This window comes from Anopheles arabiensis, chromosome 3 (genome assembly GCF_016920715.1).
Source record: "Anopheles arabiensis isolate DONGOLA chromosome 3, AaraD3, whole genome shotgun sequence".
NCBI classification, from domain to species: Eukaryota; Metazoa; Arthropoda; class Insecta; order Diptera; family Culicidae; genus Anopheles; species Anopheles arabiensis.
The window spans coordinates 71,811,971-71,932,029 of NC_053518.1; the positions used below are offsets into that span (position 1 = coordinate 71,811,971).

Consider the following 120,059-nt stretch of genomic DNA (forward strand, 5'->3'; position numbering starts at 1 on the left):
AGGCGCAGTTTTTGACGCTCGGCTCGACGGTTGCGGAAGATCGGCGGAGGCTGTGGTGTGTTGCGTACTACTACTACGCGACGTTCGCCATTGTTTTCGTCTATTGTGTCTATCTAATTGGTATGGGGACAGCTCGAACGAGCTGACCTACTTATTTCTAACGAATTCTGTTTATAAACATAATTTATTCTATTGCACACATTTCGTTCGCACGTGAAATGTTCAATAACTGCTTACGCAAAATTACATTTAAAATGTTAATTTCTTTCCTTTTCTTTGCATTTCTTTCACCTTTTTTAAAACAATTAAAACGCATCGATCGAGCCATGTTTTCATGTTTATGTATCACTGTCATATTCATCATCAGACGGAATTGTTTTTATTTACACACTGTGTACTTTTTGTTTCGCTACCGATCACGCACTCACGAACGCACGCACCAACTCCCTCCCTCCGCTATGGGGTGAGGGAGTACAGTGTCTGTCGTGGCTTGTTCCGCAGCCCCGCGCGTTCGTGGTGTGCATGGCCTCCCCATCTCTCCTTCTAGGCAACGGGTAAACTACCCTTACTATCCTCTCTTCACTCTTCACTCAACTCTTACGCACGATCTTCCCTCTCTTTCTCTTTCTCTCTCTGCTGCTGCTGCTTTCTGTGTTGTCGCCTTCCTCTCCCTTTTGTATATTATTTCAATCAGTCACATTTTCTCTTGTCTTTCTGCCAAGTATTTCTTCTTTTTCTTCTTCTTTTTTGTTACTTCGTTTTTTGTTTTGTGTTTCTGTTTGAATTTTATTAGCTTATCACTGTTTTGTTACTTCTTACTTCTTGTTTGTTTTGTTTTGCTTTGTTTTCGCATTAACTTTTTTTATCCCCCTCTCTCTCTCTCTCTCGTACCTAATTCTGACTAATAATTCGTCTTTCCGTTTCTTACTTGCGTGTGTGAGACTGCACCTGACCCCGACTCATTCGTCAGAGATTCGTGGCATGAGTATATATAATATATATAATGTGTTTTTTTTTTGTTGTCGTCGCTCGCGCGCTTTCCGCGCAAATACTCTCTTCTCTCTCTCTCTCTTTCTATATATGTGTGTATGTTTGCTGCCTACTTTCTTCCTCTCCTTCCGCTCCCCCCATTCGCCAAGCTATTGCGCTTGTTCTGTTTAAAAAATAACTCCAATCAGAGAATAATTACGAGTGTGTATGTGTCTATCGGTGTGTTTGTGTTTGTGGTTGGAGAAAAACTTAGATTCTATCCGTGTTAAAATGCAATTGGGGCGCAATTTATCCTCGCAACCCATTTCCTGCCTAAATCCTAACCACCTCCCCGCCTCCCCCTTCCTAATACGGCACACCTCTCTCTCTCTCTCTTTCTCTCCCCTTCGCCCAGCAGTCAGCTTCTCCTGAACCCTCTTCGGAGGATACGAGATCGTGGGAAAAGTGGCATCGAGTTGGGGTACATGGGAGGGGAGGAGAGGATCGAGAGGGTGTGGAGAGAGCTGCTAGATCGTGGGGAGGGGGTGGGGAGGATGGAGCGTTTGAGTATAATCGTCATTATCATCTTATCTCCGCCCTTTTCCTTTCCGTGAACACTATAAATAAATGGACATAACACGTCCCATCATCATCGTCATCATCATCATCATCAATCGCACCACTTAATGCGTTAAATGCACTAATCCGTATTTTGTTTTTTACGTCCTCCTCTGCTTCTACTACTTCCCCGTTTCCCCAATATTTCCCCTATTTTCACTAGGCTCGCGAGCACACACACACACGCATCGCATCGCATCGGGACGCACACGATGCGAAGATTAAGTAGAGAGTGAGTGAAATAGTTACGTGACTATTTAAACTATTAAATGCTTCTTGTTCTTCTTCCCCTAAAAAAAAACACGCCACCGATCGCGAGGAGTGGCGCGAGATGGGAGGGGGATGTGGCGTTACGCGGCCTCTACTATTAGTCCTCCCGCTATCCCGCTGGCGGACCGTCCTTAAACTACCTGTAATACCATTTTCCTCGTCGGTACATGGCTTCCCAATCCGAACAAAAAAAGAAAAACAAAAACTGGATACAACCCTCACCCTCCGCTTCCCCCGTTTTAAAACTCTCGCGCGCCTTTTCCATGGGGGTCGTGGTGATGGTGGTGGGTTGAGAGCACGCTGGGAAAAGTAGTACGCAATGCGAAGACGGAAGAGCACATTTGTTTTTTAACCGCATTATCTTCTCTCTCTGTGTGTATGTTCTATGTTTGTGTTTGTGTGTTAAATGCTTTCACTAAGAGTTCACGCAGGCGTGCTTGCTGCGTGCGTTAAAATATGGCCATTCTTTAAAAACTGTCGCTTCTGCTGCTGCTTCTTTCTTCCCGTCGTCGTTGTCGTCGTCCCGGCTGGCATTTGTTGTTATTCATAATAATCAATCGTTTTGCACTCATCATCTGGAAGAAAGGGACAATTAGATAGTGCGCAAGAAGCATCGCGCAAACACACGCGGCACAAACCTTCTAATGTTGCAGCAACGAGGTCAAGCTTATGCGCTAAATGTAACTTGCTTGCGGTCAAGTCCATTTCTAATACTTCCTTAATCTGTGTGTTTGTGGGAGGGAAAAAGAAGAATATTAGCAAACCGCAATGTGATCTCCCTCCGACCGACCAACGAAGTTGCTCCGTACCTGTAAACGATACTTGCTAACGTAAACGTAGAGCTCCTTCAATGCGGCCAGCGTATCGAACTGCTGCTGGTGGATGGATAACCTTTGCATGGCGCTGCGCATCTCCTGATCACTGATCTGAGGCATCATGGCAATGTCGGCATAGAAATTGGAAACCATTTCCCGGTACTGGGGCAAGTCCTGCGAAGATGAAGGGAAACGTATATGTGTTGGAGAGAGAAAAAAACCGACCTTAAACCCGGTCATCAATCATCACTTCCTCACTTACCTTCGCGAACAGTAGCTTGTTCGAGGGCGAATCCTTCCCGAGCCGGTACTCGGTCGTGGAGCACGCGTCCATGAACGTTTGCGCGATCACGCTCAGGCACACGTCGACCGAGGGCGTTTTGTAGATATCGAAGATAAAGTCCGGATTCTTGATGAAGTTCACCCAGAACCGGAGCGGCAGCCCGTTCGACTTCCACGCGTGTATCACCTCCGGGTCGTGGATGCCGTGGTGGCGGGCGGCCGCGTCGAGCAGATCGTACAGCCACTTGACCGCCGGCGGCAGCGCCTCGTTCACCGTCAGGATCGTCGCGAACAGGTCGTCCACGAACTTCTGGATCGTGCCCTTGGTCGCGAGCAGGCGCGTCAGAAAGATCTCCGGTATTGCTTTGTGGTGGCTGCCGCTGCCCGGGCCCCCACCGTACAGGGCGCCGTGGGCGGACGAGGACGACGAGCCGTGCTGATCGTACGACGACAGCGTGGAGAACCGGTCGTCCAGCGGCTTCACCAGATGGAACACGCCGACCTGCGACTGTTGCTGCTGCTGGGCGGCTGCGGCGGCTGCCGCGGCGGCCGCCTGTGCCGCCTGTGCCGCGTGCTGCTGATGCACGTGGTGCGGATGCAGGTGCGGATGGTGGTGATGGTGGTGGCTGGCACTGCCGGCCAGCAGCGTGTCGGTCGTGTGGGCCGGCCCCATCGTGCCGCTACTGCCGCACGAGCCGCACTGCCACTACCCCCGTGGGGTAACGTGGCCGACGACGACAGATGGTGGTTGGAGGACGGCGGATTGTTGATGTAGTAACAGTACGGGAAGATGTGTCGCCCCGGCGTATTGTAGCCGTCGTGCGGTCGCGCAACGAGCGACATCACCGCCGACTCCTTCACACCGTAGTGCGCGAGCGTGTTGAGCCGCTTCCACCCGTGCACCGACTTGGTGGTGACGTCCTCGTCCCGCAGCACCAAATGGCCGCCCCGGCCGTGCCGCCACTCGAGGTCGAGATCGTGCACGCTCGGGCGCAGCGAGAACGGCGTGTTCTTGAACAGCGCGTCCAGCACCTTGCTCTTCACCTGGCTGATCGTGTCGCAGTCCAGCACCTTGCACTGCACCTTCTCGTCCAGATCGTCCTGGATGATGTGCAGCGTCACCACGCTGTGCACGATCTGCTCGCGCAGCAGCCGGTCCTCGCTCAGCGAGTACCGGGCGTCGTGCGTGACCGCATCGACCAGCCCCTTCTCGATCTGGTGCTTGATCGCTTTGTACAGCAGGAAGAGCGAGTTGCCGGCGTAGTTGCGCAGGTAGTCGTACATGCAGAGCGCCATGTAGTTGGTCAGCATCTTCTCCACCACGCTCTCCGTCCGGCGGAGCATCAGCTGCGGGTGCTTCGTCATCACCGACTTGTCGATCAGCCGCAGCAGCAAGCTTTTCAGTATGTCCGTCACGTAGTCCATCTGATTCATCAGCACTATCATCAGCAGTGACGCCACGTTAACTCTGGGAAAGGGAGAAACACAAAAAAAAACAAATGTTAGTATTACGTGCATGACAAAGGAACTCGCCCCAATCGCCACTCCACTCACTTGTCCCGTATGGTGAATGTTTTCTGCGCCTCGAGCGTGTCGATAAACAGCAGCAAAAAGACGCGATTGTTGATCAGCTGCTCGAACATCACCATCGCCTGATCGTAATTGTTGCGCTGATGCGGATGGCCGTGGTGCGTCCCGTGGCCATGGTGATGGTGGCCGCCGCCGCCGTGCAGCTTCGCACCGTTCGCCAGCAGCACCGGATGGTCGGCGACGCCCGGGAAGAACACCTTCATCACGTAATTGACCAGGTCGAGCGTCGGCGTGCCGGAGCTCTCGAGATCGGCCGTCAGGTCGGTCATGTCCGTCTGCAGCTCCGCGAACGCCTGCTTGCACTCCATGCGCACGTTGCTCTCGAGCGTGTCCATCTGTATCTGGATGCGCTTGTACTCGCGCTCCGCCAGCGTGCTCTTGCGCCGGTAGATGAACAGGATGGCGAGCAGCGAGAGCACAAAGAAGATGCCGCTCACAATCACCCCGAACAGGACGTGCGAGAAGGCGTACGGTTTAATTAGATCGTACTTGATAAAACCTGGCAAAAGAAAAGAAAAACACAAAAACCTGTTTTAGACACCCTAAAGACAATTCTCAACCCCTCTGTCTCCTTGCTTTGCACTAGTGATGGCAAACAAGAAGTTTTCGCGGGAATCGATTCCGGCTAACTCGGACATTTTCTGGAAAATCGATTCCGGAATCGGCTCTGGAATCGGAATCGGCTCTGGAGTCAGAATCGGCTCTGGAGTCGGAATAGGCTCTGGAGTCGGAATCGGCTCTGGAGTCGGAATCGGCTCTGGAGTCGGAATCGGCTCCGGAATTGGAGTCGGCTCCGGAATCGATTGCAGAATCGGCTCTGGAATCGGAATTGGCTCCGGAATCGGAGTCGGCTCCGGAATCGGTTTCATAATCGGAATCGGTCCCAGAATCGGAATCGGTTCCAGAATCGGAATTGGATCCAGAATCGGAATTGGATCCAGAATTTTAAACGGGTTCGGAATCGAAATCGGAGTCCGTGTCGGCATCGCCATAAGAATAGGCGTTTGGGTCCAATGATGCTACGTATTGATAGCAATGCATCTAAATTTAATTGTAAACGATCTATTCTTATGAAGATGCCCGGACTGATTTCGCTTCTGAAACTTTATATTTCAACTCAATTCAATTCAATTTCAAAATGATTGTAAATCCGGAGCTAATTTCAATTTTTGAGTCAATTCTCATTCCTTTTCCGAAGCAAAAAACGATTCCTAGGTCGATTCCAATTCCGGAGCCGATTCTCATTTTGGAGTCGACTCCGGAACCAATTTCGAATTCGGCATCGACTCCGAAATCGGCTCCGGATTCAACTCTGGAATCGGTTCCGGATTCGGAATCGGCTCCAGAATCGGTTCCGGAATCGGTATCGGTCCCAGCATCGGAATCAGCTCCAGAATTGATACCGAACACGGAATCGTAATCGGGTAGTTCCAATTACAAGCTCTCACCACTACTTTGCACACGTACCTATGGGGAAGCGCAAGTTGCGACCGACGCGCACCACGACGAGCGGCAGATCGTTCGCCGTCGGCACCCCGTTCTCGTCCGTCGCTTCCGGCTGCTCGAGCGGCGGCGTGCAGACGAGCTGGGTCGGCGCCAAGCTGGTCACGTTGCACTGGGCCGTCCCGATCGTCACGTTCACGTCCGTTTCGTCGCTCGCCGCGTTCAGATGTTCGCCCTCGATCACGAGCGTGTCGCCCTTGTACAGCTTGACCGCGTTCGGGAACGGCTGGTAGACCGGGTCCTCCACGTACACGATCGCGGAGCGCAGGTTTTGAAAGTGTTTCGGCAGGTTGCGCACGGACAGCACGCTGTCCATCAGGAAGTTGATCTGGAGCAGCAGCTGCAGCTGCTGCTCGGACGGATGAAACGGCGACAGTGGGGCGGACGCCGCCGTCACCAACGGGCCGGACGTTGGCGACAGTGAATACTGGGACGGTAGCAGCATGGGCACGGCCGCCGTTGGCGGTTGCTGCTGCTGGATAGGAACGGTGCGACCATCGGCCGACACAAACCCGGACAGCATCCGGGGCGGCGAGTAGTCCCCGGCCCCGGGGCCGGCGACACTCAGATTGCGCAGCTGGGTCTGCTGCTGCTGGAGCAGCGTCCACGCTTCGCGCACGGACGGCGACGGGCACTCCATCTGGTTCGAGTTGAGCACGGCACAGATCGACCGGTTCAGCCGCTCGTCGTTCAGGTACACCTCGATCTCGGGCAGCTGAATCGCGTCCAGATTGGTACCGTGCACCGTCATCATGCGGCCGCCGCTCAGGAAGCTTTTGAGCGGCTTGATCTGCATGATCTTCGGATCGACCGTGTAGTTGTACACGCTGCACGTTTCGTACCGGCTGTGGTACGTGCCGGCGGACCCGTACGCGGACGAGCCGCGCACCCGCTCGCCCGACGCTCCGGCGCTGGTGCTGCACGCAAGCGTACGATTGGCGCCATCGATGCGCAGCGTCAGCACGCGGATGTGTTCGGGCGAGCGGGCGGCCGACGTGACGCACGTCAACCGGCTCGACGATGCTTGCGTACGGTTGATGCGGCACTCGTAGTCGTCCAGGTAGGCGATTGCCGCCGTACCCACGTTCAGATGCTTGCCAATGATGGACAGCTTCGTACCGCCGGACTGGGGGCCCATCGTTGGACTGAGCCCCTCCAGCCGGACGTCCCGATAGCGGAACTCCACGCTCGACATCGTGTAGCCGGCCTCATTGCCCACCTTCACCGGCGCCGACATTTCCGACCGTACCGGGCCAGTTCTGCACTCAATCCGGACGGAGATTTCGTACCGTTCCAGCTCGCACGGCACCTCACCGATGTGGATGCGACCCCGTACGTCCTCCTCCCGTATGCCCAGATTGCTGCCCTCGATCGTTACCAGCGTGCCGCCCTCGATCGGTCCGCTCAGAGGTTTAATTAAATCGATGCGAGGACGCGGACAGCCTCCTTCTTCACCGCGACCGCGCAACATCATCGAGCCGGCACCGCCATCGATGCACGACTCGTTGTAGCTGCACTGCTGGCCACACCACGTGCACTGGTACTTGGGATCGCGCGTCACACACAGGCTGCAATCGGCATGGTCCCGGTGCGAGCCGAGAATCTCACACTTGTACAGTATGACCGTCACCGTATCGATGTAGTGATTTCGATTCCAGTTCACATCGACCGTCGCTTCGTACTCGTTCGTTGCCGCTTCATATGAATACTGCAAAAAGAGGGGGAAGAGCAAGATTAATTTAATAAATTGTGTGAAAAAAGAAAAAAAAACTAGACTCAGGCCAACTTACCAGCGTCTTCTCGCACACGATGTACTTGTTCGCCTCGACCCGGGCCGGCAGCACCATGTGCGCACCCTCGATGTTAATTGTGCACAGGAAGCCGGTGTGGGCGCTCTGCGGCCGGGGCAAATTTTCAATCTCCAGCCGTATCTCCTTGGGCACCTTGTTCGGCAGCAGAATCGGCCCGGCCCGGTGCTTCAGCCGCGGACAGGACGCCTCGTTCTGCACAATGTTGGCCGAATTGCGACACGCGGTCGTGTTGAACGCGCACCGATTATCGTAAATGCACCAGTGGCACCCCCAGTTGCTCACCAAACACTTCCGGCAGGTGTCGTGGCGCGTACAGTCGTAAAAGGCGAAGCTGCGCGACACAAAGTCTTTGTTCGTTTCCGAGCTGCGCACGCTGAGCGGCACCAGCACGTGATCCTGCCCGTCGGGCAGGGCGGGCCGCTCGTTTACCGGTGGCGTCGAGCAGATTAAACCCTCCTTCGTGACGTTCGCGTCGATCGGGGTCGCATTGCCGAACACGCACCGGTACTGGGCGTTGTGGGGCAGCTCGGGCAGCGTTTTAATGACAAGCCGCACGACGGACATCTGGCCGACGGGGACGCGGTCGGGCGCTACCATCTCGAAGTCAATGCACTGCTGGCCCGTGCCGATCGACAGCCAGCGGGCGGCGCTCGTATCTTTCTGGCAGGCCGTCCGCACCGTGCAGCGCTTCTCCAGCGAGCACCAGCCACAGTACGGGTCGCGCGACTCCAGACAGGCGGAGCAGTTGCCAAACGTGCCGCAGTGTTCCACCTTCATCTTGATGATCTGTAAAAGGGGTGGGTGAAGAAAAAGGTCAAAGGGAAGTTAGTACAGTTTTAAGGTAACATTTGGTAAGGTTCAGTTAGTGGTCGAGCGAAAGTGGACGAGCATTTTTTAATTTTTGAATTGCATTTTTTAAACAAATGACGCTTTTCATACAATAAAACTAATAATATTGTACAACTAAACTACACAACTATTTACACAAAGTCATAGACAAAAATATTCGATAATTAACCAATAGTTCCATGCGAATGAGTTTTCAAGATGATTTCACAGTAAAATGTAGATGTAAAGGTCGGTTTAGACCTTGCGTTAAAAGGGAACGTGAAATTTTGGTATTTGTTGTCGCTATATTTCATTAAACGTAAGTCAGAATATGGTTTATCGTACACCAACAGAGAGGAAATTAAATTTTCTCCAACTATTTAGAGTCATTAATTGCATATTTTTGATTTGCACCGTGAACAAAGCGGAGAATCACAAGGAAATTCATTTAATATATTATTTCATTATGTTTTATATTCTTGGACAGTTGGATTTTATTTCCTTGCTTTTGGTGTAGGATAAACCATATTCTGAATCAGAGTTACAGGATTTGCCAGTCCAATATAGGTTTTTTCCAAGTCAGTTTCCAATGTAAACATTGTTACTCACCGCATGCAAAATGTTGTTCCAAATCAATCTGACATTTCATGTCCATCATAATAATTTTTAATTTCTACAGCATGATTTTCAACACGTCGCAAGCTGGATTGAGTTTGACAGATCTTTGTGATGTGTTGAAAATCATGTGTTGAAATTGAATTTTCATTTTGAAACAAATGAACCATTTGACTGTTGAAAAACATTTTTAATGCAATGAATAACAATGTTTACATTTGAAACTGACTTGGAAAAATCCGTAAATTGAACCGAGTAGCTTACACCATCAGACGTGTGCAAGTGCAAATGGTAGACAGCAATGGTTGATCGAAACGACTATTGTTATAAAAAAGTGGACAGTTGTTGATTGGATTGGTAAACCCTTGAATGAAATGTAGCAGAAAACCTCAAAATTTCACAACCAATTTCACTCGAGCTGTAGTCCGGACTTAAGCGGAAAGTAATGAAAAAATATGTTAAATGTAACATTAACTCTTGAAAACGTAGCCATTAATGGGAGTTTTTCATATTTCGATAAATAATTGCGATTTAGCATTTTAAAAAACAATAGTTCACGTTCATTTTCACTTTTCACTTTACACAACAAAACCCTCCACCCCGAAAAGCTTACCTTTCGCTCCGTCAGCACGTACAGATGATCGTTCGTGGGCGCAAACATGCTGTCCGGCAGGATGGCCGACCCATCCTCATCCACCAGCATCCGCTCGTACTCACCGGCCTCCCGCCCGGACAGCAGCACCTTCCGTATCCACCCATCGTTACTGCCAACGAACGCGAGCGTATGCGGCCCAATGCTCGTGACCGCGATCGAGGTAAGCGAAACGCCTTCCCCGAACGCGAACCGGGCCGATGCAATCACCGGCGTCACGCCACTAATCTTCAGCCCCACGTGGCAGAAGCTGAAGATGTTGCCGAGCGAACCGGCCACCGGACACTTGCCGTCGTTGATCGTGCCCGAAATGTAGCCCAGATTGCGATCCTTGATCGTGCCGTTAAAGCAGGCTGTGTAGCAGGGAAAGAGATTGAAGTGAATTATGAATTTGGCAACAAAAATAACACACACACAAAGAAAGCAAACGTACAGTGAATGTTCTCGTTAAACACCTCCTCGATGTCCTTCAGGCTGTACATGCAGATGGCGGAGCGGTTCTGCGGCTCGTCGGTGATTTCCTTCGACGGGGAAAACACCGCCACCAGCAGATAGTCCTCCCGCTTGATGCCCATATCGTTGCTGAGCTTCTGGCCGGCCTGGGCCAGCTTGGCATCGCGCAGTATGTTGTAGTCCGTCCCGTTCACCATGCAAGTGATGGTTACCTACAAAACAGACGAAAGGTAAGGTTATAGAGATGCGCCCATTTGCACGATCCCGATCCTCTCGAAAGCCCTTACCTCCGTGTAGCTATCATAGTTCGGATCGTTCACGCAGATCCGTGCCAGCCGCGTCACGTAGCCCGCCTCGTCCGCCAGGTGGGACTTTTTCTGCACCAGCACAAAGTACGCATACTCCGTGCTGTTGAACCCGTACACATAGTTCACCAGAAAGTGGTCGCGGTACTTCACGTCGATGTTGATGTTCGACTGCTGGATGGAAAACTCGGCGTACGTCAGATCGTCCAGCCGGCGGGACGAAATCGCCGGCACGTCGTGCCGATAGTCGCCCACGTTCGTGAAGGTCGTGCCGACGTACATGATGTCCTCCCGCTTCCACGACTGGTACCGGCTCGGCCCAATGAACGCGTACGTCGAGGACCGCTCATCGTTCGCGGCCAGCGCCACCTCGATCGGCTTCGACGATTCCGGGAACCGGCCGCTCAGGTAGTAGATGTCGCACGCGCCCTGATGCACGCTGCCGCACGCGATCAGCGTATCGCCGTCCCGGTTGTACAGCAGCACCTTGTTCACGTTGTCCGTCTCCACGCTGTCCAGCACGTCGGGCGGGCAGCCGGCCGCATGGCACTGGGCCGAATCGAGCTTCGGCCCCGTAATCGCTTCCCGCAGCAGCGTCAGGTTTTCGTTCAGCTGCAGCACACGGTTCGTGGCGCCGGCATAGAACAGCCGCCGGGTCGGATCGTACGTCAGGTGGGTGAAGCGGCTCGTCCCGTTTGGCAGGCTGTACCGCGCGATAATATCGTCGAGCGGGCCGCCGTGTCCGGCGTGCTGCTGCTGCTGCGCTCCTCCCCTGCCGTGGCCATGCCCGCCATGGTCCGGGCCGGTGCCGGCCGACTGTTGTTTCCCCTTCAGCACAGCATCCAGCGGCAGCATGCCACCGACCAACCGGAGCAATAGCAAGCGCACTAGCAGTTGCATACTCATACTGTTGCCGCTGTTCGCACACTACTGCAATCGACCGAATGCAGCAGCAGGCGGCGGCGACGGCACAAACACCGCTCTCGTTTTTGTGTGTACGCTGCGCGTGCTGCTGTGCCTGCTTTGTCTGCCTGTCTGTCTCTGTCTCTTTCGCGCTCACACAAACACGCTCACACGGGCACTCCAGACGAGAAGCCCGTTTGCAGAATCTTTTCCTTTCTGTTTTCTGCCCTCGTCGTCGTCGTCGTTGCTATGTTTTCGCTCTGCGTGTGTAATATCTCAACGGGGACTCTGTGGTAAAAAGGTAATAAAGAGAGCACAGAACACAGAAAAGAAAGAAAAAAAATATGAAGCAAGGGTGAGAAAATCCAAAACAGAAGAAGAGCATGGGAAGGGTAGGGGGGGGGGTGGAAAAGGAAGTTAGAAGCGAACGAAATTTACACACAAAAATTCCATTCGCAAAAGGATATCGTGGAGTGTGTGTGAGTGTGTGTGTGGATGGATGGATGAAGGGACGCAAGCGCACATACGCGAAATTATGCACACGCGCGCGCGTGCGGAAAATCGAAACACACACAGAACATTAGCCAAACCTGATGGGGGAGAGGGTGGGGGGAGAGAGGGGCTGAGTTTTTGTCAAGCATGTGTAAGAACACTGATCCAATGATCGGGAGGGGGGAAGAAACGGGGAACGGGAAGCGACGGTGTGGGAGATGGAAAGCGTAAGCATAAGCATAAAGCGAAAAAACTAGGGGGAGAACGAATGTGTATGTGATGGGAAACGGGAGCGAAAGAGAGAGAGAGAGGAGAGAATGAAACGTGCAACGGGTGAGATAAAGCGAGAGAGGGGGAGAGGAAGAGAGCACACTGGGGGGGGTAAGAGTGCTTTGTGCAACCCCTTGACAAAAACAAGAAGAAAGAAACTGAACTGAAAGGAAAGGAAGAAAGAACTCCAGCAAAAAGGGGGTTCGGGTGGGAGCAAAAGGGTGGGGGAGGGAGTGGGGGAGCCCACGAATGATTGGGTGCTTATGAGAAGCGCACTCGCGCCCCCTTTCTTTTGCGCGAAGAGGGCTGCTTTTTCGTTTTTTGTTCGATATTTGGAATGCACACACACACACGCATGCCTCCTTTCTTCCTTCCTTCCTTCCCAGTGTGTATGTGTGTATGCACCCGCGCGTGCAGTATGTCTCGTGTGCAGTCGCGCGGGTTGTTTGGGGGAGTACAGCGAAGGGGAGGGACGGGGACGGGGGGTTTCTTTCTTGCCTACCGTTCTCCTGTTTCTGTTCCTGGCTCCCTGCGTGTGGCCCCCTTCCCACACTCTATCCGCTGAATGCACCAGCAGCAGAAGCGCTGCAATTGTCGTCGCCCCCTCGTCGTCGTTGTCGGCGGCGGCTTCGTGCTCGTGCTCGTGCTCGTCCTGGCACGTCGTTCGGCGGGGAGTCCCTGCTGCCCGTCCTAGTCCTGCACCGCCGTCGTCTCCCCCGTCGTTGTTGCGTTGTCGCTGCGGCTGCGGCGGCGGCGGCGGCTGCTGCTGCCCTCCCTCCCGTTGGCGGCGTTGAGTGGTTGCGTCGACGACGTCGTTGTTGTTGTTGTTGCTGCTGCTGCTGTTGTGTTGTTGCGTTAATTACCCAATACGCTCCGCCGCTCGTTGCATCCATTACGATTCGCACAGTCCCATCTTCACAGACACACGCGCACGCACACTCTCCCTCCCCCACACAAAAACACACGGGCGCGCGGGGGTCGTCCTCGCCGCGGGGACTAAGGAGAACCCCTTTTTATGATTTGCTTTAAATTGGCCACCCTCCGGGGTTTTTTTTCCACCACCGCACCGTTTTCAGAATGAAGCACCACACCAGCACCACTCACAATCACTAATTGCCACTTTCCTGTGGGGCCACCGATGGCACGTTGTGAAAAACAATGGCCTCCCCCCTTGGTACACCGTTTGGCGAGAAGAAAACAACACACACACACACGCACGCACGAAAGCGAAAAATAATAAAATACACTTTTCACATAGCACAATTTTTTTTATTCCAAAATAACCCCTTTCTTCTCCTTTTTCCCTTTTTCCAACAAAAACACTTCTTATAGAAGAAAGAACACACGGGGCACACGGAGATTATTCGTTCACAACTTTCGGGGTCGGAATTTTCGGTGCTTCTGTGTGTGTCTTCTTTCTTAGTAGGCGGCCGCCATCTTGCCTGCCCCGCTGCTTGTACGGAATGGCTTGTGTGCTGTAGCCTCCCACACTACCACCACCTTCTTCTTCTTCTTCTTCTTCTTCCGCTTCACTGGGCAGCACTGGTCGACAGAGACACGGGTCGTATTTCGGACTGGTTCGGAGGCGTTTTTCACTGACAATTTCCACACCGTTCCGCACCCGTGCGCGATGCCGTGAGCGTTCCTGCACGCTTTCCACCGTACCGAAGGCACCGAATTAACCGAATTTCATGCATGTACGGCCGAGCGCAAAAAAAGCTGTGTGGCACCAGCTCCGGAGTTGAGAACACACACAAACGCAAACGCCACCACCGCTGCGCACCTTTTGCCTTGTGGTGCCGTTTTTTTCTCCTATTTGTTTATGGCCAAACTTGTTTATGACAAGATTAATAGATTCTTTCCCTTTATTCTTGCTGCTCTCTCTCTCTCTCGCAAAGTGCAAAGATGGCGGACGGGCTTCGGGTTGACGTTTGCTTCGTTCAGTTCGTTCGTCGCAGCGCTTGTCGCTTTCGTTCAGCTGCGAGATTTGAATTGGCCGTTGATGGGGCGCAAGAGGAAAATTATAAAAAATATCCTTTTTTATGCAGTTTTACACAAAATAGAGATCACTACTTACTAAGATAGTGAACAGCTTAATAAAAGTTCAGTAATAAGCACATTTGAAGCAATCAAAATAACAATTGTGTGACAAAAGAATACATAATTGTGTTTTGAACGACACCCAAACCAAAGCCCAAATGCGATTTTAATTCGACCCTCCTTTGTTACACTTTATTCACACCGTTGTTCGGAGATTTTGTTCACAATTCGAACACGTGGCAGTGGCCGCCATTATTTAGCTTAATGTAATATTCTATAATAATTTCCGTCGCTTCTTATTTAGCTTTCCGCTTTCCTCACAGCTCCTCTTTGGCATCCTGCTGCTTCTTTTCCTCCAGCTGCTCGTACAGGCACTGGTGGTTGCCGTTCTTGAGCACATTGTCCTCGCACAGGTACTCGATCAGCGGTTTCTGCTCCTGCTTCTCGAAGTACCACTTCTCGATCACGTCCTCGTACCGCTCGATCAGCGTTTCGCACTGCGTCTTCATCTGCGTTATTTCGGCGGACGGTTTGTCCCACAGCTCGTACGGGATGCCCAGATCCACCTTGACGCCCTTGTCGACCAGCCCGTGCAGCGTTTGGAACGTTTGCGACATGCCCTTGGCAAACCGGGTGCTGTCCTTACGCTCCTTGTGGATGTTGTACTCAAGGATGCGCTCGCACACGTTTTCGAGCGTTTCGAGCAGTCGCAGCTCGCTTCGCCGGTACTCGGTGCGCTTCTTGGGCTTCACATCGTCCACCGAGTAGCTGTGAGGCAGGCAAAAGCAAACAAGCAAAAAGCATACAAAGGGTAACATTAACATCGAAAAGCGTGTGGGGGGTAGAAGAAACCCGAAAACTGATCGACCTACCCGAGCTCGATGACGTCGTGCGAACGGCCCGTTTCGCTGAGCCGGGCCTGTAGTTCGGTGGCGAGTATTTTGCACGCCTCGCAGCGATCCGCATACTTGACGCCTTCGTTCTCCTCCGGTCCACCGTACGTCGTGGGGATGAGTAACGCAGCAAGGGCGAAAAGTGCCAGCATTGTATGCTGCATGGTGGCGTTGCGATCGGCAACAGCTGATAGCGAAGAATTAAGAAACGAGGCCTAAGATGCCTCCGAGAATGCTACGTCGCCTTTCCGCCTCCCTCCTTATCAGACGATCCACCACAACAGCACCGCAATAAGGAGCCGGTTTGTTCAGGAGGAAAGCGTTTTTCCGATTTGCTTTCTATTGGGGAACTCGATTTGGCCTTTTGGCAATCTTTTCATGCACACACGCACACGATCGGGTTGGGATTTAAACTGCAACTAACTTCTCTCGCGGCAGCAAAACACACACTGCTTGTTGGCTGCATCAGACGGGGGTAATAATAATAACAACATAACCACAAATACAACACGGTCAAGCGGCGCAGTTTTGAACCGGGCGCTGTAAACCCGTTAAACTGAGTCAGAATTTCTGTTGTTTTGATTCAAGGTGTGTAGACCCGAAAAGGTGTTTTCCTTCTCTATAAACACCTTTACCTTTACCTAGACAAATGTAAACAAAGCAAGACGAGCGCACACGGACAGTTTTCCTTCTGGGCCGTTTGGCGATCCGGATTTGTGCGTTTGAGAGAAAAGAAAGAAAAAAAAACGCACGCAAAGAAATGCGTAAAAAATAGCCCTTCCCGTCTCGTGCTCCGGAAAGTAGGTCACAAGGTCTAGTGCAGTGGTGCAGGGTTTGTATTTTTAAAAATAGTGCAAAGGGTTTTGCTATTTTTAACAAAAAGGGTAATAGTTCGCACACATACAAATTATGTCACTGTCGATTCGTGCTGGTCAGCAGGGAGGAAGGGAACTATTGCGCATCGGCATTCGGAGTTCACAAGAAAAAGCGCGTTCCTTGGCATCTCACAAAACCATTTGCATCCTCCATTCTAGTACGTTGTGGGTTTTTTTATGTACAAAAAAAGCAAACCATCGCCACCGAACGGCACTGTCCTAAGGGTTGTTGTGGGGGTTGTGTTTTTTCCATCCCCTCCCGCGATTCGTACTTGTCAGTCTAGAGTGAGAGAGAAAGAGAACCAGCTGCTGCCAGACTCGAGTCGCCCCCCAGACAGTGTGCAGCGCGGCGCTCGCAGAGCATTTCGCGTTAAAGTCTCGCGCGTGTCGTGTCGTGCTTGCGCGTAGAGTTAACAACAACAAACAACAATCACACCAACCTTCCTCTTGTACGGTAGCTTGGTGTGGGAAGGGTTCGGGGTAGGCAGGAACACAAAACAATAAAGAGTAGTGTCAATTAAATTACCTTTCTTCCGGAAGTGGTCCGTACCAGAAGCGCAAACCACCACACACCGTCTGTAATGTGCCAAAAGAGAAAGTCCAGAATCGAGTCGAGTGTCCCCTCGCGCTTGAGTGTGAGGCAACAGCAAGAAGAGAAGGTGGAGGAGGAGGTGGTTTCTGTTGCTGGGAAGGAAAACGCAAAATTAACATGTTGACATTGAACACGGCGGCGGGGCTGGGTTGCTTAGATGCTGCTACTGCGACTCTCCTTTCGTTGTTTATTTTTGAGCACACACACAATCACACACACACGGGCAATGGGTTTAGAAGGGCAGAAATCGAATGTATGTGAAAAGGGAGCAACATTTCGGTCTTAGTTTCGTGTTTCGGCAGTCAGCAAAAAAAAAAAAGCAAAAACCAAACAAACGGAAACTGTAAAATTTTGGTGTTTCGATTAAATTTGAGTGTGAGTGTACGTGCGTGCGTGTGTAATTAGTGTGTCCTCGATCTGGCCAGGCACGCGATCGTTATTTGCCCAGCGCGGAGGGAGACACACACATACACACATAAGGTTGCCATTCAAAATTAACCGTCAAATCCACAACGGATTGTGCGTGAAACGGGCCTTTTTGGTGGAAAATTCATACACCCCGCAAGTGACGAAATCCCCGTGACACACACAAACGCAGGCATACCCGTGTTGCGAGTGTAATAAACAGAAAGCAAAAACAAATCGAACAGCACGAGCCCCAGAAGGAAACCTGTTTTTGCGTTGAAGCAAAAGAAAAAAAAGAAGGTATTACTAACCACCCCCCACACCACACAGAGGGGAAAGAAAAGCGCTCCCTGTGTATCGCCATTTGCAAACGAGATTGTCCCATAAAAGACACACACACACAAAGACACGCAGGTCGCATTCTAAGCATGCTGCGATCGATTTTCCAGAAGGTTAAAACACGGCGAAAAGCGTGCCCCAAACAGCACAGAAATACAGAAGGAAGGTTACCTTCCCTCTCGCTTTCATGGATTGCAATGTTACTTTTTTTTTGGAACGTCTGAGACGGACGGGGTCGATCGGTCGGTCGGTCGGTCGGTCGGTTGCAACAATATGATTGCGCCGTACGCCGTTTCTTTGTTACGTGATTCACCTTCGCGCGCGCAAGAAGTTGAAAACAGCGAAACATTTCATCACACGAGCGACTGAGAGGAATGATGATGGAGGGGGGAGGGGCGGGGGGAGAGGTGGCACGATCAGCTCAAAAGGCCACGAGCTCCCTTTCAACCCGTTCGGCAGTGTGGGGTGGGGAGGGATAGTTGGCGTTTTGTTGGCCTACGAACCGTCTGGGCCGTTACTATACAAACACCAAGAACAACAGCTGATTCGTGGGGCTTTGGAACCACCGCGAAAACGCGCGTGTGAGACTCACTGTGTGTGCGTGTGTGTCGTGAAACGACTGCTCGTGAGTGTATGTGTGTGTCTCCATTCCGTGCTGCTTACAGTAGCAGATCCAAAAAAGCATCCCTTCCAATCGACACACTACACACCCGGTTACACGATACCCGTCGAAAGTGATGATTATTGTTTCCCATTAGTCTGTGTGTGTGTGTTTTTCCTTTCTGCTGCTGTTTTTCCAACCTCCCTCCGCACTGCTCCCCCTGCACCATGCAACGGTGTATTGTATAATAATGGTTTTAAATAGTAAATAAGTGCAGCGAGAGCGATACACACCGCACACACCGCACGTTTTGCGGACAAATTGGCGCAAACACGGGCACGCGGGTGCAATTGGCGCGCGGTTCGATACGCGCAAGTGAAATAAAACGAGAGCAATTGAGAGATCAGCGTGTGCACGCGGCGTGTGTGTGTGTGTATTTTGCTCGGTGTGCCCGTGCGCAGTTCGTGAAGAATGTCGGGTTCGGTGTGTGTAGGTGCCAGTCGGTGGTCGTCGGTGCTGTGACGTAGAAGAAGAAGAACGTAAACAAAGCGCCCCTACGTCGGCTGTGCTGCAACGGGGTTTTTTGGTCGTGATTCGCTTCGATATTGCTACTTCTCAAAAGGAGGTTTAGCACAGTTGGATTTAAAATTAAATCATCTCTAGCATGTGGGTTTCCACTAGATAGTCACGTTTTATCGTGCTTCTCTGTTTTTCTCACCCCCTTACATCCAGACCAGATAAAAAGGGTAGCTGAAAAGTACGCAATTGAATTTGTGGAACTTTAAAATAGTGAAAAAAGATAGTGTTCTTTGTGCGTGTGTGTGTAGGAGTCAATTCCTGTTAGTGCCCTCAACAAAAAAAAGAAACAACCCCCAAAATGCCAACCTTGCTGGAGGCGCTCGAGGAGAAGTACGGCATGGAGCCGGACGAGAAGGAAGAACACGTGGAGGAGGAAGTGCTTGTGTCGATCTTTGTTCCGAAGCTGCCCCCGAGACAAAGGTAAGAGATGGTGTGATAGGGAGGGGGGGGGGCTGAGGTGGAGGAAGGCAGCTATGCAACAACAGCATAACGAGCGAGAGAGGGGAATGGTCAATGTCATTGTGTTGTGGCTAACAAGCATGTGGATTGATGGTGCGAGAATTTAGATCGATTAAATAGGGAAGAGGTTGATTAATTAAGCCCAATCGGGTTACGGGAAGTTCAATGGTCGACGAAGCGGAGGCGGAAATGCAAACGGAAACGTTAAGTTCCGCCAACGGTTAGTGCCTGGTCAGGCGTCACTTCTTGTAGAAATAGTTAAAAAAAAAGTCAAGTTTGTGGGCAATTATTATTACAATATTGATTGAAGATGTTCAAACTAAATTGATAGAGATATTGTTCTGAGTCAGATTTAACCCTCCAAGACGATGTCTTTACTTGTTGATCGAGAATGCACCATTATTTGTACTGATTCTACTAAGAACTCACTTGGAGATATCTCTCCTGACAAAGATAACACCAGAAAGCAGATATCTTCGATCTTTCAGATGATCCTTCTTGTGGTTTTAAGTCATTTCAAGAAGAATTCATTCCGGTTTTGAGAAATTTGTGGTATTATGGCATCAAACGATTGATCATACGCAGATCTTCAATTGATCTACATGAATTTCAATCAAATTTAAACACCTTTACTATACTGTATCATTGTCTCTCCAGCTTCCCACGGCCATGTACGTCAAATTGCCGGATAATAGTAAAAAGGGTCAAAGTGAAGGGAGATTCTTTTGATAAGATACAATATGCTTTCCCTTGGGGAATTCAATTGCCTTTAGTATAATTAATTTTGCATGATTGGAGGATTCATTTAACGATAGTTTGAACCATAAAGCTCATAATTCCACAATTTTTCGTCGGTCTTATTCACTTCCACTCAACCTCTCTTAGTGCTGTTTTAAGATGATCTTGCCTTAAGCACACACAAAACTTCATATAAATAATTAAGAATTATATAGGATCATATCTCCCGCAATCTGAACTCAAAATAGGAGTCCATCAAAGTGAAATAAACCAATGTAGCATCACACCACTTCACAATTCTTCCCATGATGACTTCAGTTCGAACACAAACAAGAAATTATATCTTCAAAAAACGCAATAATAAGTATTTCTGCACCACTACTTACACTCATTGCAAAACTCTTTAGTCATTCTGGCGTCTCCAATTGCGTCTTGACCTTCTCGCTCGCTCATCGTGATGATAATCATCTCGCAAACTCTCATTAACCACACACACACTCCTTTTAGAGCTCCAAACGGGTGGTCAAACGAGTCATAATCCTTACTTTGCCCCCTGCTTCACTGTTGGTTCTACAAATTTATCTTCGGGTGGGTGTGTAAACTCTCCTCCCCCAAACCTTTTTTTGCACACTGTGAAGCTCTGGGATTGTACAATGTTTTCTTTGTTTACTCCCCCTGCCAATGATGTTGCTGATGATGATGATGATGATGGTGAGAATATTTACCCTTGTCTTCTCGTTCCTTTCCTACCACAGCACACCACAGCTACTTATACTGAACGATTGCAATATCGATCGGGCCGGCGAGCCGGAAGATTTGAAGAAAAAGTGTCGCATCGTGAAGGAACTCGACCTGGCACAGAACAAGCTCAACAACTGGAATGAGGTAGGTTGGCGGCTGTGAGATTGTAGCGAATTTATTGCACCATATTGCTATTATTTATTGTTTGTCTGCCGGTAGGTATTTGTCATTCTGTCACACATGCCGCGGGTCGAGTTTGTGAACCTCAGCCTCAACCATCTGACCGGGCCGATCCAGAAGCCCCCCGTCACGAAGATGGATCATCTGCGCAATCTGGTGCTGAACAACACCAAGCTGGAATGGTGCAGCGTGGAGAAGCTGTTGCGCTTGCTGCCCGCCCTCGAGGAGCTGCATCTTAGCCTGAACGAGTATACGCATGTGCTGATCGACACGGTCAACCCAACCGAACGATCTAACAGCGCCAACAGTGAGCGGGGCAGCACTGATGAAGGCAGCAGCCAGGGCACAGCAACAGATGCATCTAGAAATAACAACACCCACGATGGGTCTGCCACTAGTCAAACGAAAGAGCAGAAGGAGGTGGAGGAGGAAACCCCTTACGCCAGCTGCTCCTGTTCTACGTCTTCCACGGAGTCGCAGCAGCAGCAAACCGACGCGGAAGAACCGCCGCCATTACAGACCGATCCGCACGGTGGCGTCCGGAAGCTGCACCTGACCGGCAACTACATCTCCGAGTGGGGCGAAATTTGTCGCATTGGGCGAGTCTTCCCACAGCTCGAGGCGCTGGTGCTAGCCGACTGTCCGCTGAGGTACGTAGAGCAATGAGTTGCGGAATCGTTTTAGTTTGTTTTTTCGCGTGTGTCTATGATGGAAAAGATTACGTTTGTAGATAACAGCCGTGGTAGGGTAACAGCAAATGCTCAACAGCTGGCCGACTGATAAGGGGCCATGGAAAAGTGCACGAAGGTGTCGGCCTTTCTTTGTGTGTTTTGCAATACGGAAGAAGTGTCTGTTTTGTATGAAGACCATTCGCCAACTCAAAAGAAGCGTAATTGTACGTAACCCGCTTGGCAAAATGTCGCGCGACATGCATGCTTGAAATCGATGCTTGTTAACATTTTATTTCAAGCATCGTGAGTGTCCCAGCGTGAGCGCTGAGCGCACCTCCCCTCATTCTCAATGCCGCGTTTTTGGTTAATCCTCGCTCCCACCCTTTCTTTCCTTCTCCTCAACGGACCCATCATTCCTGTGAGCGTAGACCGATCAAAAAATTCCATGAAATTCCGACAGTAAGTGTGCAGTTTTTATTCACAGTACTGTTTGGCAAAATATCAATTCTTGATGGCGCGTACTGGCGATCAAATCGTTGGCTGCTTGCTCCACCGATGGCGCGTGCTGTTGGAAGAGAAACACTTGGTGTTTGATGCGTTTGCCTGAGGAATGAAAGATTAATCGAGCATTAGAATGGTGAACAAAACTAGGACTATTTAAAACTTACCGATCACGAATATATTTAAGTTAAATGGCGACTCTGTAAGTCTAATTCACCTTCTTTGATCGGTTATCAGGTGCTTGGGCAATGAAATAGCTAGGTGTGATGGAAAATAATACAAGAATAAACAAACATTAAAAGCAGTACGATTATTAGAACACAAACATCATTTGGAAGATTCTTCTTTTATGCATACACTTACCCGTAGATCAAGTAACAAAACATACTGCATTTACGCCTGCGTTGACATCTTTCACGATTTACTTAACCACTTTTCTATAAACATTTTATAATTTTCACTGCATCTTCCGGCACCGATCCTTCCCAAATGAAATTTGCATTCGTTCTGGCAATGAGTTTCGAACGATCAAAACACAACGCGAGAGTGAAGAACACAAAGTAAATGGCACTATGTACAAGTGTTGATCATATGGTCAAAATAAAGTATAATGGAATTTATTTTACTTCAATTGAATTGATTTTATTCTGATTTACATTTCAGCTATTGTTATCAGCCTAGTTGTTAATGTTTAAAATTTTGATGAAGTGAAAACATCATTACCAGATAAATGAAACGATAATCGACGCATTTTGACCATATCGAATTATGATCGTCTTTACACATAGTGTCATCTCTTGCGCTTCAGGGTCTCACGCTCAGAGCAAAAATTCTCGCAACTTCGCAACGGTGGGTGCGTTCAGCTGTGGAGGGCGGGAGGAGTGCGAGTGTGTGTCTCATGCACACAGCGAAATTTTGGTCAACACCTCGATGGTGGGAGCGTTTTTCCATGGGATGAGGTAGTGGAGTGCGAGTGTGTCGCATGATTCCTTCGAAACTAGGGCCAGGGGTAGCGAGAGGAATCAAAATGAGTTACTCTTTGCCAAGCGGGAATATTGTCTAAATAGTTTAACTACTTATTGGGAATACCAATAATTTCGTAGCGTTTTGACGTCAAGCTTTCTTTTTCCACTATCTGTTTTTTCCCTATGGTGGATACAACGATGTTCTTGTAGGAAAAATTGGCAGTTTTTATTTAAAAAAATGTTGGATTTTGTGCGGAGTTCTGCTTTATTCAGCCATACCGGCGAACTCGTTCGTTCCTGGGACAACCCTGTCCACTCACGAGCGACGAATGTTTCTCGTCCAACGAGTTCGCCGGTACGGCTGAATATAGTGCAAACGTCTACTAAAAACCATCGTACTTTGGCGGAGAAGACGAAGAATGCTCTAGGACGCCACGCTACGCTCAAAAGAGGCGATGCTCGTTAAAGTTCCTGCTCAATCATATCCAGAAAAGCATGGGAATGATCCGAAAGATGAGAAATTATCTGCCGTACCGGCGAACTCGTTCGACGAGAAACATTCGTCGCTAATGAGTGGACAGAGTTTTACCACTAGGTTGGCCAGTACAAAATCTATACGGTTTTCTAATTTTTTATCTAGAGGGCTATGAAATGAGTGAAAATGAGCGTCGCGGCGAACGTTCCCGGGAACGAACGAGCTCCCCGATACGGCCGATTGTATTCTTCAACCCAGGAACTGATTCCGCTAACATTTGTGTCAATGAAGGTTTTGGTTAGATTCGCGTAGAATCAGCGTAGAAATGTGACCATTGGAAAAGAGTACTGGAAAATGATGAGAAATATTTCTTTTCCTTTTTTTTGGAACAGTTTTTAATATTCAGCCATACCGGCGAACTCGTTCGTTCCTGGGAACGTTCGCCGCGACGCTCATTTTCACTCATTTCATAGCCCTCTAGATCAAAAATTAGAAAACCGTATAGACTTTGTACTGCCCAATCTAGTGTTACAACCCTGTCCACTCATGAGCGACGAATGTTTCTCGTCGAACGAGTTCGCCGGTACGGCTGATTGAAAGCCTTATTGAACATTCGTGAGATACTTTAGCAACAGTTGTCATATAATTGTGACAGCTTGTGCTATTGCAGAAACATCTCGTAATTAGTCAATAAGGCACTCACTATTGAAATCTGACACCAAAGAAAACAGTGCAAGTAACTCTTATACGACAAAGAGCATGGAAAGTCCTATTGGATCCAATGCGAAATGCTCTATTCCACGTGTTTGCCATACGCTAACACCGCCCAGCCCAGCCCAGCACATTAGAACAACGTGACAAAACACACACACACACAAAGCGCGCTCGGCTTATCCGCTTTTGTGTTTATAGGGTCTAAGTATAATAAGGCCGGAAGCACAAAGCATATGTTTGCTGATGGATGTCGTGAGAACAAAATTTCTTTTTTATTACTTCCATCCATTGCCTTTTGCTGGAGAATGGGTTGATGAAAGTAAACTTCATAAATTAGCCTTTTTATTTTTCGAGAACAATATCAAACCTGATGTAAGCTTGCGATAAATTTAAACTTTACAATTCATTCCGTGAGCAACACATTCGCGTTTGCTCCATTTTACCCCCGCCTGACACCCCTCTCGGTCACGGTCAGTTTAGCTTGTCATTTGCCGGTCATAACGTGAGTGATAAAAATTGGCCAGATTGGCTCCGATCGTCCCACCCCCCTTGAAGCTGCCCTTTTTTTAAGCGAAAATGAATCATCTGAAGCGGAATAAATAAATGCTGCTACCATTTGGATTTGATGAAACACAGCAAAACACAAAAAGGGGGTCATTGAAGGGGAGAGTGAGTGTGGTGTGCATGTGTGTTGCGTGATAAAGCGCCAAGCGCGCCGCGGGGTGTGCAATTCATTGTAACACTCCCTCCACCCTTTCGATACGCTTGTCTGGCGTGGTACGGTTGTTTAGCTGTTTGACATTGAGAACGGTGGCCTAACGGACGCACTAAATTGGTTTCGAGAGACGGACGATTAGGCGGGGTCCATCCTCCCAGTTTACGATCACTTTCCTTGATCGCTTGTTAATGGGCGATGAAGGTGCATTTTTGATAATAAACATTGTTGTAATATTTTAACGAGAATTTGTCTAATAATTCGGACACCACAAACGCTCATTTTAAAGAAGTCTTTTTTGTCTTTCATTACTAAAATGCCCTAAAAACTAATTAATGATTTCTGTCTTTTTTCTTCTACTCCCTCTAAAGATCGCTCAAACCCACCGACCCTCAAGGCAACGAAAGTGAGGAAGAAAGTCATAAATACTTTCAGTAAGTTAGAAGCGTTGTGTGCTTGTTTGTGCCCTTTGGCGTCAGCTAAAAATAAACCGTATCTTTTACTTGCAGGAATCTGAAACTGCTAAACCTGAGCAATGCTAAAATCGACTCCTGGGAAGACATCGACCGGTTGGCAGAGTTTCCGTCCCTGTGCAACGTTCGGCTACAGGTGAGCGCAAACAAATCGATATGCTTCGTGCTTGACTCACGCTTCCCGTTCCGTTCCTTTTCCAGTACTGGCCGCTGTGGGCCCGGACCGACTCGACGACCGAGCACGAGCGGCGCCAGCTGCTGATAGCGCGCCTGCCCAACATCAGTATTCTGAACGGAGGCGACACGATCGGTGCGGTCGAGCGGGAGGACGCGGAGCGGTCCTTCATCCGCCACTATCTGGACAAGCCGGACGCGGAGCGGCCCCGCCGGTACTACGAGCTGATCGGGGTGCACGGACAGCTCGATCCGCTCGTCAACATCGACCTCCGCCCCGAGCGGAAGGTAAAGGTGCGCTTCACCTTCGAGGATAAGGCGATCGAGCGTACGGTGGATGTGAACCGGTAAGGGTTTGAAAAATGCCCTTTTAGACATTGTCTTTTAACTCAATGGCCTTTTCCCCTTTCTTTTTTTAAAGCACGGTAAGCGATTTGAAGTCCCGGCTGGAGCGGCTGTTCGATGTGCCGGCCGCCCGGATGCGGCTGTACTACGTCGATCAGGACTTTCGCGATCTGCAGGGGCTGGAGGAGATGAAGTACCCGCACAAGGTGCTGTACAGCTACAACATACGCTCCGGCGATGAGATCATCATCGAGCGGAAGGTGAAAAGTTGATAGATGTGCGTCCCCGTTAAAGAAAGAGAGAGAGAGAGAGAGAGCGTTACATCTTCCTTCCTTCCATCGGCTACTCTACACCAAGCATTATACTTATCTTTCCCCCCTCTGTCCCAAGTGATTTGAAGCGAAAACAATTGTAATTGTGATAACACAAGCGCCGCCGCCGTGTCGTCTCTGGAACATCCAGTACACAGTGTGAGAGAGTCCTTGCCACCGTGGCAGATCAGACTCAAAAAGATTGGCTTCTTGGTTTCCTTCTTCCGTTATTTTCTGTATTATAGTTTCTGTTGTTGTGTTGTGGGTTGCAAATTGTCCCATTTTTTCATTTTGTTTTTGCTTTACGTGCGTAGCATTACGTTCCTTTTGGCGCGACTGTGTTACGGTATAGCCGTCGTTTACGAATTGTTTAGTTTTCCCTCGTTTTGTGCCCTTGTGCTATATAAACACACAGGTAACTACTACTAGCCCCCCCCCCCTCTGAGCGTAGAGGCAGCTACACTTTACTATAATACTAATAATAAAAAAGCAGCATTTTTGCAATTAACTTAAACCAAACTTCCTGGAATGTGTTGTATGATTTTCTCCTTTTTTGTGTTTTAAAATGTAAATGGTAAGTTTTTGTTTTAATTTTAGTTTCTAGCTCAAACAAAGTACAGGATAACGAAATTTAGAGACGAGATTTGAATGAAAACGTAGTGTGATATGTTGTTTAGATAGTTGTAGCCCCCAAAACTGGAGCAAAAATAAACCACAACACATTGACTTGGATGCAATCTATTTATTTGCTTTTCATTCAATTAAAACGAACAATTACACGGATAGACATTTTACACATTCACACACACGCAGCGGGGTGATAATACAATTTAAATCCGTGATCGCGTAATCCCTGATCTGCGGAAGAGCTGGTCCAGCAAACAACAAACGAGCATTGCGATTAGTTAACAATTAAGAGAGCGATGGAAGTGCAATAGAAAGTGAAGGTAGTTTGCAACAAGAAGGGCTTCTTGTGTGTGTGTGTGTGTGTGTGTGTGTGTGTGTGTGTGTGTGTGTGTGTGCATTTGGCTAACATATATATATCTTGGTGACGAGCTTGAGCTATTTTGCTTGCAGTTAATAGTTATTGTATTGATGCATTAATATGATCATCTTCGATCGTCTTCTACCGTGTGATGCGGCATGCGCCACCGAACGAAACGCGCTGTATTTAGACTGTATATATTGTACAGTATTATTATTATTATTATTAGTATTTTAAGCTAGACATTGTGCCTATTTCCCACCCCCTCTCCCCGTACTGTGGATTTGCCTACGATGAACAATTTTACGAATAACGAGATCCTAATTTCAATTTAACCCGCGTGATGAAATCTTGGGGCCTGGGATTGGGAGGCAGCGGGATGGGTAGATGAAAGAGGTAGCTTGGGACCTTTCCCTTGTAGAAACAAGGATTTAGCTGAAGTGTGAAGAAGGATTTAATCTTTAATCCTGAAACGGTGTCGGTATGACGCCACAACCGACCCCACCGCCATGGTGCTTCATCGGTGCGACAAACGTCCACGTGTTCGTCTTCGGATCGTACACCTCCACCGTGGACAGGTTCGATTCCCCATCGTACCCACCGATCGCCCACAGTTTGCCCATGTTCGCGGCCAGTGCCACCCGACTTCGCTTCACGTTCATCGGTGCGATCAGTGACCAGCTGTTCTTGACCGGATCGTACACTTCCACCGACCGCAGGAACGAGTTACCATCGTACCCGCCGCAAGCGTACAGCTTATTGCCGAGTGTGGCCACCCCGAGCCGGCAGCGACGGTTCAGCATCGAAACCACCTTCGTCCAGGTGTCACTGAACGGGTCGTACCGCTCGACCGTGTCGAAGATCGACAACCCATCGTGCCCACCGAGCGCATACACGTACCCCCCCAGGGCGGCCACACCACCCGCCGACCGGTACTTCATCATCGGTGCCACCGTACTCCACCCATCCGTCTTCGGGCAGTACCGCTCAACCGTGCTGAGGCTCGTCACACCGTCGTACCCGCCGCACACGTACACGTAATCCTCCAGCGCGGCCACCCCAACCGCGCTGCGCTTGCAGCGCATTGCCGTCCCCTGGGACCAGCGGTGCTTGCGCGGATCGTAAATCTCCACCGTCGACAGCCGCTCCGTACCGTTGAACCCACCGAACGCGTACAGCTTCCCGTTCGTAACGGCAACGCCAACGCGCGACCGCAGCATCGTCATCGCCTCGCCCATGCTCCACTCCTTCGTGGCCGGATTGTAAATCTCCACCGTGCTGACCGACTCCCCGTTCTTCGTCAGCCCGCCAACGGCAAAGATGAGGCCCACGACAAAGTCGAAACAGCGCGGCCGGGTGCGCGTGGTCGATACGAGCGCACGGCGCTCCGGCATCAGATGAAAGTCGCGCGCTTCGTCCAGCAGATCGCGACACTTGTGGGACGTCTTGATCAGCTCCTCCGTCGCCACACTGTCCGCGAGGAACTGGGGCGACAGCAGCGGCAGCCGTATGTTGGCCAGTATGAGCGGCAAATACTCGGAGCGGGTTTCCTGCTCGTGCTTTACCCAGCGCATGCACGCCTCGAAAATGCACTCTTCGCTCTTGACGTTCAGCTCGTCGCGGCCGATCACATCGATCAGCTCGCTGTAGCTGAGCGCCACAAACTCATCCCCAGCGGCCACTTTTGAGAAGTGCTGGTGGATGTACCGGTCGGCGGACACGATCAGCTTCGAGCAGCCGAGCGTGTCGGCAAACTGCCGAATGCCGAGCACGTTCTGCGGATGGAATCTAGGGGAAGAAGATGGAATTGTGTGACTTTATCCCAATAAAATGAACGCATAGGGACTTACTTGCGCTTGAGAAACTTGGCGCAGGCATCGCGCACCTCGTTCAGCTGCAGGAAGGACGCCCCGACCATCAGGCTCTGCACGTTTTGGGTATCGATTTTGACTAGACCACTGTACGCAAAGTTTATCAAACTTTCCAGTGCCCTGCACAAAAAGGAACATAATTAACATCAAACGGTCGTTGCCTTGGTGCCGCTTCCCTTACATTGGTTCGATCTCCTTCATGGTGATTTCCTTGATTCTGCTCTCCGCCATGTTGTGGGTGAACATGGCGTAAAAGTACGGGATGGTTGCGGCCAGCACGATCCGGTGTGCCGAAAAGGAGTGTGAATCAACCTGCCAAATGAGGGGGGAAAACAATGTTATTTAGCAAATGGAATGCCCCGCTCCAGTAGGGGAAAACGAACGAACCTTCAGCGTCACATCGCACAGCTTCCCCATGCGGCGGATTTCCTTCATCTTTGGGAAGCTGTTGGCAAACAGACCCTCCTGCCGGAAGTACATGTACGAGTTGTCCTCCGTCTCCGACAGCTCCGCCGGCTGCATCTCGATCATCTTGCTCGAACCGGCCGTCCCCGTGCCCCCCGACCCTGTGCCGACCGCAACCACCTTCCGGGAGCAGTCACATCGTTCCACCGTGCCGAGCAATCGGACGCCGTCCTCCAGGCTGGATGGGGACGAGGACATGCTTTCACATTGAACGTTTTTAGTGCAAAGTGTACGGTCGAACGGTCTTTTTTTCTCTCGTCTTGTTCAGGAATGGAAGATAAACAGCTGGATGAGATAAAAGATGGAGCTGGAGCTGGAATGTTGTGCTGAAACTGATTCACACACGATAAACTCGATAAAAAGAAGGTAAGCTTACACACACGCATGAACTCACCACCACTGGCCCTATCACTTTTGCAGAATTTTAATTAAAATTTGATAATTTATCACGGAAAAACACGATAAGCAGCAGTGGCCCAACTCCTGCTGGGTGGAAAAAAGTTGTGTTGTGAAGCAGAAAATAAACAAACACACACACACACATCAATCGTACGCGAGTGTGTGTGTCAAGTTTGACAGCTGCTTGGTGAGCAAGGGGCGTCAAATTTGGTGAGAAGGTGAGGTTGCACTACTCACCGCTAGATGGCAGCACATGCGCGGGATTTGAACTCTCTGAAACGGTTTAAACATCAATACACCGTTCATAAAACGTGTTTAAAAGAAATGTAAATTAAATGTAACTGTTTCATACATCAAAATAGAACCATATTTCTCAATAATAATTTCTTTCTGTCATCAAACAAAGGCATTAAACGATGCACCGTGCTTTTAAATGTTCACATGATACACTTGTTTATTTGCAATGCATTTAATTCGTGTTTGTTCGTTTCGGTTTTCAACTCCAGCTCCAACTTTCAGCACACACACAGACGTTTTCTAGCGATTGTAGGCTTCTAGCTGTGTGTGTGTGTGTGTGCATGTTTAATTATACATAGTTTTCTGTTTGTTGAATAAATCGGTTTTGTGTTGTTGTGTAGTTTGCTACAATCGACAGTAGAGCGGAGCGCACAAGTAAATGAATTGCTTGTAACAATTGAACTGAACTCATAAAACCATCATTAGAACTTAGAGCCCATCATACTGCTTGCACAGAGTGTTCCTATCTATGTATTACAAGTTGTTTGTGGGGTATAGTTTGTTTGTATGTTGCCTTTTGTGGATTGTTTGAAATGGTTGGCTGATTGTGCTTATCTAATGTTTTGTCATTTTTTACTGCCTTTTCGTGTCCTTTAAATTGTTTTTCTTCCTTCAGTTCTCGTTCACCTGACAACAGTTTTAGGTTTTTGAAATAAATTAATTCATGTTTTCACATTTTTTCTTATTCTTTATATACAATGCGATCTCAATCGATCGGATAGGACACGATCGGATGAATGATGAATTTGTGTGTGTGTGTGTTTTTTTTCTTATTTTCCTTCCAACTTTTGTCACTGTCCTTTCCTATACTGCTACTGTTTTCATTCCGCTTATAAGTTATTATTTAGCCCAGAACGTTGTTCTTCTGCTTCTTTCTATCTTCGTTCCCGGACCACGCACTTAGTTACGTATTTACTGTATCACCTAAATCGATATACTTATACTGTTATATTATGATACTTTACTTTTTCCTTCCCCCTTTTCGCAATTTCATTTAAGAGTTTAGGCTCATTTCAGATTTTCAGAGATTGCACATAAAAAAAACAGGAAGAAAAATGAATGCTTGAGTGTATGTGTGTTTGTTTGACATAACGATATTATGCTGCAGTATGTACAAAAAACAGTCCCTTTCCTTGTATGCTTTATTCACCAATAATCTCGCATAGTTTAAACAAAAGCCCTGTGAGGGAAAGAAAAAAAACCACACCACAACGGTGCATATAGCCGGAGGAAAGCGATCCTTTTTTTATTTCAAATTCAAATCTACAGAGCCAGAGACACTGTCCTCACTGGTTACGATTTCGCCCTCTTTGGTTTTTTTGTTTTGTTTTACATCCCCTAAATAATGATCGATTCGTTTCGATTCGTTGTACTTGTTTGTTTTATTGATGTTTCCTCTTTGCTACACAAAAATCGGACGAGCCGTTGAATGGTGTGCGTTTGTGTTAGTGTCTGTTGTGATGGTTGTGTGTTTCGAAGTAGTAGCAGTAGTGGTAGATAGTAGGCTTTCGGGTTACGAGAAGGTGAGGCGCGCTTATAAATGCTGTCAAAAAGTGCTGACGTTGGGGCTGCTGCTCGCACCCTTCACCGAGATCGCGGACCCATTGCTGCTGTTCGCCTCGGCCCGCTGTCGATCGATTTCGAGCAGCGCGGCGGACGTGAGCGTCCCGTCGAGCGGGGCTTGCGCTGGATGGGAAGGGGGCGGTGTGCGCTGCTGCTGGGCGTGCAGGGCGGCATGGCCCGCGATCGAGCAGGACCCATCGTACGGGGAGCCGAGCGACGGCACGGAGCCCCCATCGAAGGCGGGATGCGTTTGCAGACCGGCCAGCGAGCGCACCTGGAGCAGGAGTCCACTGTTGAGCAGCCGGGCCTGATGCTCTTGGGCCTTCGCTCGGAGGCAAGCGATTGAGTTGTTCCTGTTTGGAGAAGGAGAGAAGGAAGAAAGCGCGTTAGAGAGAGTGCAGAAAATGAACAAATGAATAAAGAAGAAAAGTAGTTAAATTCTGCTTGATTCAAGCAATTTTAGTAACTAATTAAAATTTAACAGAAAATGTTGAAAAAGGATGTTAGTTACTCGAATCAAACACAAAAAAACCGAAGAAAAGAAACATACTAAAATATAAACAAAGATAGTAATAAAGATAAAAAAGAACTATAGTAGATGAAATTTACTCAAAACAAGCACAATCCCATTCGAAAGAGGAAAAATATAAGAAAAAATAAGCAAACATAAGAATAAAGATACATTAAAAGATAAATAAATAAATAAATGCAAGTGGCTCAAATTGATAGCAAAATTAACCAAAATTGGGGAAAATGTTAGGAAAAATTAATAGAATAAGAGATAAACAGAGAAATAGACCCAATTCAACTAAAAAAAAGACAAAAAGAAACAATAACAAAGACAGACATAAAAAATTAAAGAGAAAGAGAGAGATTGATTAAATTTACACACACCAAGAAGAATATTAACCAACTGAACTCGATAGGAGAATAACAATAAGAAAATTAGGTAAAAGTATACACAAAAAGTAAGATAAAGAGAAGAAAGAGAAAAGAAAAATAATCATACTGATATAATCAATAAAAAAAACCGAAAAAATAATACAAACATTTTAACAGCGACAGAAAGATTGGTAAAGAGAGAGAGAAATGGATGCAAGTAGCTCGAGTCAAGCAAAGTCTTAACCGAGAGAAGAAAGAGCTTAAGAAATACAAACAAAGACAGAAGTAGATAGAAAAAGTGAGTGAGATAGTAACAATTATTAGTAGCAAAGAAAATGTCAAATCACCGTATGAACGCGACCGGATCCTTGTAGTCAACCCACCTAAACGCTTCGTGGTCGTTTTCGGGGTGATAGTTGTTGTTGGTGGCAGTGTGCAGAAAGTCGCCGCCGCCGCCGCCGCCATCGCCCGGCAGCCCGGGCGGAATGCCGGCCGTATGGTGTGGTCCGTGCGGTCCATGCCCAACCGGCGAATGGTGGTCCCCGCTGCCGGCCCCGCCCGCCGCAAGCGATGTCCCGAGCGGTGGCGATCGTGGCTGCAGCTTGATCCCGCTGCCCGTGCTGGCCGTCATGGTCGTTGTCGTGGGCGAAGGGTGCATCGAGCTGTGGCTGCTGGAGACCGGGTGGCCCCCCAGCGGATGGGCTGCTAGCGAGGACGGGTGAGCGGATGGTGGCGGATGGTGCGGATGTACCGGGGCCGGTGGTGTGACGGAGGGTGAGTGTGGCCGCCCACCGGTCGGTGACCCGTACCGCGAAACTTTCGCCATTGCGGCCGATCGCGCCGCCCCGGCGCTGCTGCCGTGCTTGCCGTTCAGCGGTGCCCCATTCCCTCCCATTCCTCCCCCACCAACTCCTCCACCTGCTCCTCCGGTGCCGTCTCGTCCGCCAGCACCATCCGCGCCGCAGTCGCCCCGACCGCACCCGGACCCGTCCGACGCGAGCGGGGGCGACTTGAGGGGCGAAGAGCCGAGGGTGCAGTGGAGGGCGGCCGCCGAGCCGCCGCTCGTTTCGCTCGACTCCGTCCGTGTCTCTTCACGGTCACTGTTATCTTCGGAGTTTTTGAGCGTTTCGGCCGCCTCGAGCGACTTCTTGTGCATGCCTGCAGACGAAACGGATACGGACAAGTTAATGTCAGTGGTTGGGTCACGGGTGTAGTTGCGATAGTAGTCGAGCAGGCGCTGTCCGCCGACGCCGCCGCCACCGCCGCCGCCGCCACCGTTCGGTTCCGGCTCGTCCGTGGCGGCCGCCGCTGCCGCCGAGTCGCCCGACGGTCGATGCATACCTAGCAGCCAGGGCGCGACGGTTTCGTTCTCTTTCGCCGACTTGAGGATCGTTTCCGGCAGCGGTAGCGAGTGCCGCACCATCGCCCCGTACAGCCCGTACTCGGCCATGATCGTGCTGCGGCCCCAGCACTTTTCAGTCTTGCGCCATTTCGCCCGCCGGTTCTGAAACCACACCTGTGATAAAAGGGGTGAAAGAGATACGAGAAAAAGAAGAAAGAGAGAGAGAAAAAGGAAAAGAGAGAGAAGAGAGAAAGAAAGAATAAAGGAAAGAAAATAAAGTGGCAAAAAGGGAGAGACAGAAAGAGAGAAAAAAGAAAAGATTGAAAAGGATGGTTAGTGAATGTTTGACTATTTGGCTTGATAGTACATTTAGTCTATTTTACTATAAAAGTAATATAAAATATACCAAAAATGATTGCAGTGTCTTAAATCACAATTCTTCTCATGAATTTAGTGTTGTAAACAGAAATAGTTTTATATGACAAAAAAGTATTTAAATGACAAAACTTTGCTAGTATCGGTTACTGATCGGTCAAAATCCCAGATCGGTTACTGACCGGTCAAAATTGCCAGATTCCATATACAGTTCTCAAATAAGTTATGTTTTGTGTGTGTCCCCGCGTATTCTTCTTCTGTTTTGGTTAACAACTTCCGGGCGCCAAGTGGGAATCGAACCCGTTCGGCTTTGTAGCAGCTGGTACGTGTATACAATAGACCACCGTGTCGCTTGCAAGCCAGGAGATTATAAGTGGTACAGATGACTTCCAACCAACGAAACTCATGATGTGCAAGAGCAATTGTCATTAAACTTCATTGATATTGTAGCATATCTGCTCTACAGAACATATTATAATACACACTATCAGCTATAGACACATTTTAACACAAACTTTGGAAGCCAAATCACACTATTGTAACACATTCATTACACATTCAGTAAATCAGATCATACCATGTACACCCGGAAGAGCTCAGGCCACACCGTTCATATGAAAACAATTGTGACACACTTATTAGAACCAAACGAAACGTACAACATAAGCAGGAACAGTTTTGCATTATAACCCAAAGCAGAAACAGTATATGAGTTAAACCCAAAACAGGAAGAACCATCGTTCTTGTCAACAAAAGACCAACGTAACTAGCTGAGTGAAAACAATAACTTTCCAACATACAACCCGGAACCAAATGTGCGAAACCCTTAACCCCTTCATTTAAGTAGAAATAAAACCAACTCCGATCATGGCAGGTCAGATTCGTTTGGACTGTCAGGATAGGACTATGCCCATTATACATCTATCTACTTCTCATTTAAAGAGTTTAGTTATGTCCCCCTGCCCAATGTAAGGCTTCTAAACTCCAACGTTTCCAGTAAGGGAAAACTCCTAAAGGTTTCTATGATCGCCTGGACGATCAAGTGTCGAAAGTCCGCATCGGAACAGTATCCACCTCAGTTCTGCTTAATTCAGCAAACGATGATCTTCCTTAACAATGTTTGAAGGCCACCCTGGCCAACGCGAGTTCAAAGTTACTACATGGCAACCGTCCCAAAATCGAACATACCGTGACTATCTCAAAAACATACCACAATACATCGTACATTCGGTTCGTTTTGGCATCATTTTCTCACATTTGTTCGTGTGTTTGTATTATAATTTTTTGTACTTTTGTTTATTGTTATATATTTTAAAACAAACAACATTATTCGGTAAAGATGCCCGAAGTTCCTCGACCCTTCGCAAACAAGTGCAACTCATTATGAGCTAACATGCATGGTTTAGGACCTAGCAAGTAATGTCCTATTTCCTTGCCAGATATAACAGCTAAACGTTTGAGTTCGCTTTCAGTTTCATATTATATTAATCGTACAATACGAGATCTAGTTAAACGAAAATTGATACGACCTCTAACATAAGTTGGTAAAGAACCCCAAATAGCTGAAAGATGACCTCATTTAATGGCATAAACAATCGTTAAGTGATTCAAACCCCGCACTGATCTAGGACTTCTTCCCTAAACCACATCACACACACACGTCCCAGCAATGAATCGTTTTACTTCTATTAGAGACGCTATTTCAATATGTCTTCCAGTAACTCAATTAAATCACTACCAAAAATTGAACTCAAACGACCGCACAAATACACACGGAGGACAAGCAAGGAGGAGCCAAGGCGATCTAATTAATAGAAATGAGCTGTCTCTCACTGTCCGAAACAGTTTCGCCACACCAGCCATACTGTCGGTATGGTAGATGAGAGATTTCCAGGAAAAGGGAATAGCAGAATAGAAGCATTTGGTCGTTCATGTCCTTCTCTTCGTTTCGCTTTCGCTTCGAGTTCCGATAGATTATCATTATGTTATTAATATCGACATGTTGTTACTGTTGCCGACCACGGGAAGTATTTACGGCCCCCGGTTGCCCGTTGCCCGTCAACTCGAACCCGGGGGAAGAAGAATTGAATCAATTGGGCGTAGGATTTAGCGATGAATGTGCTTTCTCAAGCACACAAACGTCCAGAGGTTGGATAAAGATTTGGCCGCATTTGGGTGGGATAGCTGAAATTCAATTAACTAAGCCTCTCTCTGTGTGTGTGTCTACCTTTCCTTTCGCGGTACACGTTGTTTGCTGTGGTTGAGTGAGTAGTTTGAGTCACTGTTTGGGAGGTTGAGGTGAGTTTAGTTATCCTGTTATTGAAATCAAGGTTCTATATCCTTCTGATGGAATAAAATTGTATGTTTTTGGGATACTTTTTGTGAAATTATTTAATCAACATTTCCATTTTAATGACACCATCAAACCCATAATTGATTTCTAACCATGACGATTGAAAATGCTCTCCAAGCAATCTGACGACACCTATCAGCAGAGTTGCAGCGTCCGTTTCCCCTGACAGTTGCTATTCCTTTCCTTACATCCTTACATCCATCTGTGCGACCTTTGCACGCGAATTAATTCCCTCTATATACCTTGGAGAGTTCTTCCGAAAACGCCCCTACGCGCCCTGAACTCGCATCCCTGCGAGCCGTTAAGTCGTTGTTTGTCACGGTAAATGTTACACAACAACCTGCCAACTATTACAATTTCCGTCGGCTTTTCCCCCTCCGTTTTTCCTTGGCCGATGTTCGGGTTTATAGGTCATCCCGAGTCTCCGAGCGAAGATAGTGCCCGTTGCGCAGGGTTTGATATAAGGGGTGATTATTATTATTATTCATTGGCAAAAACCCACCGCCCGAAAACGCCGTTTTTGTCTGTGGCGCAATGTGTGCGCGCAATGAACCGGCAATTCCCAGCATCCCTAAGCGAACATTGCGAACAAAACGGTGAGCAACTTGATCATATGGTGTCTATTTGTACGGAGGCGCGTGTCTAATCGGTCGTACATGGCGCGTCCAAAGGGGTTGGCAAAGGTAGCGGGATCGGGTGAAAAACACTTTCACTACAAGCAAAGGAAGATTATAAAAAGGTTGTTGTTCGCGGTAGCGTTGATAATGCGTTTTGCACTTCATCGGGTTCTCCCTTTTTTGTGTGCGGGACGGAGTGAGTGAGACGCCCCGTGGGAATTTTGGGTGGTAAATAGGTGCTTCCCTCCCACAAGGCGCATCCATCGATTTTATGCGTTCCGGGGTTTTTGGGAAGAAAGGGAAGAGGACGACCAACCCCTCACGCTAACGATTTTGTGTGACTTACTTTAATTTAATTGAACAAACGACAGATTTCAATCCTGTTTATCAATTTTATAATTATCGTGTCAAGTGGTGGATTTACAAAGCCGGGAGCTTGCGCCCGTTTGGCGTGAGTTGGTAATCCTCGTGGAGGAAGGAATCGATTGTACAAGCGATAAGAAGCGTATCAATTTAAAGTTGCGCTCAATTGTGAAGGATTATGGTTGGTGTGTGTGTGCGTGTGTGGTTTGTTGGAATAAAAGAGGAAGTAAATAATTCGAATGGAACGGGAACGAGAAGGTATAATGTTCGAAAATGATCTCACTTCATTGAGATATGTACTAAGCAACTGTGAAAAAAACGTTTTACTGAAGAGTTATTAATAAGAATTTCTAGAAGAATAATCCTATTATTTTTAACACATTTTCTTAGCCTGTTTCTTTTCTACTTTCAAACATAATCATCTTTAAATTCATATTTCAGGTTGGTGTCAGTGCTTCATTGCAATTATTTGGATAAGTTTGGCAATTTGTAATAGTTTAAAGATAATAAAACATAAACATTTTAGCGTTGTTCTACCAAAGCTACATGGTAAGATTGATACATAAAATCAATATGTGACGATCCGACGGCATTAAAACTATTTTGATTCGGTCGTACGACGAAATCGCACGGAGTATCGGTCAAATTCCGATCCGATGGAGCTCTGACACCAGCCTTCTAGCTGAATGATTCAATCAAGGTCCATGAAAGAGAACAGGTCGATGCGTTTAGAACAAATTGACAAACAACTATTGGAACATTTTGACAGTTAAATTAAACATTGTTTATGGTCGTTGCTATGGAGCGAATGGGAGTCTTTTGCTATTTCGGACTCATTATTTGCTAATAGTTGTAAAAATTCTTTGATTTATGGCTGATTTTGATTTTTTTTATCTCTTTTATCATTCGTCGCAGGGTTATAAGCAAAGGGCAGTGTGCATATTGTACCAGTGTGTGCCAATTGGATGTTTCATTTTACTCTCAATGTTTAATTGAAAGTAAATAGAACATCTTTTACCCTGTTGGAACATGTACTGTGCTGATTTATGCCTGTTAAACTTTTCGTTCCTCCAGCAGGACCGTTGCATCGACCTGTTCTCCTTAACACTGCTTCTAGACGACCCAAAAAATCTTGCGCGACAATTTTTTGCGACTCTTTCTATCTGTCAAACCATCCTTGTTTTAGCACGAATGTATGGCTTACTTTGATCGTAATGTCGCGAAACGCGAGCGTTGCCTTTCTGTGAAAATTTCACAAACCCGCGACAATCACGGTTGACTCTGATTTTGTTCTAAAACTGAGATGTTGTTTTAGAACAAAGAGCTCGCAGAAAATTTGTCGCGGTACATAAGTTGGTCGTCTAGAAGCAGTGTAATAGATCTTGGATTCAATCGACTAAGGCGGCGCTCTAGCAGCAATCGAACACGACATCCGACACGAACAAACCCATATAATCATATGGAGGTGCACTGTCAGACACAAAGCAACAAACAAGACAAACTTGTCAAATCCCATATATTTTTCATGTTCGATGTCGTGTTCAATTGGTGCTAGAGCGCCGGGTAAATCGCCTATAGAGGGTAGAGGGAAAATCAAAGTAGGCGATAAAGGTAGGACATTCAAATCGAGCGTTGAATCTGTACATGGAATTAACAGATAGATACTGTTCAGAAATAAAAAACCAAAACCCAAATACTAAAAACCAAATAAGGATAAAAGGCAAGAAACCAACTTTCGATTACTAGTTTTCCTATCCAAAGTGATATAGAACAGATAAAATAGACTAATGACTACATACAATATAGAAGAGCGCTAAGAACATTTTAATATTTGTAGATAGTACAAAAAAAGGTTGTTGATAGTTAGTTAATATTTAACTAATCAAAAGTCGGCGTTTTTCCTCTATTCAATATGTAATTAATGTACTAATTTCGGTCTTCTTTTCAGTTCATTGATTAAAAAAGCAATGCTGGAACATGAAAACCTATTTCTTTATGTTTTGCATAATAACAAATATAAAAAATCCATACAATGTAAATTGAATAAAGTTTGCACAAACTTAAAGCACTTAAAAGACACTCAAAAATCACACTATCTCACTCAGTTATCTAATAAACGAGTTACCTAAAACAAATTAACCCCGACAAAGCATCTTCCTCTTCTTCGGCTAATGTGCCCCGGCATTAACTTTAAAATAAGTTAATCAAATTATGCACTTCACTTCACTTTTTTGTCCCGCTGGTATGGCACCAAGCAGCAGCATAATAAATAGTGCGGCATGTCTCTCTAAAATCTCCCGTCACCAAACCAAACCCGTCGACAAGAGAGAGAGAGAGCGAGCTAGTTTAATTTGTTATAAGCTGATGATACCCGGAACACCGAACAAAGGTTCCAGCAGCAAGCGTGTGCGGAGCGTTATAAATAACTAATGAATGTTTATAGCAACCATAAATGGCTAAAAGCACCACCGACCATTATTGATGACATCACTTCACCGTGGCCGTGGGTGCTTAAGACCGTGCTACCCCCGTGTGGAAAATCGAGAGCGACGCTCCGTAAGGACGAACGCGGGGGTGAAATAGTTGACTGAAATTATAATCGAATTATATATTCCTTTGAATGCAACGCGTTCCACCCTCCTCCCTTGCCCTGGAGTTTGCCAGTTTGCCGCATTACAAGCAAGCAAAAGCACATAATAAGATAATTTAATTTAGTGGCACGCAAACAGTTTAATCTTTGCACCCCAACCCCTTGGGTGGGTTGGAAAGAAAATCTGTGGCACAGTCTGTCCACATCTCCCCTCAGAGAGTCAATTTCAATGTAGGAACGCAGTGGAAGATCCTTGCATTGTGGCGTACCAAGACGAGGAGCATAAACGAGTTAAACGATTCAAAAGACAATGGTGTGTAAAAAGTCATCCGACTGACCCTCCGGCATGCGAAGTGGCGGGCACGAGTTGTCCTCGCCGTCGCACTCGTCCCCTCCGTGGATTAGCACCATGGTCGGAGAAGTTTGGAATTCAATAAGCTACAAATTCCTGTCATGATTACGCATAAATTATGCGTCCAAAGGGGTCAAGGGTCGTGGAGGGTTTGCTGCTGCTGCGCCCAGGGTGAAAGCATCGTGGGGATGACTCCGATTTCGATGTTGACTGCTATTTCGACCACCCAACGCAACACGCAACGGGCGCGCGGTTAATAAAGGATCGTAAATAAAATGCGGAATGTTTGGCAGAAGTGGTCTTCGCACGTTCGGTGGTGGAGAAATGGGCAATTAATTCAGCAGTGCAGTGCAAAATTACCCATCCGCCCCGGCGGTTGGATGACCTTGGGACAATGGAGGACAATACATTCCTAGAAAAGTTGGAATTTAGAATCGAGTTTGAAATGCGCAATGCCTGCCGTTTTTCGCAGTTCGGTATTGTTTTTTGAGGTATGATGATGAGGAAAGGTATTAAATGCTTTATGCGATGCAAAACGACTGTTGGCGGGGAATTTCATTTCTTTTTTTACAGCATTAGGTGTAAAAGTGTGCAGGATTTTACCGGTTGGTATTGCTGAAAACAGGCGGGTATGAATATCCGCCAAAGAGAACATCCGCTGTAGAAATTCTCTTTAAAAGGATATCTTCTTAAGAAGAACATTCCCAAAATGAAAGAAATGATGAATTATAGATTGAAAATTACCAAAATACTTAACATTGAAGATCTTTATTGGATTTTGTTACAATTTTGTGCACGTTATTTGTTTATATTGCACATATGCGGTTGCTGTGATGCGTTATCTGATACATATTTCTCCTGTATAGTTCGAAATAGGGTAACTGTACCAGTTTTCGGCAGTGTACCTATTTTCGGCAGGGTAGCTAAAAACGTTAAATTCTGCACAAATGCGGTAAAAAATTTCACAAAATACAATTTTGCAGTGAAAGTGTACTTATTTGATATTCACATACGAAGTTTCACACCATTTCATTACGTATTTTTCAAAATATCAAATAAATTGTGCTTTTTTTCGGCAGCTTTGCTGTCAGCCAATCGTTCGGCAGGTTTTGTGATTAAGAGAATCAGAACAGTAAAACAATGAAAAAGTGGTGTATATAAAAGATTTTATGCTTATTTAATTTATTCTAACTTGTTCAAAATTTTAAAATCACGATAAACAAGTTATTTTTCACTTTAAATGCTGCCGAAAATAGGTACACAGTAAATGATCATTTTTGACAGCTCAATGTTGTGGGCTCCTGCCGAAACTCGGAACAATAACACACTTTAAATTTGGCTGAATATTCCTTTTAAAATTGATCAGAACACTAAAATGCGTATGTCGACAAATAATATGACCTTTCTTGTACCAAATATCACCAATTTTACGACAAACAATGCACTAACTTAAGAGAAAAATAAATATTTGTAAGCCAGTTCGCACCGTACGCTATAACCATCAAACTGTCAATGGCTGCTCTGTTTAAACGTCGCATCAAAATGGCTGTCAAAACGGGCCAAAATAAGCAACATAAAATTAATAATTAAAGTGGTTTTAAACACCTATCTTAGGAAAGTAAGAGTGTTAAATTGCTTTAAACATTTTTTGTACATATTCACATTGATACAAACATTTTCTGACCCGTATTCGCGCTGCCGAAAATAGGAACACAGCCTGCCGAAAATAGGAACAAACTGCCGAAAATAGGAGCAAAATCAATGTTTGCATTTTCACGAATATTTATGAAAAAGGGCTTTGAACCGGCAAATAAAAAATATTGTAACATACTATGATAGTTTATCAACCATAATAACAACACTTTCAAGAAAAATAATGAAAAATATTGATGTGTGAGCAATTTTTGTGAAACTGCTGCACTAGCCTGCCGAAAACTGGTACAGTTACCCTAGTTCATTTCGCTGTATATTTCACCTCATGTGGCCGCGCGGTGAGGTCCTTAGTATGAAGACTTAAATCATAGCCCTCTATGATTCTACTACTCATTGTATTCCAATCATCAAATGTAGCTCTTGTGGTTAAAATGTTAATAAGGCATCATTACTTAACCCAGGAAAGACCTTCCATTTGACGCGTTTATAACAGCATAACTGGACTTATTGGATTACTTTTCAATCCGATAAGAACTCACAGTGTAGACAACATTACATATAATATTCGTATTTAATATTACAAAATCATCAGTTTGGAAGATGCATTCAGCCTGGCCCAGTAATCAAGTGCGATGGTAGACAAAGTACGGTAACAGGACCAAACATGACTCTATTCTGCCTAAGGACTGTACCTAGAATAATTTTGTATTGTGAATCACGGTTTATCAACTTCGCTTTTTACGAAGAATTCTATCAAACTAGTGTGGATAATAGGCCCTTTGTGACGCAAAACATGTTGATGAAAATATAACTCAAAGGCGTCAATACTCACTGGTGCATCTGTTTGGGATGCAGGTCGATGTTATACTCAAACATGTTATATAGGCATTTTTATTTCAAATTGCCAAAATACACCAGTTAATATCTCTTAAAGGAAATAAAAATTTTGAAAGCTATTTGTTTTCAATCATTTACAGAAACTTCGATTCAATTTCAACTAGCTAATACAACGGTTTAAATTGATATTTTTTGTTGAGAAATGTTCTCAAAATTGAGAACGATCACATTGGCACACTCACTAACAGGGAGAAAATAAATGTAGGAACCTTGGAAACTCACTTATTGCAGATGACTTCTATGTTGCTCATTCATTGCTGGACAGAGAGAACCCGTTAATGCATTTCAACAAACTTTAGATGGACTTTACAACTGAGATATTCATATCGTTCTTGACCATTGAGAACATTTAAAGTCCCATAAACTATTGCAAACGAAACGACTACTATGGGCCCAAAATCACCGGTTGTTGCACTAAACGTGATAATAAGTATGCAAATAACGCCTGCAAACGCTGCGCACAGCATTTACTGCATCATAATTATAACAGTCTAGTTAACGTGCCCATCAAAAAAACCTCCATTGTGCCATTGATCATGATCTTAAGATATTCCCCTCTTGTTTCCTTTGTGTTACATTCTCATTCAACCAGCGCCGCGGCCTATCTTGACACACACACGAATGTTTGCAATCATCGCCGCCCCACACCTCCACCCACCACCACTCCTCCCCTTAGCAGATCTCGCATGCAAAACAGTTTCTTGGATTCTCTTCACCTCAAACCTGCTGCTCACTCGGGCGCGTAAAGGTTTGCACCTTGTAATCAAAAAAAGGTTTCCACCATTCGTTGCTCTATTCTTCCTCCATACGCCCCTGGTGGTGAGGGAAAACAGAAACCGGCACAATCATTGCATACCGCCCCCGCATACCCCCCCTCTCTTGGTATCCCTTTTGCCGATAGTGGCCGTCCGTCCTCATCCGCCTACCGACCACCGACTCCGGCAGGAGAAACTGAAAGTCAGACAATTAGTCAACTCGCGGCAGACGAGTTTCACACCAGCCCATAATTAAGCGCCTTATGTGCTATCCCAACTCCGCCGGACCCGTCCACCCGTGGCCATACGCTGAAAATTACGCTTCTTCAGTATCGGTGGTAGAGTTTCATCGTGACTCGTGTGTACGTGTGTACGTGTCTGAGAGTGAGGGTGCGATCCTTTCACTGATCCCGCGCAAAACGTTGTTATTATCCACTTATTGATTTGTCCATCAGCTTTGGGCATCAGCAGCTCGTGCTCGTCCCACACGCCTTCACACAACGTACCACGCGGCGGGCGTTAATTTCAATCCAGTCCCGAAACCTTTCCCCATTGTCCTGGTACTTTCGTCCCCCGTATGGTTCACCCCCTTTTCTCCCCGTACCGGCAGGATTTCGTGCAGGATTATTAGTGTGTAAAAGGCTCGTAATCTACCGTTACCGCTGGCTGTAAGCGGGAGTAGCAAATTAAATTTATAACAGATTATTTTTTCATTACTGCACATAATGAGTGAGTTATGGCTAAAATTTTGCTGACAGGATAAGAGCACCACGTTCGGAGTTGGTTAAGACGGTGCAGTAGGAAGATATATTGAGCAGGAGACTGACTAGATGTGTCCTTAGCAGCTTTTGAGCCATCCAACCCCCTATTGTCTGCAGTCAATTTTCCACCTCCCCAGTGCTTTCATTAGTGTAGTGCTGCAGTAGCAGCAGCACCTTCGTTTTGCTTTCCCGCTGACCCCGACCATGATAAACATGCTTAATAACACCGCAAAAACTGGTGAAATAATTGGCCAACGCTAGCGCACGTGTCGCACCCGGGTGGGGCCTTTCCGAAGCCGAACATTTTTCCCAATCCCAGGCCGCTTCTTGCCCAAACCCGCTCACGTTTCACCTGCTGTGCCGACGGAGAGCAACGTTGAAGCAGACATTTGTATACGCCCGGGTGGGAAGAGCAGCCGTCAGATGCATTTTTGCGACAGTGTGCCACAATAGCATGGAGAAAGAGAAAGAGAGAGAGTGTGTGTGAAAGGGAGAGGAAAAAAGACGAAGTACCTTTTATCGAACTTCAATCATATTCGAGTTTTTGCGTTTCTGTTGCAAATGAACGCGTGGGCCCGATGGCGATGATAGGAAGATTGCTGGTTTGGCAACTTTTTTTGTGTGTTTGTGTGTCCCGTTTTGTAAAGGTACCAAACACACGGAGCGGCGCGGAATCGTTTAACTTGTCAATTTTTGTCCATTGTCGGCAATTTCATGCCCCTGTCACCCGTGTCAGCAATGGTTGGGGAGGCGTGTGACAAGGTGTGATGGTTTTTTTTTTTTTCTCTCTCCTTTTTCTTTTCTTAACTGCTGTGAGGGGGTGGACAGTCATTCAAATGAAGTGTTGCTGCGTTGTAGTGTGTTGTGCTGCCACCTCTTGGGGTGGGGTGGACGCTTTTAATTAATCAACATTGAGTTCTTATTTAGAGGGGTTCGATCGAAAAATGTTACAACATTTTAGAGAGTTTTTTCCCCCTAAGCGGTGCGTTCGGTTGCGTTAGCTACAAAATGGTTACTTTATCCTAATGAAGGACACACACAGTGTAGTGAAGGTACGCGCAACCCCTCCCCACCTGCTGTGCGGCAGTGTGCCACCGCTAAGGGTGTGTGTAATTTTTTAGTGTTAAGTGGCGTACGTTCTCCCTCTGGCAAAAAAAGCTTATAGACAGCAAATTGGAAAAACTAACTACAACAGTAGCAATTGGTAATCATGAGTGTCCTATTTTTTATTCCTTCTTCTCTCTTTATTCGACAACTATTACTCTAACGAAACAAAAACACGTGTACAGAGACGACACAGCTGGTGTTCATTGTTCGTGTGCGTGGCTGGCTGCCGCCGCACACGCTCCTCTCTCTCTCGGAAAGGGATTGTGGGTTACGGAATGTTACATTTAAGCAGTGTTAACTAACTAACTAACTGCCACCGAAGCCGCATAGGATGCGGCGGTTGCTACGAAACCGGGTTGTAAACGCGCGCGACCATGCTACGCGCTACGCGGCTAAGTGATACAGGATACTGCTCGCTCTGTGGGAAACGGAACCACAAACATCCTTTTTGTGGGAGAAAAGATCAAAGCCATGGGAGAAAAGAAACTGCTGATTTACTGTAATATTCGCTTGTGAATTATGTGTGATTTAGGACTAACTTTGGACCAAAGCTTAACGTTTCTCTTGCATATTGACAATATTGTTAGTAAGGCTTAAACGTTATTAGGGTTTATTTATCGTCAAATTCGCGAATGCTATGATATATTTTGCCTAAAATCACTCTATCTTTGTTTGGTTCGTTCATGTACTGAGTATTGTTCTATTATTTGGTCTCCACATAGTGCAAATTGGGTAAAGAAATTAGAAGCTGTTCAACGCAGATTTACTAGAATAGCTATGAATTTTCCACCTTTGAAAGGTGTCAGTGTTATGTCAAGATATAGGGACCGTTATTTGTTATTAGGTCTTCAAACGCTTGAACATCGTCAAAAAGTAAATCAAAGTGTGTTTGTTAGCAAATTGATAAATAATGAAGTGCATGTACTTTCTCTGTAAAAAAACCTTACATAGACGCACACTTTATGGATCTAACGATCCTTTATTATCAATGGCAAGGCAATTTAACGACTGGATTGGCCATTTTGATTTTAATCTCTCGACTGATTTGTTTAAGAGCCTTCTATTACTATTCAATTTTGGTGATAATAGTCGTTAATATAGGGATTAGTCTGAAGCATAACGATAAGTTAGTTAGATAAGTTGCCGTAGCACAAAAATGCAGGACAATTATATATGAATAAATAAATAAATAAAATACATAAATGATGGTAGTTCTCAACTGCTGCCGTGAAAAGTTCTACAACGAGAAGCAACTCCAATTTCAACAAGAGTGGAACTAAGAATAAGCATGTTGTTATCACTCAAACGCTACCAATTTAACCACGAAGTCACCGTCAGGGTTAATGCGTGTAATTGCGCTTTTATTTTCACATCAAGTCACTCGGGATGATGTATTTGCTATCGGAAACAAGCATTTTACTGCCAAACATACAATTTAGCATTTTTAAAATGAAATTAAGTAAAAAATAAAAGAAATAAGTAACTTTCAATTGAAAAAAACATTATCGTTAAGCATCGTTCTCTGTTCATTTTATAGCTTCCGTTTTATTTTCCACCAAACAACTATTCGCCAACAATGGCACACCTTTTTGCTTCCCGGCGAACTGCAAACATTTCGCATCCACGTTTGGATGCATTTCATTGGCATGAGCAACACAATTGCCAGCGAATCAATCAGCACCTCTTTCCGGTACACCTCAACCGGCAAGAAAGTGAGCAGTGAAAAGCTTTTTGCTGCTGCTTCTTTCTCAGTCTCTCCCTCTCTCACCTTTGCTTCCTTTCGTTTACTAAAGTGTCTCCCACTTTGTGCTTCTTTGTGACGATGATTGAAAACCAATTTATTGCTTCGCCAATTGTCGCCACCCTTTGCGTCTTTTGCTTCCCCTTGGAATAGACGTAGGAAAATACGCTGATCGCGTTGGCTGCGAACGTTGGCGCTGTGGATGAGATGCAAACCTTTCGGTGTCAGGTGTAACGCGTCAGCTGCCCTTTTAAAAGGCACGCCGGAAAAGCGGAAAATTTAAACCCCCTCCTCCCTCTCCCCCAGACAAGTGGGTGTAGTTTGAATGGCGCGACATCGGGCAAAAGGAGAAAGCAGCACAAAAAAGCGAACCAAAGTGTTACAAACGAATGTAAATGTTTTCCGTTTTCCGAACGCGAAGTGGTAGTCTGTAGTCTCAAATTTCATCCACTTTCGTAAGAGAAGAAAAACGGCAACGCAACGCAACACACACCGACATTACCCTTCCGTAAGCGATCTTTCACGATCGCGCTTGGTTGCTGCTTTGGCTTTTTTAGTGCCCAAAGTGATGTCGATATTTTACATCATCGCGCAACACTAACGCTTCTTCCCACTAACAGACAGGGCTACCGTAGAGCGCTTTGGAATGTTGCCTTTAAAACCGGCAAAACGTTTGAAAACATCACACAGCCTCGAATCTCGATCGAACTGTGTGTGTGTGCGCGCGCTCGGGAGCAGAATAATTATTAGGCACGCAGCACCCGATCGATCGTGCCCAATCGGTGAACGATCGAAACGATCTATGTCGGGTGTCTATTTATTATTTGCCCAATCTGTGCGTGGGACAGTAGGGGTTAATTATCGTCAAACACTCCTTCGAGGGGGAAGAAACGTGCAACATCCCGCAACAGTAAAATGGCCCAAAAGATCGTGCCGAAGGGAGTTTAAAAGATGAGTTTTATTATTTCAATACCTGACTCACCGTGTTCGACCGTTGCTGCTGCTGTCTCATCCTTCACCGAGCCGGCGAGGAACAGTTCAATATCACCAATTTGAGAACTGACAATTGATTATTGTATCAACGCCGTTCCCCCACGGCACGAGCAGTTAACGCTTCCCACTACATTCTTCCTCCCTCAAGCCCGCAAGAATGGTTGTTGAGTTGTCTGTTTACCTAACTTGAGAAGCTTGCCCTTTTTTCTGCTTCTTCTTCTTCTTTGTGCCCTGCTTCTACTCCCTCCTCCCTCTTGGGAATACGGTGCGCGGCCAACGTTTGCTTAACCCGGGTCCGGTACCGATATCTTTTGCCACGGCCGGGGTACGGTAATCGCTTGATCGCGCCCGAGCAGAGCTCGAAAGCTCACACGGTACTCAAGGAGTTGTGCAACAATGAAACAAGCCTTGACAGGAGATAGAGCAGCGGGGCAGCACACACAGAGAGAGGGTTGCCGCCTGAAGTGGCCAACATCACCGCCATCCCTCGCGCATTCGTTTCAGCTCTACATTTCACCGCACTTAAGCTCCAAAGCCGGTATCAATTTTGTTTCCAACCCCGCCGCGCCGCGTCGAGTTTTAAAACCCGCCGGTCCCGACCCAGCTCGAGAAAAAAACAGCACCTCATTGTTATTGTAATAAATTGAAAAATAGAATTAACCGCCGCAAGAAAGCGTACGCGGCAAAGCACGAGGAAGGAGTGAGGGCTCGCACAGTGACCACAGTGATGAAGCAGATGCCGCGCGGCCTGTTTCGCGTCCAAAACGGACCGAGGAAGGAGTGCTCGTCCAGGGGCAAAACTTGTGGATTAAAAATAATAATAACAATAATGGGGTGATGTTAGGTACAAGAAGGAGCGAGCGGGCAGCAGCAAAACTAAAAGAAGCCGAGCAACACGGCCGCCCCATCAAACATGATCATCACGATCATCAGCAGTAATAACAAGAAGCACTTGTGATCTTACCTGCAACCCCTGCATGCCCCAGAGGGAATGTGTTGGCAAATGTGTTGATTGAGCCCCGGGGTGGGGTGGGCAGAAAACAAAACACCGAGAAGAAAAAAAAAACAAGCGTGAAAATGAAGGGATGAATTCATCCCCGCGGCCCCTTTAGATATAAGAAGTGTGGGAGGGGGGCTGGGGGTGCTTTTCTTATGCACACTGCTACACATATAAACACGCTCGAATTAAGAGAGAGAAAAAAAGAAGCTGCTGCTGCTGCTGCTGCATGGGCACAAAATGACGACAGGCGGAAGGAGCTTCATCATCGTCCTTAGCGCGCCCGACAATTGGCCTCGACCGTTGAACACGGGGAGGGGTGAGAACACGGCCACGCTGCACCGAAGAAGGTCATAAAGCCATCGTCAGCGGCCCGACGCTGCTTAAGTGGTCAAGTTGCGTGAAAAGCTTGCGGCGCTCTGCGAAGGGTGGTTCGGGCCCGGTTGTGCCTGGCCAGAGCTGCTACTCGAGCGGATTGTGTGTGCCGCCGGTGCGATGAGAAATGTGTAAACAAACGCAACCGAGTGAAAGAACAAGCTTTTGTGTGTGTGTTGCTGCTGTTCGGATGGCGAACGCGTGAGGGACGGAGGGAATAGACCGGGCTCGGGCACAATTCATCGCCGAGCGGGCGGCCACATAAACACGTGTTAACTAACTTGTTTGCATTCTAACATGTTTCATTATCATTATTATACGGCTGGGACGGGATTGGGATCAGTCGACGTCATTTGGCCGCGGCGCACAACTACACACGAACGCCACTTCATTAGAGGGCGAGAAGTGAAACGAAACGCAAGTGAGCAAGTGAGTCAGAGATCTAATTGCACAGCAGAAGGCCCTCTCACCCACTGCAGCTCACTATCGAACGATTAGGCGATATTTTTCACCATTTTTTGTGTGTTTTGTTTTGTTCGGAGCGCCTCCATCATCGCTACGCTCCACGCGGCGATGGCGGCTTCCGATTAGAGTTGGCGGCAGTGGCGGCCCCGGTTACGGATCGGCGCTTTGCGGGATGATTGCCGCTTTTGCAAGCAGGTTTTTATAAGTTAGATTTGCATTTGTGCAAGGTTTGTGCAGCTATCAAGATACAATTGAAGCTCGTTTGAGTGACGTACTGTAGCTTAATTATAATGTATCATCATGGGCTGTGCAAGAAAGCAGTTTGTAGTTAGATATTTTAAAAAATGCACCATTGTCTTAAAGAATAATTCGGAGTCATGATGAGGATTATACGCAACGTTTTTGATGAGCGATCTGATTCCCGAACGGAGATTTGCAATTGAAAGACATTGCTGTTTCATGATGAGGAAGTTGTATAAAAATTGCTCAAATTGTCAAACTATGCATGGGATTAACAAAGAGGAAGTAGTCAGAGAGTCTCTGAGTGATCTGCAGGAATGAATAAGTAAGTGTAATCCGCATTACAATGCACTAAGATGAGTATGGGCTGCTTGGATGACTTTCTGCTGAAGTTACCGGTGCATATGTAACCCTTCATTTTGTGTTATGAAGTCTACTCTACCCTGTATAAATCTTATAGGGTAAATGTACCAATGTGTTTTAATGGATTTAAAGTGTCAGGAAGGATAATTATTGAATATTTCAACACATAGCAATTGAAATATGTTTTATCTTCGCAATCATAACCATTTTTACCATGAAACATATCAAACATGTTTTCGTATGAATATTAAGGATTACTGCCATAATTTCGATTTCTTACATAATTTGATCGTAAAAAAGTATGAATTTGGTTGATGAAAATATTGACTAAAGTACTGTATAACACCTGTCGTCAACCCACACCCGGAAGAGTGTGCTTGATTTTAAGTCAATTTTTCATTCAGCCAAATGAGCGAATTTTGGCCCTTTTTTGGAAATTACCTACAGAAAACTCATTTCTGTTGCTTATTTTAGTGAAAACAGTACGACATTTCAAAAATATCCTCAAAAAATATATAAAATGACTTGTTTTTATTGATTTTATAACTTTAACCACTATAGGAACATGCCTGTTTTGTGTACCTATAATGGCACTGTGGTAAAAACACTTAAAAATTCATAAATAAGGTCAAAAGGCAAATAATTTTAGCAAACCAATAACATTTTATAACATTTATGTTGAAAACCTAGTAATTGCGTGGTTATGTGGTCATTTAGAACGTTTACAGAAATATTTCATAACGAAAACCTAAGGATTTTGGAAAAATGTTGACACATTTCACAAAATAATGGAGGTCACTAAGTAACGGAATGGTCCCATTTATCCTTAAAACCCTTTGTAAAAAGCTAAATAACTTAATTACTTTTAATTTGCCGTGCGGTCCGCATTTTAGTGCAATACCACCACTATTGGTACTACCAGCACTATACGTACGTTTACCCTAAGAGATCTTGAAAGCGAATTATGCCAGATATTATCTCACATTAAAATATTAAAAGCAATACAACTTAGAAACTTTGCATGTTGCCAGCCTGAAAATCTGAAATATTGCGACTTTCGCGAGCAGGAACTAGTTGTAAATTCGAAGAAATATCTAAACGTCCCAAACATATGTAAAACAACAACGAAATCCCCAATTACGTCAACTGAATCAGCTTTTTATAGTTACTGGTTTGATGCAACGAAGATGCAATGTAGCGCAAATGTCGATATATTAAACCAAAATGACAAAATTGAACGAGACCTTGACGGCAGTTCTTAAAGCAACGTCGAACAGTTGTAAGTGATCTTTAATAAATTGTAATACCAATAAACATTGTAAGATATCTTTACAAACTTTTTTAATGCTATCTTTTTTAAGTTCTTGAAAGAATGCTATAAATCTGTGTATTATATTCTTTCGCAAAAATTGTTCGAACAAATAAATAACTAAAACTAGGCATTTGAATACATTCAAAGCCAAAACAAATAAAAATAAAAGCAATCATACCATCTCCTGCTCAAAATGCAGTATCAAATCAACCAAGCGAAAATTTTGCTTTGAATGAAGCCAAAGACACATAAAATGTATAAAGATTCCTCATTGTAATGTATAAGTTAACGTGAGTTTAATCCCCACAATCTCCCCAACATCCAAACGGCAAACCTAATAAACTTCTTTAACAACATTAAACCCAAAAGAGCAATAACTTTAACAGTCAGTCCACTATCCAAAATTAGATGCCCATTTTCCATCAACCAGCAGCCATTATTTAACTGCACACAGCTACTAACTCGAGCCACAAATTTAAACCAATCCGGCGCACATCGAACGGGAGCATCCCCCCCCCCTTGGGATGATAAATTCAATTTATTTATCCACTGTCAGCTTTAATTTGGCCTTCCCACAATTTGCACAAACGGGGCTGGCTCATTGCCGATAAATAGGTTTGCCAAAAACAAACAACAAGCACGGAGAGAAAACCCCTGGGCACAAGCTACTTTAAACTTATTCTGTTATCCAATTCCCGCATCTCTCCTGTCCGGGGCCACTCCTCGTCCTCGTCCGGGATTGTAACTGTTGGATCCCTATGGAGCCAACAAACTCCATTTCGCCTGTTTAGCGCATCCTAAATTTTATCTACTCCATTAACCAATAAGCTTCAACGTAAACAATCGGAACGAGCGTGTGCTTTGCTCTGTATGTGTGTGTGTGTTTGAGGGTTTGGTGGATGATAGATTCCCTCCACGCTGGTGTGCTATTTTATCGGATCATATTTTACGAGTCATCGACCACGCGTCTGACGCGTTGGTGTCGCCAGCCAGCCAGCAAGCCAGCCAGCCAGCCAGCCAGCCAACCGTCCCAGCCTGATTATAATACTGCGCAAGACGGCAAATAATGGTCGTTTAATTCAATTTTTGCACCCACTTTTCGGCTACAATGTTGTATCGCGGGGAGCGCAAGCCACGCTGTTTTACAGTGTGGTTTAAAATTGATCGATTTTTGTTTAGCTTTTACCAAGAGAACACCATCACTTTCTGTTTTATTTAAAAAAATATTTCAAAATACAAAAACCAGTTATTCTAATTCTACCCTAAACTGACACGATAAAACGTTTAATTAAAGCCCAGCTTTTGTGTAGCGGCGAAACTCCAAAACAAAGTAAGCATCGACCGAAAGCGAACAAGCATGCGCCTGCTGGCCCGAGGGTTACACATTCTCGCCAAAGCGTCCGCACACCCACTCGGCAAACTTGCGTTTTCCATCCCTGTTTGTCGGTCGCGTGCACATAGGACACGATGTTGTGGCAAACCTCCCCCGGTCGCACCGTAGCTCCCCCTCCCGTTAGCAACTCAACGCGACCACTCCCGCGGTTGTCAATTTTGTTGGGTTCATAATTTGATAATGTTTATAATAGAATAATTTATACATTGTTTGCAGACTGTCATCGTGCCCGGTGGTGCGCTCTTGCGCCTTTTGCTATTTTGCCGAGGGGTTGCATGATGCACATACACACCGACACACAGACACACACACCGGGACCTTAAATCTGCTGCTAAATGAATTATAAAACGTTTCACCGTGATTTAGTGATACGAGCGGCCGTTGTTTCCCCTTTTCTGGGAGTGGATTGGGGGTCCCTTTCGCTTCGGTGTCATTTTTTGTTGCCTGCCTCTTTTGTCCGCCACTGTACGCAACACAGTGGTGGTGGGTTTGTAGTGATTCGTACATTTGTGGCTCGGTAGAAAACGAGCAGTCAGTTTGTTGTCTTTTTTTTTTTTGAATTGTTCTGTTGCAAGCGTACGATTTTTTATTGCATTCGATGGAGAGTTTTGCTACATTTCATTCCCATTGCCAACGCGCCATTTGGGCACACGCGCGCGCTGCGGCACGTTCTTTGCTGCGGCAAATTTAATTATCGTTTGCTATGAACTGTAAACCTGAAGCCTGATCTATAGAGGAGCGGGGGTGACCGACTGTGCGATTTACAACGGCACATAATATGCCATTATTTTTGATTTGGTGACGAGGTTTTGGCGAACCATTGGCGCACAAAAAAAATCGAACTAAGGAAAGCATCTAATGTAATTTGAGGCGATATTTGTGTGTATTTCCGTTACTACTACAGCTACTTTCCGAGTGAAATAATCAAATTCAGCAAAGGAAAATTAAACTTACTTGTATCCTGTCCTCTGGGAGATCCGTTTTGAGGGAAAGCATTTCCCGGGCGTACACATCCGGATAGTGCGCTTCCTTGAAGGCCTTCTCGAGCTCGTCCAGTTGGTAGCTGGTAAATATCGTTCGACTGAGAAACAAAAATCCAGAGATGAATGCAAAGGAGCGATCGGGCAAAGCCTACTACTGTACCTTACCTGTGTCTTCGTTTCTTCTTCTTCTTCTTTCCATAACTATTTAGCCCGTCGATGGTAAAGTCTTTGCTGGAGTCTACACCACCACCTAGAGAGAGAGTGGGAGAGAACGAGAGAAGAGAAAGGATTAATAAAACATTAAGCCAACATTCAAAATGGCACTCATCCAATTAATTGTCCGAGCGGTCTCGGAGAGTCGGATTAGTAAACTTTGCCCCAACACACACACATTCCAGTTTGAACCGTTTGAAGCCATTTTGTGCCGACAAAGGGAAGCCGCTTTAATTCACACTTTATATATCAATCACTTACAACCGATCAAACACCAGCCGATAAGCGGGAAAATGCTTCTCTCGTCCGGTTTGTGTGTGTGTGTGTGTGTGCAAATGGGTGGCACTCTAATTACGGCGAGCAGTCTACCCAGAGGGCTCACCAGAGATCTCCAGCGACGACCACGACGACGGGCACACCCTGCCACCGCCAAAGGCTCGAGTGCCTTCTTGAGAACCGTTTGCCCTCTCTCACTCTCTATCCCTCTCGCTCGACTAGCTAATTTCAGGCACCGAAAACCATCCTCACTTCCACTACTACTACTACCACGATGGTCTCGGTCAGTTTTGGTTTGTGTGTTTGGTCAGTTTAAGTCTAAGCGCGCGGCAACCCCTTCACGACGGCGCTCTGTACAGCGCAAAGTGGGAAGCATCGGGGCCCGATAGTGATCTGCGGACGACGACTTTGATTTTCCTTCCCCTCATTATATCTCAAGCAGCTGCTCCAGAGTCGATGATGGGTCGGTCGGCCGGCCTTTGGCGGCTTTCGAGCTGCCGCCGCCGCTGCTGCGCGAAACCACGTGGTGAGAAAATCGCTCCACACGTATGTGTGTGTGTGTGCCGTTGTGGCTTTGAACCGATGCCGAAAGTGGCGCGGCCGAACGATACTCGACCAAGTGGCACTTCGGTGCTCCCCAATAGGAAAATTCCAAACGATTTTTGTTTTGCTTTCGGTTTGGTTCGGTTTTCGTACCTAATTGGAGGCATCTTCAGGAAACCAAACACGTACACGTACGGGGAACTGCCGGTAGGTTCCCTGGGCCTGGGTGGGCTTCGAGTGGGGCGCTGGAGCTTTAATAGGGCAGCGTTAAACTCCGAAAATTCGACACGGGGAAAAGCATAAACAAACTTTTGCCGCCGTTTTTTCAACATTTTGTTTTGCCGTATGTTGGGTGAGTGTGTGAGAAGACCCCAAAATAGTCCGCCCAAAAATAAAACAGGGATTCGAGTGAAACGAATCAAAACGCTCCCGTTGGCATGTGGTCGGGGAGGAAAGGTTGCAAAAAAAGGGTTTCGCTCGAGGATTCCTGGTGGTAAATCATAGTTAATATTGGATGAAGCGATGAAATTGTTTCGATCACAACAGGATCATCAAGGTCTTCTTTTTTATGTTTTTTGGAACCATTTACAAGCCTGCCACCCCTTCCCTTCCCACCCTGCGTTCTATACGAACGAATCATTAATATTGGAAACGAGAATTCCCCGAACTCGGAGTCACTTCATTTCACATCCACTTTACTGTCGGGGATGGGGATCTGTCACCCCGGACCACTCTATCGCGTACGGGTGGTCAACACTTCCACACCGATGGAACGCTCACTCACTGTCTGTCTGTATCCCTGTATCCTGTGTCCCTAGCTGTCGCCTGTTTACACACGCTCAGCAACCCATCACCCGACCATCATCATCACCCCAGCTCGTGTTTACTGCCCTACACCTTTTCCCGGGGCTGCCCGCACGCGACGCACGGCGTCGGTAGCAGCCCTCTCTCCATCTCTCTCCAGGGTGCTATAATTGCTCCCTAATTGATTATTTTGCTCTTCATCATCGTATTGTAACAAAATAAAATATCATGTTACCGAAACGGTGGCCCCTGCTTTTGGGTTCGCCTCTACCCCGGCTTTTCCCGTTTGCTCGCGCATCGGACGCGCGCGCGGGCCCTGCTCGGTGTTTGCGCGCGTACGTAAAGCGCAACACGCACAGACACATTCTCTTTTTCGGTCGTAGCTGTCACCTTTGGGACGACACTGATGATGATGGTGTTGATGATGATAGTGAATGTTGCTGTCGGTGGTGGTGGTGAATGGTGTGATTATTTTTATTGTTGTTTTAATCAATCCGGTAAATGATTTTTCCTCTCTCTCTCGCTCTCTCTACCCTCATGCCTCGTTGGTGATGTCACACTTGCGGGGTGTATATTGTGTGTGTGTTTTTTTTTCTTCCTCGGGTGACTGTTATTGCTGTGACCATTAAACACCTTGTTTAACGTTTGCTGCGCTTTGGTTAATGGATTAGCTGCAGAGTGCAAATACCCTTGCTGGGGGGAACATTGTGGAAATTGGAAAAGCGGTAAACAAATTTCGAACTCAAAGTGAAGTGCACGGTAAGAGTGAACATTCCCCATAGGATAGTATTACAATCATTACAACGGGAATTTAATACGCAATTGAACAAACAAAAGGGTTAATATTGTTTGGTGATTTAATTAGAGCATGAAGTATTGATTTAAATGTACTAGCACCTGTATTGTAGGGACACTTTTTTAGGCAAATGTGTGGCAAATGCTTCTTGTGGTGGACAAAGATGCAAACAATGGTTTGCTTCCAATTAAAATGTTTATTGGTCCTGTAGCGATGTCGCTGCCAGCAGTGCCGTCCAATAAAATTAATCAATATTTGCGTTAAATAGTTGTTAAAACATGCCTTTACACTAAGGGATTACTTCTGGCTTCCCCAAATCAGCCTGCAATTTTGGAGCAGAGAAATAACCGTAAATTTGGAGACATTTGAATGTGAATGTGGAATATTCCACAATAAATTGGTATAATTACTCAATACATGCAAGCCCTTCGTTCATATCCTCATTTGGCGTTACACGTCCTACGCGGACTTGCCGGCCTATACAGGCTTTCGAGACTTAATTCATTACCACGTACCCGGATAGTCAATCCTTGCTACGGGGGGACAGTCCATTCTGAGCTTGAACCTATGACGGTCATGTTATTGAGTCGTTCGAGTGGACGATTGTACCACGGGACCGCCCCAATTTATAAAACATAAAGGAAACTATATGCACAAATTAAGGTAACACGTTAGCAAATAGGCAATTGATTTGCAACAGGATCAAAATAACAGTTTGAATCTGTATTTCTCTTAGAATATAAGATTATCGAAAGAGAGAGAGTTCGAATTGGAAAAACAAATAGCAAATATATGGATAAATTAAAGTGTTTTATTGCTAATTGTACATTTGAACATCTATTTTTAAATATAGAAGATAGCTTCGTACCAACTTCTCGTCCACTTTCGTCTCTTACACTATCTTTTTCCACTTAATTTCCCTACCTAAGCTACAAAATCAACTGTTCGACTCGTTCCCTACCAGCTGGTCAAGTGTGTGTTGCTCAACAGTGTGTGTGTGTGTGTTTAACAACACCACCCAATGCAAACACACCGCAGACACCCTTGAATTGTAGCAAATTCGCGCCGCTTGATCCTGAAGCACGGAAACCCCTTTCGCGCAACGAAAATTGACTATTTTCCGCATCATCCCTATTACGTGTGCGTGCGTGTCTAGCTGTGTCTGAACCCAAAGGACCTGTTTTGCTTGCGACTTTAGCGAGAATGTGTGTCCCTGTGGTATGTCTGCAGTGAAGCGAAACGTAAAGGGAGTGAGGGGTGAAAGTGAATGATATTTCACTATTTAGACACACGTATGCGTTCCTGGGCGGGAGGATGTGTATTCCGCATTCCAAAGCCGACACTAAATCGCCCTGGTTCCTGGTACCACATCCCAATATGTGCATCCCAAGCAAACGCACATCCGTACGTGCGAAGGAAATTTATTTAATTTGTCTTTGACTCCCGCTGCCGCCGCTCTCCCACCACGAGAGTCATGTAAAATGGCTAAGAATTTTACCAATTTCGTTTTATTAGTTCGTTTTAAGGTAAATTAATTAATTTTCCTGTATGTGTGCGTACACACACATGGTGTGGTACCACCAGGACGGAGTTTCGGTCCTTCGGTCGGTGTGTGAATGTCTGCGTACATAAATTGGTACGATTGTTTCGCTACGCAACATGTCCCCGCGGCAGTTAATGGGGGGGAGCCCGTGCTTTGCGTCTTTACATGCGTATGAGAGCATGCGTGTGTATGTGTATGTGGACACGTTATTTACGGTTCGATTAGTTACGAGTCTTAATAACGCGCATCCATCGGGTTGGAAGTTGACGACGGCGTGAAAAGGGAAGAAAAATTGACCGTAAAATAGTGACTTCCCGGCGCAAACAACATTCCACACTGAAACGGCAATAAACAGTCGACGTAGTTTCATGCTATCCGACTGTGAGACTGTTGTAATTGTTTTCTGTTTTGCAAAAATGCACAAAATAAAAACCCACCGAAATAATTGATTTAATAAACCAACTCATCCAATTTGCCTTTGGGCGAAAGAACATCCATAATACTCGCTTCCCGTAACGAGCTATTTACCTTCAATACCGCAAACAGCAGCACTGTATTTATTGTCCATTTCCATGCTCTCTCGCCCACTCTGCTGGTTGGTTGCACACCATTCACCACAATCCTTACATCTTCTCTTCGCTACAACACATGTTTGGACAATACTTATACACTACAAAAAAAGGAAACACATCATCCCTACATACCAAAGGGCCACGTGGGAAGAATAGAAGACGATGACGACAGTAAAAAAACGGCAGGATCTTAGCTGCGATTTGCACACCGCCAGCGCCATGCAGCCAGCCAGCCAGCCAGAACGGATCCTCGGTGGAATGTTGGAGGATGATGGATCCGTTTACCTTTTGCTATGAAGTGCGCTTGACAAGGAGTCTCCAAATAAATGCAAAATACCCCCTGGCATTGTCCGGACAATGCGAACATGAGGCAGAAGAGTGCTGTTTACCCAGGCGCACATTACCGCCCCCCCGAACATCACCATCCAGTGCCACATCCGGTTCAGCGCGCGTGAGTTACGGCGAACAGGTGAGAAAGAATGGCGGCGTGTTTCCTCCGCGGAATGGCCGGTGTATGCCCAATTTTGGACAAATATTTCTTCGAAACCCTTCGTCCTTTTGGGATAACAAAGAGGGGGGCCACAAAAAGAAGAAAAAAAACAGGGAACGAAGAATAGGGTTGCGTGCTGTAGTGTTGTTGTTCCATTTTGTGCTTGAGGTTTTTGCACGATTGTTGCACGCGTGGAATGTGGAACACGCTGAAGGTGGTCGGGTAATCCTGCTTAAGAGCATCGATCCGAAATTGGGTGTCACTTTGGTCTGCTGTACCGTTGCAAGGAGCGGCTAGTGGTAGTCTTTTGCTGGTACGATTACACTTGTAAACCCTACTACTGTTGGGTGGAGAGAGAGTTGAACATGATAGGCGATTGGGATGACACCCCAGTGCGTGGTCGAGTATGTGGTCGCAAATGGCAATACTTGTTCAAGAGAGAGAGAGAGAGAGGGTGTGTGTGTGTGCTTGGTAGTCTTTTTTCACAGTCTTATTTTGCTTCTTAGAGTTGGGTCCGATTTGACGAACCGATTGTGGTGAATGGGATTTGGTGAAAGGGGATTTGAGACGTGTAAAAAAAAGGGAAACACATCTTATCCTTCCCACAATGGGTATAATGCGATAGGTCTATTAGTGTAATTGTTAGGTTCTATTCAGTGGATTGCGGCGATCTGGGAGTTATCCTTTTCCAATTGCCCGATTATTATCAAAAGTTACGACATGATAAGGTTTTTTTTTAATATCATCTTCAAATAGCATTATGCATCTTTTGTGTATAATATAGGGGAATTTCTGATTCTAAGTAGTTTTTATGTATGTAGTTTATATTTGGTAGCGGAAATTATATTGGAACTCTATACAAAACCACGCGTCAAACTTGTTTCAGATTTTCAGCTCGAATGAAGGTAAACAATTGCAGGTATTTTGTCAAAAGAAACTCCCAATTGTTTAAATCGAGGCTTTGAAAATTAATAAAATCAATAAAATTTATACAAAACGGAACAAACAACCTTAAAACAAGTTGAAGATATATGAACAAAACTGTCAAAAATCAATGTAAAGCGAAATTACTGTCAGTCTCGGCAAGGAAAATACAAATCGGTTGATGGTTGCTGACGAACGCTTTCTTTACTAAATCTTTCTAACTTAACATGTAAAATTCCCCAATTTTGTACTTTTGAGTTACTTCGACGTGCTCTGTAGGTTGAATTGAGATTTTAAAGTAATAAGTAATTCAAATTGAACCTTCCATTGCCTCAATTTTATACTACATATGACCAATTTTTAAAGTCTTGAAATTTGCCGCAATACTTAAAAAATGCACAAATCTTAACCACTGATTGCTTTAGCTTAATTTCTTCGCCCTAAACCATCGTCTTATTTCATTGCAATCCTACAACAACAATCCCCAAATCTCTTCACAGATGAAAGTCGCTTTCCGAAGCAGTGCGTCTGGTGGAAGGTTTCACGCCTCCACACGCGCTCAGCAAACAAAAATGCTTTTTCACGCGTTTTCTCTCCTCGGGATGCCAGCCCAGGCCCGAACCGGTACCGTTTGGTAAACACAATACGCACATCAACGCCCCCCCAAAAACCCTGCAGTGAGGGTTGGTAGATAATTTAATTTAGCTGTCACCGCTTTAAACAACTGAACCGTCTCCAAACCGAATCACAACACACAAACACACACACAACGAATACAGTCGTGCGTATTCAAAAGCATGGAATCCCATTTTAAGTCGAACGCCCCTGTGGAGCAAGTAGGCTTTGAGGTGAGTTGGGAGCATTCGCTCGGTACAGAGCTCGTCATAAAAACTTAGCAGGCAGGTTGGGATTTATTCCCCTGGTGTGAGTGGAGGAAAAAAAGGGGTTTTTCTTGAGGCAAAAAACCGGGCAGCCATGTTTGGCAGCCCAAGGCAGTGGTTCCGAACGAGTGGCAAAACGAGCCAACGAAGAAGAAAGCTCTGTGGCACAAGGTGTTTTTCCATTTTCCATTTTCTAGCACGCGAAAATTTGCTCTCTTGAAACCAAACCAATTATCGCATTGTTGGTGGTACGTGCACCTTGCCAGTGGATTTCGTTTCGTGCTCCGGGGGAAGATTTTCGAGATGGAGAGGGCGCACAGCCAAAAGCAAACCAGTGTCCGCCACCTTGCCTTCCCCGCCCTCTACCACACGTCTACTTCATTGTGCGCGAAATGAGATTAAAATATCAGAACGTACTTTACGATACGCTTTATGTACCGAAATCTTCCGCACACAGCCCAACGAACGACGCTGCCCGAAGCAAGCGCCGCACATTAAATAAGCAGAAGAGATGAACGCACCGAGTGAGGTGGTGAAGAGAAAGGAGGGCTGCAAAAGCAAAAAAGGGGCGAGCAGAAAAGTCACAAAGTGACTGACTGAAACGGTACTGGTACGGTACATAATGCAGCCCACCAAACATAGGACAGAAAGCACAAAAATCCCCAAAAGTCTTTCGTGGAAACTAACTTCTGCAGCTTCTGGAGGGTAGATGGGGGGAAGTAGATGAGAGAAAAAATACATAAATGGCTGTTAACACACACCACCCTATGCTGTGTGGGTGTATGCGTGGGGGGAGAGAGAGTGTATACGACGATTCTTGCGCATGATCAGGACTGCCCCGTGCCGGAGCCGCAAAAGCAACGAACAGCCCTGGGTGTTGGTGATTGGTGCTCCTCAATTCTGTCCCCCGCACCACCCCAGGAGACCGAACCGAATGGATCCCGACTGGTTGCAAAATTAGTCAATTTCGGCAACAGATTTAGGAAAGTCATCTGTACTGTACTCCACTGCCACAGTGAAGTCGTCGCCTCGGCGATCGCCCCTACCAACAACAACAAAAAACTCTCTCTATTACTGCATGGCGAACGGAACGACACTCCCGGGCGAAGAACACGAATGAAAATGCAAATTGAAATCGAACGATGCTTGTGCTGACGATAGTGATGATGATGATGATGATGCGAGGCAGGAGTATTCTTTTTTGCTTCTACCCGTGGGGAACATTTTCGATCTAGTACACTGTGAACGGCAAACTTACCCGGTAAGCACGCACCGCCACCACCGCCAAAGGTTGACTTTAAGTGTGTAAAATCTGCGAAAAAGAGGGAGAAAAAAGGGAAAGTGAGAGTGATGAAAAAGCTAAAAAAAAAAGTGCCATGACAGTGGTCCCCCGCACGAATCTCATTATTATTGAATTTAGTAATTTGCCATTAGACCGGAGAATGCTGGAATCGGGCGCGCATGTGAGAAGAGATGACAAGGGGGATATTATCGGCAATAGGAAGATTACCCGTTTCGGATGGAAAATTCTCGTGCCGTAGCAAAAGGAATTCGTCCTCTTGGTCCCCTTGGGGGGTAGACTGTTTAAGTGCAGACGAGTTTCATTTATTGATTGGATCGGAATGTTTGTGGAATCGAAGCGAGGTAAGTGTTTGGGCGTTTTGATCGCCTGCTTTGATGACGCTTTTCGAAGGATGCTTTCTTGCAGAACAAAATCATTGGAGGAATAATTTAAGGTGAGCTGCAGAATAGTGCAGGATTTACTGTATTGTCTGTACCGAGCGAAACTGGCGATACGGTGACGTACAAACCCCTCAAACTGCGTTCTGGAAATCAAACAAACAAGAGTTGGGTTTTGAAACTCAAGAAAGCAAACCATTGTTTCGGGGCTGCTGGAAATGCCATCGATACCGGGTTTGGTGGAACTTCAAAATCAATAAACACACAAGCTTGCAGAATTGTTCCTTCACATTTCCCAACCGAGTGTGCCTCCTACGGCGACACTTCTCACACACACACACACACTTTCACAATCAACCTATTGTGTTGTTGGATTGCGAAGATCTCGTAACTAAATACTAATCAATAGCCCCGAAATCGTCCCGGAAAGGGAAATTCATCAAGAACACAGATCTCTCTCACTCTAAGCGCTCGCGCCACATTCCGTTTGTGGTGAAGAAATTCTCGAAAAGAAAGCTGCGTTTGTATTGTGAGGATAATTTATCGCACCGTTGGAACGGCAGGAAAACGCGTTGAAAAGCGAAAGCGAAAAGGTAACCAGGCATCAAATATCAATTTCCCCGTGCCCTTCTGTGTGGTTGAGCAGCTGATATCATCTTCCAATCAAGCAATTAGGCAGAACCATTGAAATCGTATCGAATTACGGGCAGAATTTTTGGCACAAACACAGAGAGGAAGAGAGAGAGAGAGGATTTGCTTCGCAACGATTGTCTGCCACTGCAGTACAGGATCGATCGATGGCAAACGATGGTAGTAGGAAATTCTATCGCACTGCCTCAACGCCAAGGTTCTAGGGACAGTTTTTTTCGGTACGCCTTTTCTCCTCGCATGACGATGCGGGATTTTGACGCTTTTTAACTCTTTGCCGGGTTCAAGAAGTTTGGCATTGTTCGGCTGCACATCGCATGCTGTACAGGCTCGTGTTCTCGCAGGGGGAAAAGGAAGAAGGTATCAAAATACTGCTGCATTTCAATTAAAAACTATCCTTTCTAGCCAACCCCCTTGGCTGGCACACTGTCAAAGCAAACACACCCATACGCAAGCCTGTGGGAGAATTTGGGAACAGGAAGAGTGCAGGAAATAAGCAATTTCTTGTTAAGAGGCGAGCTGGTCCTCGCCGTTAAGCTGCAAGAAATGCAACGCAGTGTAAAACAGCAGCAGCAGCAAACAGCAGAAAAGCTTACATTTAACACAGCTCGGTGAAAGCGGTGAGTAGAGTGAGCACTACAAATTGGGTTGCATAATTAAACATTGCAAGCATTTTAAATAAATGCATTGCCACACAAAGTTAGGACACGTTTCGGTCCAAAGCCCAACAGTAGCTTCACTCTAATTAGATATGTTAGCAGGCCTTTTCACCTACTTCCTAATTGAATTTGATCCAGTCCAATTCGCTCGGATGATTCGAGTCAGTTTACGAGGTCACGTAAATCACTACCGCGCCACGTCCTTCGTGCTGTACCAACACCCCAAAACGGTCAAGTGAGGTTCGTAGAAAAGCGGCACAACGAAACCCGCACGTCGCTTTTGCCCGAGGACGATTCATGTGAATAAAACTTGCCTTTTCCCACCGTCCAGTAATGTGGCGTATCGGATTGCGCAGGTCAGCCGATGGGCCTGCCACTACTACTACTACCAGCTACCCAGGAACCTGGTGGCCTTCCCGAATATCACACGCTCCTCCCTTCGTGCTGGTTATTTATCAGGTTCCACTTTTCGGTTGCCCATTCTCTCCAGGACGCCAGCTACCGGGCACTTGCCTTTTGGAATCGATTCGGCTTGGCAACTTTGGGAACCAGAAAGCCAGAAACTGTATAAATTACTTGCCAATTCAATTCCGGAAACGAAACGGCGGTTATCTTGCCTACTTTACCTTCCTCCCCCTTACTGCAAGGGGCCGTTTCAGTCTCGAACTGTAGTGGATGATCGTCGTCAGGTTTCGTGAGCAGGTTGGAATCGTTGAAGCAAAACCACCGGAACGTAGATATCGCACAACTGTAGTTGGAGCGAGTTTTTCCAATTGAAAAGTGCCCAATTTGCAGTTGTTAGCTACAGACGAACTTCTTAAGGTGTAAAATAACCTAGAAGTTACTCTAAATGTATCATAATCACATTCACTGAACTTTAAGAGATTATTTTCACAATAAACCATTCTAGATCCACAGGCTCTCCAGTCTTCTGTCACTCGAACGGCGCTCTTCCCAACACTTTTCAACGTGCTGATTGCGAAGTGTGCACACCGTTGGCCACGAACCGCCCACGGGCACGGATCGGAAAATCCAATTACGCGTTTGTCGATTTCCATTTCCTTGGCTCCATCATCATCTGCATCGCTCCGTCCGTCCGTTGTTTGGGGGCCGCCGCCGTTTGGGCGTGTGCGCCCAACTGTTGTTTCGTGCCTTTCCCATTGCAACTCAACGTGCGACGATTGACGAAATGGACGCACGAGCACGACAAATTGGTATGGCCACGTGCCGCGGCAGTGCCATTCCGCACCGCACCGACGCACTTCGACGAATGACATTAGTCTGTGTTGCTTCGGAGAGAAGAATTTGATCGATTTTATCGCATTGTCAGCGACCGAACCTGGCCAATGTCAGCCGATGTCGATGGAGGATGGGATGAAGTTTTTCCCGTAATTGAGGTACGTTCCCCGAGGGCCTCGTGAGAGCGAAAACAGTCCACACCAAGATTGACTTCTTGTGCGTCCACAAGTATACACACCACAGCATACCGCTCCAACTTTGAGCGATTCCAACTGGTCCAACTGGGTGTCTTTTTTCCAAGGAATCTATGAAGATGTTTTGGAAGTTTGGTTCACATTTCGAAGAAAATCCACTCCAACCTGAGACCTGGGCAAATCTGCAGTATAAGACATCCCGATCAAGAACAGCACAAGGAAGAAGGATGAACGCCACCTCACAAAACGACAGCGGCTGGAACCAATCGGGGCCCGTGGGCAAACCGACACCGGCGGAGAGTTTCGTCACACCCTTGTCGACACCCTCCTCCCTTGAAGAACCCCCCCTCCTTGTTTCGGCTAGTTTTCGGAGAGTGGAATCGAGTAGGTAATTCGATGCCCTTCAACAAGGCGCCAGCTTTGTTTCGGAACTTGCTTTCAAGCCGTCCACACACACGCACACTGTTGTCTATTTTGTGTGTGGTGAGGATGAGTGCGAGTGTGATGATTGTCTCTTCGAGACCACCGTTCCACCGGGATCCGGATCTCACGGTATTCGTTTAAACGCCACTCTCAAAACGAAACGGTCTGTCAACACAGTGCAAGAGCCTCGGGGTCAGAGAAGTCAGAAAGAAACTCTACTCTCGCCGACAACCTATCGCCTATCAACTACTTCACCGATCACTGAAGTGATCCACTCGGGCTTGTCGTGTGGGGAAGAGCACAACATGCTCCATGGGTATGTCCGGACCAAGACGTTTCGTTGGGTGTTCTAGGTTCGTGTTCTCGGAAGGGAAGGGGTAATGAAACGATCAAACTACGATTAGAAGAGTATGGTCTCAATCACAATCGAGTTAATAGTTTTCGAACTGCACTCGAACAAACGGTGCAGGGGAATGCCTGATCGGCGCTGTACGTGTATGAGAAGGAAGGAGTTTAATAATGTGAAATGGTGAGTTCTTTCGCTACGGTACGGTATTAACGTTTTGCAGAACTTAACAACATACTCCTCATAGGTACAACCTTTGTATGGATTGTGTCCTCAATGCGAAGGAATAGACTACGATTGTTTAATCAAAGAGGGTGAATAATAAGGAGTTCTAGAGCATCTTACAAAGTATTGTGGCTGCACTATGCGAAAGTATCTCAATATTCCTCATCGAGATCGAGAGACGTTCAACAGGATATTAGCGCACTAGCCTCAGAAGCCCCAGAGTAGTCGCAAATTAAAACTGGCTCACTCGATGCCTGAATTATTTTTACATCTTCCAGAGTTCCAGAATTAAGCTTACATCTTCATATTCCTTAGTAAAAAACGCTTCAAAGAAGAATGTCGTCCAATTTCTTCACACTACAGAACAGCAGAAAACTACCTCACAAAAAAAAACGAGAAACATTTCCAATGTATCCCCACGCTAGCAGAAATATGCGCATGTCTGAGGACTTTCTTTTGATGATTCCGCTGCCAAAGCAAGCATACAGAGGGAGAGAAAGAGAACGCTTCTGGGCGTACTGCTGCCCCGGTTCAGCACGGGGCATAATCAAATCTATTCGATCCCATTCAGGGCAATTCTCGTAATCCTCAAGTGTGCCGGTAGATTTTCTTGATGGTGAAATTGCCAATTCATGTTTTATTCACCTTTTCTCTTCCTCGTGGGCTGATTATGCGCCAGCCGTCGTCGTCGCCGTCGTCGTCGATGGACGCGGTCGGAACACTGGATGGGAAGAACGGCACAGCGAACGAAAAACGTAAACGATACTTGAGTTCCTCATTAAAATTAGCATATAAGCCAGTAGGGGTGGTGGTGGTGGTGGTTGAGTTTTGGGGCATGGTCTGGCTGAGAGAAGCTAGTGTAGTTACTACTACTACGTACACATTCCCGTTTGCTGCTGTACTCGATGTCTTTGTACTCATCGCGATCGAACAAAATCAATCGATCCTCTTCGGGGGTTTTCTTCTGCGATTGATTGTGTCCCGAGATAAGGGAAAAGTTGTTACCAGTTTTTTGTTTGTTTGCATTGCCCTGCTCCATCCCATATTACAATATCCTTTCGCCGCAAGGACCGGATAACGACGGATAGCTGCAGCTTGTTTGCTTGCCTTCGTTTACTTAATGTCACTTGAGCTTAGTGCAGGCGCCGGTTCTCCCGCAGCGTACTTTGATTGTTTGCCCTTTGCGCACTGTAGAAGACGTCGTTAGTTTTTCGGTACGTTTCGTACGCCAAAGTTTAAACGATTTTTGCTCTACTTCGACCCAATACGCTTACACTCTTGTCTACAAGTCGCAGTGACGTGACGTGCAGCGGGGTTAACCTGGGTGATGCAGCGTCCTTTGTGCATGCGAAGTGCAATTCCTTTGATGATGTTTTTTTACTCTTCTATTCCTATTCGTGCCGTAACGGAGGTGTGCAAAACAAACACGCAGCAGTACTTCTAGCGCCAAGCAGCTCGTCATCCAACCATCCGACACACAATCGACAGCATCGAGAGCATCGCGCGGCTTCAGGTGTGTGTGTGTTTGTGCTTTTTTTGCGCTCCATTTGGACCTACTAAGGTAAGGTGTTAAAGAAGAGAATTGTGCACCAAGCAACAAAAGGGATCCGCGGGACAGAAGGAATGTAGCAAAAATAGTGAAAAAAAAAACAGTGCTACGAGAAATAATGGAAACTCTGCAAACTCGGGTTTTGTGCGCAAATCGTTTGCAAAGAAAGGCAGGAATTGCTTTGGTGGAAAAGTACAATCAAATACACAATTCTCCTTACAATTGCAGTCGGTGAAGGTTTGAGTGCTTCCTTTATACTACTTTAGTGGATCAATTGAAGCAATCTTTCCATTTTGATTGCTTACTGATAGTGCTGGAGTTGTTTCCTCGTGGCCCTCTAGATGGAAAGTTGGCAATTATTATGTATTTCGTGTGACTAACGCATGCTTCTTTATGTTTCCAATTTGGCGAAATTTATGTCTAATTTAATCTAATTGTATCAGTCTTAAATACGTCCATCACTACACAGTCGACACAGAACAAATGAGCAAACAAAAGGCTCTAATACAATTTTCGAAGAGCCCACCACCAAAGCACCAATCCCTGCGGCCATAAATTGTCTCCCGGTTTGCACAAAAACCCGGTCACGAGCATCTCACAATTTTCGTTCGGTTTGCTTTTCCAAGGAACAGGCACGAACAGGCCACGATGCCAGTGCGTTCGCAGTGCGCAAGACGGCATCACACGGGCCACCGTCGCAGCCATTGCTCTGGACTCTCGCGTGGCAAATCATCTTGTTGTAGCATAAATGCTGCTTCCCGGTAGCAGCAGCAGCAGCAGATGAACATAAAGTCGACCACCAACCGACAGTCGCGTAATGGCGGCCGTTTATGTTGCCTTTTTTGTGCTGTGCGCTCCCCCTCCGCGTTCATCTTGAGCGCGTGTGAGCGTGTGTTGGTGCGCTTCATTTATGTACGTATGATGCGGGGGGGGGGGGGAGCAGGGCGCGCGCATAAGGACGTACGATTGTGGCGTGTTTTCGCTCGATGCTTTGCAGCGCGTTCGGTGCAGCGGAATGGACACCAGCAGTACACGACAATCATCTTTGTCGGTTTTGCTCCCTTTCTTCCAACCAGTAAAACAACAACGGCGTGATAATGCGGAATGCGGAAAAAGGAGAAGGGGGAGAAGGGAGCTGCTTTTGTACATATACACGTACGCAACAACCGCTTCGCAATAATGGCCAACGGCGGAATGGCTTCGTCACGAAAACAAAGTGCACTTCTACTTCTTTTGCAGCAACCCCTCAGCGTTGGCGCTGGTTGCTGCGATGGCAACCAAATGCGACTTGACTGGTGTGACGGAGCGGAGCAGCAGCCGGAGGAACGAAACAGCAATGGAAGACCGAACGCGCTCTATATACCAACGCTGCTGCACATGTATATGTACAGACGCGCGCAAAACCCCTTTTGCGCGGAAATGAATAGAATAATAGCGTGAAGGTGAGTTGTGTGAGCAGCCACCACACGCGTTACGTTGATCGAACGGCAAGGACTCGCTGTGGTGAATTTAATTGCGACCAGACCAAAATAAACACGCACACATCCACCATTTACTCGCGTACTCTCGGGGCTGTGTAGTTGTGAATGGGCCGGGTGCTTATTACACACATTTACGCTGCTACGTAATGGTGTGTTGGGAGTAAAATGGAACGTCGGGAAAAGGCGCCCATCGACGGAGCACCACGGGAGTAGGTAAGAGGCAGAAACGGAAAAAGGACAGTCGCCCGAAATAAGCACCGAGGGAAACCGGGGAAAATGGGTAATATTTTCCACCACCTTACCGCCCTGACTTGCTGACGGATGGTGCGAAGAGAGCCGGGCGATGGCGGTGTGATCATGAAAATGGCCGATAGCATTACACACACCGGAAGCGGCATTCGGTTGTGCTCTTGGCAGTGCGTGCCGTGGAAATGTTATTCTCGGAGGGCTAATTTTCCTTACCCGGTTTTCCATCATCCGTCTGGTTCGGGTGGAGGGGAACACAGGGTGCCGAAAGAGAAACATAACGAAGTGGAAAAATAACGTAATAAGAACGTAATGATAAGGTGCAAAAGGCTGGCATTTTGATTATGTGTGTATGTGTATGCTGGTTGAAAGCTGTGTGGCTTGGTGACGTCAGATGAGAAAGGGTTTTTTTTTTGTTGTGGAATGATGGTTAGCATAAATAGAATGCTTTACAGTGAGTTTTAATACAGCGTCCCAAGGCCAAGGTTTGATATGTTATGGTTCAATATCAGCAATCCCAGAAGGTTCGCAACATTATCCGTTGGGAATGACTTTTGCTATAGAATTAACTTAAGTTTACGAATTTTCATTATGTTAGACCATTCTAATTGTAGATGTCTTAAATCGTAATAGATATTGATATTTTCTTTATGTAAATTCAAATTTCGAGTTGTTCAATCGTAATTGTGTATTAATTATAGCCCGTGGACAGTATTTGCTTATAGATCGCAATGTTTTATTATTGAATTTTATCCTATGGATCTGTATCATATATAATTCATCATATTTAGCTCCGTGAACAAATGTGCCGTGATTTCCTTTAATCGTTTAAAAACCCCCATCCATTATGATTATAAGCTACTAGGTGCTAACCTGGAAGGATCATGTGTCATCCGTGATCCTATTAGCTTTGTTTAACACTCTTGACCCCAATTAATGTTAGATCGTTAAGTAGCACATAATGTTTAGATTGTTGGTTTAAGTTGCTTAGGCCACTGTGAAGGCCATCCAAATATTTTACTAAATAAATAAATAAATAAAAAATGTCGGTCAAACAACACAACAATCGAGTGCCATTTCAGTAAGTTCCATCTATATTCCATTTTATTACAGAAGCAATGAAATCAAGGAATTGAAGCATTGAAATCAAGGAAAAAAACAGAAAAAAGGAAAGAGATACTTCAACTACACACACAAGTAATTTAATAAGAAAGCTTTGGTTAAGAAAATTATTAAATGTTAAGCATATTTAATAACTAGATTACGTATCGCATGGAAGTTAACAACTATTGAATTCATGAACAAATAAACATTCAATTGATGCCTACAAGATTCATTCTTTATCAACTGATAGTTTTAACTATTTGGATAATTTTGATTAAACAAATCCTTAGTTTAAAACAATACCTTGATTTTACTTTACACTTTTCAATGTAGCTTCTAAATGTATTTTTGATATGAATATTAAAAACAATTAATTGAAAAAGTGTTTATTGCAACAAAAAATCAAATAAAATTCCTAATTTACACAAAATGTGTAAGTACATCATTATTCTTAAGATTATCTTCATTATAGTGCGACAGATGACTAAAGCTATCTTGTCTACATGATACTGTTAATCAACGTAGAGTTAGCTAATTATCCATCGGTATATTGTACCACATGGGCCGTACAATATTCTTGTATAAAATTAGCCTATTGAATATTTACAGCAACTTTAATATTACAATCTATAGCGCATGCTCGCAAACATAGAGGTAATCGATAAACAATGCCACAACACACTCATTTAACTGATTAATATGTATGCAATGTACTTTTTTTTAAATAAAAAATCGGTTGTGATTAGAATACTTATGTTGACATGCTCGGTTCGTCCTTTCACAAATCGTCATTAGACATTCAGAGAGAACAAGTTTTTATACCCCTTTTCTAAGTAATCACTCCTTTGCTCTTCTCAAGATACTTAGAAATCCAAATCCATCATGGCGACCAATAAAAGAGTGGTCCTACTTATAATCTACCAAGCCACTTGTTGTTTTAACTACAACGTTTTAAGCTACAGCTACAAAACCAACAAAAAAAAATCAATCCCTGTTTAGTAACGTGAAATAGAATCACGTGGTTTCACTTAACGGATGTATTATATCGCAATTACAGCTGTTGCTCTGGTAGAATCTGAACCACATTTTAAATTACCTTCCCAAAAAGGTATCATTACGAACGACCAATTGATCTAATTGAGCGCATTCCCTGGGATTCATTCGATCTGTCGCGTTTGTAACATCGATTAATGCTCTTTAAATTAGCCGAATCACCCGACTGTTAGTTTTAACCTTACCCTACCGTAGCAATGGTGCACGTCATATCGAAATCCTAAATTAATTAAACCACAATTCATTGCACAGTCAAATGTACACCAAACCGGGTAAGGGAGAGGAGTTTAGTGTGGCCCATCGAGATCTACTTTCACCACAGAGTCACAGTTTCCAGGCTGCAATTAAATACAATTTTGCTCATTATCCCGTTCGATCGATTGAATTAGGAAAACAAAGCAAATGTCAACTGGATACGTGAATGGATGTGTCGTGAATGGGTGATCGCTAGATTCATTTTTGGATTACCATAGATTCTTCTATTTGACGTAGCTTCCTATGCGTTAGTCACACACAAATGGATAATATAGTCGTTGCTTCGGAGGGATGGTCCTTTCTAGACTTGAACCGATGACGGGCATGTTATTGTGTCGTTCGAGTTGATAACTGGACCCCTTGGATAGATTATTATTACTTTCAATAACATTTCACATAGATTGCAAATGTGATTTTACCGAATCAAAATGAGCGAACATATCAATTAAACCAGACATGTCAAACATACGGCCCGCGGGCCACATGCGACCCGCAAAGGCTTTCAATACGGCCCGCGAAGAACTATGCCAGTTATTTGAATGTAGCAGACATAGGTTGCATATTATAGGATAAGAAAAACGGGTGTTTTAATATTTATACACCGAGGAAGAAGGTTTCAACATTCAGTCTTTATAGTTCGATAAACGAAGTGTAAAGTAAGTTACAGAATGTTGCTTGTTGGTTGTTGTGGTTGTTTCCTGACTTCACCCGAAAGTCGGTCTCCCCACATTTTCACCCATTTTCTGACTTTGAGGCTTTCTGGGAAGTTTGAAAACCATGTATTGGAATACCACTTTTCATTGATGAGGGTACACTTTAGCTATAGTTCTGCAAAATCGCAAGAAACCAAGCAAGTTAAATTGGCGTGAATTGTATCAGGTCGACTGTAAGATAAAATCTAACATTTGCCGATGTAGTGCTAAAATGTTGAGTTATCGTTATTATTCATTAGCGTTGTGAAAATGCAGCATTTGTACTTCGTGTGCCGTCGTGTGTGAAGGCGATATACGAAGCATGTTCCCTTATTTCTTCCCTTATTGAAAGATGTATGGTAGGCAACTTGTCATGAATAGCCTTTTGGAGGCTATGAAACAAATGTAGATAAGATAAGAATCCAGGTCCAAGAATAAGTCTTTAAGTTTTTTCGCAGATCGAATGTATAAGTAATAAAGAGCTTAAAAGCACTAATTTTAATCAAAAATCACTATTAACAAAGAATATTTTGACTGTAAAACGTGTTATTCGACTTATGCGAATGTCTCCGGGACGCAATATTCGCGTAACTCGGAGAAAGACTGTACTCAAAAACAATATAATGAGATGCAAAATTCTTTATTAGAGGTGACATGTTGATCTGGTGGTACAGTCGTCAACTCGTACGACGTAACAACATGCCCGTTAATGAGTTCAAGCCCCGAATAGACCGTGTCCCCATACGTAGGACTGACTATCCTGCTATGGTAACAATAAGTCACTGAAAGCCAAGCTCACTTCACTAGAGTAGGTACAAAGGCAGGTCTTGACCGACAACGGTTGTTGTGCCAAAGAAAGAAGAAGGAGAAGAAAGCCATGTTGATCTAAACAAATTTGTGAGATTTTCCAGTACAACGCAGCCGATTGAGAGTCGATTCCGACCGATCTTGTAGGAGCCGGCACATCCATCACATCAGAGACAGTGACGGAGATTAAATACCAACCCCCAAATTTACACTAATTTATTTTATATTTTTTATCTTATTTTTCGTATAAAACCTGCTTATTAATATCGATTGGATAGTTTTTATTTTATGTATCTAATACAATGAATATTACGTCCAAAATTAAAGTCCTTCGAAAAGTACAGAATCGTGTGGAGAGAAATAAAACTGCAGTCATTTAAAACCCTGTGACTTATCTTTCTTTACGTAGCTCTTGTCTAATTTGCTTTAAATGGAGACGTTATGACGATAAAATACTATATTGAACCAAAAATGGAATACTCTATGAGTCTACAGATATTACTGGGTGTGACCATACTAGCCAATTTTATTTAAAATTAACAACACGCGTGTCGGATTGTAAAAGGCAGAGCGCTGAAGTTCAATTCCCATCTAGGCCGTCCCTTCTTAAGAAGCCACCCGGGATCCGGGCTGTTCAGTTGAGCAGTAACATACATAAGTGTGGCAAACCTCTTTTATGCGAGCATCGTGTAGGTTTTAGCGCCCATAAGAAAAAGCAGACGAAGAATGGAATTTGTAGAATCGTATCTATATTATATACGGCATTTTTCAAAAGTATCAATTGCATTCAATAAAGTTATGTTTTAATTTTATTGGGTGGAAACGGTTGTCGAAAAATTGATTATGTCGTCAGCTTTCGGTTGTATTCGTCACTTCTACGGTTACCCGCAAATGATTGTGGTATTTGCCTAAGTAACAGAATCTCATAGAATATCCTATCCGTCCGATGTCGCTGTAATGCATCGTACTGATTTACACACAGCCTTAATTAATGGTTAATATGCCGGGTATATCTTACTCAATGTTCCAACCAAATAAAATGCAAGTTTCACTGAAGCAATTGTTTAGTGATTCGTGACTAAAATGGATTTATTAAAAACATACTTTATAAAAATAGTAATAGAGCCTTCTAAAACCCGATGGATTGGCCAGGTGATCTATTTGTTTGATGCGTCGGATTCTATAAGACTGTAAGCAATCGATTCCCAGTCGGATCGTTCCCCGGTATTAATTGTTTAATTGTTTATTTCTCGTTCAATGGATAACAGTGATCCGTGTGAATGTTCTTAAGTCTAATATGAGTTTAGAATAAGTAGAAATATCAACTTAATATCTCATTTCGAAGGCAGTTTTTAAAGAATTGCACTGAGGTTCCAAAATCAAACAAATGACGAGCATCATTAAACACCCTAATCATGGAGTTGAAGGGGTCTCTAGAGCCATATCCAGTTCGACTACGGTTCGGGGCAAGTAACGGACAAGAACGACGCTGAACAGCAGGCGCATAAAAGTTAAACTGCTGGAGCAGGGATGGATAGTCGATGTTTCTTTGCAGTAAACCAGCCACAAACAGTTGTTGCGCGGTACGACGTCTGATGTGGAGCGATTGCAGTCCGAGGAGCAGAAGTCGCTTTTCATAAGGTGGTAACTGACTGCCAGGTGGCCAAGGTAACAAGCTTGTTGCGAATCGGGATAAGCGACGCTATATCGATTCCATTCTCTCAGAAAGTCTTTGGGTTGAAGGTTTCCAGCCAACGCAGGCGTATTCGAGTACCGGGCGTGTAATACCGCAGTATAACGCTTTGATGCAGATTGGGTCTATGAAATCTTTTGTTACCCGAAATAACATACAACAAGCAACTGATTACCTCGAGTAATCACCTCCTCCGTTTGCTGGTCAAATGACAGCTTTGAATCAAGTATGACACCGAGATCCTTCATAGCATTAGTGCGTTCTATTGGTAAACCGATAACTGTGTAGCTGGTGTTCCTAATTTCTCGTGCTCGTGTGAATGAAATGACTCGACATTTTTCAATGCAGAGGCTCAGGCAGTTTCGATTGCACCATTGGTGAAAATTGAAAAGGTATTGCTGTAGCTTGGATTGGTCTGTGGCATTCTTTATCGTCATGTAGATTTTAATGACATCTGCGTACATTAAATGATTCGCTACTGGTACTACATAAGATAGGTTGTTGATGAGCAGTACGAACTTTAAAATTGACTGATTGTCTCAACAACTTTTTTATAGTCTGGCACGACCAAAAGAAGATCCCTAAAAAAAGTATTCCCATCCAAACAAATTAAAAGAAATATAGAAAATCAATTAACCTGTTGGAAAAAGAGACATAAAATTTATATGTATTTTTAGAATAAACATTCAATTGTTTTATAATTCTATATAATTATTTGCTGTAGTTTTTATTTGAAATGAACTCAATCAATTATTTAAAACGTGCAATTATAAAATTAAATGCAATTATGTGAGCAAATGTGCAATTATTTTGACTGTAATATGTAGATTGTTTCAAGAAGTTAAATGATAAAACGCCCAAAAGTAGTTCATCGTTGGACAAAAAGAGAAGCGGTAGCTTAAATTCGATTAGGGAAACCCTGCCGGCATAAACATCTAACATCGGACAACCCTCATTTTGTACTTTGTTTTATGAACGAGTGCTACAATTTCTTATAGACATAGCCCACTCATCTCAAATAATAAAACAAAAAGAAATAAAAATGTAAACTAACTTCCAAACAAAAACACATCAGTATATTCTAGTCACCATCGAAAGTTAAATGAATTGGATGATTATTTTATAACTTTTTAACATTCAATGTAAGGCGGCGCACATCCACACCATTTCGCACACCCCAGCCCCCCCCCCCTCTTCCCCCAAAAAAACGAATTGCCAAACACTCTGAATTGTAGCAGTAATTGAATAGGCAAAAGGTTTTGCCCTCCGTCCGGAAATTATTTATCAGTTTCGCCCAATTTCGATTCCCCGCTCGGTAGGGACAACAGATTAGGGATTCGCACTCCCGTTTAGCATCCAAATATCTGCTCCCCCCACTGCTCATCCCACGTGCCACCACCAACCCAGCGCCAAACGCCGCTAGAAATCAAACCTCTACAAACACCGGAGAAAAGCAAGCAAACGCAACCGCACGCAAAAACATACACACAGAGCGTACCGAAAGACAAAGCTGCAAACAGCAAGTTTACCCATTTCCATGAGGTGGGGGATGGTGGTTCGGTCGAACAGGTCGGTCCGTTGGGCTGAGGAGGTTATTAAATATTTAAGGCAACAAACCAGGAAGCTAGGATGACGGCCCACACCAAGCTCTTTGCACAAATTTTCCAACTAGCAAGCCGCTGCCGCTGCTGATCTTTGCGCGAACGGTATACGGCCAATGCCATGGGTGGTGGTGATACGGCACACCGATGTGTCGATGTTGCTCGATGTGCTTGATGCGCATGTCTACCCAAGTCCCAAGCACTAGCAACAGAGCGGAGTCGACCCGTTTGTTGCACACTCGTTTGGACGTGCAAATTACGTTACGTTCGCAGTAGTGCCAGCCCGGTATCGGCCCCGACAGGCATTGACGAACAACAACAACAACAACAAAAACCCCTAGGCCCTGGGAAGGATTTCGGTCGGTCCGCTAAAGCTCCCCGCCCTCTCCCCGGGTACAATTTCCAATTCAACTTTCGGGGACACTTTGCGGGACGGAGAGAAATCGGAATGCGTACCGTCCGTTCCTCTACATGCCGCTATACTGCCCTCGGCCTCGGTGGTGCTCGGGCCGCAAATGGTGTTTTAAGGCTTAATAAAGAAGCACGATAGAAGTAGGCAACTCGTGCATGAATATTCAATTACTCTTTTGCTTTCGAATGACGCGAAATCCTGCCGGTATGTGCCGTGACCAGACCAGACCGGAGTAGCGTGTGTGAGAGCGTGAGAGAGAACGGTGTGTGGTAGTGCGATTTGTAGACCATTTTCCACAGGTGAATACCAATGAAACTATCAACTAGAAGAAGATATAATACACACACACGCACGCACAGTGCCGAAATTGTTAGTGGTTAATAAACATTCAGTGGGAATTTGTTTGAGTGGTTATTTAGTGTGTTTTCTTTTGGGGACACGCTTCCGATGTGGATGTGGGTTTCGTAGAACAGGAACCAGAAATTACATTCTCCGGAATATATTAAATTCACTTCCTTTAGAGACTAGAGTTGCATGGAATGGATGGAAAAACGGTACAAAACAATACGAAACAGTTTACGCAACAGTTTGGTTATAGTCTTATAGCCTCGAAACCAATGTATATCTTAGGCACTGACGCATGTCTACCGTTATATTGGGGCACGATAGTGACTGAAAGACATAGCACCTAATAGAATAATATAAAACTTAAGACATACACAGGTTTTCCTATTCAACCTTTACTGTTATTAACAACGTAACAACTATACAATAATTATTTACTTCGAAGAAACTAATCATATGAAAATCAATTTCCGTTTAACTTTGGAAGAGATTCGAATGCATTTTTTATTCTTTACAAAGTCTTAGCATACTTTACAACTATTAAAAACTTAAAAACAAATCCACTATCATCAATTAAATAAAGTTTAACGTTTAAACACAACTTAAAGATGAGAGAGAGTCATAAAGTTACTTTGAATAAAATAACCCTTTGGAAACAACATTGAAGCGTATGTTCCATTCTTATTTCTCTTCTCCTTTTTGGTGTAATGTCCTGAGTAGTCCTTGCTACGGGAGGACGGTCCATTCTAGGCTTGAACCTATCACGGAGCTATTATTGAGTCGTACGACGCTGACCTACAAAAGAGTTACCTAAGCCTCCGATAGAAATCACAAACTGTGACTAATAGATTTACCCTAAATGAGTAAAACAGAGGCCTAAACATTGCATGTCGTTAAGCAGTGTGAGGTGACTGTGAATATTTACATTTGTCTATGATATGACAAAACCAACCAATTTCTGTAACGATCAGATAGAGTTCGTTTCCTATGCAGACCGTCCCGATTTAGCGAAGGATGGCTACATTATTTTGGTGCAATATGCCTATATCATCAGTGTGTGGAGAAGAACCCAGTAACGTATGGCTATAAACTATACATTTTTAATAAAATGCCAATGAATCATACAATTTCTTATACAGTTTGAGATGAAAATCAGTCAATGAGCAAAAGCATAAGCGAATTAAGAAAAGAAAAACAGTAATTATATACATATTACCCTGCGTCGATGAAAGGCGGAATAGTGCTAGCAGTGAGAAATTTGCACACAAAGCAAACCTTTTTTAAGTGAGTAAACAGCTTAGGTAAATAGCAAGCGTTTATAATATCAACTATTATTACAATTATAAGGTGGATTTAATTATACGTTGCATGACAACTGAAACATATTTTAAGACACATTACCTTACATTTACATTTCCGCAGGCGCAAACTTGATTGTTTTTAAATATGAAATATTATCTATTCTTCCTACTTCCTACTAAAATATTCTCTATGTTTTCTCTACTCTGCTCCACACCTACGAAACGGTCACCAAACGTTTGTAAAGTTTACCGAACGTAGATAATTAAATGCTTGGGAAAAGCAAAGAAATGTCACTAACACATCGAATCCTTCAGCTAAATTCAACCATTTTACTACAAAAGTTTTTGCACACCAAGTATCAGCACTATTTCAGTCCCTCGAATGATTCAAACTCAAAAAGAAATGTTTAAAAATAACACTAAACGAACGTGATTGAATACGGCCCTATTTATAGCTAACTAACCCACGTATAGAAATCGATTATATTAAACTAAACAGCTGATCAAGGGCCGTTTCATGTCGTTCTCTCAAAATAATGCTGTAAATACATTCTTATTCCAATAAGCCAACAGTGGAAAATAGCACCAAAAAAAAAACTACTCATACAAAACAGTACGCCACAAACATTTGCGTACGTACAGCGCTGTAAGCCACGCCTTCGCGCAGGACGAAAAGGGCTACACGCTACGAGCGGGCTGCTTCCAGGAACCGATCGATATGCGCCGTAGAGCGTAACTCCTTTTCCAGGAGGGGTCGCTAATTAGGATTCATCAAGCATTGTTGCTGCCGCTGCTCAACCCTTGAGTGATCAAGGAATTATTTTCACGTGGAATGAATTATACGTGTATTAAAACTACGCCAAATAAAAGGTTAGGAGTCTAAATTTATAATCTTATTTTTATACATTTAAGGGCGGTTTGAATGTTTCGTCCAATAATGTGTGTGTTTTTTTTAAACAATTCTTTACTGTTGTTCTAATAATGACAATATTTTAGTACAACGTTTATCCGTCAGCTTATGGCCGCTTTTTGCAAACGGTTGAATGAATCCAACCTCTTTACACACTCCACCCTACCGAATGGAAGAGCGAAACTCATTGGCCAACCATGCTAGTGGCAACTTAGCGCCCTAACAACAAAGCTTTTACAATAGAAATTCCTCAGAAAAAAACACCCATACACACAGCAACGTTGTAAAAGTGAGCAAGCAATCATGCCAACAGGCCGCTCTCCCAAAACTTTCCCCACATCACCGCTCTTTGCTGTGTCGATAGAATAGGGCTGCAAACCTTGTTTTTTCGATGATACTTTGGCCCCCCAAGGATTCCACACCAACGATATCTTGCTGTTGCTGTTTCGCGTGACAGAAGATCCTACAACCTTACAGCCATTGTTATTTGTGTGCCCTGTCACGAACGCCAACGCAAAAATCAGCGCTACGTTTGCATGTGTCCTTTTGCGCTAAACGTGGAGTTTTGGGGGCGCGAGCCCATCAACACTGTCCCCCGTACTGCCACGGAATCATTCCGTTTATTAACGAACAACATCACACCAACGCATCCTTTCACTAGCACACACACACACCCTACTACCGCCCAAAACTATCAAGGGAAGGCCCATTCATACGTCAACCTCACACAGCAAACTTGTCATGAAAATGAGGTTATCTTGAACGTTTTGACGCGACGGGGCCGCGATTATATTATGCGCGCGGGGTCGTGCTGACTGCAATCGATAAAGAATTCAATCGCCCGCGTTCGATCGGAGGGAAAAGGGTGTCTTTCGTTTTTGCTGTTTGGCTGACTGACGGGCGTAACATTCACTGCTTGCGCGTGACATTCCTTGCGCGGTGTGCGCAAAAAAAATCCCTGAACTGCCGTGGGCGGGAGAGGTCAAAGGTGTGACCGATGGGGCCATCCCCGTCCCTCTCCAGCCTGAAAGGAATAAATAGGCAAATGGCAAACAACGGACCATAGTGTCATCATATCATTAGCAGCTCCACACAACAAACGCACACAATGGTACACGGGCCCTTGTTAGCGTTGGACGAACGGACGGCGGACGAGCCATCTCACATCAGTTTCCGTTTCTATTATGTGTGAGTCTGTTTTATTTTTTGTGTCTTCCTTTATTTGTGCTTTCCGTTGCATTACTAGCAGCGTACAGCATTCCTTAAAATGTTTGGAATTTTTGTATCGCGCATTTCCTCCCCTTTCCCTCTAGACACAGATTCGTAGTTACGCGAAGCTTCGCGCTCCCACCGCCGGCACTCTTACGCACCAGAAAGATCCTTGCGTGCTAATAAATTCCAGCCCTATGACCGATGACCGAGACACCGAGGTGGTATGTGGGGAAGTAGAAGAAAAAAAGGGAAAATAAAACAACCATACGATACGGTGTTCAAATTTTCGCAGACCTAGAATCATACGCACTGTACAATAGAGAGAGAGCTCTGCCACAAACAAAACGGGTTACGAAATTCGATGCCCACCAAAGCAACAGGACAAAAAAACGGTAGGAAAATACGGGAATAGGAAACCCACAAGCAGTCAAACCCGTAGGCGGTTTATTTTGGTAAAAGATTACCTATTTCAGCAGCTCCTTGAGCTGCTGCTACGGTGAGCTCTTCACCACCTTCCTTCCTCTTTACCAGTTAACGCCTTTCTAATCTCCTCAAACGCCACCACAACTGCCATTAAAGCGAGATTTTTTTTTTTGCTTTGTTCCTTACCTTGCTGCCCAGCGCTCCCAACCCTCTCCCAACAGTTGTTGATCCTTTTTGTGTTGCTCTCTCTTTCTCTCCCTCTTTCGCTCTCTTTGCAGAAAAGGCAGCATTATAACACGCTTTAAATGCGCTTTATCCCATCCTGACAAGATTGCCTTTGATTTTCTGTTTTGTGTTCGTTTCAATTTTTTCACACCTTCCCTTTTTTGTTGTTGCTGCTAAGAGCGGATGAGTAATAGCATTATTATTATTATTATTATTTTTAAATCCTTTCTTTACATTTGCAATCCTTAAAGTGTGTATGTCGTCGTACACATTTGTCACTATCGTCACCTCGTTGCCATAGCGAAACACGAGAAGCAGTCTCCTTGCTAACGTCCTCAGGAGGACGCGAGCCTACAAAAGACATGTCATCCAAGTACGCCAAGGTTCGGTGGCGCAAACGGTGGTTGCAGGGAACGCGTGCATTCAGATGAAATGCTATGCTATGCGGATCTCATACCTCATGCGCGCCCGTTTCTGCTAATCGTTTGTGCGATGAGGCGGGGCTGATGGTGAGGGGAGGGCATAGAAATTCGATACTGTACTCTGTACACAGCTGACTCGTCCCCGTTCCTTATCTTTCCTGCTGCACACACACCGCACACAAACCGCACACAAACTATTTCAATCGCATCCTGATGCCGTTGCCTTTTTCCGGTGCCAATCTCACTTCCCGGGAGTAGCTATTTCCTTCTCATTTCCGCCCCCAAGCGAGAGAGCAAGGTACGTGACGCGGGCTGAATGCAGCTTGCGATGATGCACCGAAACGATCGGTTTTGTTGCAATTGCTGCTGCTGCTGCTGCTGACACCAAAACACGGGCAAGGGATAAGTGTTCGTAGAAGTGCAAGGAGCAACAACAACGGAGCAACAACAAAAATGTGAGTGTGTGTGTTTCCATAATCCACTTAAAAACTGTTTAAATCCGGCCCAAACAAATCCGGCAGCCGTGGTTCGCACGGACAAATTGGTCCGATGGGTTGTGAGAAAACCCCATACCCATGAGGAAGCTTCCTGGAAAAGCGTTCAAGCTCAACCTCAAAACTGTCGAGAGATGAGAAACCTTTTGGGCACTAATCCTGTTCGAGATTACACGAGCCTTTCGGGCAGAGCAACAACAATGGGCTCGAGCGACGGCGTGAAGTGGTGCAGAACCAAAATGACCAACCGGGTGCATGCACATTGAAGCACTTTTCGGTGAAATCTCCTCCCAAAACAAAAAGCACATCAGAAGAAATAGACCCGTTTCCCGCAGGAAATGAAAATCTGCACAAATCGGGACAAAATAAAGAACCATCTAGGGACCCCCTAAGCTGCCAATTTACGAAATAGAAGAGAGAGTAATTTTAATAAGCTTCTTGTAGCTTTCTAGCTGCCCAGACACAAGTTTCCAAGCCGGTAAACAAGTGCATTATATGGTAATTATGCACAGACAAACTCATCTCACGGAAAGGGCAACGGAACGGACTTGCTTGACGCTCATATGCTCGCACATACAAACTGTAAGGATTTCTAAAGCACATTTACACAAAATACCACACGGCAGTGGTGGTGCCAAGTCTTTTTTTTGCTGCAAAAGACTCGCCAAACGCACGGAAACTGCATGTTCCGTTTTTTTGTTGGTGTGTACTTCCCATCATTAATTAGCCTTCGTGTTCTGCGAGGTGAAAACCTCTCTCTTGCACGAGTCCCCAAGTCCCCCCTATTCGGGAGGGAGGACAATGAACGCGAATGCTGCCTGTCGCCGCTGGGCTTAATCTCTCTGCTCTAGCGTAAAGCCTTACGGAAGGATGTTTGTGTCTAAGCGTGTGTGTGTGTGTGTGTGTGTGTGCTAGTGCCGGTGTGTCGGAGCAGATTAACCCACTTTATTAGTGGGAATGGGGGCGCCAGCAACCTCCAGCCCTTAACGTAAGCCCGGTTCCTGTCGAAAGAACAAGCGCATTCCCGAGTCGTGAAAACAAAACAGAAAGAACGAGAGAGAGAGAGAGAGAGAGAGAGACTCCTTCACCGTGGCACGACGGAGTGAAACGGACAGTTTATGTTCACGAACCAGCCTATTCTTTCACAGGTCCCGATGTTTTTCCAGACCGTCCCACACTCCACACCATGTGTCTCGATGTCTTTTTGGTGTCATCACGAACGATGCGGTGCGCTGAATCCAGTTGTTTGCTGTCATGACAATGGTTCCTACCTAGCTCCTAGGGCCAGTCTAAGAGGAAAAAGCATCGGCCCGGGGGTATGAGAGGGCTGTTGCACTGCAATGGGGCACTACAGAAGCTCTAGAGACACTTTCAGCAGTCCCATAATCACGTAAACATCACGGATAGTAAACATACACACTATCGGGCTTTGCGCGAACGGTGGCTCCGCGTTCCCCACGCTGACGCTGTCGTCCCAACAGCAAGTGAGCTCCGTAAATGGAAAGCCGCTGCTGGAGCCATAGCTTGCTTCGATGCGATGCTGCCTCTACTGGTAATGCATCTCATAAACTAAGAGTGGAACAAACGGGAGCAAAATAACAGCTACTCAACATCGCAAGCCGGCCGGCCACACTCTTCTCTTTGTCTCGCTCGCTCAGTCTTTCTCCTGCTTGAGCGAAATATTCATGTGACATTCATCAGCCTCAACTTTTTGCTACGTCCTCGTTGCCGGTACAGTTGCCCCACATTCCCCCTGCCCCTTCCCCTTCCAGCCAAAAACCATCCAAAGCATCCTGAAGCCAATGTACTGATAACAATGACTAAAGGCACAACCCTTTACCTAAATGCAGCCGTGTAGTATTGGTGTGTGTGTGTGTGTGTGTGTGTATACGGGAACATTCCGATCCTGGTGCCTCTGGTTTGCTTGCTCCTCTCATGGCCTCTTCACCACCTTCCCTATTTTTGGTGTGTGTGTGGATCCGGTTGCGAAGGTTGTGCCCTTTCCCAACTCGTCCCCCCTCTTGCTCTCCCGTAGCATTGCGAATCGTCATCGTAAAACGGTTCCATTTGTTTGTTTTATTTCACACCTTAAATTTTTGGCTTTATTATTCTCGTGCGCATAGAATATCATGCACAGCTTTCCTTCCCCCACTTTGCACCGTTTGCCACTTCCCCTCTCTTCTGAAATTTGCACCGTTTCTCCCTTTTGCTCCTTCAATTCTGTTGTTCCCCAGTGCAGGCAGGCAGGCAGTCGGCAGTAGCAGCAGCTCGCGCGGGGAATCTTGTGCTGTAAGGATTCACATATTTTTTCTTTCCTTCTTTCACACCTTTTTCCAGCTTCCTCTCATAGGTAAACGTGTCTCGGTGTGTTATTTGCTTGCCTCGTAAAACGGGACAGTTTTTGCTGTCTATCTTTGGTCCCTGCTCATATTACACTTAAAAGAGTTCTTGCAAAAGTTCTTGTTGGGAATGGTTTTATGTTCTAACACAATAGGCAGTTTAAAGAAATTAAACACAAACATGGATGATATTGACGAGTTGAGTTATGCACTAAAATTAAACTAAATAAAGCGCTTTAGTTAAAGGTTCTAGACTAACGTTTAATTTTTCTAATTGATTTTCTTGAACGAAAATCATAAAATAATCAGAAAGATTACATATTACATTACTTGACAAAGGATATGAGCCATTTAATCGAAAAGCATGAACCAAAGCAAGAACAAGGGTAGAAAAATCATTCCATTAAAATGCCGTCGGTAGTTTGAGCCTTTAAGCTAGCATACGAAAAAAAGTAGAGGAATATTTTTTGTCTTTTTATGCAACTTTCTTGCGATTAAGTGATATTATTTTCAGTTTAATGTAGTAAAATTTACCACACAAAAAACAACAATTTAAGATCTTTTTTAAATAAAGTTAATTATTTATTGTTATTGATTTCGTTCCTATAGCACCAAGCTGGTCCCAAAGTTTGCTTCTCCAAAATGTACTTTTTGTATGCATCAAGGATCATTGTGAGCAATTGTTATCCAAAAACAAACAAAACACACACATACACAAAGCATATTATAAATCTTTCTCCAAAAAGCCTCGCTTCGCCACAAAGTAATTACTGTATGCGCACAATGTGTGTGTGTGACTAATATTTCCACTAAAGGATGATCGGCAAACGGTCGCAGAAACACTATTAGCACTTGACACATTAACCGCCTCGCCGGCGCCTACACACACACTGGACTTATCATAATTTATTCAAACAGCCCCAGCCCTGTCTCACTAGGTTAATTAATTCGCCAGTAACCAGCGCCCGCGCCCATCCGGCCATCCTTTCTATACAGTCCTGTAGCATAGGACACAAAAGCACACAAACACACACACACACATACATAAAACCGCAATAAAAAAAATCCTCTAAAAAAACCAGAGCTACCAAGTTGTATACGTATACTCCACCATATCTCGTTAAGGAATGATGAAATGGCACCGTTTACGGCCTGCTAAACATACAGAATGAACTGCCGGGCCGGGCGACGGAACAGAAGCGGTCCATCCTGCAGCGCGAGGCGCAAACGGGGTGCATGCATGCGTTGCTGCAGTCGCACGACATTGCGCGAGCTGAATGTGTAGTCCTGTGACGCCTGCATCGCCTGTGTCACGCGACACTGTGGCGTCAGAGAGATTGAGCAAAACCGGCAGCGGTACGGGACACTCATGAGAAACGTGCGAAATTAGCCGCGAGCCGGGTACACACAGTAATTTTCCACACTCGGCGGCGTTTTGGGCTGTTGTGGCCTGAGTTGAGTGCTTGCGCACGAGATAGATTATGCATTATTCATTTACGCGAGGGAAATCGTTTATTATTTTTAAACGGTAGAGAAAGTTTGCCTTTCACAAGGAAGAGCAATGTACAATAATGATTCAATTAATATTGCACAAAAGACATAGTAATGTACAGGTACAACATGAAGAAATGGCCCACGCAACACAGAGTAATTCATTTGGGAAGCTTTTAAAGATTGACCAACTAAAACTTTATGCTTTTCCCCTTCAAGGGTTAAATTGAACGACAAGTAGTGACTTATTACATCATAATTCACTCCAATAGTAGACGGACCTGCAGAAGGATATCCATCCGTAGTGCATGCGCCTGCGCAGGGCATTGTGGTTCGCTGGCAGCAGGAAACATCGTGTACCGAAGTCAGCAAAGAAAAAGGTCTGTAAATAATCATTCATTTGTAGGATCTTTTACACTCCAATAAAACGCAACAACGCAGTGTACAAGAAAAACCATTCAAAGATACTGATACTGACATGGTGACAGTGATTGTGACCGAGAATTGTCACTAAAAGGCACAAACAATAGGTAAATTGTTTAGGACCTCAGCTATAAGTAGGTGTAATGGACAATATTTACACATGTTTAATTAATCTTGATTGATACACTTACTGTCAAAAAAGCATCAACTCTAAAACAAAAAATAAAGTCACACATTACTGAAACTGTTTAAACAAATGACTGTTTGTGTTATAATAATTAATGTTCACTATATTATTGTATAAACCCTTAGGGATAAAACAAGCATTATTGATTCGAATTACCGTGATATATAAGTGCGGTTCCGTGGTATAGTCGTCAACTCGAACGACTCAATAACATGCTCGTCATGAGTTCAAGCCTAGAATGGACCGTCCCCCCGTAGCAAGGATTGACTATCCGGCTGCGTGGTAATGAATTAAGTCTCGAAAGTCTGTATAGGCCGGCATGCCCGTTTAGGACGTTACGCCAAATAGAAGAAGAAGTTAGACCGTGTTGTTAGTACGGCCGTTAAGCCGCTCGTCCTTACTGTCTCCATGGATTCAAACCGCTGAATACCCTTAGATTGAGCCCCCCAATCAAAGGATTGACTATCCTGTTATGGGTAAACCAAATCCAAGCCCATTATTGGCTTCAAAAGCCTATGCATTCAGGATTCCGTACAGAACAGCCCTTGAAAAGAGTAAATGTATTAGAAGAATCAGATCGATGTCTAGGCACAAGTAATTGGCCGACGGTCTAGATTGTATTATCATTTTAAGAGATGATCAATTCGTACTCTCTATTATCAAGCTCGATCAAACTGTTATCTCATCAATCATGTATTGCTATCATGTTATCATGCATCAAACAGATAGAAAATATGGTTCTATAACTCTTTTTGACACAGTGAGGGAACAGGCTAGACCAGCGATGCGGCTTGCGAGCCATATTCTGCTCTTGGGTATCGTGAGGGCAGCTCTTAACATTTCATATATTTCATAGAACTTTAACACAATGTTTGCTCTTGGTTTAACAATTGTGGTTCTTCGCGTCAAACTCTACGAACATTGTTGTAGAATTTGGCTCTTTCGGTCGTAAAGTTTGCCGACCGCTGGGATAGACAAACTAATTAACCGCTTAGTGGACCAAGGAGAATTTCTCATTCAACCTCCCGTTAGACATTTCAACAGGGCTCTGGACATGAGTATTGCTGCTTAAAGCCTCTACTCGTTTTAATTTGCTATTGCTATTAAGTTATGGTTAGTTGAAGCTATTAATCTGTCTCAACACACGTTCAGAAAATGTTAAAATAATGAGCATAATGATACAAAAGTGCTACTATTAGTTATGGCATTAGTCAGCCTTTTTTCATGATCAACATACAGTTAGTTAACACAATTAATCGTTAATATTGTGTTTTGCTTAATTTCAACTACTTTATGCATATCAAATTAAGAGATCACAGATATAATAAATGTTTAAGCACACAAAGAAATAAAAATCCATTAAGAGTGTTAATTTAAACGCTTGATCGAATGTGTCAGCAATGTTTGTGACAGAAATGTTTAAGAAATTGTCAATTGCTCAAGATGATGATTTTACATGACTTTTGAATTTTTTTTTTGGTCGCATGAAAGGAAAGATATAAATAAGCGAATGTTTTTTTATAAATGAGTTTTGTAAAGGTGGCTGAATCTCTGAAGTTTTAATTTTATTGTATTTAGTCAAAACAGGCCAGTCTCGTAGTACAGTCGTCAACTCGTACGACTTAACAACATGCCCGTCATGGGTTCAATCCCCAAATAGACCGCGCCGCCATACGTAGGACTGACTATCCTGCTATGGGGGGAGAATCAATTAGTCACTGAAAGCCAAGCACACAAGTGGGTACAGGCAGGCCTTGACCGACATCGGTCAAGAAGAAGAAGAAGAAGTCATAACAACCAGTCGATATCAGGTGGTTGTTTGCCAATGGTGGTAATACCATGGAACAATGAAACCAATTGAAGTAATTTTCATAATAAATAACAGTCTGGCAACACTGAACTTCTAAACTTTATAGACAAAATTTGAGCAAATCAATTAACACAATTTAAACAACATTTTAAACCAAAGCACTGTTAAAAAAAGCAAGTGAACTGCACTACTTACTGTTGGCTGACTGTGCCGAGTGCAGCTGCAGCGACCCACCGCCGGCGGCCGCACTCGCAATGTTGTGGGGCAGAAAGGCGGCGGCAACGGCGGCGTGCGCGTTAAAGTACGCCATCCGCGAGGCCGCCGCCATCTGCATCTGGTGCGGATCGGCACAGCCGGCGGCGGCGGCCGCCGCCGCAAACGAGGCCTGCCCGACGGTGGTCGGATAGAGGGACGGTGTGACCGCCGACACGACGCCACTGGGCCGCGTCGACTCGCCGCTGCTGCCCAGCCCGAGCAGCTCCTGGATCGCGAACGGTGACCGCTGCGGCATGGTCTGTACGGGACGGTGGAGGGCCGCGGCTGCTGCTGCTGCTGCCGCCGCTGCGGCCGGTGCGGTGACGTGTATCGTTTCGGTTCGGGGCAAGGGCTCCAGATTCATGCTTCGCATTCGCGCGGACCCTCCAGACGTGTTGTTTGCGCCGTGGCACGTATGGAAAGACAACAATTTAAGCCTGCAAGCGCCCCAACAGGGCGTTGTAAGGGCTCCTGGGACAGGCTCTCTGTTGCTGACCGCTCTGACCTACTGCTTTGTCATACACATTGCTTTGTGACTGTGTTCGGATCTGCTGGCTTTGACTTTGGCGACTTCCTAAATTGCTCTATTCGCTCGCAAGACTTCCCTTGTCTGGCGTGATGCACAAGTTATGCAAGGAGCTGTTTCGAATGCTTGTCTGTGGCAGCCCAACGGGGCAGTACACGCCCCAGGCGCGACTCAGTGGCTAACGGCCAGCGCATTATACTATAAACATCCTCGTGCAAACCCCCACATCACCATGGCGCTTACTTGAATAATTGTTACACAATTAAACGCACAAAGACAATCGCACCAACACTCACAAACACACGCGTAGCCCTCCCCGTTAAGCACTGTAAACACACAACGTGGCAGCCTACTACGACGAATCACCGTGAATGTTATCGTTACTGGGTCCACACACTGAGAAAAGGACACTCTCATTCGCCCCCTCACTCTCACTCACTCTCTATTGCAAAATACTCTTCTTTTTATCATTTGTTTTATAGGCTATTACGCTATTGCTATTACCCCCGTACGCCACCACCCAGCGACAAGTAGCATCATCGCAACGGACACGTCACAGGTTGGCGTGCTAAATTCGACTGCGAACAACCAACAAAAACAAAGAAAAAACGCCAACACCGCAGCACACGTTATCGCAGACAAACCACCCAAAACACCCAACACGACGCCGCGTACGCCAACGGTTAATACGCGGCCCGGCACACAACACACAACACCACCACCAACCAGCACGAACGACACCTTTTGCGTTTTGCGCTGCCCGAGTGTCCCGGAGTACGAGCGCGGCTGGAATCCTAACATGAAATGGTGAAGTGAAATGAGCCCGCGATGAGATGATGATGCTGATGATGCCGTCGGCGCGTGGAACTGGCTCCCGCGCGCTTCGGGTGTTTTGGCCGCGGTCGGGTTTCCAAAGCGAGAGCACAAACCGTATCGCCCTCTCTCCTTCGCGCTCACTATCTCTGCGGTACGCTTTTGTTCTTTTGTTGCGTTATTTATCGGCCGCTCTCTGCTTTGCTTGTGTCGCGCTGCGTGTACATAGGCGTTGCGTCCATTGCACACTCCGCCATTGAACTCGCGTTAGAAAGGGGGCGTGGCTAACGCGCCGTTGGGGCGTTTGCGTGATGTGTGCAATCTTTCTGCCACTTACTTTCTTATATACTACGCATTTTTTGCTGTTGTTGCTGCTTTGCCTGCTTTTCAGGCTCGGGCACGGTCAGCTTGTTACGAGTCAGGATTAGCACACGGCCAGGGGAAAAAGGAAAAACGGTTTGCACAGGGACAGAGTGCTGCTGGTGGTGCGATGGTGGCAACGCGCGGATCGTAGTATTTTAAACGATGGAGTCGTAAAATCTGTAATTTTATTACTGATTTAACAATGAGAACATGTTAATTAAAACAGTAATTAGTTTGTTATTGATTGGCTGAATCTTGACAGTGGCGTCGGCTCTCGCCACGTCGGCTCTCGCCACTCTTGCCAGCGAGCGCACGAGCGTGCGCGCGAGTGGTCGTGCCGCGCTTCAGGCCAGCACAGTAGCCAGAGCATCATCCCGGTGCAGATAGACACGATAACGATACGGTCGATGCTTTGGGCTGAAAGTCGAGCTGTCTGTGCAGTCGCGCTGTGTGTGTGTTTGTGTGTCTGTGTGCCGTTGTCTATAGTTACTAAGAAGTTGTTTGGGGACGGGGGTTCTGTTTTTGCGCAACCACATCCCCTCTCACGGATGGCAATGGAACGCTTTGGTCGCTTTTAATTCTAACTAGTCGCCACACCAGACACCATAGATCGTGGCAAAGCGGGAACGTTTTGGTGTGTGTGTTTTTTTTTAGAACACTAATATATTTAGAACCGTGTTGAGGTGTTGAGGTGACGAAAGGCTCGATTTAAATTAAGAAAGTTCAGCGCAATGGAAGGGTTTTGTACTGTTAGGCTGATGACTTCTAGGGAAGATGATAATGTTGTTGTGAATGGTAGGGCTCTAATTTATTGATGAAATTCTAGATACTAACTTCATCGAGAAGCGTATATTAGACAGCTCTAATTAGCTTTTCATTAGACTGTTAGAATTGTGGTCTTTTTAGCAATATGTCATTTTCTTGCTTTGGATTTCATCCATATTGATTTCACATATTTTAACACCTGACTACATAGTACACCCGACGAAGACGAATTAAATAAGAAACGTAGACTACCACAAACTCGGTTTGATTTAGCACAATAGCCCATCATGCAGTAGGAATCTGTAGAAATTCCAGAAAACAGACATTTCTTGGAAGTTTATTCTTTGAATTTGTTTCTCAATGCGGGACATTTTTGATTTTGTACGTGTTTGAAACTAAAACGTCAGTTGATTTATTTAAAAAAATATTCAAATTGTCAAAACGAGTTAGAATGATTTATTGTTTATTTTGTAATCAATTTACTAAACTTAAAAAAGAGTCCGAAATTGAATGCTCGTTTTAAACAAAATACACATAATTGGTTTTACAAGTATAACGCGAACATGTTTTAGCATTTCTTATCATTGTTTGGTATACATGAGTAGAAAGTAGGAAGAAGAATACACCAATTAGGTTTTATGACGATGGATGACCAATCGACCATTTTTTTGTGTAGTCTAAAATCGCTTAAAATTTTGGGAGTCCTGAATTGTCGAACGTAATTGTGTAACAATTATGTTCCCAATAAAAAGCCTTAATATTTCTTGTTTTAGATTTGTAAATTTTGTAGATTTTCACAACAATTGCTACAGTGCAACCACGCTTAAATTGTACATAATATTAAAAACATCTCTTGTGCAACATTGTCCACCAACCACGTTTCCACCAGGCACGCATTTACACCCAGCATGACTTCTGTAAAATTTCTAATCCTCAACAAACATAAAAAAAAACTTTTAATTTCCCACCAATTCTAGCAAACTAATCCCACGGCACCGCATGATTTTTCCGCGCGCACCGAAATGTGATTTTCAAACCATCAAAGCAACAAAGACGCACTCGTTCGTTCCGCTCGGTGAAGAGTTAGTTCCAGACGCAGCCACACACAGCTTCTCGAGGCTTCTCTTTTTTTTTCTTTCTTTTTTATTAATCTCAATTATGTCCCGCACATCTGCGGTCCATTCTCAATCAAACTCAAATGGCGGAAATTGTCATTGGACCAATGAAAACGCCAAACCAAACCATACCCAAAAAAAAAGACACCCCGTGGGTAAAACCATTTCGCTTCAATCCCGAAATCTTCTGTTGCCATCGACAGATTCTTCTGTGCTGGCAGCTCGAGAGGCGCCCACGGACCGACCTCGAAGAGTAAGAAGAGCGTGTGGGGGTTTAGCCTTCCCTCTCTCTTACACACACACAAACACTCTCTTCCCCGGTGAGTGTGTGTTTGAACTGGTTTTTTGTGTGTGTGCTGGTTGCTTCTCTAGTTGCTATGCACCCAAAAAACCTCAAAGCCTACCCAGAGCGTAGTCGCTTGCAGTTGCTACCATTCTGCCCCGGGGAAAATTCCCCGGTAACGCTTTTCACACTGCGGGGACACGTCAATTGGTTTGCGTTGCCCCCGGTTGGTTCCCGTTGGTGCTGGACAGGGCCGTTTCCGTGGGGTTGAAAATTAAACACAAAAATGGCTCACAGGCTCCCGGAGATTCTTTTTTTTTCTCTCCTCTTTCTTTCTTTCCCTTTGGTGCGCGGCATTGTTACTTCTTAGCTCGACACTGATTAAACGGTAAGGGATTAGCGAAGCGAATCTTCCATCATGCGGGTCGTCTTCAAGCCACAGTGTTGTTTTCTGTGTGTGTGCATGAGCGGAGGGGTTGAGCCGTTTGTTCCTTTACTTTCTTATCGATTTTTGGCCAACGCAGCGCGAATTCGGGGATTATGTCACAGGCTTGGTGCTTCCGGCCTGGGGAGTGTTTTTTTCTTTTTGCTTCTGCATTACATAGTGCGTGTCTTTTAACTTTTATCTTAAATCTTACAATTTCTGGGAGCGTGTTTTGAAAATGGTTCTGCTTACTTCAACAGCATCTCATTCCCCTTCAGAAGAACGCCATTACCTTAAGCCACATGTAAATTATAACAAACTCCAAACCATTCATTTGTAAATATGAGCAAGACATACGAATTCTCCCCGGATCAAACAACACCCCTAGCTCATTTCTTCACCCATTGCGAGCGAATAAACTATCAAGTAATGTACGCCAATCCAATGAAAAGAGCTACTCAAACGTACAACCATCGACGTACATAGATACTAACCTCCTCCTCGCTGCAACGACCTAATGGATGCGTTCGATATATTACCATGTAGGCCGTTGAGAATATACCATTTCCGTCGATAAGCTGCACTCATGCAGCAAAGGTGCAGATTATTATGCTGTGCGTCTTCTTTCTAGCATCGATCCACGAACTCATCCATCAAGCATCATCGTTCGGTTTTTATTCCTGCGCTGGCAAATGCATCGATATGTGTGCAGCGACAGTAATATGCAATATGCCTCATTAGTTCGAAAGCATTTTCCAGCTAAATAGGTAAGAAATGGGGAGCCCTGATGTTCGATATGTAGCATCAGGGAAGCAGCAATTATGCGATTAGTCATGTTACTCTATAAAAAAAGGGAAAAAATGAAACGATACAAGTCTTCTACGTTGTATTTTGTTGTAATGTGTGATGCACTCTAGTAGAAGAAATTGGTTTTCCTACGTTTAGAAACACTTTCCAACAGGCCTAAGTCTGATTATCTTTCAACTGGGAACATCATACCGTTTCTATGAATTTATCTTAAAAAAAGCTTCATTTTAAGTAGCAGTTTTAATAAATGAAACATCAAGAACATTTAATAGGTTTTCTTCCTATCTGTCATTTTGAGACTCTTATGTCATTCTTACACAATTCAATTTAAAATTGTGTAGAATTTATTTGCTAAAACAGTGCAAGAGCATTATGCAAAATTCACATATGTGCTTGTTTTATTGACTAAAACTTTGAGTCAGTTTTAAATACATTCCCAAACCTCTGAAATTTGGTCATTTTGGCATTTAAATTGTACTTTACAACCACATTCGATCTTTAAAATAAGTTATAACAACATTCAAATACACCAAAAATACAAACAATGCATTTTTATAAATATTTTTCGTACATTGAGAAGAATTTTAGTATCCATCCAACCCAAATAACCAGCTCGAGCTCTATAGCTGATTTGAGGCTGTTTAACGAAAAATCGTTCCGATTTCGAACTTTGTAGATGATTAAGAGATGAAACGGTACTTGGTGGAACCATAAAGCTTTTTAAGAAACACATGGTACTCTCAGGAACCTTGTAGCTGATTAGCCTGATGTGTATGGTTCACGATGGAACTATTGTCAAAGACTGGTACCGTCATACATACGACATACGTTTATTTCATTTCATTGCTGCTGCACAAGTTAGATTCGTTGATTGAACAAAGAATATTAAGTAAATTGATTGTGATTGTTAAGTAAATTGTGTGAAATTGTATGTAATTCATCAATACAAAGGATTTAAAAATATGCACATGTGCTTAAACGAAACAAATCTTGTTGTTTATTTCATCGATGACGCCTTGCTTGAAAAAAAAATCGCAAAGAAAAATAATCCCCGGCACCCTAGCATAAGGAAGCTGCTTAGGCGCTATTTAGAAGGACCACTTGGAACTTTGATGCTGTTTATCTACTGCAAAAGGCGAATTCATGCAGCGATCTTTAGCAACTGCTTAACTAATTTTGGCTATTTGGGAAAGAACTTTTTAATTTCAAAATCAATTCAATTAAAAACACAATATTCACTACCATATTGTATAAAATTCTTCAATTATTCTGAAAGCTGAAATTTCACTCTTTTTCTACACAAATTCTTTACCATTCCGAATGATGAAGCATTACTATCAAAGTTTAAAACTACCCAGCTTATTGCGTCACTCTGCGGTATCAGGTTAATTAGAAGAGGCATGAATATCTGGGCTTGAATTACCCATTAGCAACAGCAGCAACAGCATCTAAAGACCCAGAAAGAAAACTACACCACCCCGGGGAGAAAGTTGTGTGGCCCCGAGGATGTACGAGGGTAAGAAATTTCATCTCATTGTCGAAACAAACAATTTTGTTCTGCACTCCATTATTCTTCAGGCTTCCTTTCTTTCTTTCTTTCTTTCATTTCTTTCGTTCATTCCTTTCTTCCACTCGCGCACTGTGTATTGACAGCAGCAATTGGCTTCCGAGCCACAATAGTTTGATCGGCAAATGTCAGCTCGAATAAAAACAATCAACGCAGCAACGTGCAGCGCACGTCCGGCGCTGTTTAGTTGGCCCACCGCGGCCAACGCGTAGCGAGAGGAAGGCAAACAGAAAAGAAAACTACCCAAAACCAAATTCCCACTCATGGCATCATGTGAACCGGGTGGGGCCTTCCAATTACTTCACCGGGAAGCTTTGATTTTAGAAAATAAAGCAATATAAAAACACGCGCAAAACCGACGCAAGAGAGGACGCAGCTGTATCGAATTACAACACACACAAAAAAAAACCTGAGTTTTGGGGCGTAAGTTTTGTTTATGTTTTGTTGTGGATGTGTTTCCAGCCAGCTCTTCTTTCCAGGAAAGGCTGTCTTCTTGCAAGATGCGCCACCAACAGGAACTGTCCATTGTCCATTCGTCGGGGCGATTTTTTTTTCTCTCTCCTCATTTTGCTGCGTAATTTGATACGCAAAGCCTCTTTCAAACACGCGTAGCGGCGTTGGGAAGGCTCATCGCGCTCGCTTTTCGCCACCATAGCAACCACTTGAGCGTCCCTGGAAGTGAAGTGAATTGTGTGAATTTCGTGCGCTCTCTCTCTCTCGCTCTCTGGCTCCACTTTTTCTTTATCCGTTCAATTGCAAGTGCGAAATGCTACTCCCACCACCACCCTTTTGTGGTCGCAAATTACAGTCAGTCTTTGTCCCGTGGCCCAACAATGTTCTATCGTGGCCGCGGGCAAGATGGCATGGCGAGATGACGTGCGCACAGGCGCACCAAATTCATAATTATGCCTTCAACCATTTTAACGCTGCACCTCTTTCACTGATGCGCCCCACCACGGGTTGTGGGGGGGTGGTGGGGGTTTGCCAACCGTCTTAAATGCAATCTGCCACGGTGCTATGGGCCGATTTGCGAATTATGAACACTGCTTTTTTACTGCTTTCCCTTGCGCTCAGGCTTCAGCCTTGTTTTCCACTTCATTCTATACGTTAACGTCTCATTTATGGCGCCTTCCCCACCTCCCAGCCTCAAATGGTGTCCCCATCCTCTTTCCCCCCACCCCCACTACAGCAGTGCAGTGCGCATTACACACGGCACTGAAAAGTTAATTATGTTGTTTGATTTTTCTCGCTTTCCTTTTCGCGACGCGCGTTAATTACTCCGCATCCTAATGAATGGATGGTAACGCCTTCCGTTCGCTCCGTTCCACCGTTGCCTTTCTCTCGCTCTCTCTCTCTCTCTCTCGCTGTCACCTGTGCGATCACACTTTGCTTGGTTTGGTTGGATAGTAACGGTCACCGTTAGTTCTGAAGCTAAAAAACTAAAACTTTCCAACGACACACTACTGAAAGACCCATTCTTTGCCGTCCATTTGCTTCTGTTTGCTGATGCAGCCTACTGCTGCTGCTGCTGCTGATGATGCTTCCTCAACAATGCCAAATTATAAACCACCGTGGCCTGCTGTGGACATAGAAATCTGCATCACAATCGCACCGGCGGCGGCGGCGGTGGTGATGGTTGCCAGGATCAAAGCAAAACTACAAAGGAGGATCAAACTCCCCCCGGCAGCGCCGTGTGCGACGAAAAGGCCATTGCGCAAAAGGTAGGAGAGATAATTTGGTACTTGTGCGCAAAACGCGCTTCCTTCAAGTGACGTGATGGTGACGATGATGAGGTTTCGCGTCCACCACCGCCTGCCATCAGGCACCATCTCCTTTCACCGAGGCGCACCGAAATGCAAATGGATCGATCCTACTTGCGGTGTGTGCCGTTCGACTGTCAATCGGATGCGAGCGAATGTGTGTAGTGCTGCTGCTGCTGCTGCTGCTGCTACTTGTACCGATTGACAACATGCACTTAGGATGCCACTTTCGTTAGTTCAAACGTGTGCGGCGGTGCAGGGCGTGTGACCTTTTTCCTTTCTTGCTTGCTTTCCTCTATTTGTGCACTCGAGCAGCCATGCTAATTTTTGTCGCTCGCTGGAGAAGCACCGAAATAGGAAGGATGAACACATAGACATAAGATTATTACCGTATGGATGCGTTTTATAAGGATGGGCGTAATGGGTTCGTAATAGCATTCCCTGCAGTCGCCTAGGCTTCATTTCATTTGCACTTCATCTGCTTTTTAACAACTGCGGGTAAACAATTTATTTGCCGTAGCTGGTAGGAGGTTCGCAAGGTTTTATTATGCTTAAAAAATGTTAACGCTATTGTTGCATGGAATGAGTGGAAATTGGTCAAAAATAAGGCGTCAACCAGTGCCACTCTTGATGTCTGTATTGTAGTTCTTACAACCTGCGCACCAGCAGGATCTTTCTAACTATTTCTCAACATCGTAATAATAAAAGTAATAAACTATTAAATCAAATCAACTAAGTTCTTTTACTTCATGCACCACTGTCCACGCGTTTCTAGGAAAGGTGAGACCTAGCGAGAACAGTATTAAACTAAAGATTTCAACTAATGTAAGACCGAATGCAGCGCAGTAACTCTTTTTTTCTATTAATATTATGGGCATTGTTCTTTCCTTTGCTTCCCTTTCATCATTACCCTTTTTCTTTCTTTTTGAGTCCGTTTTGTAGTATCGTATTCAGTGTGTTCAATATTTTCGTTCCAATATATGATCGTTAGTGAGTTTGTAAAGTTTTGAATCAAAACCTCGTCAAAGTGGAACTTTCTGCGTTTCGTGTAAAGCAATGCTCTACAACCGTTTTAGGATCGTGAACCTTTTGGCTTGGAAAATACATTTGCCGCGGCTCACATCCATGCCATTTTGTAAACATAGTGCAACAATTTTAATCAAAAATATTACTAAAGCCTTCTCCGCTCGCCTGAGAACTGAACTGTATAAAGTTAGAATTACCTGTTAGCTTTAAGATTTATTTTGTGAACAATAAATAAATAAATAAATAAATAAATAATATGATTGATTGTGAGAGACATTGCACGATGTTTATAGTAATACATATGTACACAAGTGACCCATGCACCACAAGAATCACTGGTGTAAAGGGATTGTTTGGAAGCCTTATGGGACTATATCACTACTCCATATCCTTACCTCATAAGGTAAATGTTGTGAGATAAATAAACAGCGAAAATTAATATTTGATATTCAACTATAACTAATTTCTTAATCTTAATGACTTCGAGGTTCGAGGACTGATCCTATTTTATTACTACACCATCATTCGAAAAAACCCTACCTATATCCTGAGGTGCTGTTGTTTTTGTCGGGTTTGTGTACTGGATACCGGGCCCGAGTGGTGAACTGCAACCATGCTTCAGCTACTGTATAACAGAGGGCGCTTATTCTTACTACACAAAACTCACCACCGTTCAAACATACAACAGTACCGCGATGCAAGCATTTAAATTCTTTTAATTATTTTATGATAAATTTCCTATTTTTTTATTATTTAGCTAAAGTTCATCTAATACGTAACTTCCTTATAAAATATATACTTTCAGTTCTTTGCAATATGTATCCAACGGGTTCTATTCCTCTAACGGGCAACGTGTACAGTTATCGCCTTAGTAGCATTCTTGTATTGGATAAGTTTCCAGAAAAGGTATATACTCTTCCAACTCTATTGGAAACAGCTTCCTACAACTACAACTACCTTTTATTACACGATCTTTACCACGCACTCGATGCCCACTGTTGATACATGCCGAATCTCATATCGTCCTATTTAGTCACGAATAAGCTATTAGCAAGCCTTTGTCCAGCGCACGCTTCCTTAACACCCCAACCACACGCCACTGTAAGTGGCTTCATTCGAGCTTAATATCGACTTGGGCAAAAAGTTAACACAGTTACTATCCGGCAACTACTCACTGCCCATCCACCGGGCGGGGTGTTTCCACCGGGGTTATAAACAAAAGCCCTCCTCAACAAAAAAAAAAACAACCATGGAACGAGGATGGCAATGCCCATCGTGTGGCACCCTTACCCAACACAACCACTCACACACTGTCGTGGAGTGTGTCTGGTAAAATGGGAAGATTAATTCAATTGCACGATTCGCCAATTCACCGAAAAACGGTACCAAACCTCCGAAAAGCATGTCGGAAAATGGCCCCCCGGGCTATTAATTCCGTACCGTACACTGTAGCAGCAAAAGGGGATGCAGGTCCTTGGGTCATGCTTTTTCACATCACAGCCTCGGAATGGTAAGGTGTGTGTGTACACTTATTTTGATGAGACTGTCACTGAAGTATGCAACAAATCTGCTTCCAACAGCGTGGATCATCACTCTGTCCCTCTGTCCGTCCCTTGCCTTCCAAACCCCGTTCGTCCTTCTCTTAGTGCTGACCCCCCCGGACCAACTTGTCACGTGCTTGTGCCCTAATAATCACGCAGCCCAGCGAACGCTTGGCAGCGGCACGCACCCGTTACATCAATTTCAAATTGCCTCCGGCGACATGTCCTGATCGATTGAACAATTTATGAGTCATCACAATCATCACAATTATTATTATCTTACATCCGCAGCAAAACGAAGCAGCGGAGGGGGAACTCGCCGCGCCGGTAATGGTGGAAAATTACTATTTTTCCCTTTCGCCGAGCGTTTCGCCGCCCCTCACCACCGTCATGTGCCAACACGGTTGCCAATGGCAGGGCAGGATTTTCGTGTGCTTTACGCCATCGCTTTATTGCTGTAGCTCTCTTTTTCTCTCCCCGGGGGCGATGATTGTCAACGGTCACACAATACATAACGTTACGTGATTTTGTCACTGTTTATCTTCTGCTGCTCGTTACTTTTTGCTTCCGTGTTGTTTCGGTATGGGGTTTTACTGATATTTGATGAAGGAGTTTTACGAATATTGTAGATGGGGCAGATTTTCATTATGTTTTGTTAGTTCTTAGGATGTATTGACTAGTTTGTTTTTTTTTGTTTCATTCATTTTCATGGTTCGTACAACAATGCGTTCGTACAACATTTTATTTGAGAGTCTATTTTAGGTTTCTTATTTAAAAAAAAACTAACAATAGCTGGTATCGCGAAAGAATTGGTTTTAAATTAACAGTCGTTAATAATTTACCAGAGTCGTTAAAAATTGCTAGAATTTGGCATCGCGAACGCATTGAGTTCATTTGTTAATTTTAACGACTGGTCCTATGCTGTCGTTAAACAAACGACTGTCAAGACCGTATGCGATACAAATTAACATTCGTTTAATTATACTGCTCGAATTTTTTACCCGTGTTTGCCTATATGCGATATCGAGCAGTCGTTAACTGTTTTGACCGTCGTTTATTTTAACAGGAATGAACAACAAATGAACTCGGTTAGACCAAAATGAACTTTAAACGACTGTTAAAATGTGTTCATTTATTCGCGATGCCGGCTAATATTTTAGGTTTCATATTTAGTTATTTGTCAGATACTTTAACAATTCGTTCGACTTTGATTCACAATAAATGTTTAACATTGTTCCTTCAGCAGTCAGCTCCTAAGTTACGTGAAAGATGCGTGCCGATGATATCCACGTTCCTCAAACTTACACAAAATTAGTCAAATAGCACGTTTTTCTATTTTATAAAAAATAGTAAAATATTAACATATTATTCTCGGATTGCTTCGACTTCGACATCTCAACTTAGTGCTTCAAGGAACGTCTCCGGTTTTTGCCGTGGCCGCAGTGAATTGCGATGCAAATCTTGTTTTTGTTATGTTTTTTTTAATGAACTGTAACATCCTAATTAGGCCATACGGCCCGTTGAAGATTAAAATAAATAAATAATAATAATAATTACAGTGAACCCTCTCTTATTTGAGTGGCGATGGGACTGTCGAATAAGAGGGGTTTTCAAATTAGAGATGGTTGAAAGTGAATGAAAGGTCCATCCAAACAAGAAAGAGACAGAACATTTAGTATGCAGCCTTAACTGTTGCTATAGGAAACTGCGAACAGGATTGCCAATTTGAGCATACATCATTCAATAACCATGGCAACACCATACACAATTAAGAGGGACACAGATTTCAGAGGTTTTCCAAATTAGACGAACAAAAATCAAGGGACTGTGCAAAATGTTCAAATAAGAGAGGTTTTTCAAATTGGAGAGGTGTCCAATAAGAGAGGGTTCACTGTATTCGAAATCAAAACTGAATTTGAATAAATATTCATATTAATAATTGCAAAATAAAATTGTAATAATTGTGAAACAACATTCACAAGTCGACCATGAACCATCAATTGCTACCTTTATCACGCGCGTAGCCTTAATCAGCTCACTCTTCCTTCTTTTCCATCGATAATAAGGATATCAAATGACAAAGTTAGCTTGCCTTACAGGTGCTTGGCTTGTAACGATTGCTAAAGATGTTGAAGGATTCGATGCTATTTCTCTAACCGACTACAACAAAACGCCTCAGTACTCAGTGCCCTCACTCTACTGATAGGCGTTTATTCGAAATGTTCGGAGTCATTGGCTACTTTTCATTATGCTAAAAATACACTTTTTATTTATTTATTTATTTATTTATTTATTTAATTACGTCATCTAGCCTAGACTGACCTACATAACAATTTTCGATTTTTCAATACACTGAGTAACAATGGAACTAACTGAAATTAACATCATTAATTATCAATTAACATGGAAATAACGAATTACAAACAGGTACCTATGACGAAAGTGAAAACGGTAAGTAAATATTTAAATAAATAACTTAATGCTTCTGATCGTCGATTGGTGACTCAAAGAATCATTTTAAGATTATTTACACTAACGTTAAGATCGACAGTATTGTATAAAGAGCTATATGCATTAACCTTTAGAAGTAAAGGGTCTTCAGAGCCAAATTCCGTCGTCCTGAAGTCGGTGCTAAATAGATCTCGTGGTATCCTTAAACTCCTGCTAGGGGCCACAAAATGATTTTTTTTCGAGAATGAACGAGGCGTCAATGAATCCGCTAATGAACTTATGTAATAAAGTGCACTGAGCCGTCATTCGCCTGTGTTCGAAGGATTGCAGTCCAAACAGTAGGCACCTGGTACGGTAGCAGGGATAAATAGCGTCTCGAGACCAATTCAGACGGCACCAAAGGAGGCGTGTGAATTTTCTTTGGATTGATTCTAGCCGTTCAATGATGTATTTTTGAGTTGGTATTCATATTGAAGAACTCTCTAGAACAGGCCTAACTATAGCACAATATAAGGATTTTAAGGTATATAGGATCACAAAAGTCCTTTCCAACACGTAAGACAAGTCCTAACAAACGTTACCTTTATCGTTTAGTTAAGTTATTCTAACCTTTAAACCCGACACGCTTGCTGTACTTGCTTCAAGTTTGTTAGCCTGCTCAGGGTGCTGTTCGACAGAGTTATCTTGGTATCTTTATCACTAAAAATTGCTGAGTGTACAACCATCCACTGCCACCATACAGTTTGGCTTTGGAAACGACGGGCTTCTAAGCCAATTGACCGATACAGGTCTCCCGATCTATACAGTGAAAGTGATCCGAAACTTCCATCAGATAGGATCGCTTCTCTAGGTCATTACCAAGACATTGGTTTCAAGATCACTACACATTAGCTAACTACCAGGTAAGTTTCCAGAAACATTTGTTTCTGGTTAGGAATATTAAACAGGTACTAATGCATGAACACAAATCCTCTATCATCCCGCTCAAAATCCCCAATATGTGCACTAAATAAAGAACAGCAAAAAAACGATCAATTTTTGTAAAATGCCTGTAAGGATAAAAGGACCAGATTTTGATGAAAGTTGATACTTTTTGTTAATTTATAAGGTTGTTTTCGTGTACAGGTTATGCTTGTTTAGTGGTACTTTTCATTGATTAAATGACTGAATAGAATTGAATATATTCATTATAAAATTTGCTGATGCCGTTTAGTGCTGATGCAGAATATGGGAAGGAAAAACCTTAACAGCACTCGATTAATGTCGCTCCAATTATACTTTTCAAAACATTCTGCTTATCAGAATCTAAAACACATTCATATTAAGCTCCACCTCATTCCCACCAATTCTTGAATTCCTGCAGCATCTTAACATAAAACACAACCGATTAAGAAACACTCACCCATTTTCAGGGGCAAACAAATGGCATTTGATGAATTTTTGTACCAACCACCGCATCAGCATCATTATTGAATTGGAAATGGATATCTCATCCATTCGACGATGGCAGGCGACTTTTCATCCATGCATAGCGACACAGTCGGACAGCGTAACGAGTCCGTGTTCTCATGTTTTCTGTTGTGTTTATGTCCCCATAATAGGATTACAACTTAATTCCAAACCTTCAGCGCTCGAAGCAATAACGACAATCACATTTTATCAACCATAAAAAGTCCACACAAACAGATTTTTTTTTCTTTCAAAAACATCAAAAGTTTAGGGAATTCCCTTTTTTTGGCCCATTTTTTGTTTGTTTGTTTGCCAAAACACTCGCTGGCCCACGAAGTGGCAACGGGAAAAAGAGAAAGGACAGGATGAGGGTGGGATTTGTCGACACCAGCTTTCCCTTCCCTTTCCACTAAAGACTTTGCTGCTTCTTATAAAGACAGCCGAGGTTTTCGGGTCGGTTTACTTCCAATTTACAAAACGCGCCACCAATTCGTTCTTCTCACTATGATCAAATTTCCTAATGATGAGCGCTGCTGCTGCTACTGCTGCTGATTGGTTTTAAAAAGAAAAGAGAACGTCGAAAAGGTGAAAAAAGGCTAAAGAAATAATGTGACAGAACCTCCATAGAAACCTGTCCCACACCACGGCCCGGAACGGATCGACATCGAACGAATGGATGGGATGGATGGTCTTCTCCGGCGCTCCGGCCAAGCGGGTGTGTGAATGTATGGATAAGTGGAAATGCTATTGCTTCCTTCGCTACCTCCTACCTATCCCTTCACAATCACACCGATAGGAAGTGGTACAGCAAAAATATAATGAATCTCGATCAGTTAGTAATCGAATAAAGTGCTTTCACGAAAGCGGGCTTTAGCGGGCCGGGAAGAAACGGGACCTGGGGGACCTGGTAATGAACACACGATCGTTAGCACAAATAAGTCGACGACCGGGTGGGGGTTGTTTGGGGGCTCCAGAAAAGGGAGGACCAATGTGGATGAACGCTCCCTTCTGATCGTGGAGTGGGGGGGTCCCAATAGGGGACCTGGGAAGAGGGATTGTGCTCGTTCACATTACTGATTATTATTTCCATCCTTCCTGGCTCCACCATTTCACCACAATTCTCCTCCGGTGGAATGATTAAATGCAACCCCCCTCGTGTGAGAGTTCCTTTTCCGTGTTTTTATCCCTTCCAAAAAAGGTCTATAATTGTTGATTTTCTGTGCCTTGTGCTTTGTCTTCTGCCCTTTTAGCCGTTTAGAGCGCTAAATGAGTAAATGAAGTGCGAGTCACAGCATGCTGCGTCTTCGCTCCGCGTCCTCGTGTTGTGACGAATGACGAATGGTTTTGCTTTCAAATATTTTGACATTTCTCTCGCAACCATTTTGGAGGTATTGTTTTCACGACGCAACAAAAGCCCCTCTCCGCATAATGATGATCCGCCCGCGGCAGAGGTGTAAATGTTAGCGAAATAGTATATTTGAGATAAAACTCGGCGGCATTGTGGGCCCTGGGCCATTATGTTGCGAGCTCGAATGAAAGGTTTTTGTTGTTTAGAGAAATCGCGGATCAGTTCCCTGTTTCTTAACAAGATGGCTCATGTTGCTTGGAAGTGCTGAAAACAAAGACACGCCACACAAAAAATACGGCAAAAAGCAGCACAAACAAATGTCAACCAACAAATGATCGCGACAACAATTCGCTTCCCGTATCCCCCCCCAACCGAAGGGGGTAAATCTGCTGCTGGAGTAGAAATTATACCCGGACCGTGGCCTGAAAGCATTCTGCCATCATGCCCATTTTGTTCGCGAGTGTTTTGTAAATGGCGGAAATGGCTTGTACACGCTTGTACGGCGGGGGGTTCGTTGTTTTGTGCTGTTGATGCCACTGCAAACGGATGTACAAACCCCTTTCGTGGTTTAATGCACATTATAATGACGGTGGTGGCTCTTACGTTTTGGACACTTTCGAACGGGGGTGGTGGTTTTCAGTGTTTGTAAAAAGGTAGCAGCAGCACCACAGGTCCTCATTTGAACAGGCACAGGCTGAATGCATATATAATTATCGTGCCTCGGTGGATGGTAGTAGTAGTTTCCTACTACCGGATATTTTACTCCAAACTCGGGGGTTTGATACAGTTGCCATTTGCTGTTTGGTGAAGTTTATGAATAGCGATCACCCGGATTCGCTCGTACGTTAATGGGGTGGTTGTACGATGGAAGGGACTCATTATATGAGACTTATATTTCTGGCAAAAGAATTCTAAAGCAATACAATTAGGAAAATAATATTGTGCTGCTCATGTAAGAGTTAGGCAGCAATTGAAATTTAGTACATTATTTTTCATCCTATCACACGGGCGTTAATGATCATCTGTAACTTTTTAATGATGATCGTTCTGAAAAACGATCAAGTTATGTGCGGCCTCAATATCCATGATCTTTAATGAATGTTAATCATATCTCTCGTTACAAAAATATTATCATAAATATTGCAAAATTTACTTGAAGATGGTAAACATTAGCCTTGAAGCAAAAATACTTCTTTATCTTTAAAAGACTTCATACGTGGAATTGTTTAGTGTCATTTATTGTTCTGTTATCACCCTCAATAAACCAAATATGATTACAAATTTCAAGGATTTTTTCGGGTTCCAGCATGCTGCTTATTTGGTACTTCAATAAAGAATGAACGATGAAACGTAGCATTTAAAGGTGAAGGGTTTTCTTCAAACTTCAGATGAGCCGGCGGGTTTTTTCCATCGAATGTCCTAAATGATGAAGATACCGATGATATTGTAAAATGTATTGACAATAAAAGACAAAAGATCACTTTTAGAGTGAACATCCTTTAAATTGTGATGGCTTTTTTGCGAAATTCCCAAAAGTTCTTATGTTGAGCTTGTCACATTTGATTCCAATTTAGCTCGTTTTTAAATTCTTTATCACTATTTTCTAACAAGATCTTCATACAATTGATGTTCTTACATTGTTTAAACGAACAATTTGAACACATCTTTCTCCTTCATTGTTATTATGAACTTGTCTAAGGATTAGTCAAGTCATCCGACAGTTCTTCAACACATTTTTGTATGCAGGCAATTATAGGTAAATCATAAATTAGAATTCGAGAAACGGTACAGACAAACCTCGAAAAAGTTAAAAAGAAACTCCTGAATTGCCTGTTTAAGCAGCAAGAAATGTGGCAGCTTGTAAGTGAATATACAATTAGAGCTTTACTTGACAATGTCATCCAACATTTGATAATTGCATTTTAAAATTACATGTCATTATTTTTCACATTTTCCATCGCCAATGCCAAGAAATTATCCACAAATAACAAAAATGGTCATATCGGGAGATTTATTTGATAGGAAATTAACTGCATACATATTGTATATTATGAATATTGGGTATGTATGTATATTATGTATATTGAGCCACTGATCTCTCTATCGTTTAATGCACAAAATATTTCAAACCTTTAAAGTTCTTGAACATGTACCATCAAAAACCATTGATTATTGTTCAATGCAAATATGTCTGTAAGAGAGTGAATCTTAGTGAATTATGCAGCCGTCATGAAAAGTAGCAAACATTAGTTTGGAAGATGAATGTAAAAGAATTCAAGTTAGAATATCCTATTCATCAGAATGTCCGACCAATACTAGCATAAATGCAATATTCCATCATTATATCAAGCTTAACCCATTTTAGAGCTTAAACTTAATGATGTCTTTAACTAAACCACTAAAATCATCATTAAAATATTACGATCAAGTTATTTGAAACGTGTTTTAGCTAAAAACAAAAAGCGCTTCATTATGGCCACAAGTGCAGGCTCTGCCTAACCCTCCATTTTTTTTCCACCACCAAACAACACAAAAGCTGTTACTATCGCAACAAAGCAATCAACGTAGGCACGAACGGAACCATCACGCCCTGGGTGTTATTTGCATCAATGCTACTGTTACAGCAAACAAAAATAAAAAAAAAAAAACAACTAACAAACTTCTCCTAACGGTCGATTTTCGACTTCACAAAATTGCATGATGGGTAATCTTTTTATTTAGACTAACTGCGCCCGATGGCTTACGGTACACGCAATGCCCATCAAACGATGGTGGTGGTGGTGCTGGAAGTGAGTATCGAAAAGTGGCATCTGGCACCGAACCGATCCCTGCCCAGCAGCCGTCGCTGTATTCGCTATTATTCTATTTTGTGTACCACCAGAAGCACTAATAAACAAACCACTTCCATCTTCCCGTGCTTGCCCTCCACGTATCCGCAGCCCATATTACGCCACCGCCCTACTAAAAGCACGTTGCGTTGCGATGTTTGCAGTTTTTGACGCGTTCCATGTCAATTCTGACAGCTCGCTAAGGGGAAAATTGGGCGAGGGAAGAGGATCTGCGTTGCCGGCAGAACCCATTTTTAGTCCCATTCCCCCGTGTCTCTTTTCAAGAGCCCATCAAGGGGCAGATAGTACAACACGGGCGCGGCTTGGGCAATGGAGCGACCCCGAAAAGCATCCAGCTGCTGCTGCGAACGAATGCCCTATTTCTGATTGGTGCTGGTGCCGCCGAGGCCTGTTGTTGGCGTTTTGGATAGTTTTTTAGTTGTTGTGTGCCTGTTCTCGAACAAAACAGGCAAACACGGTACGATTTTATCGCAAAACCATTCGCGCATCATCATAATTACGAAGCCGTCGTGTAACAAAAAAAAAGAGCGGGATGATATTTTTCACACACGAGGTTCGAAATTTCACACCATCCAAACAACACAACATCTCGATATTGAGTTTTGTTTGAGTTTTTTGTATGTTGTGGCTTGTTTTCCCCCTATTTGCCATCCTTACGCTTCCTTTTTCTGGTCCTTGCTGCTTGTGGCTGAGAGGCCTAAAGAGCTTCTGTAGACTTTTTTTTCCTTCTGTGTTGCTACTGTTCTGAAAGCTCCTCGAACAGCAAAAGGTACATCCATTTTGACACCTTTTGGGCCCTTTTGGGAAGTGTATTTTCGTCCCGAAGAAACACGCGTGTTGTTTACATGACGGGTCCCGATGATATCTTATTTTCCTATTACAGCCGTCCGGTGGCGTGGTGAAAGCATGGCCCACTTGTTTATGTTTTTCTTTGCCAGCACAAAACAACGGCTCGAGGTAACAAAGGCAGCCGTTTGGGCTGCCACTTGAAAACGACCAGCAGGCCATGACGGGAAGAGGAAGGATGCAGATTTTTGGTAACGCATCGAGAAATGCGGTTTTTGAAGGAATCGTTTTTGTATCGTAGTTTTTTTTACGTTTTTCCCACCCGCTCTCTCTCTCTTTCTCTGTCTATTTCTCCATTCCTTTGAAAGGTAGTTATGTTCGTGAGACCACAAACATCGATCGTTGCCAGCTTCGTTCAAGTTCCCTTTTCCCTTTGAAAGCGCCTCTGAAATACGCTCCTTTATTTATCAATTCAGGCTTACCGAGCTGCTTTTATTTTCCCCCACTTTCACTTGAATCAGCATTCAGTGGCGGGGTAAATTATCCTTCTTCGTTCTCCGCCGCTCCATCTAGCGGATGGACATTCGGCGAAATTCTATGGCGAAAAATTCCCACCTTCCTATCGCAAAATTGTCCCATTCTCCCAATTTTCAAAACCTCATTTACCGTTTGCATGTATATTATTATCGGTACATTTTTTCTCTTCTTTCCACAGAAAAGCAAAATTTTCCATAGATTTGCACATTAATAGCGAAGAAAGCTTGTCGTGTTGCCAGATTTTCCTTTGCCTTCCCGGACCCCGGGTTGTTGACGAGAAAATACGCCTTTTTCCTATTCATGCTATTCATCACAAAACTGATTTGATCATCATCATAATCATCATCGGTTCCACCCCACCTTTGCACCTGTCCCCCCCTTACCCTCGCCACCCTATCACGAGCTCCTTTGCATTCGACCGAGGAACCGTATCGTTTCGTTAGTTCGACATCTTCGTTAGTTCGTTATCGTTACCCGGGCAGCTCGTTATCAGCTATGGTTTATCATTTGTCATTATCTCGGAAAACCTTTTTTAGCTTTCTTTTCTTGTGCCTTTCCCGTTTCCTTTATCTCCTCACCACACTACCCTGGCCACTGGCACTGGGAACTTTCTATTGGAGTAGTTCAATTTTTCGAATTCAAATATGGTTTCTGTGAAATTGTCGGTTTCTCTCCTGTTCTTCATCGTGCAGCATTCAAATTTCAAACAGAGAGAAAGAGAGAGAGAGAGAGAGAGAGAGAGAGAGAAGGAAAAAAGAAAAGAAATACATTTATTCCCCTCCCTCCCCCTTCCATCGGCAATCATTATGCAAGGAAAGCAATCAGCATTCATCAGCATTAATTTTGCGTTACATTTGCGAAAAGGGAAAATAAACCATTATCGCCATCACTAACGGGCAGTGGGCATTACTTGTGGGCCTTTGTTGTGTGTTAACTTGCGAATAGGGATTTTGTCATACAAAAGTTGACAGCAAATTTGTGTATAGAGCTTTTGTTGGTGAGATTAATAGAAAAATACTAAGTCTTGATTATCGTGGTAATTATTTTGGGACTTTTTTCTGCAGTTCCATTAAGCTGCTTAGGATTTCTTTGGGGATATTTGATAAAATATTTTATAACATTGAAGATATTTTACAAAATATAATTGCATTGCCAATCTCAAAGATTTTCATTTTAAAATACGAACTCATCCAGTTAAAAAAGGAGCTAGATATGGTATTTTTTATTTCTAATAGGAATTCCCTGATCAAATTCCACAACAAAGAATGACAATTTGAGTTCTTTTGCACCTTTTACCACTCCTGTTTACTGCTTTTGACTCCTTCCGTCATATGATTTCTGTTTAATTGATCAAATTTAAATAAATTAATTAAATAATAATTTAGATCAATCTGTTATTTACGTTTCAACGTTGAACTGAATATAGACAATTTCTGTCGGCTTTGGCGGCGACATAGAATTCAAATAATTTCCTTCCTAATACTAAAACTAGGATCACTCATGCCTGTATATTTTTATCTATGATTTTAAATAGAAATATCTGATACCTGAAATACAGTTACTTAAAATGTTAAATGTAGCACATTTATTAGATATGAATCATTAGGTGAATATGTAACTAAAATCACAACTAAGTGCTGAAGGAACCTAACCTAACCTAAGAAGAACATTCTCTAGTGATATCTGATCTATAAATGCTTGCTTATTGGGTAAACAAGAAATTCCTAGTGTCTAGTACAATCAAAGCTAAACATATGTAAACTAACGGTTCGTTTTGTTATTTAAACAACAAGGAAAGGCATGTACATAGAAAGTAGCTCTAAAACAATTTATTGTATGCTATAGGTCTGTTTTAACAGCTCTTTTCAATAACAAATATCACATAATTCAATCTCAATTAAATGTCAACAGTCTGAGAGAAAGTTGTAAAAGAAAACGTTTAATAAAAAAAAAACAAAACTATTTATTATTATTGAAATGTTTCTTACATAGAATTTACATACAAAAACATACAAATGATATTGTTATATTCAGAACTAGCGGTCTGAAAAACCGTTTTGTCACTTAAAAGAAATATATGAATATAGAATATTAAATGGTACAGTTTTAAGCTAGTAATCAATTCATATGTTCAACCATAATCACCGACAAATACCAGTAAATACATGATTTTTTTAAATACTAGAAACCTCAAGCCATTTGTTAACTGCACACATCGCTTGTATCGCTTTTTTAATGATCATCATTCCATCACACACTCCGGAAAACGAATATATTCGCCTCACTGCAAATTACTATTCCAATCGCACCAATAAACCCTTTGCATTGATAATGCACCAGTGCTCATTATACTAGCAGTGCGATTTTTCAATCGTAAAATATTAACAACCATCCTATATCCCGTCGGTCGGTCGGTCCCACGCCACGCCACAACGATGCAGTGCAATCATTAAAACTGCCATTGAACAGAGAGGAGAGAGAGAGAGAGAGAGAGAGGGAGAGCAAGAAAATACCAAAGCCTGCTGCCATTAAACAGCCATATCAGTAGTTTTCGGTGTATGCGCGGAAGCTCCACCAAACGAAGCCGTCGCGAGCATCGCAGACATCCATCCATGTTTGCATTTCCTTTTTGTTTTTTTTTGTTCTCTCTTACATCCTTTCTCAATGCACACAGCGCCTCACATATCACCGCCGTAATCATTCTGCATGGATGCCATCGCTGGCTCGCTTGGCGTATGCACTTATGGCGCCATTGCGTCTTGCGCAGATGCATGCACAACTTTGCTCATACATGCATGCATGCAGTTCTGCTTCCGCACGAAGGAAAAGATTTATGTGAATAATAATTATGTGCAGCAAAAGAAGGATAAGGATGGTGTAGGAGTTGGGTTTTATTCATGGCAACGTCGTTTTGAAATTGAAAAAGCGGACGGGAAGCGTTGCTTCCTTTCCAATCCAACGCTGCTTTCTTTGTGTGGAATGCATTGCAAGAATGGAATACACTAACACGTAATAAAGCAGGGAACGTTGATAGGAAAAGATGTGCTCTTCCGCGTCCTGTGCTTATCACAAGCTGTGGTGTGAGGGGGAGGAAGAAGGAAGCAAGCAAACGTTCCATATTAAACGGATATGAGTAGATCATAATCGCATCGCTGCTCGGTGGTGGAGTGGAATTGCAAGCAGCAACGGGCGAAGGATCCTTACCATAACTGAAACGGAAATGGATAATGACACTCCGTTGTGCGATGGAGAAGCATTGTGGGGCGTTTTCTTCATACATACAACCTCCTCCGCCCCACTTGTTAGGGAGCTCCTTCCTGCTGGGGTTTTTTATTATTTTTTTGCTCTCTCCCTCTCTCTCCTTATCATCACCATTTATGTGCTGCATGCGCTATGTTGGTCCCAATATTCATCAGCGCCGCGCAACATGTGCCGTACATACGCAGCCCGAAACCGACGGGCGACGACCAATCGAGAAATGAGTGGCATTGGACGAAAAAGAAGCCAGCAGAAGTCTCCCCATCAACTCCAATGGGTGTGGATCAAACGTGCGAAGACTGGGGAGCAGAAAATGAAGCAGAAGAAAAGAAAAAAAAGCAGCAACGATCCAAACGAGCACGACGATATCCTTTTGGCGTATGCAGCTCCCTCTTTGTGTGTGTGGTTAGCAGCGAAGAATATAACCGAAACGTACGGCTCGCGCTGCTTTTGCCCTGCCACCGAATCATAAAATCAGCATTAAAATCCAACCTCGTGTGCATGTGGCCCGCCCAAACCACAGAATCGGACGGACGGACGGACGAATCATAACTCGTCGGTGCGCAATAGAAGAAGAGGGCAAAAAAAACGAAGAAGCATTAAAATACGCTCAGTATACGGAACTGAAATGCAAAGGGAAGGTCGCACTCTGCTTGGTTCGGGAAGTGAAGCGAACCGACAAAAAGCAACGAAGGAAATAAATGGGGGAAAAAACACGGGAAAAAGGGAATGGTAGCACAAAAAAAACCGATTCCCTAATGGAAAATTGGATCACCAGCTCCCCCGGGTGTATGACGTTCGGACAAAGTGTCCCTCCCTCTTGCAGGGAGCAGCCAGGGCCCCAAACAAAGCAACGAAGAAAAGATTAGAAGCCATACATAGCGCACAAGCTCACCATCCCATCCCACATGTGAAAACACCCGATCCAAGTAGTCCACAAAAAAGGGCCGCTCAAAGGGAGCGAGCGATGGGAAGGGAAAGGATTTTCATCAGAAGTCAGCTTTACTGACGCGGAAAGCACGCAAGAGAGGGAGCGGCAGGAACGTACCAAGCAAGCGGAAAGGCAGCAGCCATCATAGCAGCCATTGCCTCATTGCGCCAAACACCGGTGTTGCTGCTGTTCGTAGCTCGAGGTTCGCAAAAAAACCCTCCCCGGTTGCCGTTGCCATTGGCTGATTTTTGCCCTCATTGTCGAGGGTTGCTTTGATTCGGTTTGTTATTATTTTTCTCTTTTGCTTTTTTTTTCACGCGGCTTCTCCCGTTTCGGTTCCGCGCAATGCGCTTGTTGCCCTGCCTCACATGCTTCCCTTGTGTGTGTGTGAGGGGGGGTTGCGTATGTATGTACGTCACTACGTCGCTTAATGGCATTTTTAATAATCATCATTAGAAGCCGAATGCGAAAGAGCATGAAATGCCGTGGCGAAGAGGTGATATTGGGAAGGCAGAGGGGGGAGCTGAAAATGCTAAACAGAAGCGAGGTTTTCTAACAGCGGAAATGCAGGAATGGAGGATTTTCAACGATATTGGGTGGTGTTGTGCATCATTTTTTTCGAGTGCTTCTATCGCTGAAGTAATTTCCAATAGCGCCATCATGAATAATGGTTCGACGGTTTTATTCGTTTTTTTTTTTTACAATTTCCTTTTTTGTTTCGTGCTTGGTAGATAGGGGTGATTAGTAAAGTGTGATTTTGTTTTTACTGAAACACTGTTATGTACTGTTACAGTTTCAAATTGCATTTTAGTTTGTTGTCAAGTGCTTGTTGAACCTATTTTCCAAATCGACAATAATTAATTTGCTCCCTTCAATGAGAGACACATCGATTAAACGTTAGGCAACACTTCTGATATGATTTTGAGTCATTTTTAATCGTGAATAATACAGCATATAGAAAAAGCTCAAAATAATATGTAAACTTTGGTTTATCTTCCGATTTATAGCGAATTTGCCGGAGCGATACCGTGGTACAGTCGTCAAGCAGTGCGACTTAACGACATGCCCGTCATGGGTTCAAGTCTAGAATGGACCGGTGTCCCCTGTAGCAAGGACTTTGTGACTATTATCCTGCTGCGTGGTAATGAATTAAGTTTCGAAAGCGACATGTCCGCGTAGGATGTTACGCCAAATAGAAGAAGAAGAAGCAAATATTTCCTTTTAAAATAGATAAAAGAATATTATTACGATTGGTATTTATTGAAATAAACCATCAAATACAGTAGAGCAGCTTAATGTTGAGAAATATAGACAAACGAAAACATATTTTTTCTAATATGTAAAACATAAAAGTAAACAAACTTATCGTATACATTCTTATAACACTAAAACGACGGATTAAAACCCTCAAATCGTGTCAAGGCATGGTATATTTTAAATTAAAAGCCAGAAAACAGCAATTTCAAGTCGTTTAAGTTAATTTTGTTGAAATAATTTGTCTCTGTTTTGTCTTTAAATAAACAGTTTCCAGAAATATCAAAATTAAAATAAGAAAATTAAAGAATTAAAAAAGGTCATTGCGTCACTCGTTTTGTTTTTAACTAATTCATCCCTTTTATCAACAGATCTATATTTCATACATTGATATTGTTCCCAAATACAAACCATTGCTAAGAAAAGCCCCAATTTTCTAAAACTCGTCCCCAAAAATGAAACATATCCAGTTCATCCCACAGCATCGTTAGCAAGATAGATTGTTGGCCACCGTGCTATGGATTTTGGCGCGCGCCCGCGAGCACCAAACTCCCAATCGACCCGAAAGACGACACCAAGGAGGATAGCGATTGCGTGCCGCTAATGAGCACCCGGGTCTTCGAATATTCGGTTGCGGTTCATCAAATCACGTAGCTCACTCGCACACAGCACAGGGCACAGTACTGGCAACAAGATCGTTCCCACTTCTTCGCGATACGGCGAATACCTCGCCCAACCAGCCGCAAGCCGAAGGGTCGGCGAAATTAGTTTGTCATTGATGTGCAAATGTAGCTGACTTACGCTGAAGGACAAGGTTTTTTTTAAAGCGAACAGCGATGTATTTTTTCTTCACACCCCATGGTTTTGATTTTTCTGCGCATAGGAAGGACTGTGAGCGAGAAAAAGGGAGGCACCACACCCCAACCAAACAACCGCCCGCGGTATGTGTGACCGGAATGGAAGCGAAAAGCGTTGCAAGGATACTCTTTTATCGAGGAGTAGGGACGTTAAATTTGAATACTCCTTGCCAGCAGAGCAACAAACACACACACACTCACAGCACCGACCGCGTTCTGGCTACAAATAAAGCCCACCGGGACACCGGAAGGTGATTGGAAGGTGGTCACGATTCATTAAAAGTTCGATTCAACGGGGCCATGGCGGGGCCAATGGGTGAGGCCAACACGCTTTGAAGAGGTCTTCAGATGAAATGAATGCATTAGCATGTTTACCGTTCGGCCAACCGCCAACAAAGTGGGGAAAAAATTGCTTTATTTATGGTTAGCATTATTGCGGTATTCACGGCGCACGGAATATTGCCCCAGTTTGCGTGACGGTTGCAGAGGACGAGCCCAGTTTCGTTCCTTTTGCACGCATTGCAGTCGGTTGTATGAATGCTTTCAAAACGATTGAAGCAAAAGGTATAAAAATGGATGTACCAAAATGAAACAAAGCGAGGATTAATCTCAAAAACATTTATTTTTCGCAGTCTTTTTTACAACATGTTATAATTAACTTTCCTATACGTATACTCATACACGAAAAACATAAATAATTCGTATGGATTAACAATTAATTATAGTTTAATTGTAATAACCCTTACGTCCGGGTACTACCTCCAGTGAAAATGAACGTGAAATATTAATATCAATAATATCTTTACTTAATATCATTAATTATTAATCAGACCACGGCTTATCGTACACTAAAAGAAAGGACATTTAATTCTCTAACTATTTGGATATTAAAAACTATTTAAATCAGCGATCAGCAAAGTCCGGTCCGCGGGCCAAATGTGGCCCGCCACATCGTTCAATCTGGCCCGCGAATTTTGTTTTTCTTATTATGAAAGATGGGAAGAACCTATCCGTACATATATTAAAGATCATCTTTGAGGAGTATCTCATTTCATACCGTCAAACTCTTCCAACTTCGATTATCATAATGTGGATAAAAGGAATCATCATTATGGTCGAACTCGAGGTTACATTTCTACTATCTAACATTAACTTTGCAGGCACATCCCTGGTGATAGCAAATTAATAAATAGGAAACGAAAAGTAATTTTCGCTTTCTTCATCTTTGGCTCATCAATCAGAAAAATAATTATCAACAAACTTTCCACGATTGAACACAAAAAACTATTGCTTTTTACGAGAACAACGATAGAACTTGTTCGTGAATAATCTGATATAAATTTGTCTGACTTAGAATTACTTGTTCGTGGAGCGTTATGATAATGAGCTAATGTACTTTTTCGGAGATCATCAATAAGATATTAATCTTGCTTTTTTGTTTTGACTGATCACACTTTTTGCGCACTCTATTACTGAACCTTAACTGATGAATCTTTGCAATTTTATTTTAAAATTGTAAATATCAAGTTTAAATTTTGTTTTGATGATACAGCGCCTACCACAACTATATGGACAGTCGTTTTTCACGATTTGCAGAAAATCCATAAGAGATAGATAAAAACAGTGAATGTATGAGTTATGCAGAATACTATTTTATATCTTCGTATATTTTTTCCAAATTTTTTAACACATTTTTACACGACTTATGACGAAAAAACAAATTTATGGTCGTACCATAACTATAAAGACACTTCGAAAAACAGGTTTTATGTGATAACTAACGCATTTAAAAATCGTTCAAAAATATAAATAACATATTCTACAAAGATTTTAAAGAAATACATTTTTGAACGATTTTTAAAAGGGTTTTTATAACTTATTTTAAGGTTGTATAAGTTTTATAAGAGTAATTATCAAAATATATTTTTTTCGAATATCAAAAAATTTCACAAAATTTTTTTTTTCTCCAGTAATGATTGTTTTGAAAATGCCAACCAAAGTATGTAAAAAGTTTTTCAAAAATTATTTTGCAATTGCCATGAGAACCATATCAATTTTGTGTACAACGGTTCAAAACTGATCCGATCAAACAAAAGTGACACAAAAAGCTCAACAACGATTTTTTATCAGAATCTAAATATTTGCTGCTGTTACATACATAGTTAAGGAATGTTATCCTAGTCTGATATTTTTTTCCTCCCACCACCCACTTCACCATCGATGAACCATCACAGAAAAAAACAGTTAAGTTAATTACAGAAAAAACAACAGTATCACCAATCGATATCATATTTGTTTTCTAAAATGTTTTGATGCGATAACGTAAGCGTAAAAAAACTTCATTCTCCTGGCCCGCGGCTTATGATCATTTACTAAATTTGGCCCTTAGCATCAAAAGATTGCCGACCGCTGATTTAGTGACTGACATATCCTTGTGATTCCCCGCTATGTTCACAGTGAAAAAGTAATCGTCTGTAGGGAATCACAAGAAAATTCATTTATTCATCATTTAAATATGTTTTATAGTAGAAATAGCTTTCTAAATATAATATCCTCTTTTTATTGGTGTATGATAAGCCATATTCTGATTTTATATTTAATGAAATATAGCAAAAAACCAACATTGCACGTTCATTTTCACTGCACTGCTGTAACCCGGGCTTTTATTAAAAACAGTAGAGACCATTTTGCGTTAAATTCACTTCAATTTAATAAGATATTAATGAAATATGATACTATTAAATGGGATGCTCATGTTTTACTCTATCTGTAGTTGTTTGTATGATAATCAGATTTAAAGTAATATCAAAAGGTTATATAGGATTATGTTAAGTTTTAATTGGTTCATTTTATCACAAATGCTTAAAACGTTTTAGTGTTAGATTCCGGGGTGTTTTGTGAGTGTATCTTGATCGATTGAGACCAATCTAATATACTTACTTAACTTTTGCCACTCCTATATTGACAAGGGCTTACAGGTTGACGTCATTTATACTGACTTCTGCGCTGCTTTTGACAAGGTCAACCATTTTCTATTGCTATCTAAATTATCAAAGTATGTTCACACAAATGTTGTTGAGTGGTTAAGAAGATATTTAACTGATCGTTGCATTAACGTTAAGATAGGAACTAGTTTATCTGCCACATTCCATAATTTATCTCGTGTTCCTCAAGGGAGTATATTAGGACCTTTATTACCTTTACTATTTATTATATATTAACGATGTCGTGTTTGCTATTCCTCATGTTAAATTGTTATTATATGCTGACGATCTAAAAATGTTCCTACCTGTTAAATATTCTGACGACTGTGAAATGTTACTATTTTTTCACAGTCTCGTTAAACTATTTTTCTGCATGGTGTTTTAATAATGAAATGTTACTTAATGTTAGCAAATGTAGTTGTATAACATTCTCAAAGAAAAAAAATCCTCTTATTTATAACTACAAAATCAATGAAGACAGCGTTTCACGTTTTTCTCAGGTTCGGGACTTAGGAGTTATTTTAGACA

General features: G+C 44.2%; 5 protein-coding genes and 1 long non-coding RNA gene across 17 annotated transcripts; 1 reads left to right on the plus strand and 5 right to left on the minus strand.

The window, feature by feature from the left end:
* Positions 1-319: 319 nt before the first annotated feature.
* Positions 320-14,270, minus strand: LOC120900323 (plexin-B). Its single transcript, XM_040307154.1, is given in 12 exon segments — positions 320-2,432; positions 2,496-2,580; positions 2,667-2,846; positions 2,935-3,651; positions 3,654-4,422; positions 4,509-5,043; positions 6,012-7,755; positions 7,838-8,644; positions 9,915-10,306; positions 10,387-10,618; positions 10,694-11,902; positions 12,879-14,270. Coding segments are annotated over 11 exon segments (6,420 nt in total). The 5' UTR covers positions 11,618-11,902; positions 12,879-14,270; the 3' UTR covers positions 320-2,397.
* A 304-nt stretch (positions 14,271-14,574) lies between these two features.
* LOC120900659 (protein canopy homolog 4) lies at positions 14,575-15,806 on the minus strand. Its single transcript, XM_040307975.1, has 2 exons — positions 15,289-15,806; positions 14,575-15,184 (listed from the first exon to the last, which is right to left on the minus strand). Exons 1-2 carry the CDS (start codon positions 15,471-15,473, stop codon positions 14,734-14,736), a joined length of 636 nt encoding a protein of 211 aa, XP_040163909.1. The 5' UTR covers positions 15,474-15,806; the 3' UTR covers positions 14,575-14,733.
* Positions 15,807-15,974: 168 nt separating this feature from the next.
* Positions 15,975-26,899, plus strand: LOC120900658 (tubulin-specific chaperone cofactor E-like protein). 8 transcript variants are annotated; one of them, XM_040307969.1, is made up of 8 exons: positions 15,975-16,109; positions 18,854-19,120; positions 20,653-20,782; positions 20,858-21,468; positions 25,231-25,293; positions 25,369-25,468; positions 25,534-25,853; positions 25,928-26,899. In XM_040307969.1, the coding sequence occupies exons 2-8, from the start codon at positions 18,999-19,001 to the stop codon at positions 26,121-26,123; spliced, it is 1,542 nt and encodes a 513-aa protein (XP_040163903.1). In that variant the 5' UTR covers positions 15,975-16,109; positions 18,854-18,998; the 3' UTR covers positions 26,124-26,899. The 8 variants fall into 8 exon arrangements, with proteins under 8 accessions (XP_040163903.1, XP_040163902.1, XP_040163905.1 ...); XM_040307968.1 differs by having other exon boundaries at positions 15,978-16,141; XM_040307971.1 differs by lacking the exon at positions 15,975-16,109 and adding an exon at positions 16,253-16,342.
* On the minus strand, positions 21,731-22,606 carry LOC120900660. Its single transcript, XR_005739231.1, has 3 exons — positions 22,354-22,606; positions 22,158-22,247; positions 21,731-22,092 (listed from the first exon to the last, which is right to left on the minus strand). It is a non-coding gene; the product is annotated as an uncharacterized LOC120900660 (long non-coding RNA).
* On the minus strand, positions 26,885-30,010 carry LOC120900656 (kelch-like protein 18). 4 transcript variants are annotated; one of them, XM_040307961.1, is made up of 5 exons: positions 29,878-30,010; positions 29,406-29,815; positions 29,200-29,330; positions 28,998-29,138; positions 26,885-28,935 (listed from the first exon to the last, which is right to left on the minus strand). In XM_040307961.1, the coding sequence occupies exons 2-5, from the start codon at positions 29,679-29,681 to the stop codon at positions 27,609-27,611; spliced, it is 1,875 nt and encodes a 624-aa protein (XP_040163895.1). In that variant the 5' UTR covers positions 29,682-29,815; positions 29,878-30,010; the 3' UTR covers positions 26,885-27,608. The 4 variants fall into 4 exon arrangements, with proteins under 4 accessions (XP_040163895.1, XP_040163899.1, XP_040163898.1 ...); XM_040307965.1 differs by having other exon boundaries at positions 27,609-28,935; positions 29,406-29,743; positions 29,878-29,996; XM_040307964.1 differs by having other exon boundaries at positions 27,609-28,935; positions 29,406-29,743; positions 29,860-29,996.
* Positions 30,011-30,306: 296 nt separating this feature from the next.
* LOC120903318 (homeobox protein unc-4-like) lies at positions 30,307-91,156 on the minus strand. Of its 2 annotated transcripts, none has more exons than XM_040312683.1 (7): positions 89,778-91,156; positions 62,952-63,005; positions 54,817-54,901; positions 54,623-54,749; positions 33,966-34,140; positions 33,008-33,782; positions 30,307-32,095 (listed from the first exon to the last, which is right to left on the minus strand). In XM_040312683.1, exons 1-7 carry the CDS (start codon positions 90,208-90,210, stop codon positions 31,726-31,728), a joined length of 2,019 nt encoding a protein of 672 aa, XP_040168617.1. In that variant the 5' UTR covers positions 90,211-91,156; the 3' UTR covers positions 30,307-31,725. The 2 variants fall into 2 exon arrangements, with proteins under 2 accessions (XP_040168617.1, XP_040168616.1); XM_040312682.1 differs by having other exon boundaries at positions 32,972-33,782.
* Positions 91,157-120,059: the final 28,903 nt, after the last annotated feature.

Bases quoted from the DNA above. Each gene is read 5' to 3' on its own strand.
- LOC120903318 (XM_040312682.1), bottom strand. From the start codon at position 90,210: ATGCGAAGCATGAATCTGGAGCCCTTGCCCCGAACCGAAACGATACAC. The intron at 63,006-89,777 runs GTAAGTAGTGCA...TCTTTTTCGCAG, and splicing joins CTCGGCACAGTCAGCCAACA to ATTTTACACACTTAAAGTCA. The intron at 54,902-62,951 runs GTAAGTTTGCCG...CTCTCTCTCTAG, and splicing joins TGGCGGTGCGTGCTTACCGG to GTGGTGGTGTAGACTCCAGC.
- LOC120900656 (XM_040307961.1), bottom strand. From the start codon at position 29,681: ATGTCCTCGTCCCCATCCAGCCTGGAGGACGGCGTCCGATTGCTCGGC. The intron at 29,139-29,199 runs GTAAGGGAAGCG...CTTTTTGTGCAG, and splicing joins ATGAAGGAGATCGAACCAAT to GGCACTGGAAAGTTTGATAA. The intron at 28,936-28,997 runs GTAAGTCCCTAT...TTCTTCCCCTAG, and splicing joins GCCAAGTTTCTCAAGCGCAA to ATTCCATCCGCAGAACGTGC.
- LOC120900658 (XM_040307969.1), top strand. From the start codon at position 18,999: ATGCCAACCTTGCTGGAGGCGCTCGAGGAGAAGTACGGCATGGAGCCG. The intron at 20,783-20,857 runs GTAGGTTGGCGG...GTCTGCCGGTAG, and splicing joins AGCTCAACAACTGGAATGAG to GTATTTGTCATTCTGTCACA. The intron at 21,469-25,230 runs GTACGTAGAGCA...CTCCCTCTAAAG, and splicing joins CTAGCCGACTGTCCGCTGAG to ATCGCTCAAACCCACCGACC.
- LOC120900659 (XM_040307975.1), bottom strand. From the start codon at position 15,473: ATGCAGCATACAATGCTGGCACTTTTCGCCCTTGCTGCGTTACTCATC. The intron at 15,185-15,288 runs GTAGGTCGATCA...CCTGCCTCACAG, and splicing joins CACGACGTCATCGAGCTCGG to CTACTCGGTGGACGATGTGA.